Source organism: Anolis carolinensis, chromosome 2, assembly GCF_035594765.1.
Source record: "Anolis carolinensis isolate JA03-04 chromosome 2, rAnoCar3.1.pri, whole genome shotgun sequence".
NCBI lineage: Eukaryota > Metazoa > Chordata > Lepidosauria > Squamata > Dactyloidae > Anolis > Anolis carolinensis.
Window position 1 is genome coordinate 290,891,995 of NC_085842.1, and position 144,179 is coordinate 291,036,173.

Genomic DNA, 144,179 nt, shown 5'->3' on the forward strand with positions numbered 1-144,179 from the left:
AAGGAGCCTCCACCACGGCCCCGGGGAGAGAGTTCCACTGTCGAACAGCTCTCACTGTGAGGAAGTTCTTCCTGATGTTCAGGTGGAATCTCCTTTCCTGTAGTTTGAAGCCATTGTTCCGTGTCCTAGTCTGCAGGGCAGCAGAAAACAAGCTTGCTCCCTCTTCCCTATGACTTCCCTTCACGTATTTGTACATGGCTATCATGTCTCCTCTCAGCCTTCTCTTCTGCAGGCTAAACATGCCCAGCTCTTTAAGCCGCTCCTCATAGGGCTTGTTCTCCAGACCCTTAATCATTTTAGTCGCCCTCCTCTGGACGCTTTCCAGCTTGTCAACATCTCCCTTCAACTGTGGTGCCCAAAATTGGACACAGTATTCCAGGTGTGGTCTGACCAAGGCAGAATAGAGGGGGAGCATAACTTCCCTGGATCTAGACGCTATTCCCCTATTGATGCAGGCCAGAATCCCATTGGCTTTTTTAGCAGCCGCATCACATTGTTGGCTCATGTTTAACTTGTTGTCCACGAGGACTCCAAGGTCTTTTTCGCACACACTGCTGTCAAGCCAGGCGTCCCCCATTCTGTATCTTTGATTTCCATTTTTTCTGCCAAAGTGAAGTATCTTGCATTTGTCCCTGTTGAACTTCATTTTGTTAGTTTTGGCCCATCTCTCTAGTCTGTCAAGATCGTTTTGAATTCTGCTCCTGTCTTCTGGAGTGTTAGCTATCCCTCCCAGTTTTGTGTCGTCTGCAAACTTGATGATCGTGCCTTCTAACCCTTCGTCTAAGTCGTTAATAAAGATGTTGAACAGAACCGGGCCCAGGACGGAGCCCTGCGGCACTCCACTTGTCACTTCTTTCCATGATGAAGACGACGCATTGGTGAGCACCCTTTGGGTTCGTTCGCTTAGCCAATTACAGATCCACCTAACCGTAGTTTTGTCTAGCCCACATTTTACTAGTTTGTTTGCCAGAAGGTCGTGGGGGACTTTGTCGAAGGCCTTACTGAAATCCAGGTACGCTACATCCACAGCATTCCCTGTATCGACCCAACTCGTAACTCTATCGAAAAAAGAGATCAGATTAGTCTGGCATGACTTGTTTTTGGTAAATCCGTGTTGACTATTAGCAATGACCGCATTTGTTTCTAAGTGTTCGCAGACCACTTCCTTAATGATCTTTTCCAGAATTTTGCCTGGTATTGATGTGAGGCTGACCGGACGGTAATTGTTTGGGTCGTTCTTTTTTCCCTTCTTGAAGATAGGGACCACATTCGCCCTCCTCCAATCTGCTGGGACTTCTCCCGTTCTCCAAGAACTCTCGAAGATAATTGCCAGTGGTTCTGAAATAACTTCCGCTAGTTCCTTCAGTACTCTTGGGTGTAGCTGATCTGGCCCTGGGGACTTGAATTCGTTTAGAGAGCCCAAGTGTTCCTGGACAACTTGTTTCCCTATTTGGGGTTGGATTTCCCCCAATCCTTCGTCCATTCCGTGTTGCTGAGGTTGAAGATGGCTTTCTTTTTCTGAGAAGACCGAGGCAAAGAAGGCATTAAGTAGTTCTGCCTTTTCCCTGTCCCCTGTCGCCATCACCCCATCTTCTCCTTGCAATGGCCCTATCGCCTCCTTTTTCTTCCTTTTTCTACCAACGTAAGCAAAAAAGCCTTTTTTGTTGTTTTTTATGTCCCTGGCAAGCCTGAGCTCATTTTGCGCTTTAGCCTTGCGAACCTTTTCCCTACAGGTGTTGGCTATACGTTTGAATTCTTCTTTGGTGATTTCTCCCCTTTTCCACTTCTTGTGCATGTCACTTTTGAGCTTTAGCTCAGTTAGAAGTTCTTTGGACATCCATTCTGGCTTCTTTGCACTTGTCTTATTTTTCTTCTTTGTTGGCACTGTTTGCATTTGCGCCTTGAATATTTCACTTTTGAAAAACTCCCATCCATCCTTAACTCCCTTGTTTTTTAATATGGAATGCCATGGAATGCCGCTCAGTAATTCCTTCATTTTTTGGAAGTCAGCTCTCTTAAAGTCCAGAATGCGTGTTTGACTTGTCTTAGTTTCAGCATTCCTTTGTATTGCAAACTGCAGGAGCACATGGTCACTTGCCCCTAAGGATCCAACCACTTCAACTGTATTGATCAGGTCTTCCACATTTGTTAAGATTAGATCAAGAGTTGCTGATCCCCTTGTTGCCTCTTCTACCTTCTGGACCATAAAATTATCTGCAAGGCAAGTGAGGAATTTGTTGGACTTTGTACTCTTGGCTGAGTTTGTTTTCCAGCAGAAACCGTCAAGAGAGGTTCCCACATGAGAAATACTTTCTCCCAGAACCTCTTATCGAGAATGAATGAATAGCAAATGGGGGAAGGGAGTAGATAAGCCTGCCTCACCATACCTCTCCCTATGTTAAATTGCATAGATCTAGATACACAGACCTGGAAATATGGTCTATTTTGATGGTGAGCAAAGAATTTCAGGATGTCATGACCAGCTCCCTCCAGACAACAATCCAAGCTGCAAGGAAGAGATGCAGGGATCCCTGTGGGCACTTGTAACTCTTCATTGCAGCCTCCCATTCTAGTGCTCCAGGTGGGTAGCTGTCATGGAACCCAGTTACAGGGCTTTGGTAATTCAGCCCTGTAACTGGGAGTCATAACATAAACAATCCCAGGAGCACCTGGCAGAAGAAGATAGAATATGCCTGGGAACTTGGGGCCGAAAGTATAAACAATTATAATTGGTCTAGTGTGTGAAAATGGTAGTAATGTGATATTTGGGGGTGGGACTTGATGATGATATTTACGTGTGGTGTTACGTAGCATCAAAAGTTATAAAAATAGTTGTATGTAAACATTGGGTCATTCCTGACTTTTCCAAAGTCATGTGTTCTTCAATAAAGATTGGATTTGAGAGCAGCCATCTCTGATCTGCGTTCAGACTGATCCTTTGAAGTGAGCAGGACAATTAAGTCAGGAATCCAGTTCTCACCCTCCTGCAAATTTGCAGTGAAGTGATAATGAGCAGGGAAGGAGATCAAAGCCATGACGGAGCAAAGGGGCCTCCGCTGGGAGCTCTGCGGTTGGCAGAAGAGACATTGCAAGCCATAGCTTCCTCTACGGGGTACCCCAAGCCGGACGGCGTGACCCAGAGGATTCCCAGAGGGGGAAGAGGCGTTCCGGCGGCGGCAGAAACCAGTTGGGGATCTGGAGGAAGCATGCCGGAGACCGTGGCCCTGCGGCTATCCATCCTGGAAACTCATCTATCCAGGCTGTCGGATACCGTGGGGAGAATAGTGCCAATATTGGAAGAGAATCTCCAAAAAGAGCACATCCGATATGGCGCCGAGAGAGAGCCAAGCAAAGGAGATGATTGGAGTCAGAGGGGACAGCGAGCTTCAACGCAGAGTCCCGCGGTGGCAAGGGACGAGGGAGACGAGGAATATTGGCAAGAGCTTGAGTTCCGGGACAGAATGGCGCGCGAAGTGGAGCGCCAGCAAACTCTGGGAATTCTGAGGCCGCCAACCCCAACAGAGCTCCCAACCCCCCGAATGGGAGTCGGAGTAGAAAGACCACTAGGGCCAGGGATCGGGTCCAGTGGATTAGCAGATGAAGGCGGAGAGCAGCAGGAGACCCAGGAAGAGGAGGAGGATGTGCCGTACGACGGGGAAAGGCGAGATGAGGGGGCTACAGCGAGGCCAGTATGCAGATGGGCGGAAGGGCCGACAGCGGCGGCAGACTTTCAGGAGCCGCGCAGAATGACCACCGGAGTGGGGCGCGGCGTGTTCCAAGGAGCCGCCCGAGGAAACCTGATGCAACCCCTCCCCATGCCTCCCAGACAGCATCAACGGGCCGCAGAATGGATGCCAAGAAGAGAAGATCTCAAACTGGAATACGGAGGGGAATCAGATGAACTGAACTTTTTTCTAATTAGCATCAGAGGATACATGGAAGACAATGCACACACATTCCCCTCCGAAGCAAGCAGGGTTCGAGCCATCGGCAACACACTAAAGCGAGGAGCAGCCAGCTGGTACGTGCAACTCCACGCCAGACACGACCCATGCCTGAGGTCAGTACCCCGCTTCCTCGCCGCACTGGAAAACCGATTCAGAGACCGGCTAGAGCAATTGAGGGCTCGAGACCAGCTGAAAGGAATAAAGCAGAGGGACAAAACAGTGCCCGAGTACGCAGAGGAATTCCTACACCTCGCGGAAAGGGTACCAGAGTGGTCTGAAGTGACCAAAGTGGAGTTATTTAAAGAGGGACTACGCCCCGAGATTTTCAGCTGGGCAGCGCACAGAGATGACCCCGAAACGCTCCAGGGATGGATTCAACTAGCGGGGCGCGTTGAATCCACCCTGGCCCAAGTAAAGCGCTTCAGGAGCAGCGGCGGCCAGCAAAGACCGGTGGCGAGAGGTCGAGGAGAAACGAGGAAGCAGGAAAGACCCGGAGGGAGGCCGGGGATTCCCTCCAGAGGAGACGACAACAAACCTAGACCGGGATGCTTTGTATGTGGGAAGACGGGCCATCGAGCAGCAGAATGCTGGGCACGGAAGGGGGAGCCGCCAAAACCCCCAAAGCCCAAGCCAGCAACCGGGAGGCGTGCGGAGGAGGAGGTGCGAGCCCCAGAATCTCCAGAAAAATTGGTGAGTCGGGACAAACGCATGATAGTAGTGCCAATCTGCCTATCGGGGCTAGAGAATCGGGCCACCTGCAAGGCATTTGTGGATTGTGGTTGTTCCAGGAATATTATAACTCCAGAGTTAGCAGGAGCGTTGAAATGCCAGCAGATGGCGCTTGACTCCCCAATTGCGTTTTCGCAGCTAGACGGATCAGTGGCTACTGGGGAAGTATCTACAAAGGAAATACGGGAGGTCCCATGTAAAATAGGCAGATGGGAAGGAAGAATATCCTTTGTGATAGCCCCTATTGCCACATACCACGTAATATTAGGGATACCATGGCTCGAACAGGCAAATCCCGAAGTAGATTGGAGAGGAAAGAGCCTAGCATTTAAAGAACAGCAGACGCAATGGGAGATAAGCAAGATTGCAGAAGAGGAGGACGAGGGAGATGAAGAGGGTGAAATAGACCCACAGCTATTGCCACCTGAATACAGAGATTTTGTGGATGTGTTCAATCAGAAAGAGGCAAGTAAATTACCCCCCAAAAGGAATATAGAAGTAGAAATTGAAATAACCCCAGGAGCAAACTTACCAAAACCAAAAGTGTATCCCATGTCTGTGCAGGAAAAGGAGGAATTGAGGAAATACATTGATAAAAACCTGGCGCGAGGCTTCATTAAGCCATCCAATTCTCCTCTCGGGGCCCCAGTGTTATTCAGGAGAAAGAAAGACAACTCCCTGAGATTGTGCATTGATTATCGAAATTTAAATGCAATTACTAAGGACAATAAATACCCTATGCCATTAGTAAAGGATTTAATTACCGTATTAAAGAAAGGGAGCATATTTACTAAACTTGATTTAATTGAAGCATATCATAAATTAAGGATCAAACCGGAGGATACTTGGAAAACTGCATTTTCCTGCGCATTCGGCCATTTTGAATATAAAATTTTGCCTTTCGGTTTAAAAAATGGAGGCAGCTGCTTTATGCAACTTATAAATGAAATACTGCACCCATTGTTGTACAGAGGGGTATTCATATTTCTTGATGATATCTTGATTGTGACTGAAGATAAGGAAAAGCACGTGAAATTGGTCCGGGAAGTTTTGCAGAGACTAAGAGAAGCAAAGCTGTACGCAAAACTGTCCAAATGTGAATTTAATAAAACTCAAATTGACTTTCTGGGGTATCGGATATCTCCAGAAGGGTTAGCTATGGATCCAGCTAAAGTATCAGATGTAAAAGAATGGGGAGTGCCTCAAACAAGGAGGCAATTGCAATCATTTCTGGGGTTTGCAAATTTTTACAGATCCTTCATAAAAGGCTTCGCGCAAATAACTGCACCCCTTACTGAACTTTTAAAAACAAAAGGGAAAGGAGAGACGGCAAAAGTAAAAGCTCCTGGCGCCAAACTAAGCTGGACGCCAGAATGCCAAAAGGCATTTGAAACCCTAAAAGAATGCTTCACAGAAGGACCCATTCTAAAACACCCCGATATCAGGAGCCCTTTCATAATCCATTGCGATGCCTCAGACTGTGCGTATGGGGCAGTACTATTGCAAAAGGATCAAAATGGGAACTTAAAACCCTGTGGATATTTGTCCCGGAAGTTCAGCGAAACTGAAAAATGTTGGCCGATATGGGAAAAAGAGGCACTAGCCATATTAAAAGCCTTAGAATGCTGGCGACACTTTCTCGAAGGAAGCGGAATCCCATTTGAAATTTGGTCTGACCATAAGAACCTCCAGTATTTAAAGTCCCCTCGAAAATTGTCCCCCAAACAGATTAGATGGGCACAATACTTCAGCAGATTCGATTTCCAATTAAAGTTTTTTCAGGGGAAGCAGAATGTCTTGGCAGATGCTCTTTCACGCATGCCTCAACACGAAGGAATACCCACAGCAAAAGAGGGAACAATATTCTCTGACAAACAATGGGGTTTAGCTGTCAGAACAAGAGCACAAACCCAAAAGGAGAACACTGCTATGGTTGAACTCGACGGAAAAGATAATTGGGGAAACGAGCTGAAACAGTCTTATGAAGGAGACCAGTGGATCGCATCCAATGCAGAACAGGGGGAGCAGAAGGGGGGATTTTGGTTTGTGAACAAGAAACTGTATATCCCAGCAACATTAAGGATCAAGATTTTGCATCGTTTTCACAACAACCAGAGCGCTGGTCATACAGGAATTACAAAAACAACAAAAGCAATAGCAAAACATTGCTGGTGGCCAGGGATGAGGAAGGACATAAAAAATTATGTTGTTCAATGTGATGATTGTGCCAGAAATAAATCGAGAGGAGGGAAGCCAATGGGATTATTACAAACAGTAGCAGAACCTACCAGACCTTGGGAATGTGTAGCTATGGACTTTGTGGGGGAACTACCGGTTAGCAAAGGACATCGTTATATTTGGACGGTATTGGACCTGTTTTCTAAACAGGCCCACTTTATAGCACTGACGAAACTACCATCAGCCGAGAAACTAGCTGAATTGTACATAAACCACATTTACAAACTGCATGGATGTCCCAGTAGAGTGGTCAGTGACAGAGGAGTACAATTCACAGCAAAATTTTGGGAAAAATTCCTAGAAATGCTAGGAGCAGAAAGGAGTTTAAGTTCTGCTTTTCACCCCATGACAAATGGGGCGGTAGAACGTACTCAGCAGACACTTGGGCAGTTCCTTCGAATGTACTCTAACATGAGACAAAATGACTGGTCTCGGTGGTTGGCTTTTGCAGAACTAGCTTTTAATTCGACTATACATTCAGCAACAAATAAAACCCCCTTTGAAGTAGTTTACGGGTATGAAATACAGCCTCTGCCCCAGCTGCCAAGATGGACAGAGAATGAGGGAACAGAGGCAGGGAAATGGAAAGCGCAAATGATGGAATGCTGGAGTCAAGTGACTGCATCCTTAAAGGAAGCACATAAAAAGTATAAAGTATTCGCAGACAGAAAGAGGGTGGAAGGTGATAAATTGGAGAAAGGAGATTTAGTGTGGCTAAGTACCCAAAACATCAAACTGGGGCTACCTTCGAAAAAATTGGGCCCTAAATATATTGGACCATTTAGAATACAGGGTGTTATCAACGAGGTGACTTTCCAGTTGGCATTGCCAAAAAGTTTAGGGAAAATACACCCTGTATTCCATCGTAGCTTACTGAAAAAATATATGGGTACTTTGGACAAAATGGACACATAGAATTATTGTTTTGTTTCAGACTTGTGATGAAAGAAGAACCGAAGAGGAGGACGAAGAAAAGGAGGGCACCATGTCATGGAACCCAGTTACAGGGCTTTGGTAATTCAGCCCTGTAACTGGGAGTCATAACATAAACAATCCCAGGAGCACCTGGCAGAAGAAGATAGAATATGCCTGGGAACTTGGGGCCGAAATTATAAACAATTATAATTGGTCTAGTGTGTGAAAATGGTAGTAATGTGATATTTGGGGGTGGGACTTGATGATGATATTTACGTGTGGTGTTACGTAGCATCAAAAGTTATAAAAATAGTTGTATGTAAACATTGGGTCATTCCTGACTTTTCCAAAGTCATGTGTTCTTCAATAAAGATTGGATTTGAGAGCAGCCATCTCTGATCTGCGTTCAGACTGATCCTTTGAAGTGAGCAGGACAGGTAGCTATCTCTTAAGGTGGATTTCAGAATCATTTGCACCTGTTCTATGATCACAAATGAAAATGCAAGGAGGTTGCAATGTCCTGAGTCTAACTTACAACACTGAACTGACTAACCAGATTTCAGTCACAATTAAAGCCTACAATTCCCCGAATCCCTTGCTGGCTATGCTGGTTGGAAGAGTCTGCTAGTCCAAGCTACTATTTTTTAAAAGATTCAGGTATTGTGTGTGTGTGTGTTTGTGTGATTTCTAGTCACCTGCTGACCTATTATTCCCCCATTAATTTCATAGGGTTTTCTCAGGTTGGTTCTACACTGACCATATATCTCTATCTGTTTGTCTTTCATGTATGTCCAATGGCATTGAATGTTTCCCATGTATGTGTGAGTTGTGATTCGCCCTGAGTCCCCTTTGGGGTGAGAAGGGTGAAATATAAATGCTGCAAATAAATAAATAAATAAATAAATAAATGCATTGAAATGCATTACAGGGTTCTGCAATGAACATATAATTCAGTTTAAACTGCATTATAAAATCAGTGTAGAACCCGCTTTAGACAAGGAATGCTCAGGCTGTTCTACATCAGGTGAATTATTCCAAAGTAGTCCCCTCTGGATACACCACAGGAGCGCCCTAAACCCTGTCCAGGGGGTTGGCCAGGTAGTTAGTGCATCATTGCTGGTGTCTTGTCCTCCTCCTGCCACTGCCACTGTTTGGCCCACAACCAGCAGCTCCCCAATACAGTCTTTGTGGTAACGTCTCTTCTGGTGAACTCACAACAGGGCCTCCAGCCATGCCATTGCAAGGCTCTACTGGGGAGTTACTTCTGGCCAATGAAACAGCCATGGATCTTTTTGATGTGTGGACATTAGATTGCCCTGCATCCACCTCGATTCAGCTGTCCACATGTCAAAAACACTGGGGATCACTCTGAAGTTTCCTGGAAGCTTCAGAGTAACCTGTAGTCCTTTTGTGCAGGATTAATGGCTCAAAGCAGTGCTTTTGCTACAGAATTGATGGTGTGTCATGTGACTGCTTGAAGCAAGGTTGAAATGAGTATAATTTATTTGGTCTGTGTAGATCCAAATTCAGGGGTGGTTTTGGCAGTCCATTCCTCCAAAATATAATCTATAGCACTTGGCATTTATTGGCAGTCTTTCATTCAAGTACTAACCAGGCTGACCCTGCTCAGCACCTACACTCAGACAGGATCTGGTGCCTTTAGGGTATTGCAACAGTTTTTAGTACATAAGAGGGGTTTTTTAAGCACTAGTATACTTTCATGCAAGTTGACAAGGAGTGGCAATGTTGAAAATGTTGTAAGGCAATGAGTTGCTGTGTTTTACTGTGACCCTTTGAATCCCATCCAGACAAACTTTTCTGAAAACCATGCCCTATCATCTAATTCTATAGATCCTAATTCTTATTTACTTTTTTCTGTTCCTTGTTTGTGTCTGTCTTGGCTGTTAATTATTAGGCAAGTTACTTCCCTTCACTGCCCCATCTTACCCCATTTTGGCTCTACTTCGGTAAGATTTAAGTTTGGTGTTAAATATTTGTAAGTCTGTGCATCTGAAAATAGCATACTATTTGTTTGAAAAAGATAATGGACTACTTGAAAAGGTGAAGGAAAGGGGAACCAACATTATTAAGAAACTGAAGCAACAGTGCTATGGGGATATGTTGCTATGTTTGATTTTATTTAGCTTAGACAAAAGGTGAATAAAAAGAAACATGATAAATATGTATAAAATTATACATCATGTGGAGTAAATGAGAGAAGAAAAACTTTCTCCCTCTTTCTTTGTAAGAGGAAGAACAAGGAAGCAGTTGGATTTACTGCATGGAAAAGATTTTGGGCTTATTCCAAAAGGACAACAGTCCCTGAGAGTACTGAAATTTTCCAGTGTTTTTTGCTTTGATTTTATCTGCATGTTCCTAGTTTTACATCAATTTTTTTTTATTAAAATACTCAGGTTTTTTCACTCCCCCTCCCTTGTGTTCCTCCTTTTTCCCATCCCACTGATCATGTGCCACTCTGAGGCTCAGACAACACTTCAGAGTGAATGATTATCTGGGAATTTTAACCCCAGTGGCACAGTGGGTTAAACCCTTGTGCCAACAAAACGGATGACTTGAAGGTTGGGTTGCTGACCTGAAGGTTGCTGATTCGAATCCAACCCAGAGAGAACACGGATGAGCTCCCTCTGTCAGCTCCAATTCCCCATGCGGGGAGATGAGAGAAGCCTCCCACAAGGATGGTAAAACATCAAAACATCTGGGTGTCCCCTGAGCAACATCCTTGCAGACAGCCAATTCTCTCACCCCAGAAGTGTCGTTTCTCAAGTCACTCCTGACACACAAAAATGGACTTTATTACATAAAGGTGGCTAACCAGTATTAAAGTGGGACTGTTACCTTTGGTGAAGGCTCCTCTTGCACAATGCAGTGCACGACCTGTCAGTCAGCCATCTCTTCACAATAAACCTATCACCTCTTCACAATAAATCTGCCAACAGCCATTGACAGGAAAACCGGTCAATAGTCCTGGATCACTTCAGGTTCTCATAATTTACCTCTTGTGATGAGCCTGAACCATTTCTGTGCCAGTATGCTGACACTGATGTGACATCAGATGTCAGGATTGTCCTCCTCTCCCATTCCCCTCCACTCCCCTTGCAGTAATTCAGTGATTCAGTTTATTAAACCTAACCTTCATTGTAATTCCAAAGTTCTTTAAAAATAATTTGAAAGCTGTGGGAAGCCAAAGTTACGATCCTACCCAAAGAAATGGCTTTAGGACAGTGGTTCTTAACCTGTGGGTCCCCAGATGTTTTGGCCTTCAACTCCCAGAAATCCTAACAGCTGGCAAACTGACTGAGATTTCTGGGAGTTGCAGGCCAAAATACCTGGGGACCCACAGGTTGAGAACCACTGCTTTAGAACCTCAGATCAGTGAGCTGTTTCAGTTTCCCAACTATTTAGAGGTACAATAGTGATGGTGATCATCCCTGTAAATGGCCTCTTTCTGTGATAATGCAAATGCTGTGGGATAATGGCTTCCTGTGATAAAGTCCATAGTCAAAATGTTAAAGTGCTGTCACAACATTACACTAATTAAGCATTAGGATCATTTTATTTTATTGCTAGCATCCCTCTTTTCCTTGCTAATCTGTTTTCCTGTGAAGAGTTTCTATTTTCCTTAGCAAACAGAGGTACTCCTGGTCAGTCATAAAGCCGAACAGGGTATAGGGTTACAGCCTGTGCTGGATGGGGTCACACTCCCCCTGAAGGCACAAGTTCGCAGCTTGGGGGTGATCCTAGACTCATCCTGGAACCATAGGTCTCAGCGGTGGCCAGGGGAGCCTTTGCACAGTTAAAACTTGTGCTCCAGTTGCACCCGTACCTTGGAAAGCTGGACTTGGCTATGGTGGTCCACGCTCTTGTTACATCCCAAATAGATTACTGCAATGCACTCTATGTGGGCTGCCTTTGAAGACTGTTCAGAAGCTCCAATTAGTCCAACAGGTGGCAGCCAAGTTGTTAACTGTAGTGGCGTACAAGGAGCATACCACTCCTCTGCTATGTCAGCTCCACTGGCTGCCGATTGGCTACCAAGCACAATTCAAAGTGCTGGCTTTAGCCTATAAAACGCTAAACAGTTCCGGCCCAGCTTACGTGTCCAAACGTATCTCCTGCTATGACCCACTGTGTAATTTAAGATCTTCAGGGGAGGCCCTGCTCTTGAGAGACAGGGCCTTTTCAGTGGTGGCCCAAATGAGATCAGACAGGCTCCCTCTCCTATATTTCCGCAAAAGGTGAAAACTTGGCTGTAGGCCAGGCTTTTGAACGATAGACGCAGCAGCAATTACAATTACAATGAACTATGATATAGTGACAGACTTGAATTGGACTTGGAATGCGCCTTGTATGTATATTTATATAAATGTTTTAATATAATTAATTTTAAATTGTAATTGATTGATTATAATTATAATTGTATTATACATGTGTTTATGTTTGTAAGCCACTCTGATTCCCCCCTCAGGGGTGAGAAGGGCAGGGTAGAAATGTTGTAATAAATAAATAAAATAAATAAATAATTGGCAACAGCTGCTGTAGCTATTTCTAGAATGGATATGTACATTTCAGTTTGGAAAATAGTGGGTTAATTTACATTGACCTGGGGAGTGCAAGTAAAAAAGTCCTTGTAAATCCTGGGAGTTCGCTCAGAAGATTTCAGTGGGGAAAACATTGTATAGATCTCCATTTTAAAAAATGAAAAGGGATTTCCTGGTGTTTTCAATCCATTTGTATTGGCTTAAAGAATTGCTAATGCATGACAGAAAGGAAGCAGATCTGGTCAATAGTGTACCTACTTTGCATTTGTCTTCTCCCAAAGTGCTTAAGCTAATAGAAATAGAATCAGTGATGCAACAAAGGGACTGCAGTTCGCAATAGGCAAAAAGCTGGTAGAGGAATATCTAGTAACGTTAAATGAATAAATATTTTAAAAGCCAAAAACCCCGCATCCGAATATATTAAAGGAACTTGCAGATGTCACTTCAGACCCACTGTCTATAATCTTTAAAAATTATTGGAAAGTATGAACAACTGGAATAATATTATTAATCTAAAAATATAAATACATACTGTATTTGGAACTGGACAAATATTCATGAAAAACAGGTGAGGTTCCTGCACACTGGAAATGAGAGAAGGCCCTCATTCTCATAAAATGGGGGTGGGGGGAGATGACATAAAGGTAGTAAAGTTTTTTTCCTGACATGAAGTCTAGTTCTGTCCGACTCTGGGGGTTGATGCTCATCTCCATTTCTAAGCCAAAGAACTGGCGTTGTCCATAGACACCTCCAAGGTCATGTGGCCAGCATGACTGCATGGAGCACCATTACCTTCCCGCTGGAGTGGTACCTATTTGCATGTTTTTGAACTGCTAGGTTGGCAGAAGCTGAGGCTGACAGTGGGAGCTCGCCCTGCTCCCCAGATTCAAACCTCTGACCTTTCGGTCAGCAATTTTATCAACTCAGTGGTTACATAGATAACTATTAATCTGTCAGCTTGATGCTGCTACCAAAAATGTTCTAGAATCGATCATTAAACAGGTTATCTATGAGTATGTAGAAAAGAATGCTGCATTTGCCATGAGTGACCACAGATTTCTCAAAAACAAGTCACGCAGACATTTTTTCTTTTTTAATAGAATTTCAAGGTTGATCTATCACAGGAATACTGTAGATACAGTGTGACCTATGAATACAGTACACGGTTTTTGAGAAAGTCCTAACAATGTGCTTACAGAACAGCTGATCAAATATGGCTATTAGGTAGGTCTAATGCTAGTTTATGGGCCAAATTAGTTCAACCTCACTTTAAAATGACATGGATGATGGAATAGAGGACATGTGCATCAAAATTTCAGATTGCCCCACAGCCTTTCTGTGATGGTGGAATTGTATGCTCTGGGGCTGTGTTTTTCCTTCTGTGTCCTTAACTCTTTCCAAACTGGAATTCAGCCACTCTTGGGGGGAGATGAAGAGAGAAAAGCAGAAGAGCCCTTTATAGTGCTAAATGTAGCCTTATCCAAACTTTGGTTAGTACTTGGGACTTATTTTCCATGAGAATCCTCAGACAAATTACACCCACTCTGTGCTTGCTGTAATCTGTATTAGCTGGCTGTAAGTTTCCCAATGAAAGTAGATGAAACATTATTCTCTCCTGCATTTCACATTTATTAAAAGATTTCATCTCCTCCTGTATAATGTCGGCATCACAAAACAAATCATCAGCTTGCTTTGACCCTGACACCATTTTATGTGCTTAATAATAATAAATCTATGTCTTGAAATAGTTTCAGAAGATTATGGCAATCAATCAGCATTCAGAGAGCCTTAAACCATTAATGTCATCAGCAATGATCCAGCACCCTGGGAATCTATCTAAATCAGACATTATTACTGCAAATGCTCCTTAAGAACCTTAAGATAAAAGTAGTATTTGGAACATAAATTGCAGCATACTTTTTCCTCTATATTTTTTATCAACTATTGGGAAATGATTGTCATAGTGATTTTTTTAACAAGTGCATTTTGACCAAGGCATTGCCAAAGTAGTATTCTGCTATATTTACATGCAGCACCTTTTAAACACTTCAAGGAGAAAGGACAAATAAGTTGTGGCTTAGGATATTTGTCCTAAAATCAGGGCCCACAAATATGGAGGGTTGACTGTAAAAGCCTCAGTTGAAGGTAATGAGAAACCCCTTTAAACCAATGTTGCCTTGAAAACTGCATAGTGGCTTCATACTAGGGCTCCCATAAGTCAGAGATGACTAAAAGGCACACAATGCAACAACAACAATTGTGGCTGAGTTGACTGGGCTGTGCTGAGTTGAATCAGTTGACTGGTGGCCAAGGCAATTCGGCAACAGCTGGGGGACCACATCTGTGCCTTAACAGGAACCCAAATTTTCATAAATTCTAGTCTTATAGGCAAGAATAGTTACTTTTACTATTTTTCTTTTTAGTGGTGACAAAGTTGCTGAAGCCTGCACAGCTTGCATGTATGGGGTTTGCAAATAAAATGACATTTCCTGCACAGAAAACAGCATTTTTGGGTTCAAAAAATAAGTCTTCCGTACTTTCCTGTGAAGGAGTCCCTTTTCTTCGCAGACAATTCTGCACAGAAAATGCTCTATTCAGCACGAGAAAATTGCTATTATTCATGCAACCTCTTCATAAATATATATATATTTACACACACATACACACACAGAATATATATCTAACTGTGAAGATTCTCACCTGTCTAATGTTTCCAACACTTGAGAAACCTGTTTTTCATTCATTTTTCAAATATGTTTGAATGTTTTCTATCCCTTGTTGTTGTGTGCTTCAAGTTGTTTCTGACGTATGACAACCCTAAGGCAACCCTATTGTGGGGTTTTCTTGGCAAGTTTTGTTCAGAGCAAGTTTGCCTTTGCCTTATTCTAAGGCTGGGAGATTGCAACGTGCCCAAGGTCATCCAGTGGGTTTCCATGGCCAATCAAGGAGTTGACCCCTGCTCTCTAGAGTCAGAGTCCAAAGTTCAAACCCTCTTATTCCAGATCATTCTAACAAATGTGGCCTGGATCAAGGAACTGAGCTGCCACCAATATTACAACTCCTTGTTCTATAATAGAGAACCATGAGATCCTGTGTAGTCATCTATGGACAGTAAGACTACTGTAATACAAAGACTCTGGGTTTATCCATATGATAATTATGCTAGATATAAACAGTGAGTATGAATAAAAAAGGAACAGAACCGTGTAGGACAATTGGACCATGGCTTTTGTGTGATAGACTCTAGGAGATCAGGCTTCAGATCCCTACTCGGGTATGGAAGTTCCCTAGCTGATCTTAGGCAAGCCGTACTCTCTTAGTCTCAGTGGAAGGCAATGGCAAATGCCCTCTGAACAAATTCTGCCACGAAAACCATCTGATAGATTTGCTTTAGAGACATCATAAGCTGGAAACAATTTGAAGACACACAAGGATAACAACAACAACAACAACAACAACAACAACAACAACAACAACAACATGATCCTTGCATTGTGTCCTCCCCCTTCTCCCTTTTCTTTTTGCTTTTTGGTATAAACTCAGATCACAATGTTCCCTCTGTTTATTGTTCCAGTTTGCCATAGAATTGTTTCCAAAGGCCTTTGTGCTGGGATAATTTAGGCGTCTTGGCATGGCTTAGCTGCTGAACTGTTTGCACTGTAGCTCATTATATGTGTCACGGTATGACTTCTGGATTCAGTTCCTTATACATTTTCTTTCAAATAGTATTGTATCGAGGATCACAGTTTTTCCTTACATGGAATTCCAAGCCTTAAAAATAGTGAAGCCCACTTCATTTTCCTAGTGAAGAGGAAAGCACGGGAAAGTTAAACACAAGAATTAACAATAACTTTGGAACTTTAAATACCTTTGACCCAAAGTGGTATAGTGAGTTAAAGCAGTGATTCCCAAACTCTATTCCTCCAGGTGTTTTAACCTTCAACTTCCAGAAGACTCAGCTGCTTTAGTATATGATTAGAGATTCTGGGAGCTGAGGTCCAAAAAACCTGGAAGACTATAATTTGGATATCAATTGTTTGACTTGGACTTTGGAGTTCTGGGCTCAAATCCCCACTGACTCATGAAACTCATGGGTGAATTAGGGGTCAGTCATTCTCTTTTTCAACATTATCAACTTTATAAGACTGTGATTGTGATGATAATGTGTATGATCCTTGAGTTCACTGGAAAGAAGGGTGGATATACCTTTGGGACTACTTTGCTAATAGAATAGTCTTTGTTTAACAAGACTAATCAAAGATGGTTCAAGACATTTTGATGCTTGAGACAAATATTCACTGAAATTCAAATGTAGCACTCCTACCCCTCTTTCCATGTAGAAATGCAAAACTATGTCTGAAAAATTGCTGACAGATAATAGTATCCAAAATGTACAATCTGAAGAAAGTAGCCTGTCAGTGGCAGCTCATGGCTCAGATGTCAGTGAGATGCTGAACCCACTTTAGGTTTAATCTGAATTTTAAAAGATCACTCCAAGGTGCTGAACCTATTCTGGGGTGCTGAGTATTAGCCCAGAAAATCAAGTGCATTTGAAATATGAGCTATCACAGGGATGAGTGTCATATGGCCCTTCTGATGTTGTCGGACTGCAACTCCCGACATCTCTCAATATTGTCTCTGCTTGCTATGACTGATGTGGGTTGCAGTCCAACAACACTAGGAGAATCTAGTATTTCCCATTCCTGATGCTTCATATTTCCTGCAGTTGTCATATTGACATTAGCAACTTGAATGCCATAAACTCACCCTTCCTGGAAAGCACGTCACTGCCAACTCTTTCCACTTCAAGGATTCTGTTCTGCTTCCTTGCTTTTGTATTTAATCTTTAGCAGAATCAAGGGTCTTTTTTCATGGTCAAGCCAGGAACTGTAGCCAGAGGGGGAACATCTTATAATTTTTATATACTGTGCTTGCCATTCTCTGTTAACTAATTTGCATTCCGAACTGGAGCCTGAGTTGTCGTCTCATAATAATAAAAGTTGTTAATGGGGAACCGGTGCAGCAATAGGTGGTGAGATAAGCTGTAAATGTACCCTTTAATGTCAGGTTTTTAATGGTTTAAGTAAAGAAAAGAAAAGAAAAGAAAGAAAAGTTCTGTTCCTGTAAAAACAAGAGATGCCCGGAAAAGAAGGTGACTAAACTGTAAATGATGTGTTATATAAGTTAATGCTATGGGTGATGGATCACCTAAATAATTGTTCTATTCAGGGGAAGAAGGTAAGCACAAAACTGGATCTGCAGATGGACCAGGGCTGGTCCTACTATTAGGCTGATGTAAGTGCCTTCAAGAACAGTTTTCAGTTTCCTAAAAAGGTAGCAAATCCTTTTTTACCTGATTTAATTCCATCAGCATCTTTGAAGAAATGAAGTGAAATACAGGAAAGTTTGTGCTCTGATAAATCAGCCTAAAAGGAACTGCTAAATTCCTCCTTTCCCCCCTTCCTCCTTGGATTTAAAGTAAATTACTTTGTTATTACGGTATTTTTATTGCCAGGAATGAGAAGTGCTTATGAGATTTTCTGTCTCAAGTGGCTAAATAACCATGGATGGTTTTAAGCATCATACCTTGATTCAAGTAAGAGAGAGAGAGAGAGAGATGCCTTAGACAGCAAGAAGTCATAAGCTAGGCCCATTCTTGGTATAGTGTAGAAAGGAGTGTCAGACATAGTTTGCCTTGAATTTCTCATTAGTTTTTTTTTTATTAAATGCATGCTGACTCCTCTGTCAAATAAATGGCACTGAAGTTGCCTAGATACATGGCACGTTACTTGGTCATGTCACAAATTATTGCATTTACTTTCAAATCTTGCCAAGGAAAGAATGACCTTAGCGTTGGCATAGGTTCACCTTATTGCTCTCATAGGTTGAAAACGATTTGAAGGCACACAATAATAACAGAATAAGATAGGCACAGTATAAAAATGATCAGAAACAGCATATATTTTATGTATAGACTAGGCAGGGGGACAAAATAAAAATATTGCCCCCAAAATATTTATCCCACCTATTCAAGAAATTTTCCTTCAGTACCCAAGTTTCTAGCACTGCAAAGAAACATGGAAAATAACTGGTCAACATACATGTTGGGGCTTCAAATATGTAACCTGTTTCTTGGTATATTTGACATGCTGATTCCAAAAATGGCACCAGTTTCCCCCATCAGCCTTTGAGATACAGAATATATGGCATCTACCAGTTGTCGTCTGCTCACCCATAGAAAACCACAATAACCATTATATAAACATGAGAATTGATGTGGTCTATCCAATGCAATTTTCTGAATCAGTGCCCCAAATAGCTCAAGGATAGGCTTGAAAACCAATATACCAATACATTTATTTTGTTGGTCTGTGAAATTATTCACACCTAGATCTCTTACATTTGTTGCTTTTGCATTGCCTTGGCAACTGTGCCTGTCCCTTTTCTTTGGATGCCTAAACTGTATTTTTAAATGCTCAATTGAAGTTTTGAGTTGCTGAAATGCTAGGAATTTGGGGAGTGAACAAAATTTAATTTCAACAGGCAGAATTCATTTTTGGGGGGAAGTGTCCTCATTTCACCTTCTGACACAACATCAACGTCAGCATCAACATCAAATAAAAGGAGAAATAGCATAAAAGCAAAGGGAGCGTTAAAGGGAGCATCTTAATTGATCTCTTTAATGTGTATTTATTTAGAGGCATGCCTCACTTCATGGGAGGGCAAGTGACAGGGATTAAGGAACTCACTGCTCTGTCTCTGCCCCTTGGAAGGGCACACAGCCCACTTCCACCCACCTCCATTTAAAAACAATGTTTTAAACTCAAATACTACTCATACCTTCCAGAGGGCTTAGAATTTTATCATACCAACCTATTTCACTACAGCCATATTCGTGTAGATAATGGATACATACTGTATTGAAAACCTCTGATATCAGACATCTCTTCATTAGTGCAATTCAACCAATTTGTCATGATTCTGCAATTGTACCTCTGCACACTGTTGTAATCCCACTTTCCTGCACTACTATGATTCCTTTGATTAATATTATTTTCATCAGACTTGTGCAATTCCAGCATTGTTTAAAGACAAATATAAATATAAAAGAAAAGGAGAACAGCTAGCTTGGGCACAGTGAGGGAAAGGGAGGAGAGGAAAAGAATCCCATAAAGTGAGGTCATTTACCTGCTGGCATGTGAGCAAAGAAGTGGATAGGACACATCTCACCAAAGTTAAAAAAAAAAAAGGATAAAGGTTTCCCCTTGACATTATGTCTAGTCATGTCCAACTCAGGGAGGTGGTGCACATCTCCATTTCTAAGCCGAAGAGCCAGAGTTGTCCGTAGATGCTTCCAAGGTCATGTGCCCTGCATGACTGCATGGAGCACCATTACCTTCCTACCGGAGCGGTACCTATTGATCTACTGACAATTGCATGTTTTCGAACTGCTAGGTTGGAAGAAACTGGGGCTAACAGTGGCAGGTTACCCCACTTCCTGGATTTGAAGTTCAACAGCTCAACGGTTTAACCTGTTGTGCCATCGGGGTACATGATGGTAATATTATGGAACTGAGAACTATTGATAGGAAATTCATGGAATAGGGAAGACAAATCAGTAACAGGATACACATAGTGTTATGTGACAATGACTGCCACTTTTGGAGATGGTCCAAGTGCAATGCCAGTTTGTCTACAGCATGTGATAAAGTCCTTAGAGGGAAATTTTGCTTACGACCCCCAATTAGGCCTTTCTTTAAAATTAAGAGGCAAATTGGACATCTCAAGGCATCTGCAGCCATCAAATTTTGTCAGTATAGCATTATGGAGTTCTTGGTGTTCCATTGTGTTCAGTGCGACTTAGTCCCAAGTATGTGTGCATAAGACTGCAGCCTTAGTCAGCTAAGCAGGAAGCAGACGTCTCACTTTTAAACAAGCGTTTGACTAGAGCCCAGCAGGAAAATATCACTAGTTTTGTGAGATCTCCAGAATCTGTTTTGAGTAGACTCATGTTTGTGTTTGTGATGGTTGAAAGGAATGTCATAAGCTCATTTTCATCATGAGCTTGTGATGGTTGAAAGGAATGTCATAAAACACATCACCTACTGTTTTTACTGATAGCAAGGCAATGTGAGTGCATGTGGATGCTCTCACGTAGAGTTCAAAATTCCAATTGTGTGTAGGCCACAATCCAATATAGCATCAAATGCAGCCAGGTCCATTGTAACCCAAGAGATGAAGACAAAAAAGCTCCAAATCTTAGCAGCAGAGCATTTGCTTCACATGCAAAAAGTATGAAATCCAGTCCTTGACATCTGCAATGAAGATGAAAAAGATCTTTGTCTGTCTTGGACAGCAGACTGTTGTCAGTATAAACTACATGGAGCTAGATCTGAAAATATAGCTTGCAAAAGCTATATTTTCAGATTGCCATTCCCTGAAACTTCCAAGACGCCCCAGGGCTAAAGAATTTGAGGAGCTTTAGTCCAAAAATGTAATTTTCCCATCTGGTAAAATGAACCAATGCTCTTAAATTGTATAAGAGACCTTTCTTTGTCATGCTTTGTGCTCTTTCACATCATCATTTTGATTTTAATATCCCATTGTAAATACAGTAGATTCTTACTTATCCAACATAAATGGGCCGCCAGAACGTTGGATAAGCGAAAATGTTGGACAATAAGGAGGGATTAAGGAAAAGCTTATTACATGTCAAATTATGTTATTATTTTACAAATTAAGCGCCAAAACATCATGTTTTACAACAAATTGACAGAAAAAGCAGTTCAATACATGGTAAGGTTATGTAGTAATTACTATATTTACAAATTTAGCACCAAAACATCACAATGTATTGAAAACATTGACTACAAAAACATTGACTACTAAAAAATTGACTATAAATAAAAATAGAATTACATAAGATGAACTTATAGTAACAACATTGTTGGAAGTTAAATCTGTAAAAAGTTCAGATCTGTGAGGATTTTTTCAAATCTGTGATCCTTGCCTGCCTAGAGAAACAGCTGTGGATCCAGGTGGGAGGCAGACTGCATTGGATAATACAGAACATTGGATGAGCGCAGTTTGGATAAGTGAGAGTCTACTACTGTATTTGAACATGTTTCCAACTTGGGAGAATTTATTCATTGTTCTACTAAAATACAACAGTGATGATGTGTAAGTGTCACTATGCATTACTATGCACCCCTGAGTGTCATTGGCCCATGGAAGTGATGGGACCCATGCTGCCCAGCAGACACAGTTGGACTAGAAGTCCCAGCCAACCTAAGCAATGGGGAGAAATTCAAAGAGAGATTTGTCTGGAGGACAATTGCCACCCTGAAAAATGGACACAGAGTTAATTGATAACCTTTTCTCCTTGCACTGAACTTTGCATGGATTCACATATCAACCTGCTGATCTGGGGTATTCAAAAAGGCTTTGAAGAATATTTGAGTCCTTGCTTCTTTAGCGAAGGCTTGGAGCAATGAGCAAAATATAATCGCTGCCCTACAGCCAGAGTGTCATTAGGAGCTTTGTCTTACCCGAATAAACAGATAAGTACTAATTCCTCCACTGAAGGATTGCTTTACCATTTAAACAGGAAATTCTTACTTGGGAGATGAAGAGGTGACACTAAGTACATATTAGTGCATGGACAATATATGCTGCAACACACTACTTGCTCTCTGTCTCATGACAACTCTGGTGTCGACACATATTATCTGTTATTACTTTAGGTTTTGTAACTTGAGTTGTTTCATAACATCTGTTTTGACTTTTGACCTTTCTTTAACCCATATGGCTTGAGAACTAGAATACAGCTTGGAAATACTACTTTTTGGAACTACAACTTTCAGAATCCCACAGCCAGCATGGTCAGTTACCAAGTGAACAATGAATGGGATTCTGAGAAGTACAGTCCAAAAAGGTAGTTTTCTAGTTAAACTTTAATTTGATACGAGAGTGGCAAAGTAATCATAGTTTTTCACTTTTTCTCCATTTACTGGAAAAAAACAGGGTTGAGGAACCTTTGGTCCTCTGCAGCAGAGGTTTCTAAATTTTGGGTGTATCTAGAGCAGGGGTCCCCAAACTTTTTAAGCCGAGGGCCGGTCCACAATCCTTCAGTCTGTTGAGGGGCCGGATTATCATTTGAAAAAAATACAAACAAATTCCGATGCACACTGCATATGTTTTATTTGTAGTGCAAAAACAACAACAACAACAAGAAGAACAATGAAAGAACAATACAATATTTAAAAATAAAAACAATTTTAACCAACATACATTTATCAGGATTTCAATGGGAAGTGTGGTCCTGCTTCTGGCCAATGAGATAGTCAAGTTAATTAGGGTTGTTGTTGTTGTTGTTGTTGTTGTTGTTGTTGTTGTTGTTGTGTGCTTTCAAGTCATTTCAGACTTTGGGTGAGCCCAAGTCTAAAATGTATTTATTTATTATTTACTGCATTTATTTACTACATTTGTATCACACCCTTCTCACCCCAAAGGGGGCTCAGAGTGGCTTACAAATTATATGTACATACAATATATATTATTAGCATAGCACAATATTAGCATTATATATTACTATGTTGAACTATACCACTATACTGTAATATTATTAGTAATATTATATGTAATATAGAATATATAATTAATATTATTATTATATGGTATTATTATTATTAGTGTTATATTGTATTACATTATAATATTATTATCAATATTATATGTATATACAATATATTATATTATAAAACTGAGGGCGGGGGCCAGGTAAATGACCTCGGAGGGCCGCATCCGGCCCCCGGGCCTTAGTTTGGGGACCCCTGATCTAGAGTGTAGAATCAATGCAGTTTGAAACCATTTGAACTGCCATGCTCAATATTATGAAATCATGTGAGATGAAGGTTTCTAAGGTCTTTAGGTTTCTCTTCTATAAAGTACTGGTGCCTCATCAAACCACGTCTCCCAGGATTCGAGAGCATTGCGCTATGATAGTTTAAGGGGTGTTAAAGTGCATTACTTATATAGTGTAGATGCAGCCTTTGTCTTCCAAATGTTTTGGACTATGGCTTCAGAAATCTTGACCACTGGACAAGCTAGATGGGGCTTATGGAAATTGAAGTCCAAAACATCTGGAAGACCAAGGTTTTGGGAACGACTGCTCTAGATGTTACAGATTGCAGCCCTCTCATTTCTTGACTACTGATCACATTAGTGGAACTTATGGGAGGAAAAGTTCAAAACTTCAGGGAGCTTTTCAGACTATAAAATAATAATACAGTGCTCCCTCACTTATCACTAGGGTTAGGTTCCAGGACGACCCGCAATAAGTGAAAATACGTGAAGTAGGGACACTATATTTATTTTAATATTTATACATTATTTTAGTAGTTATACACTATTTTAAGTCTTTATCAACCAATTGTGTGTTGATAAATTGCCTCCTTCTCTTCCTGTTGCTGCTTGGCCTCCTTTTCTCTCCCTTTGGCTTCTCCTTCCTCCCTTCCTTAGGCTGTAAATTGTAATTTTTCATGATTTATAATAGTCTTTTAGAGTATATTGAAAAACCGCGAAACAGCGAATCCGTGAAAAGTCAACTGAGAAGTAGTGAGGGAACACTGTAGTATGATTCTATTTTAGCTGACATAGTTCTGTCTTATGAAATTTTGGGATTTACAGTTTAAAAAGTAGCATTTTGAATTCATTACCTCAGAAATATCAATTTGTCATGTCTTAATTTCTTTGTTGCACAGATGTAATTTACCTTTATTGTGTATTCACTTTCAATTCATTTAGTACCTTAAAGATAGTCTGAGAAAATGCCATACTTGAGTATTTGTGGAGGAACAGTGGGGAAATTAGCTAGGTGGTGCCCCTCAGGACCCCTCATTCACTTCCCCATTTCCTCCTTACTAAAACCATGCCCCTGCCTTTGACTTTAGTGGCAGTAGCAAACAGGAGGTGGTCCTCTCCTATGTCATTTCTTCTTTTTTTTTAAGTGTCCATCAATGAGCAGATTAGTACTTGTCATCCTCAGCATGAATATGACATACATTCCCTTTGCCCTTGGTAAGGTTTTTGGACCACCCAAAAAAGGAATTTGGGAAAGAACATTACTTTATCACTGGCATATAATATTATGCAGCCTTCTCAAACCAAACCACAATGCAGACAATAAAACAATGAGACTCAGAATGTGTCTACACTGTAGAGTTAATGCAGTTTGACACCACTTGAACTCTCATAGCACAATACTATGGAATCCTAGTTGCAGTTTGTTGAGGGTGAACACTCTTTGCCAGAGAAGGCGAAAGTCCTTGTTAAACTACAGGGCCCATGATTCCATAACACAAAACTGAATTAATTCAACAATGTAGAGCATAATAGTAATAGCAATAATAATAATAATAATAATAATAATAATAATAATAATAATAATAATAATAATAACTGGCCCAAATGATTCATTGGAACTTATGCCTCAAGTACCACCTGCTAGCAGCAAAGAACTGGTGGGATCACAAACCTGCAAAAGTAATGGAAAATGAGCACGCAAAAATACTGTGGGACTTCCGAATCCAGACTGACAAAGTTCTGGAACACAACACACCAGACATCACAGTTGTGGAAAAGAACAAGGTTTGGATCATTGATGTCGCCATCCCAGGTGACAGTCGCATTGACGAAAAACAACAGGAAAAACTCAGCCGCTATCAGGACCTCAAGATTGAACTTCAAAGACTCTGGCAGAAACCAGTGCAGGTGGTCCCGGTGGTGATGGGCACATTGGGTGCTGTGCCAAAAGATCTCAGCCGGCATTTGGAAACAATAGACATTGACAAAATTACGATCTGCCAGCTGCAAAAGGCCACCCTACTGGGATCTGCACGCATCATCCGAAAATACATCACACAGTCCTAGACACTTGGGAAGTGTTCGACTTGTGATTTTGTGATATGAAATCCAGCATATCTATCCTGTTTGCTGTGTCATAATAATAATAATAATAATAATAATAATAATAATAATAACAACAACAACAACATCAACAAAAACTCTGGCACAAGCCAGTCAAGGTGGTCCCAGTGGTAATCGGCACACTGGGTGCAGTGCCTAAAGACCTTGGCCTGCACTTAAACACAATTGGCGCTGACAAAGTTACCACCTGCCAGCTGCAGAAGGCCACCTTACTGAGATCTGCAAGCATTATTTGCCGATACATCACACAGTCCTAGACACTTGGGAAGTGTCCGACGTGTGATCCAATACAACAGCCAGCAGAGTGTCTGCTGTGGACTCATTTTGTTGTGTTTCAAATAATAATAACAATAATAATAATGAAACTTTATTTGTAAGATGCATCCTTAGTCTTAACTTTTTTCTCTTTAAAAATGCTAAGAAGAGAAAAGAAACTGATTACAGCAAAGCTCTAAATATAATCAAGACATTGTGTGAAAAAGAGCACCCAAAATTATGATTGTGTTTGAAAGAGCTGACCTGAGGTTAACATTCTTGGCTGTATCCAATCTATTATAGTCTTCCGCCTACAACCTGACAGCTCCTGAAGTCTCGGCTGCAGATTGTTTAGTGAGGGTTATTCCTTAATTCTTCTCCCCGTTCTGTTAATGGGAAGGACAGCAGCTGGGGCGAACATTTGCCGTGGGCCGCACATCCACTGCATTAGGGATCAGCGTTTAAGCACACCATTTTAGCACTGATGCAGAGCCCATTTAGATTTCAGCTGTGAACATGTTTAATCTTGTCCAAAACTGAGCCTCTTAGCTCTTCGTAAAAGCTGAGAACTGCGAGAAATTAAGCTGGAGTGTGTCGCCTTTGCTGCAAAAGGTCACTGCCAGGAAAGAACACAGCCTTGTCCATTTGCACCAAGATAGAAGTTGAGAAATAATTTTCCAAAATGAGTTGGTTGTATAACTTGGGGTGAAGTTCTCCGTGCAGAACAACTTGTTTGACATGGTCATTATACAGGATGTTTCAAGGAGATTTGAAATCTATACTGCTTTGAAATTGGGGCTTTCATTTTCAAACACTCTAAAAAAAAGTCATGGTGTTTGTTAACAATATTAATTACCCTTTTTTGTTATTTTTGTTATTGATGGTGATCCTCCTGGAAAAAGCCTATCTATAAAAGTGGGACAAAAGCTTAAAATGACTGCCAATCATTTTTTGTCTTCCAGAAGTAATGAGAAAAACTGACAAATAAATGTCACATGTGTGTGTGTGTGTGTGGGGGGGGGGGGTCTCAATAGTTGTATCACTTTTCAAAAGTAACGTTGTTATGCCCTAGCCAAAATTTCACATATGAAAACCAGGACACATGTCGCCAAGTGATATCAGAGTGTAGAAAAGATACCAAAATTAATGTATGAATATACAAGTGAGAAGAGGATGCAGCAGTTTGCTTTTTCCTGCATCTCCAGAGAAGGACAGGATTTCAACCCTTGTTCTTCTCCTTGCTAAGTGAATTAAGTGAAAACTTCTTTTGTACTTTGAACTCAGTTTGCACCAATGGAAGAAAATGGGAAGATGAAACAGAAATCAGGATATTTTAAAAGTAGCTCCAAAAGTGGGACAGCAAAAGATAGGTACAGAGAACTTACTACATTGGCACAGTTAAAGGGTATGTTATGCCTTCCAATAAGTAACATAGTAATTGTAACATTATCTTAATGCATTAGTTCCAAGCTTCCTTGGTGGCACAATGAGTTAAACCCTTATGCTGGCAAGACTGCAGACTGACAGGTCAGCTATTTGAATCCGGGGAGAGTAGATGAGCTCCCTCTGTCAGCTCCAGCTCCCCATGTGGGGACAAGGATGGTAAAACATCTGGGTGTCACCTGGGCAATATCCTTGGAGACAGCCAATTATCTCACACCAAATGACTTGCAGTTTCTCAAGTCACTCCTAACACAAAAAAAGTTCCAAGCTCCAATGCAATATACATTCTATAGTATTGCAGTTAAATCTGAATAAATAGAATAGCTTTATTGTCATTGTACTATTGCACAACAGGTAAAATCAGCTGTTGTGTGTGTTCAGTATCCCTTGGTCTCTAACTTAGCACCTTTTCATGCATAAATAGGGCAATCTTTCAACTTGTAAGAAAAATGGTTCAGAAAAAAACCATCCATAGACATTGAGCAGCTGCCCGGCATGCCCGCCATGGCTAACCCACACCAAAAGGATTCCTCAGAGAGTCAGAGTTTGACTGCAGAAACTCTGTGCAACACTAATGTCTAAATTTGCTCCTAGTTCTGGTGCAATGCTGTGTAAATTTGATTACATTGGATGACAACCAACCATTTCACCACCCAGACAAGGGCAAAGTACAGCTAAATCAACGTCAGCACCTTCATATGAATGTTGGCTTTGGCAAGCTGAGAAAAGAGTTTCTTCCTGTACATAACGACTCACATTGATGAAAGCTTGTAAAAGAAAAGGGAATTTAAGTTCACAGAGTTAGCATTGTAGAAAGTATATAACAAGCCAGTTCTATACAAAGCTGATGTTTTCTACATTTGTAAGACAATAATATACAACATAGAGATAACCGTCAATAAAGAACAAATTACTCATGATTTATTCTTTTTCCTAATAATTGAGGTATTATCTACATTTCATTAAGCTGGCAACTTCATGAAGGTAAGCCATAGGACTGTAACATTTAGTTACTTTACAGTTTTTAGCATGTACCTTTAATACATGTACATTTATTAAAGAAAAGCTCCATTTCCATCTAGGCATGTATAGCTTTGCTATATTATATATTGTATCGTATTGTACTGCCAACTATGTATTCATCACAAACACTTTCTTCAAGCAAAAAACAGGCAATTCTATAAATGAACATCACTTGATGGCCAAGATAAAAATCAAAGTACAGCTCAATCAATGTCAGCACCTTTATATGTATGTTGCTTATTATCTATATATATAAAAGAGTGATGGCATCACGGCGACTCACAAAACAACAAAAGTACAGGCCCCCCAACCTCAAAATTTGACAACACAACCCATCATCCACGCCTCAAGGTTGATACAACAAAAAGAAAAGAAAAATAAAGTCCTAATTAGAGGGAGAGCAATAATTTTTTTTATCCAATTGCTGCCAGTTTAGAGGTCTAATCTCTGCCCACTTGGTTGCCTAGCAACCAAGGGACAGCCAGCGTTCAGTTAGGGGACAGGCAGATTTAGGCCTCACTTAGACTTCTTCCACAGATTATCTAATTTGCACTGGATTATATGGCAGTAATTACTGTATTTACGAATTTAGCACCAAAATATCACGATGTATTGAAAACATTAACTACAAAAATGCGTTGGATAATCCAGAATGTTGGATAAGCGAGTGTTGGATAAGTGAGACTCTAATACTAATACAGTAGAGTCTTACTTATCCAAGCTTCGCTTATCCAAGCCTCTGGATTATCCAAGCCATTTTTGTAGTCAATGTTTTCAATATATCGTGATATTTTGGTGCTAAATTCATAAATACAGTAATTACAACATAACATTACTGCATATTGAACTACTTTTTCTGTCAAATTTGTTGTATAACATGATGTTTTGGTGCTTAATTTGTAAAATCATAACATAATTTGATGTTTAATAGGCTTTTCTTAATCCCTCTTTATTATCCAAGATATTCGCTTATCCAAGCTTCTGCCAGCCCATTTAGCTTGGATAAGTGAGACTCTACTGTGTGTGTGTGTGTGTGTGTATGTGTATGTGTGTGTGTGTATATATATATATATATATATATATATATATATATATATATATACACACACACACACACACACACACACACACATATACATATACATACATACAATATAATTTACAATAATATATAATAATTATAACATATTGTATATACATATAATATTAATAATATTATATTGTAATATGATATAATACTAATAATACAATATAATATTAATTATATATTATATTTTACATGTAATATTACTAATAATATTACAATATATTGATATAATACAATATAGTAATTTATTGCCAGTATTGTACTATGCTAATAATATAATATTGTATGTAAATTTAATTTGTAAGCCACTCTGAGTCCCCTTCGGGGTGAGAAGGGCGGCATATAAATGTAACAAATAAATCTATATATATATAAAAGGGTAATGAAATTTCGGCCTAGGACAAAACAACAAAACTACACATCCCAGAAACACTAAACTTGCCAGCACAACCCTTCATCCATGCCTCTACGTTCATACAACAAAAAGAAAAGAAAAATAAAGTCCTAATTAGAGGGAGAGGGATAATTGTTTTTATCCAATTGCTGCCAGTTAGAAGGCTAAGCTCCACCCACTTGGTCTCCTAGCAACCCACTCAGCCCAGGGGACAGGCAGAGTTAGGCCTCACTTAGGTCTCTTCCACACTGCCTATAAAATACAGATTATCAGATTTTAACTGGATTATATGGCAGTGTAGACTCAAGGCCCCTCCACACAGCTATATAACCCATTTATAATGGACTTAATGTAAGGTAAAACCTTAACTACCACCAATTCCTCAATACTTTATTTCCCATGCCACCATACTTCGCCACAGCAACACGTGGCCGGGCACAGCTAGTTATATTATATTATGTATTGTATTGTATTGTATTGCCAATTGTTTATTCATCACAAACACTTTCTTCAAGCAAATCAAGAGGAAGCTATATATATGGACAGGACATCACTTGATGGCCAAGATAGAAATAAAATAGGCTACGTAACATGAAGCAGAAGATCTAGAAGCTTCATTCTCGCTGCAAAAACAAGATCAGGAACAGATTGGGCGCAGACCACATATAAAATTATAGTATAACTAAAGAAGAACCATAATACCAAAATAAAACCTGAAAACTTCTCTATACCATTTAAAGATAACATAAAAACTAGATCTGCACTACTAAATTGGATTGACTGGGAGCCAGAAGAATTCTGAATTAACATCAGGGAGGTTGTCAGGAGGGAATACAAAAAAAATTTATCTGCAGCTAAAAAGAAAGTGAAGTCTCAATGGATGACAGATGAAACCCTATCAAGCAGTTAATGACAGATAAGAATGAAAAGTACATGGTGATAGTAATAGAGTCAAAACCCCAAATGTAACTCTTCAGTTGCTTGACACAAGGATAACTGCTATAATAATGCAGAAAAATAGAAGGGTATTCAGCCATGTTTAGAGTGCCACAGCCTTAGAATTGCTGTAGGGCTGTCATTCGAAATTTTCTCAATCACAGAGTAGAGAGTATTTATATTTTTAAATAAATCTTTTGAAACTTTAAGGACTGAACTCTGCATCTTTGCCTCAAGAATTCTTTTACAGCCACAACACTACACCTTCTAATTGCTGTGACCTAACTGCTCAGTTAAGTATCCTGTTTTATATTGTAAATACTCTGCTATTTTGGAGATTTTCATAGCAGCGAGAAGATGGGTTGGTGTAGAGTTTGACAAGAAACAATTACAGCATTAGCTATAGCTCCATTGCTTAGTTATGTCTTTATATGCAAGATCATGGCCTATATCAAGATACATGTGTCTATACATACATACATGTATGTGTCTATGTGTGCATGCGTGCATGTGCAGTGCACACAGAGGGGTGACAGTGAAGAAATCCTGTCCCCAAAATGACTGTAAATTCTTTCACCCAAGCAATAAGAGGCACATTAATCACAGGCTTGTCTCAGTTCATGCTGTTGTAGATTGTACCCAGTAATCTAGTTGCATTGGGGGGGCGGGGGGGGCTAAAGTGAAAGGGGGAAAAGGAGGAGGAGGAAAAATAAACCTCAGCCATTCTGTTCAAGTCTCTGAAATAGTTTGGCCCTTGAGGCTCTTAGGAACCATTCGGATTTTCAACCTCGGAGGTTGCCTAGCACAGCACAATGACAAACAATTAACACATTCTAAGGATCTTCCCTGGATGGTTAGAGTAATCCCAGGATCCAAATGTTATTAGACTTCCAAGAGCTTTGGAAAGTTCAAATTTTTCCTGCCTGCATTATCCTTTCCCAGGGTATCAACAGCTGTTTTCATTCTTAATAGCTTTGTTCCTGTCATGGCTCTCCATAGCCTTCCTAATGCCCTCAGCAGCTTTCTCTGCAATTATAAATCTAAGCTTCTTGTAGATATAAAACTGTGTGCAGAATGAATCTATAGAGGAGCAATGGTTTGATTTGGAACAATGAATTCCAGCCTAGGCTTGAATCTATAAAGGTAAAGGTTTCCCCTGACATTAAGTCTAGTTGTGTCTGACTCTGGGGGTTGGTGCTTATCTCCATTTCTAAGCTGAAGAGCCAGTGTTGTCCATAGACACCTCCAAGATCATGTGGCCGGCATGACTGCATGGAGTGCCGTTACCTTCTCGCCAGAGCGGTACCTATTGATCTACTCACATTGGCATGTTTTCGAACTGCTAGGTTGGCAGAAGCTGGGCCTAACAGCAGAAGCTCACCCCACTCCCTGGATTCGAATCACTGACCTTTCAGTCAGCAAGTTCAGCAGCTCAGCCGTTGGAAGCAGTATGTGGCCTCTGCTCCATTATGGACTCCCCATATCCAGTATTAGCAGTAATTTGGGGAAGGAGCCATGCTTCTTTTAAAAACAGGGAAGTGCACATCTTATTTTTAAGAGAATACAGTCTGGACAAGGCATGATCTGGGAATAATCTCCAATAATTAAAGAGAAGAATTGTGTAGCCATGTAATGTGATGGACCTAATCACACTACTGTGGTGTGCCAAATGGTCAGGGCAACCTATGACAGCAAGACTGGCAAATCCTACCTATGTTTTTACCAACAGGACAGAGATGGGGAGTACCTTAGGGAGGTCTTTGGGTTGGAGGGCCCAAAGGGAACAGCTCTCCTTTGCTGGCAATGCAGGATTATATGTTTCCAAGTCAGCAACAAAAGGGATGGCAAGATATTCTTCTGATCCACAATCCACCTTCTTTTTACATGGCCATGAGGAAAAGGCCAACACCCTTTTCTTCATCCTCCCAGGGATAGTAGGATCACAATTTTAGCAGGTTGTTTTTAATTCTCATACTTGAGCTTTTGTGTGCATGTGAAATCTGCTTACTATTGCTTACTATACAAAAGAGTGCCAGTTTATATGCAAGTACCTCAGTGAGGAGTCCAGACATCAGATGTAGTTTCAAAATCACTTTTATTCTGTTTTAAGCAACTTAAAAACAGGACAACAGCTCCATCAATTTCAGAAAGCCAACATTTTTTTAAGGAGGTACATTTGTTAATATTACCTTTTAAAGGCAATGTACAACTGATCCATTTAGCTTCAGCCTCCCTAAAAAATTAAAACAAAGAATTTTTAATGTTTTAAAAACACATTTAACAGAACAGAGCTTATGTTTTTTAAAGGGAGGAACTTAAAAATAAAATAGCAGCATCTTGGGCAGCTAATGCGATCTCACTGGGACAAAAAGCAGTATTAAGTTTTTCTTCACTTTTTATTTGCCCATTTTAACTAGATCTTACTTAAATTAATTTCCCCCAAAAAGGAACAGTGCATTTTGAACTATGTCCCATGGGAGGCATTGTGCTTGGAACTGCCCATTTTGAAAGCGATTCTGAGTAAAAGGCATCGCTTCTCCAAACATCATGCATAGCAAAAGCAGTGTTAAATTGAACAAATGTTTCTCCCTAATAAAAAAAGATCAGAATGATACTTTCCCCCAAAAGCTTCATAGCTCATTGTTAAACCACAAGACAAAGCCACTTTTTCTACATAACAGCTGACACTGAAACATAAAATTTGGCTTTACACATTAAAACAAATTATAGAAACATGACCTTTTCCAAGCTCCCTATGCCTTTCAGTTACTTGAACTTAAAACTCAGATGCACCCATGGCATTCACTCTTTGTTACCTATCACAGCACACTGTTAAAGCGCTACATTTCACGTTCACTGCCATGCCATCATCTTGTGGAATTATGGGCTTTGTAGTTTAGTGTGGACCACAAGCCCTTTGGCTGAGAATTCTAAGTGTTCCTCCCTAAACTGCAAATCCCAAGATACTATGAGATGCTGTTGTGGCAGATAAAGTGAAATATAGCACTTTAACAGTGTTGTGTGATAAGTTCCTTAGTCTAGGGCGGGGGGGGGGGGGGAAGTGTGTGCGTTCCTTTTTAATACAAAGAGATGTTAGAACATATTTAGTTTAGTTTAATGACTGCACATAGAACAGACTTCTTGCATATTCAAATGTAATTTATAAAAGCAAATCTTACATATCTGAATTGAATTATCTCCATGCAAACAGTACTCCCATTTATACAAATGTCCAATTATTAGAATATGATTTTGTTTGTTGCTTTTTTTTTTTTTAAAAATGCATCTCCAGCTGAAGGGTTTAGAGAGCCCTCAGGGCAGCTAACAACACAAGTGACAACAAAATCCATACACTAAAATACAATTAGGAACACTCCCAGTCCATCACATTCAGCCTGTTTGAACAAATGGGAAATTTGGAGCAAAAATCACTGCATGCTTTAATGGCTGAAAACAGCTTTTAGAGTATGGCCATTCACACTCTCTTTCTCTCCATCATACATACATATATAGAAGTATATCAGAGACCACAAATCTTAGCCTCAAGTTAAGGAACCCATAACTTGTTTTGTCTGTAGTAGTTGTTTTCATGATATAAACATGGCAGTTTGTATTCCAAAAGCCCTGTTAAGTTATCTTTGTAAATTCAGGAATTTTGGTTTTGCCTCTCTGTATCCTCAAGCAGAGAGGGAGAGATGGGTGCACAGGAGCAGGCTTTTGTGTGTGGATTGAAAACCCTCTACTACAAAAGGTATCGTGTATATAGTTCTCAAGGCTGACCCATTGTATCCAGTTTAGCTCTACAATGCTGCATAGGTGGCAATAACATACAGCACCAAACACATGGTCAATACTGTCATATCTAAGTGCTGATCAACTGTTTTGGGGCTTAGGGAGGCAGAAGGGCTGGGGCTGGGCCCCAATTTTCCCTCTTCGACAGGAGGCTCAGATTCAATTTTCTTTTTCCTCCAAACAGATTGTTCAGAACTGACAATACCAACTGTCTGTTTGACAATAAGCCAAGGGCGAGAACCTACTGATGCACATTCATGTTGCTCTATCAAAGTGCATTTCGGTCACATTACAATTACAAATAATTTGTTATTTAATGACCAGTCATAAATTGCCCTTCACAAAAAAAAGAAAAAGAAAAAGAGCATGAGGTGTGTTTGTTCTATTCTTGAGAGTTCTGGTGGGGAAGAATCAATGAACTGATTAAAACAAGTGTATATTTTACACTGCACTTTGCTTCGTGAGATGAAATGCAAGTTAGTTCACTTCCTTCTGAATAGACCTAGAGAACCCCATTGACTCAAATGTGACCAATCCAGCTCAAGAGAATTAAAGCTTCCAGCTTGCAGTTTCAGTCCTAACTTTTTCCAAAGCTTCTCCTCATTAACTTTTGGAGGAGTTTGAACTGAACTCTAAAATATGCTGAAATAAACCACATTCCCCAGGAAAGCAAAAATCAACATATTATAAACAAACTCCTCACACAGCATCGGATATAAAAGACACTGGTAAATTTTTAAAAAAGGGAAGAAAACTAACATATCTATAATGTTAGCAAATGATAGAAAATATATCTACAAATAGTCCTTAATGCTTCGTTCTAAGAAGCACAGATTGCCTAACAGGTCAAAACCATAAAGAGCTCTGTAAGATCTATCTTTTTGCTTATTCACTAAAAAAAAGTCTCCAAACATCCTTTAACTAAAAAACAAAACAATTATTTTTAAAAAATTATTGTTCAAGGAGTGTGGAATTTGGTAAAATACTATTAACAACGAGGTTTAATGTTTCTGACATTATTTTACCTCATTGTCACCTAATGTGTATTTTCAGATGAGAATTTTTGCTTATTTTATTTCACAGACATATAATGTAACAAAAGATTAACTGTGGAAAACAGGTGTCACAGAAATAGGGCTTCCTAAAATTATTTGTGTTCTGTTATACTTAAAAAAAAACAACAACTTAAACTGTTACTCTGTATGATGTGAAAAGTAACTTCATGCCATGTCTAGAATGGTTAGTTAAAATTTCACATGATTTCATCTAAAAGATTAAGTTTAATTTTATAGTCTCTGATTCCCATCTGTTTACTTCAAAGTAATGTCCTCTCCCAAATACAAACATACCCAGGGCAGAAATCTAAAAATTGATAATACATAGTGTGATATCATCATCTGAAGATATTTTTCAAACAATATTGTTTGATTCAGCAATACTTTGCAATGTTCATATATTTTATTGAAGCAGCTTTGAAGCTTATCAGGCACTGCCCAACATAATCTTTAGTTAGAAAGGAAATTTTCAATTTTAATCTTGAGCTAGCAGCTCAATAAAGGGGACAAACCCTGTTAAAATAGCTCATAGCTTTAATTCTGAAGCCATCTTTTACTGACGTCCTGTACATTTCATTTTAAAATAAAAAAGAGAAGAGGAGGAAAAGAATGAACAAAATGGAAATTAACACAAAACTTGGAGTTAAGGGAACATTTTGAGATGACAAAAAGGAAAAAAGGGGGGGAAGCTTATCCTCCAATTACACTTGAACCAAAACAGCCTATAGAAAATGAAGTATTGCATAGCAGTGTAAGGATTAAGCTTTCGGGGGAAAAAGGAAACAAAAAAACCAGAAACAAATAATGAACAGAATGAATTTGGTATTGACACATTATCCATCTACAATAGTTAGTCATCCAGAACTATGTACATATTATATACTGTAGGCTGTAATAGCCCAGTTTTCTTCAGTCTTAAATATCTTCTCAAAACAAGATTTTTCAATGTCTAAACAAAAAGACTTCCTGGCACTTCTGTTACCACATTTGTTTCTCTGAAGAACCCACTGTCAAGTCTTTTAAAGTGTCCCTTAAAAACAAAAGTGCCATTCTGCTACATATTCTTCAGAAAACCAGCAATCCACAGCTCTGGGCATCTTGCATCCACTGCACACAGCTGCATCACCCAAGTCACAACTGTGAAAGTATGCTGCCATTTATACAGCCCCTGCTGTACTTCACGGTCTTCAGAGTCCCAACATTTGAGCTCTTAAAGCTTCAAGGAAATGGTCAACAAGCACCATGGTTAAAGGCCTCTATGTCCCTGCAGTGAGACAGGTTTAGCACTTCTCTCTTCTTGTTTTGTTTTCCTTTACTTAGGTTATTTTGTTTTTCAAAAAAGCACTTTAGATTAGAAAGGTGTGTTCACAGCTCTTAACTCAGCTATTTCTCCCATCGCGGTTGTGAAGGAAGCTTCAGTCCCATCCGAAGACAGACGGCTTTGATGCCTTAGCTCCAACGCAAGAGCATTCACTATCCAGAGGCCTCAAGACTGTTGAATTATCTTTGTGGGCATTGAATAAAAAGAGACAAACCCCAGAGTATTAACATCTTCATCGCCTCTGCTGTGCATATACTGGATAGGCTAGTGTGACGTTGAGTGAGTCATTGTGCTGCACTAGCGAAGTGTGTTGATAATGTAGCACCAGTTCTTTCAGAGAGTTGTACAAGTTATATGGCTCTGCGAATCCATAACCAGTAGGTGTTTTGTTGATAACACAGTGCTTCACTTCACCATCCACCCTACGAGGAGAAAAAAGGAGGTTGTTTTTAAGTGGCCAAGGAAGAGTTTTTATGTCTTTTAAATAAAAAAAATGTTTTGATTTGTAATTGCTGTATAGTCTAAAACAACTTGAATTGTCTTATCTATGATGAATGGACAACATTTCAATAATCTGCTGTCTTCATCATAGTAGACAAAATTCCTCCTTTTCGTAATGCATTAGCATCTCTAAGAATATTTCTTACAGATCTTAAGATTTCAATCCTATACATATTTACCTGGGAAGACAGCATTCTACATAACACTGGATGGGAGTGCAGACCAAATTTCACTCCATGTCCGCCTCCTCACAGACCATATCCCTCCCCCTAAAACTGCCCACAAATCAGCTGTATACCCAAATTGAGAGGTGGTCAAAGTAGTTTTTATTTCACCTTTTCTTTTGTGGGGTGGGGATGAGTTTTGAGGGACGAGGGTCTGAATTAAGTAATTCAGCTCTTGTGAATAGTAAGCTCACCTCTCAGGAATAGTAACTTATTCTTTTGGGGAGACTTTTTGCATATCACATTTTTTGAAAAAGAAAGTAGTGTGGGGACTTTGAAGGAATCAGAAGAGTCTTGGGGGACATAAAAAGGGAATATTTCTACATCCTTGCAGTAAAAACGTCACTCTTTGGAACATGGAAAGAAGGATTGGGGGAATACCACATGAGCCTGCAGCTTTTGTGCTACTTCCTTTGCTAATCTGAAAGACCCCTTCCCTTCTGGAAAAAAAAAACCCTCTGGAGAAGATGTTTGTTGGATGTAAGGAATTACCAAGGAAATTGCTATAAATGACAGCTTTATCATTTTGCTACAGATACAACCCATATGAGCTTAGAGGAATTATATGTTATTCATCTTAAAATGCGTTCTGTGCCACTGAGTCATCAAATTGATAACTGAATGAAATATATCAATGGCCAGAAAACTGAGCTGGACTAATACAGCACAAAACACCAGCCAGGACAATGGAAAAGTTCAGTAAGCATTTTTTTTTAAAATGAGATATGCATGCTATAACGGTGAGGGGAAACTAGTGGCACATCCTCCTCCAGCATACAGATATTCTAGACCAGTGGTTCCCAACCTTTTTTTGATCAGGGACCACATTCCAACATTAGTACCAAAAGGGTTGCGAATAAGTTTTTGGTCAACTTTAGATTAGGGTTAGTTATTTATGGTGCTGATTCAGAAAATTGCATTGGATAGACCACATCAGCTCTAGTTTCTGATACAGAACATATGCCATCCAATAGTCACCATCTGCCCACCCACAGAAAACCATATTTAATAATCTAGAGCTGATGTAGTCTATCCAATGCAATTTTCTGAATCAGCACACCAAGTAACCCCAGGAACAGGCCTAGAAATGAAGGCACTAAGGTGCCCCCACTTCCAGGCCCCACATGGAACAGCTCTGTTCAGGGGGAGGGAGGGAGGAGGAGAAGCAGCAGACAGGAGGCTTGTTGTCATGTCTTTCGTGGGTAGTCAGCCTCCCCCCTCCCTACGTCCCCGCAGCCTCTGCACTAAAAGGGCGTTTCGCAAGACCAACTGTTCTCATTGCAACAATATAGTAACAGTGAGGCCGTGGAACATATTTTAGTTCTTGGGGGCCACTGGTGGTCCACGGACCACAGGTTGGGAATCACTGTTCTAAACTAAACAGGTGGGGGGAAAGGACGGTAACAAATATTATCAAAACTTTTAGCAACCACTAAGGTAAAGAAATGAATAGTTATATAACTGGATGACCTCCAAATATTTAAGATCATAACACCAGTTTTCCTCAGTTGTGAGCATGTTAGCTGGGGATGATGAGAACTGTCAGACAATACAACTGGAAGGCACCAAGCTGGAGGAGGCTAGATTAGAACAATTTTACTGGAGAAGGTGTGGCAATGAGACATAATGGGGAAAGGGAAGATTCATTTACTGCCCTGACACTGTTTTAAAAGTAGGCAAAAACAATAAAATACATACACAACAGAGCAGGCATAGCACCCCGGTTTACTGCTTTCCCGAACAAGGAAAGTCCCATCCCGTTTTCCACGTAGTAAATTTTCAGCTTGGCTTCTGTTGATATTTCCAACATTCCATGTTCGCTCGTCATGATGAGGTAAATCTTCGTCATCTTCCACCATAGAGTATTGGCTGTTTAAAACATGCAGATTTATGTCACTAATGACTTCCAAAGATAGCTCATTTAGCATTATCTTCCAAATTTAGGAAAGCACAACTAAAATTTCAAACCTGTTAATCTAATGCCGCAGCCTTTGGCATGTGGACATTCAATGTGATCAAGAAGATTATAGTTATCCATCCATTATGACAATAAACGAGTTAGAAGAATAATCCACCCAGCACTAATGGTATTGCTATTAATAATGGTGTTACACTGTGTCAACACTGAATAATTTAATGCCAGGTGATTTAGGATGCACTATGTCTTATGAGGTGTCTACTTATTAACAAAAAACAGATACTGCTTTTCCAACTCCTCCCTTGCCCCAAATCATAAAACCACCTTAAGATCAAGCTGTACCAATGCATATACAGTGTTCCCTCACTACTTCGCGGTTCACTTTTCGCGGATTCGCTGTTTCGCGGTTTTACAATAAACTCTAAAAGACTATTATAAATCATAAAAACTTACAATTTACAGCCTAAGGAAGGGAGGAAGGAGAAGCCAAAGGGAGAGAAAAGGAGCCCAAGTGGCAACGGGAGGAGAAGGATGCTATTTATCAACACACAATTGGTTGATAAAGACTTAAAATAGTGTATTACTAAAATAATGCATAAATATTAAAATAAATATAGTGTCCCTATTTTGCGGATTTTCACTTATTGCGGGTGGTCCTGGAACCTAACCCCAGCGATAAGTGAGGGAACACTGTAGCTCTTGTTCACAGAGGTTTTTTTGGTGTCAGGAGCGACTTGAGAAACTGCAAGTCACTTCTGGTGTGAGAGAATTGGCTATTTGCAAGGATGTTGCCCAGGGGACGCCTGGATGTTTTATCATTCTGTGGGAGGCTTCTCTCATGTCCCCACATGGGGAGCTAGAGCTGATAGACGGGAGCTCACCCTGCTACTCGGATTCGAACTGCCAATCTTTTGGTCAGCAGTCCTGCCAGCACAAGGGTTTAACCCATTGAGCCACCAGGGGCTGTTCAAAGAGTAAAAATACACTAGGTCTGGCATAAAATTTATTTATTTATTTATTTGCCCCATTTATACCCCGCCTTTCTCACCCAGAGGGGACTCAAGGCAGCTTACAAGCTGCTGATCGGTGTGCAACTGTTATATGGACACTGATTGCTTCTCTTTATTGAAGAGAAAAGAAAGGGCTACAAATTGTCTATTTAAGTAAGATTCTAGATCAACAGGAAAATTACAACCCCACCTGGCACCTGAATTTCAGGGAGAAGCAGTTGACATGAAAGATACCTCCTTTATTGTCTTTGCAGTAGAATATAGAAATATGTGAACCCCATAATCACAAATGTGCTCGAGTAGAATTTAACTGACATAAAGCTCACAAGGGTTTTGGATACTCACTCTTCCGTATTTTCATTTCCAAGCCATTCATTCAATTTCTTTTGCCGAACACCCTTTTGAGTTAGCCACCTGGAAAGCAGTTTTGAAGACATGGTTAGTTATGGCAATAGTCATGAAAATCACACTCTGAACAATGACTGAACAATAATCTGTCAATTATAGCTACTTACATCAAGTACTGATCTCTAGTCTTTCTGAGCTGTATAAGGTCTGGTTTAATGCTGTTCATGCGTTTATCAATTTCTCTATATTCAGCCGCTTGCTTCTTTAAATCCTCTTCTAGTCTATGCCGACTGTCAACGATTTCACTGATTCGAGATTTCAATTTTTCATAGTTATGCATAATTCTAGAGGGGAAATTATATGTTATAAATGGTCAGACAGATCCAGTTTGTAATTTTGATGCTGCTTGTATACAACTGGAAATACAGTTCCAACTAACCTTTGTATTTCTTTCTCATTTCCTTCCCGTTTGAATTTTTCAATATATTCTTTGCTGTATCTTTCCTGTGTTTGGCACTGCTCCTCAAATATTTTTATGGTTTCGTTAAATGCTTCAATAGCAGTTCTTTTCATTTGAATTTCCTAAACAAGAGAAGAGTTGCAACCTCAGAAAAACTCTGAAAGTGATAGGCTAATCTGAACATGAAGCAGATTTGTAGCATGGCATTTTTAAATACGAGGGTTATCCAGAAAGTAGATTACGTTTTGGAATTAAAAATGAACAATGTATAGGAGAAAATATTTACCATATGCAGTTGAAAGCCACACCCAAATACCACTTCTCAACATAGTCGTCATTCAAATCTAGGCACTTCACATAGCGATGAATGAGCTTGGCAACTCCTTCCCCACAAAACTCTGCCGCTTGCGTCCTCAACCAGCCAGTCACCCCTCTCCGCAGCTGCGCATCGTCGCCAAAACGCTGCGTTGATGACGCAAGCAGCAGAGTTTTGTGGGGAAGGAGTTGCTAATCTACTTTCTGGATAACCCTTGTATTAGTAAACTACCACAGTGGATTGCTTGAATATAATCACAGAGTATGAATGCAGACAATCCATCTAGAGCAGTGGTTCCCAACCTTTGGCCCTCCAGGTGTTTTGGGCTACAGCTTCCATAATTCCTAACAGCTGTCTGGGATTTCTGGAAGTTGAAATTCCAAAACACCGGAAGAACCAAAGGTTGGAAACCACTGATCTGGAGCATCGCCAGCAGGTCCCTCCTCTTTTTAAAGACATCCAGAGAAAGAGACCCCATCATCTCTCTAGGTAATTGGTTCTATTGTTGAATAGTTCTTACTGGCAAGGCACTTCCCTTTAATGTTTTGTTAAAATCTACCCTCTTGTAACTTGAAATTAGACATTGTCCCACCGTCTGGATCTTACCCATTCACCCTCATTTCTGTGGCAACCCTTTAAAAATGTAAAGAGTCAACACTTGTGATTTCTTTGGATGAACGAAATCTTAAATTTTAACCATGGAATCCAGGACATTTTATCCAACCTGCCATTTATCTGATTGATAGTGGGCATTATCTCCACTAATTGGCAGAAAGTTGAGGTGCATCAATTAGTACTCTTTCTCGGCTCCAACTGGAGATGGGAGAGACTCAGCTTGATATTTTTCCCATGTAACCACTACCATGTAACAAACTGCTTCTAAAAATTCCTGAGTCACTGAGAAGCAGTCTATCATATAGTATAGAAAAAAATATTATGTGGGCTTGCCCTAGCTCTTGGCCACACTTGAAGTTCTTTGAAGTCCTGCTTTTCTACAATTAACTACATTTGTGAAAATTTATGAGGGAGATAACAAATTATAAAGACACATACACATTGTATATGGTCAACATTAAGACTATTAATAGTATGAGAATTTCTTTTCAATATTAGGTACACATAAGATTTTCCCCAGTTTTAATTTGGCTAATTCCCTATAATTAGCCAAATTAGCTGTTCGGCAGTGGAACTTTCTCCCCCAGACTGTGGTGGAGGCTCCTTCTTTGGAAGCTTTTAAACAGAGGCTGGATGGCCATCTGTCGGGGGTGCTTTGAATGCGATTTCCTGCTTCTTGGCAGGGGGTTGGACTGGATGGCCCATGAGGTCTCTTCCAACTCTATTATTCTATGATTCTACCTTAAAACTCTGTGTTTCTATCACAATGAAGGAAACAATTTTTAAAGGAGTTATAAATTAATTCATCAGCTGAAACACTTCTATATACAACTTTTAGAACCATCTACAAGTAACATATTCCTGACATAACACATTCTTTTTCAGAACACCATCACAGCTGCCTGGATTAAAGTATCTGAAATGTCATATTTTTTTAACTCAGAACACTGTCAGCAAGAGCTGTAATGAGAAGGATCACTGTATAGGCTGGGTGTGTGGTTGACCTGCTCACCTGAGATGTTCTTGTGTAGTCCTCATAGAGTCTGTCATACTCTCTGTTCTTTTCTTGGAACTGGATATTATATTCATGTAATTTCTTTCCAACAGCCTCAATGCTGTCTTCTTTCACCACTTGATCCTGGAAGAAGGTGTAAACAAAACCAGTGAAAAAGGAGTATGTTACAGCACATAAGTTTTTTTTCCCATAAAATAATCAAGCAAGTGTTATTTTTTATAAAAAAATTAACATCCATGCAATAAATTTCGCCATAACAGGAGTAATAGATTACACATATGACAAAGAACATTATGGATAATACTGTCACCAAAAGCACATGTATAATGTGTACATTTTATTGTGGAATAAGCTTTTATATCCATCAGATGCAATGAGGTTCCTGCATAACCAAAAACGTATAGCTTATTAAGAGCTATACATTTGTCCTTCTGGGTTTGTTTGTTTTACTATTATATACTCACATGCCTCTCCTAAAATTATTATATATTAACAACAAGAGGTTATTTGGGTATTGATGAATATAGTAGCAGAGCAACTACTGTTATAGGAAAAACTAGTACACAGAATTCTGTGACTATTTCATATGAGCAGGTACATGGTGACATGATCATCTTGATGCAGAAAAGACCCCACTTTTACATCTGATGAAGTCAAAAAGAGACACTCTAGTGAAAATTTGCTATAGCACTTAAAAAAGTGACTTCAACTGAAACAATGGTTGAGATCCGGCATCGTCAAGATTGTCATAGTTATATCTGATGATACCATCCCATAATAAACTACCTTTTCAACCTGGCAGTTTATTGAAATGATATCTGCAACACACTTTTGGATGCAACATATATCTAGAATCAGGAGCTGGAGAGACCCCCTTGAGCTCTTGCCACAACTACGTCTCTTGAGGTACCTCACTTCTGGAAGAACACTGAAAATGCCATTTCCCAGTGCCTAGATCTGCAACACCTTGGAAACCCTTTGGTTGAGATGCTCCCAGACCAAAAGGGGGCAGGGGTTGAGAATCATGTTCAGTTGTGAACAAGTATAAATGTGACTCCCCAGCAGTCATGAATTCATAAGTACAGTTTATGATAAATACTGAATACTGAACAGTTTAGGGCCAATTGTAAACTGGCCCTAAATACTGTAAATACTGAACAGTTTAGGGCCAATTGGTTAATGATAATATTATAGTATTTCTGTAATTCAAACATCCCTGAGTGGGGGAAGATCAGGAACAACTTTTTACCTGTTGATACTTGGATACTGGGTAAAGCAATTTAACATCCAGTTTCGGATTATATTGCGCCAAAGACTCATTTCTGTAGTGATTTATTAGCTCAACCACAGAATTGAATGTTAATGGATCCGAAAAGCCGTATTTCCCATCTCGGTGAAATATTTTAATTAATTTATTATTTCCTCCTTTCCTGTAAGTAAAATTCAGAAAATAGGAGTTAGCCATGGTCATGCTGAAATGTTTTCTGAAAAACAGCCATATTTAAAAATGCTTGAACAAATAATCCAACTCAGTTATCTTCACCTTAGTGTAAGTGTGTAGTCCCCATGCATTTTGGTGGAGGCATCTCGTACCAGGAATGTACCATCTGCAGTGTCACGCAGCTTCTCATTGACTTCTTCCCTGTGGTAGAATCAAAAGCAATATCTACTTAATCTTCTTACTTGAAAAAAAAATCAACCCCAATCACTCAATCAATCATTTATTTATAACCTGCTCTCCCCAAGTGGGAAGTTAAGGCTTTTTCCAAAATATAAATACAAAAAATAATAATCAAAAACTGCTAAAGCATACGAAAATTAAGATTAAATTTCTAAAATAAAAAATGCTAAAAAAACCCTAGGCTTTTACTAAGATTATACTTTTCCCCTTTTATTTTCTAATTTTGTAGAGTACAATTAGAACTCTCAGAAGAGCTCTAATTTCTTTTATTAAACACAGTCATTAAATGAATATAATAATACAATAATAAAACTTTATTTGTATTCTGCCCTGTCTCTCCAAGGGGACTCAAAATGAACAGCACTTTCTTCACTTGTTCAAAGATACTTATACAATGGAAAAAACATAGGTGTCAGCCTAATTTCTCCCCTAAATACGAAGATTTAAAATGATACTCCTTCATAGTTTTCAGTATCAACAGTAAATGTGTTAAGATATTTTAAAAATGCTGCTACTCCCGATATGTTTCTAAAACCATCTCTTCCCTAGTAGTGAAAGTGAAATATTTAGAGTACCTTTTATAGTGCATTATTAGCTTTTACCACATATTTTAATTCTTAACAGATGGATACCTAAGACAATGCTTCCAAAGTTGTAAACACACTACAATGGTTACCTTTAAACCAGCTATCTTGCTAAGAATATGTATACCTCTCTACTAAAACAGAATGTGTCCTCTTGCCCTTACCTTGAGATATCTCCCCAGTACCATTCAGCATCTTGCAGAGACATGTTGTTATTCATACCGTTATTTGTTACAGTATTAGGTTTTGGAGGCTTAGGAGGCAGTGCTGCAAGTGAAAGGAAAGAAGACCTTAGCATTTCTGTACACAGTAATCAATGCAATTTCTAAAATGATTAGTTATAATACTTAATCAGATGCAGTCAATTATTGGAGATTTTAAATATGTTTTTAACCACAGCATTTTAAACCTGTCCATCCAATCTCTCCAAATAACCAGTAAACAGAAGACATTCCTTTGCGAGAAGATGAAACCTTACTGAATGTATTAATAAGCAAATCTTACTGTGTTTATTGTGGTTGTCACTGGGTAAGCGTGAACAACAGTGCAGCTTTGATTTTTTAAAGGTCTTATGCTCCCAGCCAAAGAGAACAGCTCCTCCCCTTTCCATCTAGGACAAGCTGCTATTTGGATTTCAGAAGATATAAACTGAAGTTTCCCCATGACACTACCTATCCTTCCTATTATTTATACCATTTTATGAAATAAAGTTTTGCCATATCCTCTTCCCACTTCCATCATATGCAAATATCCAGAGATATTGCCATCACATTTAAATATCAATTTTACTTTCTAATGCCAACACTGCTGTAAGTAATAACAGAAATCATCAGATCTATGGCACTGCTATAATTTTTGGGGAAGAACCAGATTTCTCTGATCCTCTGCCTTTCGCTAATCTACCAAAAATCACTTCAAGCAAGCCATCTCTGACCCCAATGTCCCTGGTGTTAATCTTAGCTTTCTATAGGATAAGACAGTTCTAAATAGCAAAACTGATTAAAAAGCCACAGCCATTCTGCTCAATGTCAAAGCTGCATCCATATAACAGTGGATTCCTAAGAAGATACTGCAGCATTTCTAGCTTACAACTAAATCTGGACAACACTGAAATCAAGATTAAAAAAAAATAAAAAACAATCCAGGTCTTTAATTGTTAAATCCTATTCATATATACCTTACATACACTGAAAAAAAGTAAATTGAAACAGGTTTAATGCAGTTTAATGATCTTCCTAAATGATTTTAAGGAAAAATGGCCAGAAAGAAGTATTACAACATTCTAAAAAATTAAAATATCACCATTGTTTTAAGGAAAAAATATTTGTTTCTACTACAACACAGAACAGTTTTACTGTAACAAGCAGACCTACAGGTGAGAGAAGAAACTAAAACAGAAATCACATGATAATTATTTGAAGATGAAGAAACAATTTTGTACAAGCCACCCTTCCCGATTCTTTTCCCCCTGTGCTAAACACAATTTAATTCAACAACAAAGTAAGTTAACCCTAAACATTTGATCCTGCTCTAACAACAGCTGCTGTAATATTCAGAATATGCTAGTCGTCAACAAAGGTACTGCAGCATTACCTGGTGGGTCCATTTCAATGTAAAACATCAAGTCCGTGCCACAATTTATATCTGTCCTAGGATAGTCTATGTCCAGCTCTTCCATGCTCCAGACAGTGTTGTACATTGTATGAGTTTCAGTGAGAAAGCTCAGTTATAAGGAAACAGCCAAGATCTCTTTGTAATGGTGTCTTGGAATTCATTTTAAAACCTATAAGGGGCTGCACTGTAACCTATTACATCATAATCCCCAGCCAATCATGTCAAAAATAATGTCACTGGACCACTCCTGTTTCATCATTTTTGTTATTCATTGTTAATCTTACAACAATTGTCATTTCAGAAAGAGCAGACACTTATGATCGGCACCTGATCGTATTTATGAAGAACACTGAACATGTTCTTAGTTTACGCTGATTTTCCCCTCCCCTTTAATCTTTTCAGTCTGCTGCTTGGTACATTCCACTGCTGGCAGATTGACAAAAGGCTGATACGCTGCAGCAGGAAGCGTTTTCTTTCAATACAGTAGATTTCTTGGTATATGGAGAGCTGGATTACTTTGCAGTCACAGAGCTCTACTGTTTAGTATAGGTTGCTGTGCATACTTTTATACACATTTGGAATCTACTTCTTAAGCAAAGGGACTTTGAGAAATAGAAGATATAACAATCTTGCACAATTTTGTACTAAAGTATTTAAATTCACAGTGCACTGGTATAAGAAAATGCTCTCTCACAAAATCCCTTTTTCTACTAAGGCTGAAAACCACAACAATCTGATTGATGCACAAGCTTTGCTTTTCTTGAAATCTAAGGAAAACAACGGCAACAACATTTTTACACTGTAAGGAGTGAAAAACCAAACAGCCTCATTTAATTAAAGTCAACCCTCTCAATCATTACATGCTTTGGAAGTGCAAAGGCACATTTAAGGACACCTAGTTCAACAGCGTCTCTCCTGACTTGCTCACACCAGGGTGCTTGCCCTTTTGAAAATTCCTAAAGAGCAAGAATTCTTGGTCAGTCTTCTCCACATTAGCTTTGATATTATCGCTTGCTATCCGAGACCTTTTCCACTAAACCAAGCCAGAAACACTTTTTAAATAGAAGGGTAATTTCTTGCTCTGCCTCTGCTACAGAACTCAACATGCTAATGAATTTTGTGCATTTTACATAGTTACTAAACCAAAGCAAGGAATAGAATATATTTAACACCTGCATTCTACCACTACCACCAAATTATTATTATACTAAAACTGCTGTAGAATATGTATGATAGAAAACCACAAATTTAATTTATATTCTCTAAGCATATATATGAAAACCCTCTTGACCATTTGTATTCTTCCAGCAAGTATGAGCTTGCAAGGACATAGTTACAGCATCAACAGAGGCAAAACAGGCACACATTCATTGCTATACAACAGACATGCTTAAAGCCATCCTTAAGTAGACTCCCACCCCTATCCATTTAGGTAGACATGCCTTGGATGTTCCTTCCATCTGCCTCGGGTAACAGGACACTTCAGCAGACCCAGACACAAGTCTAAACATTGAACTTGAGGGTTTAGTCCACCTGCTCTCCAAACAGCTCTGTTGCCAAGGTACATTGCTTAAATTAGTTTATGAAAGACACAAAGCACACATAACAAGTCCGATGAGGCAGTTAGTGCAGTTTTCATTTGCATTTTCCTCAAATAGAATCCAACGGGAAAAGTATGGTTTGGGGTGGGAGTAGAAGAGCACTCTCTCACCACGGTTTTACTACTGGCTAAATTCTAGACAACATACACTTGTATGATCAGGTTACGGTTTAGCCCAAACTAGTCTAGCTTGCTGTGATACCATGTGGCAAACCAGAATCGGCAAGACACTGACAAACAGGTGATTTTCCACTGTTCCAGCTTACACTGAATGTTATAAATTTTCATTCAACCAGGAAAGCTTTACAAGCATATGCGTGTTGCTCATATTATAATTTATAATCATACAAGTCAATGTAGATACATTTCCAGTACACACCACTTTCTCTTAAAGACTGAAAAAGCTTGCACCTCCTTCTCTAGTCAAACCAAGAGCCACTTACTTTGTATAGCATGTATGGCGCACAGTCACCCCTTTACGTATTTATATCTGACAGTTTGAAAATTCCAGCTCCACAGAATGAAAAAGTAAAAAAAAAAATCAACAAAAGACTATCCTTAAATCCAAAGGCTTTCCTGAAACAATCACGATGTTTCTCCACTCCTGCTGTTTATATGCGTGGCTTCTTAAATCCAAACGAAAAGGCTGCAGAATAAAAAAAAACTCCCGTCCTTTTACCTTTGGAAAGAATCAACTTCTGTGCTGAGTCTATCCTCTCATTTCTGTTTCATCACTGATTTTAACTTTTTTAGTCCTCCGTTTCTTGCACGTCCCTCCGAGATAAAGATCTCAGTTTCATGATTAACTTGGTCAGGTTCAATATTTGCTGAGCAAGGGATTTTAGAGGGGGAGAGGGAAGTCAGAGTCAAAGTCAGAGTTGTCATCGGCTAACAAGTGGCCAATACGAGACTAACTGGTCTCCTTTTAGCCAAGTAAATGAGAAGACCATTGTAAGTAGCCTTAAAATAGTCCCTGCAAGCAGCGGCTGCATGCAGTATTGAAGTAGATGCCTGTCAAGAAAAGCATTATAAGCAGCCCAGTAGAGGAAGTGGCTGAGCTAGTTCAGGGTGTGTGCGCGTGCTAGAATGAAAGCCTTCTTTGTGAAATTCTGTGCCTCCAAGAACCCACGACTGAGTGCAGAAGCTTGTTAGCATTCACTGCAGCACCTTCCACACACTTTCACCGGGCCACAAGACAGGTGTTGTTTGCAGACCCATAAAATGAAGTCCTACACTGCTGAGTCAAATTAAAATCAACTTAAAGTTCAGCTCCTCCCTAAACACTCTCTCATTCAGCTTAGTACACCAACTGCTACAGATAGAACTTTCGAGTAATATACAGAACAATCTCAAACAGGTTTGCTCAAAAAAAAGTTCCACTTTTTCTAGTGGAGTACACTTTTCAGTACATTTGTTTAAAGCCACAATATTTGGGGTTATATGTAATTTGTCAGCACTGCAAAACAGGAGTCTGACATTTAAAAATGACTGGATCAAACTGATTTTTTTCTCTCTCATGTGGCAGGTATGCTTATGAGGCAAATGAGAATATTCTTCTACCTTTCTATTTAGATATTTAGAATATAAGCAATTCTATGTAAACAAAAAGTGAGAAGAATAAAACCATGAGCCATCACTGAAAGGACAAAGAGGGGGAGAGACCATCAAATTCACTTTAAAAATACTTGTAGGACAAAATACCTGTCAAATTCTGACAAAATACAAGTGGGAGAGAGGCATTATAGACCTCCCCACACCAGCCAAAGAATATACACACAAAATAGGCACATACAACATTTATTTCTTAGGATGCCTTCCTCTAGCTTTTAATTGGGAATTTAGATCCTCACACAGGTGGCCATGGTGGCTCTGGGTGTTTCATCTGGCACCAGGATTCAGACTGCAGGAGGCATGATGGGCACAGCTTCCCCCTGCCCCCAAGGAGAATTTCTGCACAATGCTGGTGTGGTTGCATGGTGTAGCTCAGTGCAGAAGACAGGACATAGGGAGAGGATGAACTGGAAGTGTGCCATTTGTTTTTCTTCTTTTTTTATTTTAAAAAAACAACTACTTGGATCATTTGATCTTGGTATTAATGAGATGCAGAGAGGCCAGTTAGAAAAGGAACAACTTTACATCCAACTGTAGTACGCACCAACAAGTAACTGAAATTTGTTTTAGAAATAAAAAGTAGTGACAATTTCATAAGGTACTGTGTCTGTGTCTGTGAGCCTTCAAGCTGTCCAATGATCAATGGAAGCTCTATGAATTTAATAGAATTTTCTTGAGAAAAGACCACTCAGGGGTGGTTTTGCCAGTTCCTTCCTCTGAAATATTGACTACTGCACCTGGTATTAGTTTGGTTGTCTTCTATCCAAATACCAACCAGAGCTGACGCTGCTTAGCTTTCATAAACAGATGGGAAAGATACTGTACTGTGTAAAAAGTATACACAATTATATTTGCTTAGAAGGAGAGCCCTCTTTTGGACTAACAGTAGAATGCACACTGGCTTAAAATCTGAGTTATTACTAAGAGCTATAAAAATGATGATGTCAGTGCCAAATCCACTCAGACTCATTAATCTTCTCTAAACACACAGGTGACGTGTGATGAATCTTTATACTGGAATCTATAAAGGCACAGCTTAAGAGTATTACCAGTTAATATTGTACTAATAATAATAATAATAATAATAATAATAATAATAATAATAATAATAATAATAATACTTATAATTCTAATAAAACCTGCCAAGTAACCCGATAGATAACCAAATAGTAATATTTGTGTTAATTTAATGCTCAACTTCATTTCATATGCAGAACGATTCAGTTACAGATTTAATATTTGGTTGGTGGTCTTTCAACCCTGCTACAGATCCTGGTAGCATAATACTAGGCATGATTTCTGAACCACTGTGTTCAGTGGTTTTTAACTTCTAGATAGGCATACATAGCAAATGGATCTTAGAATTACATATACTTTCTAATTTTTAACAGGTTAAGGGATTTTCAAGAGCAAATAAAACACTTCTGTATACTCATGTGCTCTTGTTTCCAACTTGATATATAATAAACATATGATGTTTTGCACTTTTCAATTTTACTATCATGGGACACATTTCAGTGGGGAACAAAAACCTCAATAGTAGAAAAACATATGGTGCTCCTTCCTCTCTTGAGAAGATCAGTCAAATCTCAAGGACCAGAAGAAGACTGATGAAATGTTTAAAATTTTGGCAGAACCACTCTCTTTATATCCTGAAACAATTTTGGCCCCTGCCAATGTCAAGTCATAAGAGCTACAGCTCACCAGGAGAGCAGTTTGCACTGAATGCAGAAAGTCCTAGGTCTAATCCCCAGGCTCTTCAGGTGAGGCTGGGAAAGGCTTCAGTCTGAAGAACTGAACTGCTTGGAGAACTGCTGTAGACAATACTGTGCTAGATGGAGCTGGGTATGTTTAGCTTGAAGAACAGAAGTTTAGGAGAGGATAATCAAAAGGTTTTTTATCTGGCTAATTAACTGATTAACACTGCAGGTCCTCTCTCATATGCCACCACAGTAATCCTTATAATTATTATAACCTTCAATATCACACCATGCAATTTTTAAAATGCTATATTGCAATTATGTATCTGTATTTATATTTACATCTACATAGATGACAATGCCCTCTTTCTGAAGAAAGCAAACACAAATTTGATACACAGAAAGATCTAAAAAAAACCAAACAGACATTTAGCCAGCCAACTGTAACCCCTTTCATTCATGAGTGTTTCATTTTTGTGAGTTGAATGTAACATGATCTTATCTGCGTGCTATATTTTTTTTTGTTTTGAAGAATATCTCTCTTTTTAAATGAAGTGTATGGGTTTTTTTTAAAAAAGGAGTACATATTTCCTGAATTTCCTATGGTTGGTTTGTTTGTTCATTATTTATATGTACAAATGTTTATACCACCGTGCACAAAAATACCACAGCAATGTACAAAATCCACAACAAAATATCATCAATATTTCAAAAGCAAAACAAAAGCAATCATACACTTAATAAAGCAATTTATCACAAATGCCTCTGACTTTCTCAACAATAAGTATGTCTATATGGAGCTTCCCTCAGTCCCGTATTGCTGTATAATCACAAAACATAAGTGAGGACATTCAGTCTTCACATGCCTATACACCCCTCTGCTACTATGCACAGTACTTGATTCCTATTAGCTGTTTTGTGTAGAGATTCTATTACTGATATTCCTTGGGGGGACAGCATATAAGACTCCTGAAAAACTCTGAGCTGAAAACCACTCATTCCTAACAATTAAAAGCAATCAAGTTTCAACAGGTAATACACACACACACACACACACACCTATATTATGAGTAGCAAATGTAAAATGCAATTTGTATTTTCAAAATATAGATTTATCTTACCTGGTGCAGGTTGTCTCTCATTCCATTCACTTGTAATTAATACTTCCAGGATTTTAATGTGGTGTTCAGTATTGTCAGAGCTGTAAAAATATTGACCATTTATTAAAGCATATGCTGAATAACTTAAATATTCTGTATCGTTATCAAACACATATGTGTATTACATACCTTGCTACTGGGCACCTGAACAGGAGGAGGCTGAAAATTTCAGCTAGAGATCTCGCATTCAGAAGATTTTTGTTAGAGCTCTGGCAAAGTCTGGAAAAATGTTTGAGCAGATATTGGAGTGTTAGCCAATACTGTTGAGGTATATTTGGTGATCTGATGAGCCTCTTCAGTACTTGAGCGTATTCCTCTGAGTTCTGCACTTCTGCAAAGAAATAAATGTTCTTTAATGAGAGTGGAATCTTCTATCATTTTTTTAAAAAAACATATCTCCCCAAAAGTATTAATTAGAAACATTAACCTCTCTAGGAAATTCCAAGCTTCCCTTTCTTTTTTGAAACAGTGAGAAATTGAGTAAGCAATGTGGGAAGGGGAGGAGAGTATCAATGATACAAAAGTCAAAGTGAAACAGAAGTATCACTTGGTAAAAACCACATAATGTTCACTGTGCAAGATTAGGAGTCTGTCTTCTGTTTAGTGTCACACATGATTGGGTAATTCTGAGATGTAAAAGATAAGCCTCAAGAGGTGCTATTCTAACTTTGAAGGTTATAACAGTAATAATATCCTGTTTCTTGCACTTGTAACCTAATGTGAAAACTATAATCAAAAAGGTTTAGTCTGACTGCCTGAATTCACTATTAAGAGAGACAAGCCTTATCTGTATGAATTTATTGCATTCTATCCCATAATTCCCAATGGACTTCAGAATCTTGCTTATTTTAATACATTTACCTCATGACCACTGATAAAAAGTTAACAATTAGCTCTTACTGCATACAGACAAATCCTTGATATGTTAACCTGTGTTTGAACAAATATTGTACTTGCCAAGACACACTGTGTTCCTAACATTAAGGTCCGTTTTGTATATTGCGTTTTACAAATTTTAAATATACACCCCAAACCATTTAAGTTGCTACATTAATGTAGCACTAAAATAGTGCTACTTAAAGCAATTGTGCCAGTCTTCAGATACTTTCCAGAAAGAAAGAAACAAAAATTAATGGGTGCAAATTTGGTCCCTAGCACACTGGGGAAAACCTACTGGTCTCCAACAGCAGATAACTTGGGAAATAATGAGCTAAAACACACACTTTCATGTACCAAGAAACCAGGATTTATACCACATAATATAAAAAACTAAACTAAAAGGTAGGAGTGAGAGTATTATATTCAAGTAACATATATGGGCTTCGTGCTTTTGATATATGAAGCTGCCGTATCCCAACGAAACTGAAAATAGAATAAAATCTCTGAACTATAAATAGTAAGAATTGAAGCTTTTGTGCAGAGGAAAGCTTTTAAATACCTTGTGCTATCGAAGTCATTTCATTGTAAACAGATGCTGGAATGACAGGATTTGGCAAGTCAAGAAAGTACCTCTTCAAAGCATCTGATAAAATCTGAATATCAACGGAATCAAAATCCACTGTAGAAACATCTGAAAGACACAGAGAAAGAAAACTCACTCTTTTGCCTTTTTTTTACATTTTCAATGCTTGCTTACTGCACACACAAAACATTAGAAAGCCAGCATTTACAGTAAGACACCAAAATATTTTTTTAATTATGCATTTAATTTCCATCCTATTTTTTTTAATTCATAAGGCTCTCCAAGGTAGCTTACATAAATAAAATACTGTATCCTCTGTTCACCTCAGAACTCTAGACCTTTTCATATCATCCAAGGACAGAGGGGTAAAGCCAGGTAGAACAGCTGGGTCTCACACAAGCTGTTTGGTGATGACAGTTGGGTCTCCATTTACCTAGGTCTTCTGTTGCCAGGCTACAGGCTTCTTACTCCCTTATCCACCCCACCCCTTGGGACTGCAAATCATTTGTACTTATTTTCACATAAGGATGTCTTCACGTAAGACAATTGTTTATATTATTATAAATCTAAAAGACTTACAAGGTAACTTAATATATTGTCAATATATGAAGATGGGAAGGGGACTGAAAACTTTGCATATAGAGGTTTGTATCCATTTAGCTCTTCTTATGTAATCACAAATGAAATAGTTTTAATCTAAGGAAGAGGCAGGCTGACTCTACTTGTCCCTCTCCACTTTCAAAAGCTGCTCTGGAGAGCTGGGTACCCTTTGGAACAGATTTTTCCTGTTGTTATGGGGAAATGCAAAGGGAAAGAAGATAGGCGAAGTCCCATTGTATGAGCAGCTATCAGTAATGCTGGCTTTTATTCAAATTGTACCAGCTGGAAGTTTAGACAAAATGTAACAGTTCTTCATGTTGCCAATTAACTACTCAAACTATACATAAGGCAGTAGTAGTAGAAGTAGTAATAATAATAATAATAATAATAATAATAATAATAATAATAATAATAATAATTTTATTTCTTACCCACCTCTCCTTATGGTTCGAGGCGGGTTACAACATTGCTAAAAACACATAACAATCTAAAAGCACTCTATAAAATACATATACTAAAACATATTTCTATAAAATACATATTACAATACACAGAACAAAGATTAAACATAAGATGCAAGTTCATATTTAAAACTGGCTGGGTAGACCTGCCAGTATCTCATAATAACCAGACCGAACACACTTTAAGTATTACTTTGATATACATTTCTTTTTGTTGTTACTGTTATCAAACCAATTTCAATTTATCGTGATCCTCTTCTGGGATTTTCTTGGTAAGAAATCTCCTAGAGTTCTACTCCAACACTACATCATGTTGGCTAAGAAGGGTATACATGCTTGCCTCTACTTCAGACGAGAACACAGGTAAATGGCTTGAGGCCTTCTAAGAATCCAAGGTATTTTTAACTGAGCTATGTTTTACATACTAATATTTTGTGTAAACAGTAGTGCAGTAAAAAAAAATCCACCCAAAGTGACTGTGAAAAAAAACGCTAAAACTGACTTTTACATTCTGAAAACTCAAGTATATATCAAAATGTGAATATAGTCATGCATCTGAGCATGTGAACTGCACACGTAGAACACAAGTTTTAAAGCAGATGTGCTTTTAAGTTTAAAATGTGTTTACAATTCTTAAGATTATTTAAGGAATTAGAATTACACCTTTGCATCCTTGAAGATACAAAACTCATCCCTATTATGTGCTACTGTTTATGAAGGAGCCTTACAACCACCAACTATGACCAGAATTCTTGCCCCCAAAATGTAAGACGTTAACTTACTTAACACCTGTAGTGTAAATTCCAGGACACACAATTATGCAATGATGAGCTGCAGTCATAAAGGACACAATACCCACTAGTCAGTCTGGTGAGACAAGGCACATACGCCCTCCTCAGCTAACTGTCTTGCCCTTTCAGGATTTATATCTTGCCAGCTGCTGCTCTACAAAAACTCTGGTTCTGCTATATGAATTATTTATTTGTTGCTTGGAAGTAGTAGATAGAAATCCAAACACGCTGGTAGGATCTGGTTAGATAATCCTATCATGAGACTCTGAAGAAGTTTGCTAGCTCAAACCAGAGGCTTAGACACACTCTTTTCGGTTGAGTTCCCTAAATGGTGAGATGGTATGGTTCTCAGGGTGCGCAAGCTGGATGTTTGTTACTCTTTCAAGTCCCCTCCTTAGATAATTTTCTCTCTTCTCACCTATTGTCAATGGAGGAAATTCATATTCTCGGCCATGGATTTGATCATTGTGCTTTATGCTGCCTCATTTCTTCACCATGCTTGGAATTGGTGGTCGTGAGAAGCACAATGAGCAATCTAATGTTTCAAGAGCTGTTATGGGCCTGTCTTGTTCTGCTTCAATTTTTGTATTTTTTTTTTAAATCATTCCCTTCCTAGGCTAAGTATGCAGTGGATAAGGAAGCTGTTCTACTGGTGTACTAGAAACATCTTTCTTAATCTAGCACAATGGAAGGGCTGGATTGTTCTATGCAGATCAAAGATTCTGTTTAAGAAGAGAAAGCCTGCTGTACTATTTTTACTACTTCTTTTTTATCTGGAAAGAATCATTACACAAGTTCTCAATGAAATGTCAAGTTTCATTCTTAAAATTAAAGTACTCTTGTGTATTCACAGAAAACTAGAGTTAACCAACTAAATTATCCACCTGCTACTCAAGATCCAAAGAAATGTTTGACACTGTGGTTATATTAGAAAGCTAATAATGCTTAAGGTAAAGGTTTTCCCCTGATGTTAGGTCCAGTCATATCTGACTCTGGGGGTTGGTGCTCATCTCCATTTCTAAGCCGAAGAGCCGGCGTTGTCCGTAGACACCTCCAAGGTCATGTGGCCGGCATGACTGCATGGAGCGCCCGTTACCTTCCCACCGGAGTAGTACCTATTGATCTACTCACATTAGCATGCTTTCGAACTGCTAGGTTGGCAGGAGCTGGAGCTAACAGTGGCCGCTCACGCCGCTCCCGGGGATTGAACCTGGGACCCTTCAGTCTCCAGCTCAGTGCTTTAACGCACTTCGCCAACCGGGGCTCCTTAATAATGCTTAGCATAATATTAAATATTATTCTGTGTTTATGGCTTCTATTATGTAAATTATGTGGGGGGAAAAACCAAGAGAATAAATGGCATTATACATATAACAACTTTAATTACATTAAATTAGACTGGTATGCATCAACTCACAAATCAATCTGCAGTCCACTGAAAATAAAAATTGTTGAACTTACCACACTCAGTAATTTGTCTTAATTCATTAGTACTGCTTGATCCTTGTGATCGGTACAAGGTTGAACATTCCAGACCTTTTAAAAAAGAAGAACAGAACAGTTTCATGAACACAAACATCTATTAATTTCGATATTTTATATTTCATCCACAGGTCCCTGTGTTATATTGGCTGTGTACATGATTTCATACAAGCAAACACCTGCTATATCTATCTCATATTACTGGATGACCAACACTAGAAACCTAGTCTATGGTTTCCATTTATTTTTACTTTGAAAAGTAGGAATCGAAACCAAATCAAATATGAACTGATAGATGCATGATCATATTTCCTAACTTAAATAACATAGACACTTAAAAGCAGTTGGTGTGGAGGCTGTTTCAAGGTAGCAGAGCTTGATAGAAGAGTAGCTATATTCATTCACTGAAATACCCCACCCCCCGATATCAATCCAAATGATATTCCACAGTGTAGATCAAGAGAATGAATGGTAGAACAATACATTGTAAGCACTGTTAACCTTTAACAATACATTTTAAACATTGCTAACCTTTAACACATGTTAAATACTGCTACTTTACTTATGGTTACCAATTGAATTTAGCTAAGCATCTTTCATAGACCTTTATTACTATAATTCAATTTTGGATATTGTTCTTATTTTTGTTTGTTTTAAAAAGTAATGAACAGCAATAAAAAAGATGATCCAAGTATAAATTGCCTGAATCACAAGGAGTTTGCCTTTCAGTGTAACAGAGATCAATCACCCCTTTCTCTGCATTGTCTGGTGTATCAATGAGCCTGTTGGGTAGCCCAGAGGTCTACAAAGAAGGAGGGAAGAGGACTATTGTCTGCTAGCACAAAGTAGAATTTAAATCTATGCTTGATTTCCAGGTTTCCCTCAAAATCAGCATTCACTGTTATCCTGTCACTTCAGAAACAAAAAGTTCAAAAATGTCAGACTAATATTATCTATGGATATTTTATTTAGTTTATTCTGTAAAGTATACCTGGAGACCCAGTACCATCTTAGACAGCCATGGAACATCAACAATGGGGAGCTTGGAGGAAAGGGCAGTGTTTGTTTGCTGCAGGCTGCCTTTGACCTCAGCTCCTGGTGACTGGCTCCTAGCAGACTCTGGCCCTGACTGCCTGGCTGAAGCAAGGCTCAGCAGAAACACCTGCTGCCTCCTGTGGCTGGGGCATAAAAGGAGGATGCTGGCAAGGGCCCAGTGCATCCAAGAGAGTCAAAGAAGACATTAAGATCATGAAAGGGGAGGGGGAAGGTGTACCCAGATGCTGTTTTTATATTTTTGTTTTAATATCTTAATGTTAATGGTTTTAAATTATATTTATATGTTGATTGTTTCTATTGATTTTTTGTTATATTTTATTTGTTTTGTATAATGTGGCATTGCATTTTTGCCTAAATATATGTTGTATGCCGCTCTGAGTCCCCCGCGGGGTGAGAAGAGCGGGATAGAAATGAAGTAAATAAATAAATAAATAATAGAGACTACTGTAAAGGGATGAGAAAGCCAAAGGATGTTATATTAAGGCAGGGCTTTGCCAAGTTCATAAAACTACTATCCATATATTTTGGAAATCACCATTTTAGGTTCTACTTTTTGATAGGCTGTTTTGTTTTCTTATTTAAGAAAATACCAAAAAATAGGGACCTTGAAAGTGATTGGGGGGCAAAGGAATATTAGTTGAGAAAAAAGTCAAATCCATCTACATAAATTTGGCATAATGTGTTAAAAATTAACATCCATCTCTATCAATGATCAGTTAACCCTAATTTAGGCTAATGTCAAAACAAGAACAGCTTTTTCCCTCAGTGAAAGGAATGTTAACAAAATGGTGTTTAAAAATAAATCAAACAGATGTTACTTGCTTGACTGACTGTTTTACCCTGTATTAGCCATGGCAGGCAGTTATGTCCCTTGCTTTGGGACCAATAACATTCCTTGCTTTGTTCTGAACTATTACCCACAGAGAACAGATCTTGTCTATTATCTTCTGAATTCACGTGAAACGTGCAGAAGTTTGGCTGTTTTGACTATTGTAAATGAGCCTATTACATTTGAACTAATGAATAGTTAAGAACATTAAAATGCTATTTAAAAACAATTTATACACAGCATAAAACATAAAACCATAGGATCAAAGGCAGTGTAACTGCAACAAAAATAAAACCAGCCACAGAATTGAAACAGTCTTTGAAATGAGAAGTCTAAGATACATAAATTATTTTAAAGGCCTGTGTGAACAGAAATGTCCATCTGGCATCAGAAAGATTACAAAGCCTAATGTTTATTTGAGAGAGGGTTTTCTATTTTGCAACTGGGCTACCACTACTGAACAGACCCCTTCTCCAGTGGACACGTCCTCTACTTCATTTGCCATGAAGTAATGCTTGGTCTCACTTAGTTATTCTTTCTTGCAAAACAGTCTCTAGAACTGCCCCAAATTCCACAAGGTTTTTTTTCTTAAGGTAAACATTTCATCTTATTCAGACTGATCCTACTAGTATGGACAAGACAGGTTTGTGGTTGAAGCAAGGCTTCTGAAGTAGCAGTTCTGAGAATGAGTGGTCATTCAAAATGATTCCAAACTTTGTAAGTATTTAAAGATTAAAACCAGCAACCTACTTCAACTACAAACCTGTCTTGTCCATACTAGTAGGATCAGTCTGAATAAGATGAAATGTTTACCTTAAGAAAAAAAAACCTTGTGGAATTTGGGGCAGTTCTAGAGACTGTTTTGCAAGACAGAATAACTGAGACCAAGCATTACCTGACTAATATGCTGGTTATGATGCAATATGGGATTCGTAAAGGATGCCATATGTAAGATGACTATATTTATAGTAAATTAATACTCTACATATATACCAAATCTACTTACCTTTTCTTTCAATTGCTTCCACTAATTTGATAAGGATGGGAGGAGCATTATCAGGCGATGAAAACTGTTCTGAAAGATCTGGAAGTGCAAAACCTACAATAAATAAATAAATAAATAATGGTTAACATTGCTGTTTATAAAGATCATGAGATGTAACACAGCTGGTTAAATTTTAAATACTGAACAATTTTTTATCAGCTGATAAAATATTTTTTAAATAAAAGTTTGAGTTTAAGTATCTGTACTTTATAGATAATGAAAATGAAAGGAGTTCAGGACACATGTAATCCAGTTTCAGTGGATACAACCCTTGCATGATACCTTTCAGATTTTAAAAAAAATCATCTGTGCAACTTCAAGAAATACAGACCTGAAATCATCTTTTTACCTTTTGTATTTTTAATTAATTATTACTACAATATGAGATTTTGAGGTAACTACCGGTATTGTATTTTTGATAATTTTCATTGCAGTACCTAAAGCTGAATTATTATAGTATACATTTGCCCTTGAAGAACATAAATAGAACAAAGGCCACAAACCTAATCTGACATCTGTGAGTAGGCAATGTGCAACAGATTTGCTTAAGTATGATAGCAGCGAGGAATAGCAACCATATCACATGAATACCTTCAGGTCAACACAAAACCAACAAATTCCTGCAGAAAAGGCAACCTGATAGCAAATACTATCCTGCAAATTTGAGATATTTGCTTGGGAAGCTAATTGAGATCAAGAGAACAAGTGGCAGTTATGTATGGATCTCTATTAAATGATGTCTCTGTTAGGGAAAAAGATAGTCCTGGATGTTAGTACTATCTTGAAGACCAAGTCCTACATCACACTATGGTGGGGTTGAACATGTACAGATCTTTAAAAAGTACTCAGTGCTCTGGACTGACATACAGTTTGCACATATGCATGCAACCTGCCAACGCTACCAAAGTCTTCTGTGCTCCTCTTTTAAATGCTATAAAAGAAAGAGACCTCTTGGGTTAGACTGTATACAGATTTCTCAGAAAAGATTATTTCTTTACTACTCAAGTATGTTAACTGTTATTGTTGCATCTTGTGGAATCCAACAGTTTCATTGGGTACTAGTTTTCTCTACTAGAGAGCTCTGGTGTCTACATGATGCAACCATGGCAAAGGAGTATCAATTATTGCAAGTGTGCTGTGTGAAAGAGAACCACTACTAAAAGCCTTCAGCTATCTGGGTTAATATCTAGCACCAGCTGAGGGAGCTATCAGCTTCACTTGGAGAACAGCTAATTCAACTGCTAGAAATACAAGCAATTTTGATAGGAATCACTAACATGCTATATTTTTTAAAAGATCAACTGAAGTTTTCCCAATAGTTAGCATAAACCCTTTTTAGAGTGGTTCTTTGAATTTGCCACAGAAGAAGAACCTAAATTCACTGAAATAGACTGCAGCATTAATTGGAACGGCACTTACACATATAAGGAACTCAATTAAATGGATGTTCTGTTTTCGATTTAACACAGTGTAGCTAGAAGCAGTTTTTCTAAATATACTATCTCCAAAAAAATAATCATTTTATCCAAAATAAGCAGCTTTGTTTATTACTAGAACTTTTTGTGTGTGTCAGGAGCATTTCTGATGTGATAGAATTGGCCATCGGCAAGGAAGTTGCCCAGGGGATGCCCGGATGTTTGATGTTTTACCATCCTTGTGGGAGGCTTCCCTCATGTCCCTGCATGGAGCTGGAGCTGACAGAAGGATCTCATCCACGCTCCCCCTGGGTTGGATTCAAAGTGGCAACCTTCAAGTTCAACCTTCAGCAACACAACCTTCAAGTCAGCAGTTTGCTGGCACAAGTGTTTAACCCATTGCACCACTGGGGGCTCCTGCTAGAACTCAGGTATTGTGAAATTGTTTTATGTTCAAAATAAATTCATTCCAAAGTAGATAAATCAATGTTGAATCAACCTATGCCTAACCGGCAAGACCATTCAAATCCATCCATATATAATTGAAGGTATGTTTTTCGTACACATAATGCTAGCATACTAAACAACTGAACAGCTCTGAAGGAGGAAAATATAGAAAATCCATCTATGCACCATCTCATCCCTCTTACTCCCTCTAGTGCTTTCTAGGAGAAAAGCAAATGTTAGATATTCTCTATTTCTTTGAATCCAGATCGGTCGTCTTTTCTCTTATGTATTCTAGAAATGTTGAACTATGACTAGTAATCTAGTATGCAAAATCCAGTTCATATCTTTTTTCAAACTAAAGTGAAAATAGTGACATTTTCCTCTAGACAGCTTGATATAGCGCTTACTTGAAAATAAAGGCTATCTCAAGTTATCTACCTGCTACACTGGAACATTTTAAGAAGTACAACTCAAAGTAAGAATAACACCCCAAAAAACAACTTATTATTGCAAAATTAAAGCAAGTAACATTCCATGACAGGAGTACCTCTACTAGCCATGAAACTCAGCAGGATGACAAGATGGCTGTTTTCTTACTGCCACTGTTCTGGATGCCAATGAAATAGGAATGTACACATAGATTTACATCTAACTATATTACTAAACATCTGGGTTAGCCCCAATTTGGGAACAGAGCAAGAAGCCTATATAATACTTTGGTGTTTTTTAATGAAAATCCCCATAAATACGTATGACAGCATGAATCTAAATGTAAATATTAAAGAATTTTAAACGAGAGATTTTTTCAACTTGTCCTGTATTCCATAGTTTCATAAAATACATTTGTAACTACTCCGTATATGAACTATAATTTTCAGGCTACTATCTTATGGACATGCTTAGTCTACAAAGTAAATAAAGATTTCTGGTTATGCAAGAATTTCACCCACTCAACTAACAAAGCTGAACTAAGGCGGGGGGGGGGGGGAGCTTAATCACAAGATTTTTTTAAATGGATGTTTTATAGCAGATATTTTCTGCAAAGCTATTTTATAAAGTTCAGATATCATTTCAGTGTAATTGGTACTTTCAGCAATAAACTTCCCATCTTTGGCACACAACTAAATCACAATAATTTAAAGAACACAGAGAAGAAAGATCTCAAGAAACATTTGTCTGCCAAAGCAAATACTTTACAAAATTCTTAGAACCAAATGCCATTTTACAAAATTTACCATGAAGGAATCCAGGTATTTTCATGAAGCTTCAATTCTCAAAAACATGCCACAGCAATATGGAATAAAAGTCAGTATTCCAACGACCAAAGCCAAAATAAGCTTTATGGATTAAATGCAATAGAGCAGAGAACTGCACACATATTACAAGGATTACAGCGAGAAATGATCCTCACTTCCAATATGCAATTATTACAAACACACAGAAATAATAAAGCTTGATAACCAGTACCTGACTTTAAAACTATCTTCTGCTTTGAACTGTGATGTAAAACAGCACAGAGGTTTGGAGACCCAAGTCCATTCTTAAGAATCTGGGCAACTTTGCAGATTCCTTTGTTACAATCCAGTATCAATTTTTCTCTTAAAGTAATCATTTTACTTTACACATACAACCAAAATATATTTCAGTTTTACTTTAAACCCACTGACTCCAAAATTCACAAGATACTGGAGATGTATTAAAGACTGGTCTTCCTTACTAGTCATTAAGCATTTATCTCAGCTTAAAGGACGCTTCTGATGACATGTCAGAAATGCTAGATTTTCCACTAGTTCTATTTTTACCTTGCCAGAGTGATAACCAATCAGACAAAAAAGAGGTTGGGATTCCCTCCAATCCAAAAGCTCTCCTCTCTCTCTAATAGAGACAGGCCTGAACAGCTTTTAGCAACAGCAACGTGTGGGAGCGGACAACATACCTTATGTCTAAGTGCTGCCAACATAGCTACAAACTGCAAGACGAAACCAGCACACAGCTGCACCTTTTGGAGGAGTTCTCAGTAAAAAGAGATTTTCAGAGTTATTACCTGGCAAAGGCCTATGGAAAGTTAAAGCTGGAAGATTGGCTCTCCAAGTGTCTGAGCCAAACCCTTCATTACTGCTAGAGGAAGCATGAAAGTGGATAGAACAGAAATTATAACCTAACCTGCCCTTTAAAATGTAACAAGACACCCTATGGAAAAAGGCACTCATTTACTAGAAGGTATAGAGCAGACTGTGGTCTAACATTACTGTTTAAGTCAAACCCAGTCATTCTAACTTTTCTTCTAAATTTCCATTGAAGAGCAAGTATTTTAAAGCATGGACATCAAGGAAGCAGCTCTACCGAATTTGCTTTTGAATGGCAATGCAAACATTTTGTCACAAATCTCTTTTAGGTAGGTACAAAATTCACTCAGATATGTGGATTTATGTTAGAAACAGGACTGTGTAAGTATAAACCTTAAAAAAGTTATGTTTTATGTCCCATGAAAATTAATATGACTTAAAAGGTTACTTGTGTCCTCTCCATGCACAACAGGACTGCTATTCCTACAGAATGTCTCCCCTATAATATTTTTAAAACAAACAAACATTAACAAATAAAAGTGCTTTATCATATAAGTGTGTCAAAGGAGAAATAAAGAGGTGCTACTTGCAAGATATCAATGGATATTGCCTGGGTATCTTACAGTACCCACCAGAATATGGCTGATGTTTCCAATGGAACTTTGTTTTTTCTAGGGTTGCACCCAAAATATTTATAGCAGCAATTTATTCTATTAATAACTGGGTATTTTTATGGATTGAAATCGGGCCTCCACTGGGAGAGATAAAGCGGGGTAGTAATAATAAATAATAATAATGATTATGATGATTTATGGGGAAGACAAAAAGGGGTCCTTCAGAAGCTGTGGGGACTTCAAATCCCACCAACCCTTGTCAATGGTGAGGAATGAAACGATTCGGCATCATCTTTGCTCAGAGCCTTGATTGTGATCAAGAAGAATCAACCTAAAATTCTATGCAAAAATTCTAACTAGAATAAATAAATAACAGGATCAATGGAAAAAAAATCTATGACAATTAGGAATGTGGCATTCTGTCAGTCATGTCAGAACAAATCAGTCAATATGATCTAGTATTATCCATATCTTCATTATGTCAGAAGTTATTACATTAATTATCTAAAAAGCTGAAAAGACACAAAATATTTGTTTCTTAGATGAGAGAGAGAGAGAGAGAGAAATTGATTTTAAAAAATCTTACTATTTTACCATACTGTTATAAAAGTGATTTGTACCAAGCCTACACGGAGAGAACAAAACATGGATTCAGATTGCAATTCTATTCCCCACCTACATGGAAATAAACTCTACTGAAAACAGTGGGACTTGACATATAGAGGATTACCATGCCCACTGAACTAGGGCCACCATGCTTTTTAGCACTCTACATTATTTCTCATAGATTTAGTACATCCTTAGAATGTAATGCAGTTAATCTTCATTAAAAGAATTTGTGAAAAGGCTGTAATACAAAGAAAAACAAAACAAAGCAAACAAAACAAAGCAGAATGTAATGAAATGAGACCAGGTATGACTTGCATTGACTAGTAAAATGTTAATTTTTTAAAGAAACGTTTCTCTAATCCCTGTTTCTTGGACTGCTTATATTTATTAATACAGAAAAGAGAGAACGGAACATTTAGAGAGTATGGAACACACCACTAGAAGGGCCTAAAGGAGATGTAATTGTGAATTGATTTTTACCTGGAATTTCTTTTCATAGAAGCAATTCAAAACTGCCTTTTCACTTTTCTAATAATTGTTACCAGTGTCTAAAACTAACAATGTATTTTACATTATTAAAATAATGCAGTCAATGTCTGGAGATTGGAAATGCAGCTGCATTTGGACATTCATATATTGAGGCTGCAGTTGATATCTGCAAATTATACCCCCCAAAAAGAAGAAACGACAAAGTATATATTTCATCAAAAATAACATCACAATACAAGGACTGCATTTATTATAAAACTAAATGGATCAAGTGGAGGGAATGCGATTACAAACTGCACCTCTCCATTCTTCCTTATTAATACTTAATTATTTTTGCAATAGCTGTAAATTTTATATCAACTTTCAATCTAATGCACAGCAAAGTCACTGCAATCTTGTATTAAGGAAGTGATATTGTGGTAGGGAGGAGTTTAGTACATGATGTTCTATCAGATTAGGCTTTGGTAACTTTATGAATTATGAGCTGTCATCCACTTTTTCATCTGCTATAGAATATACTTCTCGGAAATGGGAGCTATAAATAAGACAACAGATGTTTTTTGATGACTCCAACTGGAACCTTTAAAAAAATCCCAGTAGTTAATTTGTTATATTCTACTCCCCCTGTAGGCCACTTTTCAAGTACACCTTGTTTTATAAAAGTAATGACAATGGTTTTAACAAATTTTATAACCACTTTATTCAATGCAAAATAAATTCTGTCATGATATAGAACGAATGATGGGGATAGTAGAGTAACAATACTGACTGTAAGGCATGGAAATATTTTGGAACTTTCTGCATACTTTGTAAAATATTTGTATGGAAGGTTTAAATAAATGGACAAGTCTGTGGATTTCGTTTGTCTGTCTGGGGCATGTATAAACCCACAATAGTATGTGCCAGAATGCTAGAAAAAAAATCCCACCAGCAGTATTATTGTGTATTATGGATACACGAAACCACATACCGTGTTTCCTCGAAAATAAGACAGTGTCTCATATTATTTTTTGCTCCCAAAGATGTGCTAGGTCTTATTTTCAGGGGATGTCTTATTTTTCCATGAAGAAGAATTCACATTTATTGTTGAACAAAAAAATGAACATTTATTATATACTGTACAGTAGTTGTCATCACAAACCAGCATAACCAGACAAACTGAATCCTATCAAGAATTTCTTACTACCATTATTTCCATGTACAACTGGTATGTATATTTACCAATCCTGCATGCTCTGGTGTTGTTTGGCAGGCACTGGGCATGCTTCCAAACAAAAACTGCTAGGTCTTACTTTCGGGGGAGGCCTTATATTTAGCAATTCAGCAAAACTTCAACTAGGTCTTATTTTTCGGGGATGTCTTATTTTCAGAGAAACAGGGTATAATGGCTCAAGATTGACATAGTGGCTCTGCAGGATCGAGAAAATGTCTAGAGAGAACATATTATCTCTAGTGGATAAGTGAAACGTGGATAGCAGTCCTGCAGATACAAGGGTTGTATTATATCAATGAGGCATAGAAATCAGATGTTGTTGAAAAGAAATATTTTGATGCTGTTCCTGCATACTTTGTAAAATACACTTACAGCCACAGGCTTGCAAAAGATTTTTTTAAAGAAATGTAGGACACTAGCCGATCTCTGCCTTTATGCATAAAAGGAAGAATTTTTCCAGTGCTTTCCAGCACAATAACTACAATTTTTTTCAAAAAAATCTAAACTTTTTTTTAAAAAAATAGTAAATGCATTAGCAATTGTCATTGCCAACGTAAGAATCCTTGAAAGTTTCTGTTGGCACACAATTGAGGTAAAAGTGCTGACCTAATAGAAAACCTCTAATGAAAAAGTTCAATGTTTCATGAATGTGACAATTGCTTTGAAGTTGCTTCCAACCTTTGGTTGTCAGAACAACCCCTGGCCTTAGAAAAGCACTAGGTCATCATGCTATGTGTAGCACTATGCTTCAGAATTTTTTTCTTTAATTTTAGCAACAATTTTATGTACAGTATATGTTATTTCAAGATCTTTATCCTACTTTTTGACTCATAATCATTCCACAGAACCACATATATTTCTGAGACACATACCCACATATGCATGCAGTTTTATCTAGAAATGAACAGTATTTTGGTTAAATGTATGGATGACAGTTATCCTAAAAAAACATTTTGGAACATTTTTGTAGAAAAATAATTTGCACAAAAACATTGGAATTTGTGTAAAAAACCAGGATTCTGTGTAAATAAATTTGCAGATAAATGTCCCAGAACATGAAAAATGTGGCAGTTCACAATTTTCTTAACAGGATTTTATGGGGAAAATCTGAATAATCTTTACAACGCTACTATGAAGTGGCAACAAACTATCAATGATGACCACTATTTTTAAAATGAACTATTTCACACCATTAAAATCGCTGAAGGGAAGAATGAATGAAATCATATATTTAAAAATAAATAATATATTTAATAATATAGGTTTAAAGTATAGGGATCCATATACATTTATTTTGCTCTTTTGGTATCAACCAGCAACCACAAAAAGGATGCCTTTCTATTATTTGGGGGAGATTAAGAATATAGATTAAGGGAGAGATTAAGGGTATAGACTATGGGCATGACTACAAGACACAGTTATAGCAGTTTAATACCACTTTAATTGTTATCCTACACAAATCACAGGTTTATACACTGTAGTTCAGAGAAATGCATACAACTCTCTAATAAAGATTTACCATTCACTAAATTCCAAATTCCAAGATTCTGTAGGATGGAGCCAGGACAACTAGTACTAAGAAACACTTGAGGTGAACACCCACTAATCGGTATTTCAAAATTTTGCTCAAGTTGCCATTATTCAACTGATTGACTTAAGATATTGTCCATCAGCAAACAGCTGCTACTTTCAAGCTGTGTTAGGGAACTTTTTCTTCCATTATTAGACCTTGGTCCCAAGATAAGTGAAGGTAATACCACCTGCAAAACCTGAATGCACATTCTACATATGACTTTTATCATATTGAGATTGTGCAGTTAGAACAAGCTGTACCCTGAATAGCCTTTTCCTAGTTTCTTAAGGGCAATCTACAAAAATATGTACTAATTAAAGCTGCTTGAAACTGAACAAATGTAGCCACGGCCTTAACCTCTCTCATCATCACTTTGATAAAAAGATCAGGAACTGTCCAAAAGTAGTTTGGTTAGATAGGAGGCTCCTTCTGTATCAAAGAAATGCATAGATACACAGGTTTCCAAATTTCTGACTACAGTACACATATTCAGGGTTGTTGTAGCTGAGCCTACATGTCCTCACTCCCAGAAACTGATATCCCCAAATTGAAGATTTCATCACAAAAATGTCTTCTATATTTATTAAATTTTGCTTTCTCATTGTCTCATGGGAGGTTGTTGTGTGCATTTGTTTTTATGTGCTTTCAACTTGGTTCTGACATATGGTGACCCAACCATTGGGTTTTCTTGGCAATACTGAGTTTTGCCACTGCCTTTTCTCTGATGCTGAGAGAATGGGGTGGGGAGTGAGAGAGACAGTGAGGGGTGTGTGTGGATGGGCAAGCAAGCAGGGGTGGGGCGGGCAAGCACACAAGGGGGTGGTGGATGATGGCACACATGCCAAAAAGGACATGCAGCACCCTCTCTCCTGGGATGCATGTCATAGATTTGCCATCACTCTAGGCCATACCACCCATAACCTGGACTTCCAAGGTATTCTGGTTCTGTTCCCAAGGCTGTGGCTTTTACTGACCTGCTCCCCTGTCCTGTACTCTTTCCCCCTCTGTCCTTTAACATTCTTTGGAATCAGCTAAGCAATTGAGTCTTCCTTTTCATTGCCTAGCTTCAATATTATTTCCTGCCCTTCTCTCTGTGCTCTCCCCCTTTAACCTATTTTCCCCATAACTCTTTTCTCCCCCTGCATCTCCCTCTTTCCTTTATCTATCTTACTCTCATTTAAATTTATCTGCCTTTGCCATTTCTGCCTGCTGCTTCCAGTTTCAATGTAGTTTCAGGGGCAAACAGCATCAGACTGTTATGTCATTTACAGATGCCACCATATCTTACTATTTATGGTTGATGTTCTCAGTGGGGGTGGTGTTCAGGTCTCTAGTCAAGTTTGGTTTTGTCCTGTTACAAGGACACCTATGAGACTGCAGAGTTCATTTCTCCTCCCAGTTTATTTCTACCTGTATACAACATATATACTCCCCTCTCTTTGATGGAAAAGGAGTACAGAAGCAATCACCATGAGAATGGTTTTGCAGTTTTTGTCCAGTGCAAGCAGCTGGTTCATCACAAGTACAAAAATATGCATGAAACATGCTGACTGCAATTTTAACAGTTGGGTTTCTCAACTGAAACCACAAACTGGGCTTTCTCGTGTATCATACACTCTACAGTTTACTTCCTAAGAAGCAACCACAAGATCCTAGTTTTGGATTCTCCCAGACAGAAATGGGCCTATCAATCAATGGTGGTAGTTTTCAGTCTGTATATAGCCGAGTATTAACATTTGTTGAATGTTACCTTATTTGTTGTGTTTTCATCATTTATCCAATACACACAAACCAATCAGAGCTGCTTCCAAGCACACAACAAAACCCATAGGTTTAATACTTAATTTTAAGCTGCCCTTAACCTTGTACAGCAAAACCCACCAAACAAATCTTAACATTTTGTTACCATCTGCATTCTTACTTTAGGTGCTGCTCAAACATACAAGATATACTGTGGGGGGAAAATCCTTCAGACTTTTTATGAATGAAAAGATCGCAACATTCCAGATTTGTTCAACATATTTGATTTAGAAATAAAAAGAATTCATCACTTACTTTTGAATCCTGAAGGACTATCATCTTGAGCCCAGTGCAACAAATTGGAACTACATTTAATCTAACTTTTCCCTGGTAACTTTACAGTTTCCTGACACTGTAAACACATTATTCCTCACCATTTGGGTTCCCCCCTCCTGCATGCTGTAATCTTGCCAGGAGACAAGCTTTGCTTTTAATAAGTCGATTTGCCAACTTAAACAGCCATCTCCTAAGGCAATCAAATAATGAAGCACACACAGATGTATTTGCACGTAATCTGTCAAATGCCTGCTCAGGCCAACAGAAATGGTTTCCACATATAAACAGTAATGCACGACTCCCAGGTATTTAAACAGTTTACACACAACTGTTCCATCCATCTCGCATTTACCAACCCTTCCTTTTCTCTTTTAAAAAATCCGTAACTTAGGAAGGAGAGGAAAAAAATCAAGATGCAAAAATGTGTACTGGAGCTGTACATAGAGCAGGATCTAGGGAAGAAATATGTTTATATGAGAGACGGTCATTTGAGTAATCCTGTTTTATAACTACAGTAGAGTCTCACTTATCCAAGCTAAACGGGCCGGCAGAAGCTTGGATAAGTGAATATCTTGGATAATAAGGAGGGATTAAGGAAAAGCCTATTAAACATCAAATTAAATTACGATTTTACAAATTAAGCACCAAAACATCATGTTATTCAACAAATTTGACAGAAAAAGAAGTTCAATACGCAGTAATGTTATGTCGTAATTACTGTATTTACGAATTTATCACTAAAATATCACGATATATTGCAAACATTGACTATAAAAATGGCTTGGATAATCCAGAGGCTTGGATAAGCGAGGCTTGGATAAGTGAGACTCCAGTGTTGTAAGCAGCTATGTGTGTTCTGATAGAAAAGAATAAAAAATGAAGGTAAACTACACATAAGCTTCATTTGCTGTTTTTAGTGATAACACTTCCAGTCCTCAACTCACAAACTGCAGTTCAGTTTCAGAGAAAGTTTTGTACATCTTCAGAATACTGCAGCAAACAACTGTGCAGAAACAACAGCAAGTCAAAATGCATGCTGGGATCAGGGCTGCTTCCTATGTTGTATGCCAGCAAATGAATACAGTGTACATATTATATGTAAAATTATTATTATATTTAGTTATACTCTGTTTTATCTCTCCCGAAGGAGACTCAGAGCGGCTTAACATAAAAAAGTAGCCCCAACTTGTTCAGGCTTACAAGCAATGTGTAAATGTCAAAGGAAAACATATTTGATTCTTTGGTCTCAGTCTGTAAAGATCTAACTGTCCTAGCTTGGATATTTAACAGGGTGTTTCTCCCACAAAACTCCAATTAAAAGGAATTATAGCCATTTGGGAAACAGAAAGTGATGTCTGCAGTGAAGGTTTTGTGGTGATGCCGAAACTCTGAAACTTTTTCCTTAAGAAATATTTACCTTTACTATTTTTAAGATGCCAGGTGAAGTCTTGTCATGCTTTTCTAAAAGGCCTTAATAGCTTTCATCAATATTTTAGAAAGGTTCATTTACTCGTTTTGATCCAGAGTTTAACTGCTGGTTTCACTGACTAGACTAGTCTTCTCTTTCATATGATGGTTCTGTCTTCATTACATTTTATTTCTTTTAATATGAAAGATGTTCTGTTTTATATGCCTTAATTCGATTCAGAAAAAGCTAGAATTAAAACTGATACATGTATATACATCTGTGCAGAAGTCATTTTGTCTGGCCTAAATCCAGTTGCCTTGAGACCCACATTAAATTGCTGGCTGCACTGTCATCTCTTATATAAATCACACTGCCTTAAAAATTACATTCCTCTAGCTGGGACAAGACACTGGATGTAGGCCTTTGTGCGTATGTACACATGTGCTATATCTATACTTTCTTCAAGATTGCAAAATGATTCAGGGCTGATTTTAATAATGGCTCTCCTTTTTCCTACTTATACTTTGAAAACCAACTAGAGATGTAGATTTTTATCAGATGTAACTGATAAAGCTTCCTCAATGTAGATTAGACAAATAATTAAGATTCATTTATTGCACTCACTGGGCAAGAGATGAAAGTCTACAGAAGCCGCCTACAGCCACACATATCTTTATTAGGTGCTTTCAAATCACCTCCGACTTAAGGTTGCACCTGCATAGTGTTAACCTGGCAAGATTTATCCAGAAAGTATTTGCTAGTGTCTTCTTCCCAGGCTAAGAATGTAACTTGTTGAAAGTCATTCAAGTGGGTTTTTATGGCTGAGTAGAATATCAAACCCCGAGTTATATTTATTTATTTACTACATTTATATCCAGTCCTTCTCACTCTGAAGGGGACTCTGAGTGGCTTACAAGTTATATGTACATACAATATATTATATTATTAACATAGCACAATATTAGTATTATACATTACTGTATTGTACTATATCACTATACTGTAATATAGTGTAATGGTTCTAGTGTGTATATACGAGGGCTATCCAGAAAATACATTACGTTTTGGAATTAAAAATGAACAAAGTATAGGAGAAAACATTTACCATATGCAGTTGAAAAACACACCCACACGTAGTCGCCATTCAAATCTAGGCATTTACCATAGTGATGAAGGAGCTTTGCAACTCCTTCCCCACTAAATTCTGCTGCTTGTCCTCAACCAGCCAGTCACCCCTTTCCGCAGCTGCGCAGCGCTGCCAAAAGCTGCGTTGCCAGCCATGCCCCCATTGTTGGAAACAAGTGGTTGAGGAAGCAAACGGCAGAATTTAGTGGGGGAGGAGTTGCAAAGCTCCTTCATCGCTATGGTAAGTGCCTAGATTTGAATGGCGACTATGTGAGATGTGGTATTTGGGTATGGCTTTCAACTGCATATGGTAAATGTTTTCTCCTATACTTTCTTCAAAACGTTATCTACTTTCTGGATAACCCCCGTATATGTAAGAGTTATAGTGTAACAGTCAAACACTACACCATACTGCCATAGTTGAGTCAATTGTAAGAGAATAAGAGAAGGAAAATACTGTTCAACATTGGAAACAATCAATACTCTTGTTCTTCCTAGAAAAATGTGTTACTGTGATAATAATTTTTGTAACATTATTTTCAAGTGAAATCTGTCATAGATTTAAGGGTGCAATTTGTTTCCTATTCATACATTACTTTGAGAAAAGTGAGTTTTCAGACATTTCTTTAATAACCAATCCTCAAAAGCAATTGAAAATTGTTGTTATTCTCCTTGGGTACTTCAATATAAATTTCTGTAAGAAGAAGAATGCATGTCTATTGGAAAGCACAGATAAGTAATCCAAGAAAGGTTTCTTTTGAGTTGTGAGTTTTCTGGGCTGTCTATTGGTACTTTGATATAAATTTCCATAAGAGGAATGCATGTCTATTGGAAGGCACAGATAAGTAATCCAAGAAGGTTTCTCCTGCTCATGAAGAGGAAGTATGTTAGCTTCATGTAGCAAAGCAGAAGTTGTATTTTTAAAAAGAACCTCTACTCCTGAATGTTGTTGTCCAGCAAAGAACTTCCTTTATGTTGCAGTCTTATAAGTAACTCATAAATAAGTGAACAGTATTCTGTCTTTTACATGAGATTAGTGGAAGACATAGTGTACTTATTTCTATTGGGTTAAAAATTCAAATTACATCAAATTAGGAGTGTAGCTAATACTTGGAAAAAAATCAGAATTCAAAATGACCTTAACAGATAGGAGAGCAGGGCCAAAACTAACAAAATAAATTACAACAGGGAACAACAGGGAGCATTATAATTAAAGTAGAGTCTCACTTATCCAACATAAATGGGCTGGCAGAACGTTGCATAAGCGAATATGTTGAATAAGGAGGGATTAAGGAAAAGCCTATTAAGCGTCAAATTAGGTTATGATTTTACAAATTAAGCACCAAAACATCATGTTTAATAACAAATTTGATAGAAAAAGTAGTTCAATACACAGTAATGCTACGTAGTAATTACTGTATTTACGAATTAAGTACCAAAATATCACAATTTATTGAAAACATTGACTACAAAAATGCGTTGGAAAATCCAGAACATTGGATAAGCGAGTGTTGGATAAGTGAGACTCTACTGTAGCAAGAAAAAAGGAAATGCACTAATACGGGATGGGTGACACCTGACCTGCTGAAATATCTTTCCCTGAAAGTTTTTAAACAGAGACTGGATAGCCACCTGTCAGGAGTGCTTTGATTATATTTTTCTGCATGGCAGGGAGTTGGATTGGATGTATATGATTCAATCCCAGACTTCCTTTTAAAAGATATGTCCAATCAAAATCTGGTTTAAAATTAAATAACTCTTAAGAAGGGAGTGTAGGGACTTCGAAACAGAATATTAACATGGTAATAGCTGAGGAGCAGAATGAGCAGGTACATACTTCATCTGATGAAAACTTCTCCATTTTAACCCACACATATGAAAATCTGTGCCTTTTTTCATTTTAGTGATTTGAGCAAGTCCCATTATACTCAAGGAAACCTACTTCTCAGTAGACTTATATGATTGCACCCAGTGCTCCAGCACCTTAAAACTAGAATATCTCATGTGATGACCTTCAATGAACTAAAACGTATTATATACATAAGCATGTACCCTATGAAGTGAGCCCCAACCTATGAAATGTTATTAAGAAATAAATATATGTTTTCTGACATTGCAGAATTCAATCAAAATGAACACCATTCTAGGCCTTGCCTTTGGTGCTGGGCCCAATCCTTAATCAGAATCTGCCATGTGCTTTCTTAAGGAACATACAATGTTTAAATGTGTAGGGCCGGATCAACTACAACCAAGAGTATTGAAGGAACTAACGGAAGTTATTTCGGAACCATTGGCAATCATCTTTGAGAGTTCTTGGAGAACAGGAGAAGTCCCAGCAGATTGGAGGGAGGGCAAATGTGGTCCCTATCTTCAAGAAGGGAAAAAAGGATGACCCAAACAATTACCGTCCGGTCAGCCGCATGTCAATACCAGGCAAAATTCTGGAAAGGATTGTTAAGGAAGTAGTCTGCAAACACTTAGAAATGAATGCGGTCATCGCTAATAGTCAATACTGATTTATCGAAAACAAGTTATGCCAGACTAATCTGATCTCTTTTTTCAATGGAATTACAAGCTGGGACAATGCAGGGAACACCATGGATGTAGCATATCTGGATTTCAGTAAGGCCTTTGAGAAGATCCCCATTGACCTTCTGGCAAACAAACTAGTCAAATGTGAGCTAGGCAAAACTACGGTTAGGTGGATCTGTAATTGGTTAAGTGAAGGAACCCAAAGGGTGCTCACCAATGCTTCTTCTCTGGAAAGAAGTGACGAGTAGAGTGCCACAAGTTTCTGTCCTGGGCCCACTACTGTTCAATATCTCTATTAATGACTTAGATGAAGGGTTAGAAGGAATGATCATCAAGTTTGCAAAGGGCACCAAATTGGGAGGGATAGCTAATACTCCAGAAGACAGGAGCAGAATTCAAAACGATCTTAACAGATTAGAGAGATGGGCCAAAATTAACAAAGTGAAGTTCAACAGGGACAAATGCAAGCTACTCCACTTAGACAAAAAAAATGAAATGCAAAGATACAGAATGGAGGGCGCCTGGCTCTACAGCAGTACGTGTGAAAAAGATGTTGGAGTCCTCATGGACAACAAGTTAAAGATGAACCAACAATATGATGTGGCGGCAAAAAAAGCCAATGGGATTTTGGCCTGCATAAATACGAGTATAGTGTCTAGATCCAGGGAAGTCATGCTATCCCTCTGTTCTGCCTTGGTCTGACCACACCTGGAATACTGTGTCCAATTCTGGGCACTGCAACTGAAGGGAAATGTTAACAAGCTGGAATGTGTCCAGAGGGTGACTAAAATGATCAAGGGTCTGGAGAACAAGCCCTATGAAGAGTAGCTTAAAGAACTGGGCATGCTTAGCCTGCAGAAGACAAGGCTGAGAAGAGACATGATGAGGGCCATGTATAAATATGTAAGGGGAAGTCATAGGGAGGGGGGAGCAAGCTTGTTTTCTGCTGCCCTGGAGACTAAGATGTGTAGCAATGGCTTTTAACTACAGGAAAGGATATTCCACCTGAACTTTAGGAAGAACTTCCTCAATGTGAGAGCTGTTCAGCAGTGGAACTTTCTGCTCTGGCGTGTGGCGGAGGTTCCTTCTTTGGAGACTTTTAAGCAGAGGCTGGATGACCATCTGTCAGAGGTGCTTTGAATGTGATTTTCCTGCTTCTTGGCAGGGGGTTGGACTGGATGGCCCATGAGATCTCTTCCAACTCTATGATTTTATGATTCTATGTTGTGTTCTTTGTACAAGTCATATGTGCTTATGCATGAATAAAATTGATACTTATATTTAATTATAGAATATAAAATATACACCAGCTAGTAGAACCTATAATGTTAAGGAAGATGGTATTTTTATAATCAAGTAGGTTCACATATGCTTTGCAGATTTTAAAAATGTATATCTACTTGATAGCATCAAACTGTTTATAGATAAAGATGAGATGCCAATAAGTATTTAACAGAAGAGACAAGCAGCGTCTTCTGCATGGGACAATAAAATAAATCAACTTGGATTCCTACTGGCAATGTATGGCAGCACACCGCGAATTTCTAAGACTACAGTACTATTTTATAGTACTTTCTCGGCCAGGATACCCACTAACCAGGTTAAATAGCCAAGCCCAGATAATCTTCATAGGTCTGATCCTATTTTCACCCAAGTTAATGAGGGATTTGGCTGATGACTTTGGTGGGAGGAAGATAACAACTTTCCTTGGCTTCACTGAACAAATAAAGACATTTTAAAAAAAACAAGTTGTTTGTTGCATTTCTGTAGTTGTCATTTATAAGATAATTTCTTTACATTTGCAAATTTTGAAAATAACATGTCAGCTACTTGGTTCCTTTTCTTTACCTATGATAAATAATTAAAATGTGTGTCAAGAGGAAACACAGAGAGATAAAACTAAATCAGCCTATAATTACCTTCCCTTTTTATGCTAAGTCCATTTGTACTAGAATCCATTAGTAACAATGCTCAATTTTTGAAAATATCTCCAAACCAATGTTTAAAAATATTTTTAATAAAAGTCATCTCCAAACCACACATCCAAATATACATCTGTTTCATCAGTTTGAACATCCAAAAATACCAAATTCATCCAGTATTGTGCAAGTACCTGTGCCACTGAAAGGAATATGACATGAATGAAAATAATTTCAAACCAGTAGGTGGGGGTTTAATTTTAAATTGGAAACAGGATGGGACACTTGACTTGAGATTTCAAGTATGCTTTAAAAACAAAGACCATAGGCTGCTATTCATTTGGAACTCATCTGGTTATCTAGTTAAAGAATTTTCTAAGATCATATGGGAAGATCTTGCACATACTGTAGCAATAGATTTATTAGGACAAAATTTTCTCTGCAAGCTGTTGAAACTACTGGATTTATCAGGCAAAATTGAGGGGGAAGGGAAGAAATGATAACAATCTGCTTTCCTTTTAGGCCAGAAATTATTTCCATAGTGGAATGGGATAGTAAGTCATAAATGAACCTTTGATGAAAGCCTACATAAGCACGCTTACGGTCACACATACCTTTATTAAATGCTTTCAAATCACCTCCAACTTAAGGTAGCACTTGGCAAGGTTTATTCAGAAAAGATGTGCCATTGTCTTCCTCTCAGGCTGAAAATGCAACTTGGTCACTCTGGGTTTTCATGGCCTAATAAGCTTTCAAATCCAGGGTCTTAGTCTAATAGTCAAACCACTAAGCAATACTACCATAGTTGAGCCAACGGGTCAAGAAAATAAGAGGAGGAAATCATTGTATTTATTTTTTGTTATAATACATTAGCATTGGAAACAATCAACACCCCTATCCTTCCGAGGAAAAAGTACTGAATGGGTTTGTTTTTGCCAGCACATAATATATTTCCCAGAAAGAAACTGTTAAAATATATAACCAATGGAAGAAGTTAATAACACAGCCTTTAAAAAAAACCATTGCGATTAAGGAGGCCCTTTCCTGGATGAACAAAGGCTCTTTAAATGTAAATAGAAACGAACAGCTTCTGTTATTTGTGACTGTATTAAATATTAATTCCTCCACACTTTTCTCTACTAACAGAGAACTCTGAAGCCCACAGAGAGGTCAAGTCTCAAAGTGGATTAACAGAAAATAATGCTTTTGGTTTTTTTCTTACAAAATTGCATATGTAGGGCAATTACTAGATAAATTATGCTGGATTTGGAACAGCTGACTGGATTTGAATTGGCAACAACTCCCATTTCAATTTATACATGGAAACTGGTACAAGTTCAAAAGCATGTAATAATAGCTGAAGTTTCTCTCAAGAGGAAAATCAAAGTATAAAGCAAAGAACTTCCCTCCTCCCCAAAACATATTCTAATCCGGTTGCTGCATCTTGTGACAATAAATTCTATAACAGTGTTTGTTTCACTTCAGCGAAATACTACTTCCTTTCTTTTGTCCTAATATTACTGTGAATCAATTCAATTTCCATATCTATTTCTAGTGGAGAATAATCTTTTTCTAGCAATTCTCTCTACACCAGCGCTACCCAGGTGGTGGTTTCTGGACTAGTGTTGATACCTTGTGAATTTCTATGAAAGAAAAAACAACATTCTAGCCAATGGGCACAAATCTAGTGGTGGTCTCCACCACACTGGAAAAATGTATGTACTGATCCTCCAGACCAGACAGCCTGAGTACAACTGCTCTATACTATTAATAAGAATGACACTACTTCCTTTTGAACTGCACAACTCAAACTGTAAACTTTAAATTCCAGATATACTTTGCATGTATGCCTTAATTCTCTGCTGCTTCTTTTGTCACCTTCAGGTTCTTTTACACCATTATGATAATACGTTATCAAAAAATCTTCTAAAATAACTCTGGGTTCCTTTCATCAACATGTTCATATACAAGGGTTTTCTTTTTTACTAATTTACAAAAGCTGGTCACATCTATGGTTAAGGCAGCTTCTAAAGACTCTCAAATGTGTACTCAATGAACAAACTTTTGAGATTGTTAAAGAAGACCATGCAATCAAAAGATAAACACCTACTCAAAAATGCAAGATTTCAGTGCAGTTATCATTTATAATTGAATGCAACCATACCAGTGCTAACCATACTGTTCACCTTTTGCCATTCCTCATGATACTATGTGATGTTACACTATTGATCAATCAGCTGCGAAACCGCTATATTAACTGACATGATAATGAATTTTCCTTTCAGCTGTGTGGTGCAGACTTACACTTTGAGGGAGCAGAAGTGGGGAACCCAAAATTACAGGCAATCCTGGGGTGAAAATCAAGATGCACATTGGAAAATGGGGTGCCCTCAGTTTGAGATATGTTAAATTTAGGGTTGAACTAATAAGATGGAAAGGGTGCTTTTCCATTTAACAATGTTTACCTTGGAACTCTATACATACTTACCTAACAATAAGTTTCACTGAAGTCAGTGGGATGTACTTCTGAGAAAATATGTATAGCACTGATGGGTTTTCAACAAGTATTCAAGTAAATCTTGCTACTGGAATAATTATTTGAAGTATTTATGTAGCACATAAAATTAACATGGGTCTTCTGATGACAGGAGACTCCTGTCTATGAAATATAAGCTGAGCAAGATGCTAAGCAAAACCTCTAGAAGTTTTGACGATATTCAGACAACAAAATGGCACATAAAGAGGTGGCTCGAGGTGGCTGTCCTGCAGCTGTGGAATTCCTCCCTTTCTGGAGGCATGCCAAAAAAAACGAAAAACAAAAACCTGAGCACATTTAACAGCACTGTGAGACTTTTGTTCAGGCTGTATCTGGGGTCAGCTTTCAGGCAGGGGGTTGTTCTAAAAGTTTTTGTTTGATTTGATTTTATACATTTAGATAGATTTATTGTGAACGTATTTACAATGGGGCAAGATAAGAAATGTAAGAGTTTAAGATGCTCTATTTTAGTCCTTCTAGGTTTGGTTTTAAAATAAAAATGAACACAGTTGCATTCACCGAATTTAGCTGGTTCACTTAAATAAATAAAGCTAACTTAACCACTCCCTCAAATTTAGAGTAATGTCAGTATAATGCCTCAGAACATGTACATTGTGACCATGGTTAAATACTTAAATTATAGCACAGGTGCAATTTTCATTCTAAGCTATTAAAATAAGGCAATTCCTCAGATTTCAGCCTTCAGACCGATTTCATGGTAATTCATCATGGACCCAAGATGTTAACCAAGATACACATTTACTGCCAGCTGCACTGCAGACATCTGTGTTCTTTCAAAGAAACTGTGTGTATGTAAAGGACGTTAAAAAGATTCTGGAGTATGCTGATATAAAATTATGTCTTGGCAAGGAACTGGCAGTTGCAAACAATCACATGTTGCAGAAGAAGAAAGTGTTCCCTTATAACCCTCAACAGAGAGATAGCTAACCTATTTCAGCTTGTTACAGATAATGGATATCAGCACTGACTAACCCTGTCTCCTGATTTCAGGCTGGAGCTGCAGGGAAGGACTTAGGCAGGCCAGAGTCCCACTTATTTTAAGACAAGCAAATTGTCCTACATTAGAAAAACTGACAAGAATTAATTTCAACAGAAGTTAGCATTGTCGGGTTTGATCCAATTGATCTAGCAGATACACGAGCACTCATTTTATCTAATTCACACATTTTATCTAATTCACAATCAGGATTCTGTTTAACCAGAAAAAAAAAGAAACAAGGCTAGATTCCTCTGTTTATGGTTCAGTCCATAAATTGGTCATTTCACAGATTTTCAGTACTATGAGGATTTACCAGCAGGTGGAGTCAAACAACAACTAGAGGAACTCACCAGCATTATTTGTACTGGGGAGGAGAGAGCAGTGTGCATCTATCTATCATCTATCTATCGATCTATCTATCTATCTATCTATCTATCTATCATGGATGTGAATGAAAAAAAATATTTATATGGCAGATAATCAGATGTAAACCACTCATATGCCAAAATGAACAGAAAATGTTAAGATCTTAAGTATACATTATTCCAACGACAGGTTAAAAGCTTGCACTCTGTTCAAAAGGCATTTTCAATTTCCCATCTTCTCTATCTTCTTACACTCATAATAAAAACCATATTGATCAACCCAGATGTGAGACACGATTTATATGAGGCAACTAATATGCACAGATTAACAAATCAGCCATTTTGCAAAGTTTCAAAAGAAATTGTTAACTCAGGGAAACCAAATATTACCTCTGAAAAAGTAATTAGTGGAAGAATTATGTATTTAATGTTTCTCTACTCATTTTCAAAACTTCAGTCTCCAGTTACAATACCAAATGTCCATTATCCATTACAATATAAAAGTCATGCAGCTCATTCTAATTTTTAGTCTCATTAGAATTAACCCATTAAATCAAGTGTTAAGTAAACACTTGATTTACTCTACTTGGGACTGACAATTGCATTTAGCCTCTAAAATGAAATTCAACTTAACCAAGACATTAAGCTAAGATGGTTACAATAAAATCCCAATCTAAAACAAACCAAATCAAAAGACTAACCAAACAGTTAACAAATCAGAAAGGACTATATAATATCTTTCAATTAAGTCAAAGAAAATACATAAATGTTTAAATCTCTCTTAAAACGAGAATTTTGAACAATCACATAAGTGAGTGTAACTAGTGAAATGCTTCTATCCCAACTGTCTATTAAAGTTAAAGATTTTAAGATGTAGGACCTTCACACAAGAAAGCAATTAGCCAGGTCATGCATGCATTCATCAATCAATCAATCAATCAATCAATCACATCATTTCAAAGATTACAATAATATATTGTAGGGGTCGGTAACCATTTTTTATCATTCTCTGGAATTGTGTAGATTGTGGCTACAATAGTAGAATAACAGGGGAAAGATGTCTTATTCTGTTTTCATATACTTATCTTGAAGCAACCAGCATACTTATTCAACCAATAAGTTACCTGGGATAAATTCTGTTTCTTCAGCTTCAAGTTCCCTATTTTTCTATTTGACTCTTGTTTGTATTAGAAAGCCCTTAATTGCACTGAGCATTTCAAAACTCAAAGGACACCCCAGCAACTACAGGATGCCATGTGGGATACAGAGACCATAAGATGATCCTAATTCACAACCTGCCATTCCACATTTCCTCATGTTCGACCTAACAATACATAAATAGGGATCCCATTTATCCAAAAAAAGGTAATGTTCTCTGCCGCCCAGCTGGTTTGCACATTAATCACTAAGTCAACTCTCTTGACTTTCTTCAGACATTAAATTCTTCACACAATCATAAAAGAGCAAACAACAGAAATTCCCACAAAGCACAAATGCAGCATGATCTCCATATCTACAGGTGATACATTTCCAGACTTTTGGTGGATAAGTGAAGCTGTAGACAAATAAGTAAACCCTACTGAAATGAAGGACTTTCAGCCCAAGAATACCACAGTCACACTGGAGGAGAGACAAAATGCCTAGAGGATGTGTTATTGTTTATTTCATTTTATGTATTTTGCTGTATAGCACTTTATTGCCATATTTATGTTGTAAGCTGCCCTGAGTCCCCTGGGGAGAGGGGGCGGGATATTAATTAATTAATTAATAATTAGGGAGGTCATATTTTTTTAGAAGTGGAGAAATGAAATTGTGAGTACCAATCATGTGGATACAGGGGTCAAACCATAGATCTGTGTAATAAGAAATTTGGTTGTTTCTACCTCTAGCTTTCCACCTTCAACCAAAAAGGAAAGAGGAGGGGAGACATACTGAAAGAGACAGACAAAATGGCCAGTAAGCAGAGATGGTTCTCATCCCATATAATGCTGGGAATTGCAACTGGCCAAGACTATGATAATCTTAGTATGGAGAAGACATATTGCCTTAAAAAAAACATGTATATTCTGCCCTTCTCACCCCGAAGGGGACTTAGGGTGGAGCACAACATATATACGATGAACATTCAATCTGGAAAACAAAATAAACCCCGAAATATATATAAACACTAAAATCAGTTATCTTCACATTAAAACCATTATTTAAAACCATCACAAGTCAGCCATGAAATTTCCTATTGCTGCCATTATTGTACTGCCCCAAAGGCTTGGTCCCACAGCCAGGTCTTTACCATCTTTCTAAAGAATAGGAGGGAAGGGGCTGATCTAATCTCACCAGGGAGGGAGTTCCATAGCCAAGGGGCAATCACTGAGAAGGCCCTGTCTCTCATCCCTGCCAATTGTGCCTGTGATGGTGGCAGGACCAAAAGCAGGTTCTCCCTGGCAGATCTTAATCTCTCTTGTGACTATCTTAGGAGGGAGACAAACAAAGAGAACTGTATTGTAAGGTAGACTGCCAAACTAGTCTATGCACATTAAGAAAATGTTCATTACCAAGCTGATTTCTGATCACACTTTTACACTTTGGAAATCATAGCAAATTTGCACTTCGAAGTGTTTTTAGCATTGATTATATTTTGACATGATGTATTTTTCTTTGAGCTACTAGAATACTGAAATAGATATGCTTTGAAATAAACATTTCAACAACTATTGTTGAAACAACTATTGTTGAAATGTTATCAAGATTTTCATAGATGTTGACAGTTTTTGCCATTTCCATTTTGCATATAGTAATTTGTTTCAGAAAGTTTTTTTGAGAAAGCAGGATACAATTTAAACTCCAATCTGATGACCTTTTCCTCTTTGTCTGTTCAGTTTTGAGTAACCAGCCATATTTAAAACAAAAACAAGATACACTACACCACAGTTCACCACAAAAATATACCATGTCAAGTCAGTAGGTCATGATAACTCAGTTTTGACACATTTATAAAGTCCAAAATAAGGCTGCTGATTCAGGATATCAATTTCCCATTTTATGAACTGTTGAGTTTTATTTTATAGTGGCACATCAAATTAAAAATATGAGTAAGGGTGAGATGTTACCTGCTCATTGCACAAACTTTAAAGGTGTTTGGTTTGTTTATAAATTTTACAGATAAAATTGCTGTTGTTATAATTTATTACTAATTCATCCTTGGTTTTTCCCCAGCTCTGGGACTCAAGGTAGCTTACAAAAGTTAACAAACAAAAGTTCACATTATGGGAAAGTTAAAATAAAATCATCAATAGAATCAAAAGCATCATTATTTAAAAAGAGAAACACCAAATAGAGATAATATAATACATTATTAAAGATCTCTGTCTCATGAGCAATCAGTTCTCAAAGGCCTGTCAAAACCCAGAAGTCTTTGCTTCCATATGGAAAGATAGCAAAAGGGTTCTAGGCTTGCTATCCCATGAAGTTAGTTTAAAAGCCTGGGAAGAAGTCCTTCTCCCAGAGGATGTTGTGTGGGGTGGGACAGAGAGAATTCCAACAGATTTGGAAGCACCAGTGATTCTATCATAAACTAGATATATCTTATACATCTGCCACAGAGTTACCATTTCTATGACTATAAAAATACTTCATAGTTCATTTTCAGATTTTTTATAAGTAGGGCAATAACAATTTGAAAACACTGGAGGCCCTATACTTTGTGACCCACTCCACCTTAAAAGACCTTATCCATATTTGCTACTCTTATCTCCTCTCCTCTATTTTCTTACTTCTACTGAGCATGTACAGTTATTTGTATGTGTTCAAAATTTTCCTTTATCTTAGCAGATATTATGCTATAGGGTGGAGAGGTCATTTCCCTGCTTTCCCAGTAACAGAAATGACTGGATTATTTTTGCCATGGAACATATGCCAGAGAATTTGATTTCCAATAAGCATGGATGGCATTTGTTGAACATTGTCAGTGAGAGAAGCCTTTGTCTACAAACTTCTGGATTTGTGCCTAGGTGAGACAAAGGGACCAGGCACCTGTAATTAATTTGACCAGATGCAAAAATTCTGCCAGTGGGTGACAAACCAAACCACAGCTTATTAAATAAAGCCTTGAAATCTGTACATGTATTCTGCTATTACATTGTTTCAAACTGTTACAACTGACAATTTTTATTTGCCAATTTTCATATGCTCTTCCTATTATTATTATTATTATTATTATATTATTTTGTTTAACTGATTTTATTACCCACTGCCCTGAGATCATTTGATATAGGGTAAGTTGTAATTTATTCCAGTAAGTGAACAAATACATAATTTGTGAATCTGGTTGGTGATTTTGTGTAGGGATATATTTTCCCTCAAATCTAGGTGTGGAGGGGACTTTGTTGTGTTTCTGGGGTTATGACTGGGATTATGATTCGGGTTCTCTCTTCTTTAGCCTTGCTAACTTGACTCCATGTTCCATCCCATAATTCTAGTGAACACCATTTGAAAATCATTTTCTTTCTGGCTCCAGAAAACAACTGTAGAATTCTTCAAATTGACATATTGGCTTTTGTTTTTTCAAACTCTCTGCAGTAGTAGAACAACATATGTTCTTTGGAAGAGGAAAATCAGACCAGCAAACAATTCCCAGCTGTCTGTAAACTCTCCTACAACTAAATGAAAATCTAAAAATATGTAGAATGTGTTGTTATTCCACACAGCTAAACTGTAATTTTTCTGTGCTTTGCTATCAATAACAGCTCTTCATGTTATTTGTACAAATACTGTAGCATTTCAGATTACTAGGGATTATTTGAAAAATTGTGAAGACTGTTCTCAACTGCACTTTCCACTCTATTCAAACCTTCAACCAACAGCATATGGCAAAATATGTATTCTGCAAAGCCTTGTCAATTTTTATTTAATGCAACTAAGGAGAATTGACAAAAACAACCCTATTAAATGTTATGAAATTATTCTACAAATATACAGTACTTGTTTTTTTTTTAAAGAAAACATTGTTCTTACGATTAAGCAGAAGGGCAACCAAACACAAAACTGCCAGATTTTTCAGAATACACCAAATAGCGAATCAGAAGTCTAGATGATTTAAGGGGTAAGGGAGGAGCTAAAAATATATGTGTGACTGAATTGTAAATTTTCTTGACTATGAGAAGTGATTTTTCTCTCAATCATTTGAATAGACCAGACACCAAACTGCATCCATACCGAGTTTTGTCAAACATCAGTGAAAGCCCCAACTTTCACCATTAAAATATAGTTTGCGAGTATCCTATTTAGAGAGATTTAGATCTGACTAATATGTTACCAGAGCATTGGGGCTGCCACTTCCTGTTGGCTACATCTCTCATGGCTCTAATAAAATGCAACAAGAGAAATCACATGAGCTGATAAAATAATTTTGTTACTTCCACTGTTAGTAGCAGCACTGCTGTAAGAAATTATGCTGGTGTCTGAAACAACCGCAGATATGACTGTATCCCATGATTTTTTAAAGATGTGTCCATAACAGAAACCAATTCAAGTAAAATAATCACAACTAAGCTAACATTATATTAGCCTCTAATGTTAAAATATACTTATAAGCATATAGCTCACTTTATTATGTAAATAAAATTATCTCTTGAACTATGGCCTATGCAGGCATAGTTCTGTGGACAGGTGTGGTACAAAGACTGTGAGCATCAGAACAGACTGAAATAAAAATAGTACAGATTGTTTTAATTATGCTAAAGTCTAAAGGATATGTAACTGTTAAGCGTGACCATTCACAAAGCAGTGGAAATATACCAATTTAGTAGTTTTTAAAGGATCTACAAGACTCATAAGGTTATGTGATTTTAGGAGCGGGCACTGCCACAAACTAACATAGATGCTCCTCATGAAATCATTATATTTTATTTTACATAATTACCTGGAGTTTCTGTGATTTCAACCATTTTACACTGCATTCAAAATGCATACTGTGTCAGTTTTGTAAATTACAGCACACAATTTTAAATCCTTCAAAGACATTACATAAGCACAGAAAGGTTGCAAAATCTTTGTTTAAGTTAGGAGAACTGAAAAAGTATCAGATTTCTTAGTCTGATAAACACATTAAAATCCTAGTAAAGTCTGTTTTGTTTATAGGAGCACTAATGTCTAAGAGTTTGTAGAAAATAGTAAATATATCAGTGAAAACCACAATAGAGGCTTGACTGGTAAATCGTACCAGCAGGTTTTCATTTTCTATTTGACTCCAAATAGTAAAGCATGAGAATGTGCTTCCCCAAGCTCTCCTCGATATATTGATGCAGAACAATTTGAAACTGCTAATACTCCCCCCCACACACACAAGTAAATACAGTTGAATAAATGTTATGTCAAAGTTTCCTTATAGGTAAAGAGCACTCTAATGTGTAGTGAACAGTTTATTAAAATAGGAAGATGCTTTCTGCTCTGTTGCCCATATGTAGTCAGATTATTTTTCAAAAACTACATTGATCTGTAGGGGGATAAATGTAATTTAAAATACAAATAAAATAGCCAGTAGCCACTAGTGGTGGCATGTAAGCACCAGATATTTTCCCTATGACACAAGATCTAAAGACATTCCCTAAATATCTATCTGGAGTGCTGTAATAGAAGAGTAGTAACTTGCAAGTGTAATGTATGAGATGAGATTTGAAAGCAACAGCAGTTGCCATCAATATATTACTTTTTAAAACACTATCACATTTATTAATCATATTTTGTATTCTCTTCCCAGTTTAAGGTTTTAAAAATTTTTAGCCATACATATCCTTGTAGTAACACCTTGTACAACTGTATAGTCTAGGACAGTAGGAGACTGGGGTTCAAATCCCTGCTCGTCCATGGGGAAACCTACTGGGTGACCTTGGGCAATGGACCCCATCCCCTCGGAAGAAATTTTGCCAAGAAAACGTTGTGGTAGGGTCAGAAATGACTTGCCAGGTGCAATCTGATGTGGAGGTCTGGCATTTTTACTTCCCCAATGTGTGAAAGACTGGCATTACATTTGCTTCCATAGTATAAAATTATTTTTCTCTCCTGGAAACTTGCCAAGGACTAACACTCAATGCATCAGGGATGTTCATCAATCCAGGGAATGCCCTTTTGAAGCAGTGGTACACTGGATATTTTGGAACTCCCAGATTCCACCCATTGGCTATGCTGAGTTTGGTTCTGTGTATGTGTCAGATCATTAAACCCAGATGATGTGAAAGTGTGCCAAAGGTACACAACATCACTCTTCTATTGTGATGCATTACCAATACCTTCACTGAAGAACACTAGTGTTTCACAGTATGCAGTATGAACTGTATTAAAGTACTTTCAAAATGAATTATACTAGATTTCTGGTTGTTTTACAGTAAACCTTCACAAGAAGGATATGGATAATATGACCTCAATTCTAGTCAACAGGAAAATGCAGTTTTTCCAAATACGATCCAGAAAGAAAAAAAATAAACCACCAGTTCGAACTAATTTTTGTGACCTCCCACATGCAGTATGAAGCTTCAATGAATGCTCCACACATTGAATGTTTCTGATATTTGATACTGAGCCACAACCATCATGACAAGTCTCTACTAACCTGATTGATCACTGTCTGTTCCTACTCTTGAAGGACTTGGTGCCACAGGAAGGGGTCGAACAGGACGAGGCTTTGGAGTTGGAGGAGAGATTTTTTTCCTTCCAATATATTCTACATATGTTCCTGGGAAGTCCCCCCTTTCTCCTGTAGTTTCGTTATAACCATTCAACCAACCAATTTCTTCAGGTTTTGCTTCTTCCCCATCACTGAATCCAAGGGCAACTAAGGTACCTTTATTCACAGTTAAAATATCTCCCAAGCGCAAGTCAATGTCCTCTTCTCGTTCTTTTTTGTAATCATATAAAGCTCGGTATTGGTATCCTTCTGCACTCATTTTGGCAAATGTCTTAACATTTAATTCTATTATTAAAAAAACAGTTACACAGTGGTACTCGGTTTACTCTATATATAATTACAGGAGCTTCTAAACAACCTATGTAGATGTCAGTTATAAAACCGTAGCACAAATATGTGAAAAGCACCAAGGGCTGTGGCTGTACTGCTGATGTTGTATTTGAGTCTTTACATTTAATCACTGAAAAAGCAGAAGAATGCACTCTTTTATCTATGTATAGGTTTCCAGCTAGTCGCTTGTCAGGCTTGCTTGGCACTTATGAACAAAGTTTTTCAAGGTGGGCTGAATATTACTTCTTGCTGAACCTCCTTTTGATGTACTTGCCATAAAATGTTCACTTTTCTTATTTTTTTTGCGGTGGAGTTCTGCATACATACTTTACCTATGGAAAGAAAATATTCAGACACAAGATTAGTGCAATTTCTCCAGTCATCACTAAAAGTTTTACTTATGGCAAGCTTATGTTCTAAGATAGGAATACTGTGCTCCCCAGATACTGTAAGACAATAAGCCCCATCATTCCTGACCATGCTACCTAGTGCTGATAGCTTTCGAACAAAACCTGGAAGCCCTCAAACTCCTCAATTCATATTTCAAGGGAACTTTTCACCAATATAAGATCAAAGCTCCTAATCAAAAGCACAATTAAAACCTGAGGGCAAATAATAACTTCAGAGTGTCGGTTCTAAAAATGATCATTTGGGCACAAAGAGGATGCTCCCACACTAAATCTTTGTTAAAAAGAGAAAGAATATTATTGTTTTCTACCTTCTGCAACTGAATTATAGTCCAGTATCCTTTATGAAACTGCATTCTGCACACCATCTACTGCAGAAATAAGACTAATCAAAAACAATTTTGTGATGAGAGCAATGCATGCCAAAAAGGAAAAGTTGAAGCTGAGCTTGATCAGCTTGGTGAACAGAAGACAGTGGGGTGACATGATTACATCCTTTAAATACCCCAAGGACTGTCATAAAGGCCTGCTTTCTGTTGCCCCAGAAGGTAGGACCAGGTTTAATGGTTTGAAGTTAAAGGAGAGAATATTTTGATTGAACATTAGAATGTACTTCTTGCCAGTAAGAGCAGTTCAGCAATAGAACAAATAGCCTAAAGAAATTATGAGGTCTCCGTTTCTGGGTGCTTTAAAAAAGAACCTGGACCTAATTTTTACTGGGTAGCAATTTGCAAATTCACAAATAGGAAAACACTTTAATGCATTCAGCAAAGGGATACTGTAGCAAGTTTGAGATTAACTAAGAAAAAGAAATTATAGCATTAGCTTCCACAGATTAAGTCTACTTAATCAGATGCATATACAAATGCTAATGCTACAAACTTATTTCTTTCAGTGCGTCTCAAAGGTGCTACAATATCCCTTGGTATACTGATCCAGGCTACGTCTTTAAATTCTAATACAGTGTGATAATCCCCAAGAGCAAGGCCAACCCCATATCCATTTTGCACCATTCCCTCTTAGAAATCTTTACATAACACTTTAGGTTTGTCACTATCTTCTGTTACAAGGTGGGAGAGTGCTACACATAAACACAGGAAGTTGCATTATACTCAATCATACCACTAGTCCATTTAGTCAAATATTCATATCTTTCTATTAGTGCCTCTAAAAGATTTCCTCCCACTCCAACACACTGGGGACTGGTCCTGGGACCTTTCACGTGCAAAACATGTGCTTCCCTTGTATGTTTATGACGTCTATCTATCTATCTATCTAGCCTATTTAAAAGATTTTGTTCTTCTCTTCTCCCCTCAACCACTGAACAACATTTTCTAAATGCAGGTGGCCTCAAAACAGAGGCAGGATGATAGCTGCTAAATAAAAGCAGCACAAGAGTCACTCTAAACTGTCAGACCTTATTTGTTCCTAATCAATACTATACTAGCAAATTTACACCATATCCATTGAGACTGATCATCCACTACAATTGACAAGTCCACATCTCTTGCCAACAGATACAAGCATGCAGGCATATGTGTGTGTGTGTGTGTGTGTGTGTCCTCTAATGATATATAGTTTGCATGTTTTTCCTTATCTGTTTTCATGGCATACTAGTACAATAATTTCATCAATAAAATATACTATTTACTGGTATCTTGTACCTCAGACAGTTTTAATGATGAATTTTAAACTTCTAATCTATGTATAACTTGTGCTTTGTGTATTTTAATATGTATTTTATGGAAAGATGTTTTAATATGTATATTTTACAGAGTGTTTTAAAATGATTGTGTGTTTTGATTATGTGTTTTAGCAATGTTGTAAGCTGTCTCGGGCCATGAGGAGAGGTGAGTAAGAAATAAAATTATTATTAATATTGCCCTAAAACAAAATTCTGCTACATCCTATGAGTTAAAGCATTCCCTATTAATTGTGTTCCAGAAAACTGAAATGTGTGAAGCCGATTAATCTATGATGTTCTGGGTGTGTTTTTGTCAAATTAATGTTTGGCATCTGGCCAGACATGCCTCCTTGTTTTGGAATGCTTCTTTTGAGATGCAACATTGCTTTGGCATCCATGTGTCTTCATTTTTTTATATAGCCGGCATCAGATATAGTCTCATTTGTTTCTGAAGGCTTTCACGTATTACTTTCACACCTTGGAACACATTTCCCAGAGTTTTATATGATTAGGCCACCAAAGGAGTACTATTTTGATACATTAGGGCAATTGATAAATACTTCAATTATACATGGGGGAGAAGGGGCAAGTTTTGAGTTTTAAATCCTGTTGGTGATTTATTGTGAAAACAGTAATGACATTGCTGAAAAAATAGTATAAACAAACACATTAATTATTACCTTTCTAAAATCCAGAAAAGTAGGCACTTTGTAAGTTTTATTATTTCCCATTACTCATGCTTTAGCCACAGAAAAATCAAAATTCACATAAAAATCTAATTGTTCCATTGCAGTACTGACAAGTGAAAACAGCTACAGTAGAGTCTCACTAATCCAAGCCTCGCTTAGCCAAGCCTCTGGATAATCCAAGCTATTTTTGTAGTCAATGTTTTCAATATATTGTGATATTTTGGTGCTAAATTCGTAAATACAGTAATTACAACATAATATTACTGCGTATTGAACTACTTTTTTGGTCAAATTTGTTGTATAACATGATGTTTTGGTGCTTAATTTTTTAAATCATAACCTAATTTGATGTTTAATATGCTTTTCCTTAATCCCTCCTTATTATCCAAGATATCCACTTATCCAAGCTTCTGCCGGCCCGTTTAGCTTGGATAAGTGAGACTCTACTGTATTTACAAGTGAACACCTTTCAACAAGATGGGCAAAATTTATTCAGGAGTTGCATAGTTTTAGCTGGTGGAACTATTTATAGGAAGATAATTTCTTCACATTACATTACTAATAGTCACCCAGCTGGGTGTTTGCTGCAAGAATGAGAAGTTGTATTTGATAATCGTTGGTAGGTGCAATGTCCCAAAACTATTCCAAATAGGAGCATACTGCACCATTTTCAAAAGGCAGTGATCTCATAGTTTCTCACAGAAGAATTGATCTTGTCTCAAAACAATCCATCTCAATGAGAAAACCTTTTTAGAAAATCAAATAGGCAACAAAAGTTAGAATAAGGCTCTGGCCACTGTTTTAGTCTCCATGTATCTACATTTTGTCCTTGGTCTTTCATCCTCAACCTTCCCCTTTTGAAGGACTAGGGAGAACAGAGCTTCAAGAGAAGTTATGGAAACTCCTAATAATCTATTTCTCTCATGGTATGCACGTGGAGCAATGCATCAATGTGCTAACACACACAAAACAAGAAAAGTTGACTTCCAGTTTCTGAATATGATAAAATGTTTTCTAATAAGACTTCTGCAATTCGTCACATGGAAACATTGGGAGGAGGAATAAAATATGATCTCACATAAACAAAACATTAAGTTTTAAGATGTTGACATCCCACACATAGTGTCATGTCAGTGCCACTGACAAAGCCTTCCTTTGCTCCTTCCTACGTACAAAGGTCATCTTCCTAACATTTTGACAAAAATGCAAGCATATAAAGTGCCACAAACCAATCCAGCCTCTAATAATGTTGGCTGAATGACTTGTGTACAGCTGATGTCTATAACATCAATTCTGAGGAAAGATGAAGGATTATCTGATTACATTTGTAGGCAGTTCTATAATCAAGAGCAATTGTACAGATATAGAAAGCATATCAAAGAAAAAACCTGGAGCTTTAGAAAGGCACCAGATCATGTCTGTTCTTGGAAGTTAAACACAGCCAGTCCTGGTTAGCACTTGGATGGGAGATTGTTAAGAAATACCAGGTGCTGTGTAGGTTGCATTTCAGAGTCAGGCAATGAAAACCATTTCTGACTATTTCTTGTCTTTATAAATCCTATTAAATACAAGAGACTGGCACAAGTCAACAGGTGACTTGAAGGCACACATATTGTTCTAAATGATTAAAATAACCGGTAGTCATTTTTTAAACATATTTAGATCAGCATTTGACAGTCATGTATTTGACATTATAAAAAACCAATTTCTTTCCTTGCTAGTTTCAATTTCTTTGCTACATATGACAACAAAGTACTTTGCTTCTCATAATCTTAAAATATATTGACAAAGCAAAAAGTTTGGGGGAAGTCTACTCAATTTATTTGCCAAGCTTCATGAAACAAGAGGTTTCTCATGCAAAACAATTACATTTGACTGATCGGCCATAGGGTAAGGCTAGAAGAGCATTCCTATCTATAAACATAAGTTTCAAGAAGTGGTTCTGCTTCAACTGCCACTTAGCAATTTATATATATATTTAAACAAACCTGGAGAGGAGAAATAATAATAGTGCTACTACATCACATACAGAGCAACCAGTGGAGAGAAGAAATACATAGTTGTGCTATTACAAGTACAGCATGTCAGAGCAAAAGCTAATGCTATGTTAGGTGCTGGTCTGTGCTGCTGCCAGTCTGTGAACCATCCATTGCTGGTCCACAGACAGTTTCCAGGAAGGGAACAAATGTAATGCTGGTCCCTGGCAAATGATCAGAGGAAATTGGCACTCCCTCATGCAACAGAGCATTGGATGCACCTCCAAGATTATTTAGAATGATAGGGGTTGTAGTCAAAAACACCTAAGGGCATCAAACTAGTAAATGTCACTCTAGAACTAGTCTTCCCTAGAACAGTGATTTTCAACCGGAGAGACCCCAGATATTATTGGATAGCCGCTCCCATAATCTATAACCACTGGGCCTCCTTGGAATTGAAACCATGAAGCCTTCCATGGATTAAAAAGTACCTCTCTAGAACATGCTTTCTTTTTAATATCACTCTGCTGCACACCATTTTTGTATGCTACCTTTTTGATTCTCAACATGCTACAACTGACCAACTATCCACTTCCAGCATCTATCCTCTCAACTTAATTTCTTCTGCACAACACTCAAGAACCCCAGTTATGCTTAAAAACCAAAAGAACGAAGACTCACTATGATATTCTTCTCCCTGCAACTATCCACTGAATCAAAAAATGAGTGTATCTACAGATTCAGAAAAGAGTATGATGTACTGAGAAAAAACATGCATTCAGGGATATATCCATAGATATCTGATAACATGCACCATCTCTGGGCCTAATTTTTTAGGCAAAAGTCTCAGCCTGTGCTGTGTAACAGTCAATTTTGGCTTTGACAAAAAGGTGTATTAATTTTCCATAGATACAGCAATTCAGTGCTTTACATTATTCATTGCATTTGTGTAATTTAGCCATAGAATCATAGAATCATAGAATAGTAGAGTTGGAAGAGACCTCAAGGGCCATCTAGTCCAACCCCCTGCTAAGAAGCAGGAAATCGCATTCAAAGCACCTCCGACAGATGGCCATCCAGCCTCTGCTTAAAAGCCTCCAAAGAAGGAGCCTCCACCACGGCCCGGGGGAGAGAGTTCCACTGCCGAACAGCCCTCACAGTGAGGAAGTTCTTCCTGATGTTCAGGTGGAATCTCCTTTCCTGTAGTTTGAAGCCATTGTTCCGTGTCCTAGTCTGCAGGGCAGCAGAAAATAAGCTTGCTCCCTCCTCCCTATGACTTCCCCTCACATATTTGTACATGGCTATCATGTCTCCTCTCAGCCTTCTCTTCTGCAGGCTAAACATGCCCAGCTCTTTAAGCCTCTCCTCATAGGGCTTGTTCTCCAGACCCTTAATCATTTTAGTTGCCCTCCTCTGGACGCTTTCCAGCTTGTCAGCATCTCCCTTCATCTGCGGTGCCCAAAACTGGACACAGTATCTATTTTAAGGTTCTTGGAGAACAGTTTAAGGTGTTACCAATATAATTAAAAGGGCATGTACCAAGATGGAACCAAAAACGTGTTAATGTGGATAGTTTATCAACATTTATTTTAGAAGTTTCACACCTCAGCATAGGGAGATACCAAGAACTGGAATCAAAGCAGAGGAAAAGCACACATTAAATATGAATTAAATTGTTCTACAGTCACTTGTATGTGCACTTCTTGTCTCACTATTTCTTACAACAAAAAGCAAACACACTTAAACATACCTTGAAGTAAGATTGTGGAACACTGACAACACTCAACTATATATACTCACAACATGCACTAGAAAATGAACATTTCTCCAAATATTCCAAATACTTTGAAATATTTGTAAAACAACTGCACAAGAACATGAAGACTACTCATAGTGCTGCCAGGTATATCTGACAAATTGCCAAATACTGCAAAAGAGGTCTAGTTTATTTCTTCCTCCCCAATTGTGAAAAAGAGCAGTCACCTTCCTGAATGAGCACATATTAACAGTATAAATTTTTAAAAGAAGGTGCTGTGTAGTAGTTAAAACACAAAAACAACTCACCTAAGCTTCAGAATCTAGTATATATTACACAGAAAGAGTGACAAAACATTAGCATACTGTTAAGTGATTGAACATGTTGTTTCCAAGTTGCAAATACTGGGTGCTTGAACATTATATTTACAATTTTAATTCTATATTTCAACTGAAATTGTAAAGTAATTTTCAGACAACCTGTCCTAATGGATTTCCAGAATGCAGCATAGACAAAGCAATTTTGGTTTTGCTATCTGTTAGCTCGTGTTAGAAATTTAAAGCTTGCACAGCTCACCTCTGCTCCTTAAATGTATTTCCCAGCAAACTGTTGGATCTCATCAAAACATCCAAAGTGTCTCATACTGTCACAATAAACAATACAGAGATAATCATAGCATTTGCCATGGCCAAGAATATCTGCTAGTGATATGTTATACAACTCTCTCTTGTCTGCAGTCAGTTTAAGAATAGGAAGTTTTCCAATAATAAATCCTATTACGCACTCACTAGGAATTCTTCGCTCCTTGATTATACAGAAGTGTCAAGAACTCTTAAGTTTTCTTCATGCATATACATTGTACAATAAAAGCAAAGCCATCTACGTACTTATAATATTTTCTCTTTCCACTAGTGATTTATTACCCACACCAATGACATTTAATGCAAAGGAAAAGCACTGGCCCAAATCCCATGTTGAACCAGTGGGTGTTAACTAGTGAGAAGGGATTTCTCCCCTGCCCTGCCATTCTCTCTGCTGCCTGAAAAACCTGCTTTGGGGGGGGGGGGTCCCAACTCTTTGGGTAGGGAGTTAAGACAACCCAGAAAGCTGCAAGAAAACTGTCCTTCTGTTTTCACTGGCCTTTGTCACTGCTACAATTATGTAAGCTATAAATGGTTGCAAGCATAAGCTAGTTAATTACACAACTTATCCATGAAAATCAACTACGAAATAGAATTGGATTCGCACCCCTATAAGGAGTTTTCTGGATAAGTCTTGCACCTGTCTAAGGCTATGGTACTACACACTGCAAAGAACTGATCTCTTTAGCCTGATCTCCCTCCACTGGATGCATTCCAGTTGTATTGAAACTCCAGTCATGGGCAATTTTGAATAGGGATGATGAGGGATACAGCACAATACTTTTGGAGGCCACTAATTTGGAGAACAGCACATTACAGTCAATTGTGACTAGTTTTTTTAAGACTCAAGTAAGACTTGTCCTCAACTCTCTTGCCAAAGGTAACAGGGAATGAACTGATACCTGCAATTATACATGCAATTAATAACTATAAAGTTATGGCAAATGACCCCACAATATTGGAATTTTAGACTTTGTAAACTTTACTCAAAAATCCAACTTTAATATGAAACCATCTAAAAAGTCCTCACAGACTTCCTGAATCTACTCTGCCTTGGTAATAGCTATAAAGGGGAAAGTTATCAAACAAATACAACATATACACACATTGAAAACAAATAAGACAACTACTAATATCTGAAGAGTAAAAGCTATTTGTGAATAAAATCATTTCAAATCATCAGACTTCCTTCTAGGTCCACATGGTTAGGGCTCAGGTTACTCTGATAAAGTAAGATACAATTACTCTTACCAGTAGGAGTATATTTATTAAAAGGAATTCATTTTGATGACTAATTCAATGTTCTTTTTTTAAGTCACAAGACGATTTTATTGCACCATGCTAAAGATAATGTCTTAGAAGTAAAGAGTTTAAGCCTCTGAGATTACTTGGTTGACAGGGTATATCTGGAGCTTAACTGCTTCAAAGATGTCCACATAGAAACCAGACTAATTTAAGTAAGTTATGCAGGAAGTGATCAGAAATACAATTTAAAAATGAATCCATGGCTATATAGGCTGTATGGACTAACAATAAAGGCACCCACATTTTCAAATTTTGGTTTTGCAAACTTCAAATGGCTTTCGCAGAATGCACAGCTGAAATACACTCAAAGGGTCACCTAACGGCCAAAATCACTGTGACTGAAACTGCTTGCTTTCCAAAGATCTCTGGGTCAGAATCTGTATCCCAATCCTGTGCCTCACATTTCTTAGAACACTCTGCACTCACAATGACTCCAATACTTGGATGCAAGGAACTGGCAAGAGAAAAACCTAAGATTTTCCTACCCATGAACCAAAATTCTTCAACCACTCATTTGTTCTCTCAAAACCAGACCTTTCCAATCTCCAAGGAAGTCAAAATAATGCACTTTATAGAACTATTCTTCTAGGAATGCCATCAATTTGCACCAACACAAACCAGTGCTTCCAGTAGCACGAGAAATTCTTTTAACAGTTCACTATATTTTTTTCACTAAAAATCTAAAACTACATAAGCTTCATAAAATATCAGTGCCATAAATTCAACACACTACACCTCAACTATGTAGCTCACCATATCAGATCAGTTCTCTACCACATGTACTTAAAAAGGTTGGTACATACCTATTTGAGAAGAGAGAAACCAAAACCATAGGGTTTTTTTTTGAAGCATGAAGACAACTTCTGTAGATTCAGAATCAATGTCCAAATATGAGCCAATTCACCACTGAATTAAATGGTATACTAATGTACAAGGAAAATTCAATTGGATACATAATTAAACTTCCTATCAGGAAAAGGATGTGGGGCACTCTTGTAAATTACATTCTGTGGATTATTCACTAATCCAGGGAATGAGATTTTAGTGCCAATATTTAGCTAGGTTTGGTTAACATGCACCAGTCTACCACTTGCTCCAGTCATGCCATTGCACACCGTCTAGAGCCTGAAGTGCCATTCAAAATTTGCTCTTATAAATAAACAAGCCAATAACTTCACTGTGGACTTCCTCACCACCCCTGGCCCAGACACTCTGTAAAGTCCATAAAAACACCTTGGGGAAGAGGGGAGGGAGACAGATGGGAAATATAGAAGAGTGGGGCCTTGGTATCCACTGGAAGTTTGGCTCCTTCTGCATATCAAAACCTGTGGCTGCCCAGGTCTCGTTGCATACATGGCATCATAAAATGGTGTCTCTTATATCAGATATCTGAATCAAAGTTTGCTTTATGGAAAAAAGGGGGGGGTGTAGTTTATGGGTAGTTGAATCTGTGGAAACAGAATCCGTAGATATGGAGGGACGACTGGGTTCCCCCCCCCCCCCCCCTGCAAAGCATACAAATTACTGAGAGTGCACCTCCCCTGGAGAAGTAATGCTGTTTGACACCACTTTGCCTGCCATGGCTCAATGCTTTGGAATCGTGAAATTTGTAATTTCGTGTGGCGTGATCCACTCTTTGGCAGGGAAGGTTAAAAACCTTCTCAAACTACAACTTCCAAGATTCCATTGCATTAAGCCATGGCAGTTGAAGCGGTGTCAAACTGTATTCATTCTACAAGGTTGTCAGGCATGGGCAAACTTCGGCCCTCCCTCCCGGTGTTTTGGACTTCAACTCCCACAATTCCTAACAGCCTACCGGCTGTTAGGAATTGTGGGAGTTGAAGTCCAAAACACCGGGAGGGAGGGCCGAAGTTTGCCCATGCCTGATGCACCTTTAGTTCACACACACAGATCACACCTTCTCTTTGGCCCATTCACACAGCACGGAGCCTTGGAATTTAACACGGTGCAGAACTGAATCAATTCTATCATGTAGAGGCAAGCAACGTCGCTTTCCCGCTGCAGACTGAACACTCCCCTTTCACGGCTGCTTTTCAGAAAGGGAAGACCAAGAAAAGGAGAAGGAGAGGAAGTGCAAGAAGGAGGAAATCGTTTCCCTGCAGCCAACCCCTCTTTGCTGCAACCTCTGCAGTTCTTGGAAGGGAAGAAGAGGCGCCTTCTCTGAAGGGGACAACGAGCGGCCATAAGCGCGACCATTAATGGAGCAACAGCCTCAGACACTAGAGACGATATAGTCTTGACTTTAAAAATCAAGAGAGGAGGGTGGATGGAGGCTGCAAAGAGGAAGGCGGCCTTCACGTGAGGAAGGAAAGGGGAGACGGACCTTCATGGCAGCCTTTTATTTCCCCTCAGAGAAATTGCACAGAGAAAAGCAACCTCTTCCTACCCTCACGCCCCCTTCTTTCTCCCCGCTCCGTCGCCTAGGCCTCGGGGCTCCCTTCCCGCGCAGCCTCCGCTCACCTCACCGAGGCCTGCCTTCTTCCCTTCCCAGGCGAGGCAACGGGCGCCCTCCAGTTCCTTCTCCGGCACCGCGGCGCTGTGGAGGCAGCCAGGGAGGCCGACGAAGCAGCTCCTCTCTGGCTCGCGTCTGCCAGACGGGCGGGCCTCCTTCCTTCCCTCCCTCCTTCGTCCTCCTCTCGCCCCGCCTCCTCGGCCTCGGCGCCGCCAACCCGCCTCAGGGGCCCAAGCGCCGCCCACTCGCCCCGAATGGCTGGGCTGCCCGGCCTGCCCTCCGAGAGGGCTAGCAACAGCCCTTCCCCTCCGCCCAGGCCTCTTTCCCGGCCTCTTTCGCGTTGTATTCCCGCTCCACAGGCCATGCTGAGGCAACCCTCCTCCCCTTCTGTTTAAACGCACACATATCACACCCTCTCCTTGGCCTGTTCCTCTTTTCCTTCTTCACATAGAATCAGAGCTGTATTTCTAGCACTGCGGAAAGCCACCCACTGTATGGCTGTCAGCCTACAGGAAAGGAGATCCCACCTGAACATCAGGAAGAACTTCCTCACTGTGAGGGCTGTTCAGCAGTGGAACTCTCTGCCCCGGACTGTGGTGGAGGCTCCTTCTTTGGAGGCTTTTAAGCAGAGGCTGGACGGCCATCTGTCGGGGGTGCTTTGAATGCGATTTCCTGCTTCTTGGCAGGGAGTTGGACTGGATGGCCCATGAGGTCTCTTCCAACTCTACTATTCTATGATTCCTCCCAGTAGTCGTAAATCATAGAATCACAGAGTTGGAAGAGACCTCATGGACCATCAGGGCCGTAGCCAGAAAAAAAATTCGGGGGGGGGGGGGGGGTGAACCCCTAGCACCCCACACCCCCGCTACAAACCTGTCAATATCTGCTTGAGATAGTGCCTGGAGGGACTCTTAATGTTTTGCGTCTCATAGATTTAGCATGGGGATTTGGTTTACCAGTTAAAATTCATGAGTAAACCAGGTTTTTTTTTATAACCTGAAAATTTTTGGGAGGGGGGGGGGGGTTGAACCCCTAACCCCCCCCCCCCTCGCTACAGTCCTGTGGACCATCCAGTCCAACCCCCTGCCAAGAAGCAGGAAAATCACATTCAAAGCACCCTCGACAGATGGCCATTCAGCCTCTGCGTAAAGGTAAAGGTTTCCCCTGACGCTAAGTCCAGTCATGTCTGACTCTGGGGGGTTGGTGCTCATCTCCATTTCTAAGCCGAAGAGCCGGCGTTGTCCGTAGACACCTCCAAGGTCATGTGGCCGGCATGACTGCATGGAGCGCCGTTACCTTCCCACCGGAGCGGTACCTATTGATCTACTCACATTGGCATGTTTTCGAACTGCTAGGTTGGCAGAAGCTAGAGCTTACAGCGGACGCTCACGCCGCTCCCGGGGTTTGAACCTGGGACCTATCGGTCTGCACGTTCAGCAGCTCAGTGGTTTAACACACTTCGCCACTGGGGCTCCTCCTAGCCTCTGCTTAAAAGCCTCCAAAGAAGGAGCCTCCATCACATTCTGGGACAGAGAGTTCCACTGCTGAACAGCTCTCACAGTGAGGAAGTTCTTCCTAATGTTCAGGTGGAATCTCCTTTCCTGTAGTTTGAAGCCATTGTTCTTTATCCTAGCATCCAGGGCAGCAGAAAACAAGCTTGGTCCCTCCTCCCTATGACTTCTTCTTACATACAGTAGAGTCTCGATTATTCAACATAAGCGGGCGGGCAGAATGTCGGATAAGCAAAACTGTTAGATAATAGGGAGAGATAGGCCTCCCCTCACTCACCCACCCTCCCTTGGCCGCTTGCTCCCTCACCAGGCTAGGTCCTGGTTCTGCCACGACTGCCGCCATCACTTTTGCCGGTAAGACCAGGCCTGGTGATGAATGTGCGAGCAAGGGAGGACAGCAGCAGCGGCAGAAGCAGGAGCCTGGCCACCTCTTCTAGGCTCCTGCTTCTACAGCTGCTGTCACCTTTTGCAGCCTGCCATCTCTCTCTCTCTCACTCACCTGCCGGGTCTTAGCAAGGAGGATGGAGAGGGAAAAAGAAGGCGGGCGAGTGAGTTAAGGAGGGAAGGCAGACTGCAAAGACGACAGCAGCAGCAAAAAGAAGAGCCTGGAAGAGGCGGCCAGGTTCCTGCTTCTACCGCCTCTTCCAGGCTCTTCCAGGCTCCTGCTTCTACTGCCATGTCACCTTTGTAGCCTGCCTCCTTCCCTCTCTCACTCACCCACCCTCACACGCACTCACCCACCCTCTTTTTCCCTCTCCTCCTCACTAAGACCTGTCGGATAATATGGAGTGTCGAATGAGTGGAAGTCAGATAATCAAGACTCTACTGTACATGGCTATCATGTCACCTCTCAGCTTTCTCTTCTTCAGGCTAAACATGCCAAGCTCTTTAAGCCGCTCCTCATAGGGCTTGTTCTACAGACCCTTGATCATTTTAGTCGCCCTTCTCTGGACATATTCCAGCTTGTCAACATTTCAATTGTGGTGCCCAGAATTTGACACAGTATTCCAGGTGTGGTCTGGAATTCCAAGGCAGAATAGAGGGGTAGCATGACTTCCCTGGGTCTAGACACTATACTACTATTTATGCAGGCCAAAATCCCATTGGCTTTTTTAGCCACCACATCATATTGTTGGCTTATGTTTAACTTGCTGTCCACAAGGACTCCAAGATCTTTTTCACATATAATGCTGTTGAGCCAGGCATACCCCATTCTGTATTTTTGCATTTCATTTTTTCTGCCTAAGTGGAGAATCTTTATTTGTCCCTGTTGAACTTCATTTTGTTTCGGCCCATCTCTAATCTGTCAAGATCGTTATGAATCCTGCTCCTGTTTTCTGGAGTATTGGCTATCTCTCCCAATTTGGTGTTGTCTACAAACTATGAACAGTTCACACATGTTCTCCTTAATCTCCTCATAACAGGGTCTGAATCTCTAAATAAACATAATACACATAACAACAACAACCACAGGGTCTTCTTTTCCTTCCTTTCTTACTGAGACACACAAAGTAAATTCCATCACCTCAGGCTGAGGAATCACCTCCATTCAAACATACACATATTACACACTCTTCTTGACACAATTAAAGGACCCCAAGGGCTATCCAAACCAACCCCATTCTGCTATGTAGGATGACACCATCCAAGCCCTTCTGACAGATTGCTATCCAAGCCTCTGCTCAAATAAATACTTGTAGATAATTCACTTTTTCCAGGATGCATACCTGAAATTGTGGGAGTTGAACTCTAAAACACCTGGAGGACCAAAGTTTCTCCATGCCTGATTTAGTACATGGGGAACATGCATCAAGATCTAGCCATCATTTTTGAGCTAGGAGAAAGGAATAGACATTGACTTCACAGATTTCCAGTGTATGGTCCACCTCCGTGATGTAGGATTTCAACTGTCTTCTGAGTAAAAGAGAGATTTATTTATCATGACATATACATACAATGTTGGCTACATGGCCCGTGTCTTAGCCTTTCTAACCGTGTGATGCAGTAGGTCAATGAACCATTGTGGCGTTGCTTTCTGAAAACTCTTGGTGAAACTCCTATTTTTAAAAGCTTGTTCTGCAAAATCCAAAATATGTGACAGGGCGGTCAGAGAGCAAGCATATTGCCAAGCTCAGAATTAAAGAGACATGCTCAGGCTTGTCAAGGGCATCCAACCACACAGTGAGCAGCTTCAGCATGGAAAAGCAAAGTGCAATTACAAAAGGGATGGGAGTTGATCACTGTGGCCAGGCATTAGGTTATGCTTCACCAACTGATGTCAATGACCCTGCTGACTAGAGATGATTGGAGTTGTAGTCCAACATATTGGAAGGAAGGTGCACCAGACCTGAGAAAACGGATGTGTATAAAGATATTGTACAAAACAAGGTTATTCAGGAAAACCTATTATTCTCACAAATATATAGACATTGGGAAAAACACCTGGGCATAAACTGAAGTTTTAAAACCCAAATGGAGTAATCTGACTCCATTATGAAAAGAAGTCAGAAATCAATAGAGATGTTCCAAAAGTGGGGCCCAGTAACACTCATAGTTACCATTGATGGAAATGAATCGAGTATTTGCAAAGATGAGCGATCTTGCCACTGCAATAAAGATAATAGTAAAGAAAGAACATAAAAGCATGTCTTTGAGGTAAATGGGTAGATGGGATCCAAGCTTCTAAGTATGGCTGATGAAAAAAAAAAATAGTTCTGGTATATTATTATTGGAACTATAGTACATTTGAAAGATGATTTACAGGCTATCCACACTGACCAGTATTGAAAAAAGGGGTTTCGCTCTGCAGATGATTACATAGGAAATCCAGGAACCAGTTTGAGGCCAAGATGGTGATTACACGAACCACAGAGCACTGAGTCACATTAAGGGATTTCTTTCTCATACTTTTGTAGTTTTTGGTATGACCACTGTTGTTTGATCAATGTAGATATGCCCAGATAAATATCCCCCCCCCCCCGAAAGAAACCAGTTCATTAACTGGTCCAAATGATTTGGGGGACACTTTTTCAACTTACAGAACATTTACAGTTGCTAGTAGTTAGCCATGTTCTATGCCAGCTTGTGAATTGTGTTGAATCCAAACCTAACACGCCAACATGACACTACAAAAAACCTACTAAGAGTCTTGCACATGGATGATCTTTAGAGATGTGAAGTAGCAATATATTTTTGCTTGCCTTTACTCACTCAAAATTATTCCATGGACTGTACTGATCAAAGGAATAAAGACTCAAGTGGTAAGTCAATCCCTCTTTGCAGTAAGGCAGGATTTATGCCTGGTGAGATTTTTGCAAAACGAAGTCTTTTTTACATCCCATGGTACTGGATTATTCTATAATAGCATGTTCTTTGGCAAAGTTGTTATTGAGAAATCGAACTCCAAATTATGAATATTGATCTGCCCCCTTCACAGACAGACTCTTCAAAATAAATCATATGATTTATTTGAGTTTCCTGCCACAGCGAAGAAAAAACAGTGATCATGTCTGAGGGAATCCCAGACCAATTACGAAGCAGATCCTAGCCTGACAGTTTCTGAGCCAATCAGGAGCTAGTGCGGGTATCTTGAATAGCTGTCAAATGAAATTAATATGATATATGGTTGCAATTGCAGTATGTCAGTTTTTTGGAGTGCTTTCTCTGTTGGCATCCTCTCTGGCCATTGAGAATAAACCTCTGATTTTGCCTTCTACCTGTCTGTGTCTCATTCGAACCCCCAACCCACAGTTCTTACTGAACTGAAATCACAACAAAGTTTTCAAGTGTATGGTGGCTTTTCCCTTTGTTTAGTTCTTGGATAGAACCAATTATACAACTCAATTTCTGTCTGTCTTCTGAACTTACAGGATAGAGATGCTTTGGCTACTTAGGTAGATAGTCTCACTAGAGAACGAATGTGAACATTTGTCCCAGTTGGATCTGAGATTCTTGCTCTCTCTATAGCTTCCAATATATGTTTTTTGTATCCTTTTGGGCTTTCTATTTGGAATGAGAATTAGAAGCACTGTTTTATAATGCCTTTGGCCCTTTCCCTAGGGGTAAATTCAGAAGCTAGTGATTGAGGATTTGTGTTCGACAATATGATCAGACAAAACAGAGGTACTCCTGGTCAGTCAGAAGGCAGATCAGGAAATAGGGATTAAGCCTGTGCTGGATCACACTCCCCCTGAAGACACAGGCAGAGGCGGCCCTAGGTAATTTAGCCTTGTAGGTGAACCTAGTGGCCGCCCCCCCAAAAAAATTGCACCCCCCAAGGCCCCACACATACCCTCATCAGCGGTGGCAGCGGGGACCATCGGCTCCCTCCTCGCCAAATGCGGAAGGCCTCAACTGAGGCCTAGCTCTTCTCGCGGGGTCTCGCGAGTCGTTGTGAGACCTTGCGAGAAGAGCTAGGCCTCAGTTGAGGCCTTCCACATTCGGCATGGAGGGAGCCGATGGTCCCCGTCGCCGCCGCCGCTGTGGGGGCGCCTCGATGGCGCCCCGGGGACAATGCACCACAAGTGGGCGCTTACATTGGCCTCTATGTTGGTCTGGCACTGGACACAGGTCCACAGTTTGGGAGTCCTCCTTGTCTCGGCACTGAACCTGGAGGTCCAGATGTTGGCAGAGGCCAGGAGGGCCTTTGCACAACTAAAATTTGTGCACCAGATCTGGCTGTGGTGGTCCATGCCTTAGTTACATTCTGTCTGGATTACTGTAATACTCTATGTAGGGCTGCCTCTGAAGAGTGTTCAGAAACATCAGCTGGTCCAAAGAGTTGTAGCCAGGTTGCTAACTGGGGTTGGCTACAGGAAGCGGCCAACCCCCTTGTTGCAGCAGCTCCACTGGCTGCCAGTCTGTTTTCAGGCACAATTCAAAGTGCTGGTTATGACCTTTAAAGCCCTAGATGTTTCATTTGCTGACTGCATCCCCAAGTACGAACCTGCCCGGGCCCTGAGATCGTTCTGTCCATCTTAAGCTTCGTTGGTGGGAATGTGAGAGCGGGCCTTCTCAATGGCTGCCCCTCGACTCTGGAACTCCCCTTTTCCCAGGAAAGCAGAGTGACCCTCTCCCTGCTGTCTTTCGGAAAGCAGGCTAAAACCTTTTTATACAGGCAGGCTTTTAAAGAAGAATGTTTTTAATATCATGTCACGGACTAATGTGGTTTTATATGTTTTTATGAATTTAATCTGAATTGTTTTTAATACTAATGAAGTTTAATGTTGCTTTAATATTTGTATATTTGTATATTTTAAATTGTATGTTGATGCTGTTAGGTTAGGCCACTTTGAGTATTCTGCGAGAGAGATAAAGCGGAGTATTATTATTATTATTATTATTATTATTACTATTATTATTATTTAATTAATTTTATTGTAAGTTATATTTTTATTTATTATATTTTATTATTTTCTTGTATTATTTTTAGTTATTTTCTGTTATCATAGTATTTTATTGTATTAATTTTTAGTGTTTTTTATTATTTTTTATTGGGTTGCTAGGAGACCAAGTTGGAGGAGCTTAGCCTTCTAACTGGCAGCAATTGGAGAAAAGCAATTATTCCTCTCTCTCAAATTAGGACTTTATTTTTCTTTTCTTTTTGTTGTATCAACCTAGAGGCGTGGATGATGGGTTGTGTTGTCAAATTTCGAGGTTGGGGGGCCTGTAGTTTTGTTGTTTTGTGGGTTGCCGTGATGCCATCACTCTTTTATATATATAGATTACATAATGTTATCATGTACTGAACTGCTTTTTCTATCCATTTGTTGTAAAGTGTGATGTTTTGGTGCTTAATTTGTAAAATCATAACATAATTTGATGTTTAATAGGGTTTTCCTTAATCCCTCCTTATTATCCAACATTTTCGCTTATCCAATGTTCTGCTGGCCCGTTTATGTTGGATAAGTGAGACTCTACTGTACTGTTTTAGTAGTAAACTAGTGCCTGATATTAATATTATAATGAGGGTACACACATTGAAGTTTAACTCTGAAAAACCAGAAGTGCTTCTGTTCAATCAAAAGATAAATGGGGGGACAATCAATTCCTGTGCAAAAAATTCTTGATTCTTTAATTTGTCTAATATTGATTTTATTATATGCTTCCCACAGTTATGCTAGTGTAGGTGGTGGACACAGTAATGACAGGAGTTCTAAAGGCAGTGGAGAAAGGCAGAGACAGCCATTGTCATCTGGTGATGAAGCTGCTGGATTTAAAGCAGCCTATTTTCTCTGAGTGGGTCATTGAAGCAAATGGTGCTTTGGAAGACTGCCTTGGAAAATTGCCTGTTCCTCATTTCACCAGTGTAGTGCACCAACAGAATTGTAACATCTGTGTTTATTTTCAAGCCTCTAAATCTATGAGAGATTGTTTTCTAAAACAATTTGTAAGCCTTTTGCTGCCAACAGAGCCACATTAATAAATGGGCCATATAAGCACATAGATGTAATCATTGCATCTTTTCATCACACAAATGGTTTAGCAATCAATACACCAAGCTTCTGATGGTCAACTTTACCCCCAACTTCTTCTTCAAACGGGACCCAGTATTTACAGAGTGCACCTTGTACATGAAATGAGTAGGCTAACCAGGGAAATCTGTTGAACCATTTGGGTTGAAAACTTAGATGCCTCTTCTTATCCACAGCAAATACATAATCTAGCAATGGAGTCCATGGATTTTGCAATAATTGAGCTTTTACTTGGTCATCAAAGACAGTCTTGTTCATATAAAGTCCAAGGTCTAACAATGACACAGCTTCTTGTCTTTGCTCTTGTTCCATGTTTTTTTTGGTAAGGCTTGGATTTGATGAACCAGTGATAGACACTTCAATTTTCTCAGTTTTCACCTGCAATCCAGATGTGCATGTCCTGGGGTCTCCATCAGTACCAACTCCTGCAATGGTTCTCAACCTGCTGCCTTCTTGGTCTTCAATATTTGGCTTTTTCTTTTTTGCCATGAACTCAAAAACATTCAGTTGCTTTGAAAGACTTTAGGCATTTTCTGGAGTCAGGTGGATGAAAGGAAACACTAACAGCAACACAAGGCAGCAGACAATTGCACAGTAAGACAGCTGCTTTCATGCCTTCCTTTTACACCCCAGTGGGAACAGCAAGAGGGTGGATATGAGGGGCCTTCCATACAGTCCTATACCCCAGAATATCAAGGCAGAAAATACCACAATATCTGCTTTGAACTGGGTTATCTGAGTCCACACTCAGATAATGTGGGATTTTCTGCCTTGATATTCTGAGATATAGGGCTGTGTGGAAGGGCCCTAAGAGAGTCTGAAGGGTGAAGAGCAAGATAGCAGCGATATAACTACTTTCAGGTGGTTTTTCAACCAAAGAAAAAAGTGTTGCAATAATGGATGACATAAAATAATGACTGTATATTTCAATCATTACAACAAAGTAACTTTCTAAATATCCTAACTGTGCCTTGAACAGTTGGTGATGAAACAAATCGAAAGAAAGACAGACTTTAACCTACAATAGTCTCTAAAGGCACCCCAGATTTAGTATATGATGTAAATTTTGTTGAAGCAATGGGAAACCACATGGCTATCAAATGTATATGCATATGGAAAATTACCAAGAAAGTCCAATACAGTCACGTTTGACTTCAGATGAGGAAGATACTCTAAAATGAAAGAGCTGGTAAAAAGGAAGTTGAAAGTAAAAGTTGGGAGGGTTTATTAAAACCACAACACCAAAGGCTGAGCAAGACTATATGCCACAGTTCAGGACAGGTATCAGAAAGTGAAAGTCCAACTAAAACAGTTTTAAAGTTATGTCAAAAAAACTACAGTATTAGCAAAAATAAGGTTTCCTTCAGAAGATGTAGGTTTTGCCTGAATGAAGAAGGCAAAAAGAGACATAGGCAGTAACAATGTAACAAATATTTTAAGAAACATTTTGCTAATAATGTTAATACCAACATTACACATATTAGAAATAGGGTTTTTGTCAGAAAGTGAAACAGAATAAATTAATATAGGAGAAGCTGTATAATTTTTATGCCCATCCTTGATGTAAATGATGTATGGCAGATGTCCATGTGCAAATTGATTTTTTTCATAAACTGAGTCTGAGATACTGTGGTCAATGGCAATGAAAATAAATATCCATGTTCACCTGGTAGCTGTTCAAGAGTTCTTAACATATCTCTTAACAAATATATGTGACATATCCTTAAGATTAGCTTCTAGATTGCATCACATGAAAATGTAACACTAAAGAAACATCAATATTTTAAAAGACATCCAGGAGGCATTCAAGAATTACAGGATCGTTAGTGTAACTTCTGTTCCACATAAATTATTCAAAGAAACATTACTATAGAACAAAGAGATAGGGCAAATGAGGAACTTGCAGTTTGATATCAATGGACACCAATCTTATCAGTCCTAGCTAGCATAGCAAGTGGAAAGGATGCAAACTTTGGATAACTGTCGAAGACTAGACACATCCATGGGGGGGGGGGGTAATATTATGACCCTCCAATAGTGTGTTTCTATATGTCATATGCTGGAGTGCATGAGAAGTTCCAGGGCTTTCATTAGGTGGTGGTGGCCCATTGTATGAACAGTATGCTAAGCTAGATAGCCCTTGCTCTGATTTGGCACAGCTTTACTTATATTCTTACAATGATGAAAAAAGTCTGTCCAAGTTCTATGAGAAGAGGTCTCATCCTCATTCTTACAGCATATTTTATAATGGTTTTGCTAACTCTACTGTCAAAATTGCAGCTTTATACTGTAATTGTTAAGCCAGGTGATCATTTGAGTAAGTTTTTCTGTTTGTATGCAACCCTTTGCACATGTAACATTGCATACATTCACATACTAGCATTTCACCTCCTCTCTACCAATTTGACTTTATAGAAGCACAGGTGGGCAATCAAAACAAAAGGAAATAAACTATATTTTATGTGAATGTGCAAATATGTTCATGCATTACAAGAATTAAAAAAATACTCACAGCTCCTGTGGTCATGTACTTCCATAACGCAATATGGAACATATGTGCATGTATTAGAAACACCCACATTTGGGTGTTTTAGACAGGTAATGGAGGTCCTATGTAGCTTTTCAAACTGATTTCCACTTTGGATTAAAACAGTTGTGTGTAGCAGTGAAGAGGTCAAACCAGGGCATGGATACTATGCATGGTGCTGAGATACAGCACTCTTATTGATCCAACCTCTGATCCAGCCTCAATAAGAACTGTTTTAGTTGAACTTGAGAAACAAAAAAGCAAAGAGTTATGTCACAGCAATAATAGTAACCAAGAATCCCTAAACTATAAGTCTATCTCACTGCATCTTAAAATAATTTTCTAAATTCTGGCCAGAATATACATCTTCTTGGTATTCAATACAGGGAGGAAGAACTCACCCTCCTGGGATAAATTGGCTGCAGTCTTGTTGCTCCATAAACCTGATGGACACAGACATTCTGGACACTGTCCAGCATCTCCTATTTAGTCCAATTTGTTGCTGCTCATGAGCTTAAATATTTGAAGGGCAGTATGCTTTGAGACGTTATGATGATGATTTTCTGGATTCACCTCTGCATGATGAATTTTCCTTTGGCTAGGCTGACAATCTGGAGGATTTGTAATGCTGGACATTTGGAGGAAGATGTGTATGAGAGCACTTAGATGGTATTATTTGGGGCATTGTGGTTCAATGGCTGATAGTATGAACAAATAAACTATATTGATAGCATTGCTCCATTTCACAAACTCAAAAGCAATAAATACATTTTCAAGTCTGTTCCAGCTTTTTAAAATGGAAGGATTCTGTTTGGATGTTTGTCACGGATACAGCTTGTAGAAAGAAATGTTTATGTGAGTAGCAAAGATTTAGGAAAAAAGATGTTGCTGTGCTAGATTAGAAACAATTGATGACAATGCATGTATTTATCATGATCTCTATTAAACTAGTGTTGGAAGAACGAGCACTTTTTGGTAAATAAAAAGTGTTTTATCATTTCAATGTCTGTGATTTTCTAGATAACTTCCCCAATGGTTTATTTCACTGTATATTTTGCATACAGCGTCCAAAGCAAGCAACACAGCCTTTTTGTCACCAATATATCAAAGATAAAAATCACATATCACATTTATTGAAAGCTGTAGAAGTGTGGAGGATATTTTCTACCCTGAAGGCTTTACTACTTCTCCTGTTGCAAGTGGAAATGGCATTGTGTCACTTCCAGTTCCAGTAAATGTCTGGAAAAGCATGAGAGATTAAAGTGCGCGGGGGGGGGGGGGGGGGAGGTTGGCTGGGGAATAGATTGCAGGGGGTTCTAAATCACCATCAAATTTCAACTGAATTTTCTGTGAAAATTCTTGTTTTGGAAACTTGCTATGGACTGGTAGTCAGCATTAAAAAAACTTAGGTCTGGCTGTTTCTGGGGGCTTCGGTGTCTGTGTGAGATGTATGAGCTGTACTTTCCCCAGTAGTAATGTGGTGTTTTAAGCTACACAGCATTAATACTCAAAGTGGCGTCTATGGACTGATGCCAGTTCATGAGCCATCAGCTGCTACTCTCTGGCAAATTCCTAGAAATAAAGAAAGTCACAGCAATTGTGAATAAATGTGATATTAGTCCCCTGAACATTAGGAAAAAAGAGAATTAAAGGGGGAGCTTCCTGGGCCTACATTTCTGAACACTAGACAGTGGCTATTTTATTTATTTGTTTGTTTGTTTGTTTGTTTGCATGTGTAACCCAAAGGATGGATGGAAAAACAAGAATCCAACCCATTCCATTATAGGACTTACTGTAACCCTTTTATTACGAATGAATGGAATGTACAAATTGTTTCTACCCAGTCCATTTTTGCATAGAAAAAATGGAGTGGAAGCTTCGAGTGATTATTGGCAGGCATGCCCATTAGCAGGTATACTGGTCCAAATAGGTAGGAACACACTTAAGCAATGTTGCTTCCAGGAAATGCAGACTTTCATCCTGATGGTTTCATCTTGATGTTGCAACCTGAGCAACAGCAACCCTGTACAAATATAGCAGATTTGATACCATTTTAACTGCCATGGCACCATACTGTGGAATTCTAGAATAACTAGTCAGAGCACCTACCTAGTATATCCTACCCCACCTCCCTAAACGACAGCATTGGAGCTTTCTGGCACAGTTTTCTAAGCACCTCATGAAGCTACAAAGCCCAGGATTTCAGGGGAAGGAGCTATGACAGTTAAAGTGGGATAAAATTGTTAGAAACATATAATACAACTGTATTCCTGCATGTGCCATAATCCACAGTTCACAATGCTACTCAAAATGGTGGTCCATGGACAAGTGCAAAATGCAGGTCCTGAACTATTGGTCACTGGTTTACATCAAGTGTCCAAGAAAGAAAGATGTCCAGCCTATGTATATAAATCCAGCCTATGTATGGTCCTAATCTTTGACACACTGGAAAAATAGAAGTACTGATCCCCCACATCAGATAGTTGAAAGGCACTGCTATGGATAAAGAATTCTTGTCTCTACTGCTCAACTTTCTCCCTGTTACCTACCAACCAACCCACCCACCCAGTGTTTTAGTGACTGAAATTACAGTTGTAAATTTACCTATGTGGAACAATAAAAAAGTATTTAATTCACTAAAATGGACATATAATAATACAAATAATAAATTACTGTACTTACAACATAAGACCAAGCCCTACTACACTACTAAGTATAAGCTACAAGCTGCAGGCAACTAAAACTTCCACTGAAAAGAAGGAAACACACACACACACACACACACTACAAAAAAGAAAAAAATGTGTTAAAATATGACTTCCAACTTTTTTTTTTACGAAAGGCATATATATGATAAAATATCTTCCCAATGGTCATGCTATTTCACACTTCTATTATTCAATCTCAGCTACTGAATCTCAAAACCTGTAAGTAGGTATGTATGGGATTGCACTGTACATTTCCCACATAAGAATCTTTGGATATTTTTCTGTAATTCTGAACAGAAAGCGACCACGTAAAATAGTTATGTACCATACATGTTTCTCCATGATGAAGGAATATAATATGAAAACAATACACTGAGATCAACAGGCCACAGATATTTCTCTCTTAGATGTAAAGTAGGAGTAAAACCATCAAAATAATTCAGTTGTCATTTTCATAGTATCAGTAATACTCAGACTGAGCAATTGTTTTAATATTTTTTAACACAAACAAACTTGTACATATCTCTATCATTCACTTTTTAATCTGTTAAACCACAAAAACTGTAATATAGCAATAAGGGTATGGGCAGTCAAAGATAAGGCTGCAACTCTGCCCTGCACCCTTGATATTGTGCCTTATTACTGACACAGATAGTGAACCCTATTTGTAAGTAAATATTGCAGGGTTTTTGTTTTTTTTTTTGGGGTATGAGACAGGAACAAGCAGTGGTTAGCAGTGCCAAGTTCTCCTGTTTATATCTAAATTTTAGGGCTTTAAAAATACAAGAATACAACAAAAACGTTGGAGAATAAGAAAAGTGAAACATGGAAGCATTATCCTTTTCTTTAGTGTGGCCTTGTGATTCAGAAAGCCAGTGAAGGCTTAGGGAAAGTAGCTTCAAAATTCTGCCCAGCCTTCATAATTTCCAAGTACAGCCTTCCTCAAATGATTGTTGTGAAGATCAAATGGGAAAGAGGGAAACTTATATATGCCTTGAGTTTTGGGGATAAAGTGAAGAATGACAAATACAATTAATAAAAGACCCTTCAGCAACCAAACATTGGATTGCACATTGCATAATGATGTGATCAGCTGGAATTCTATTGGAGAGCTACATATGTGGATTTTCATATGTGGGAATCAGAATAGTGCAGTTATAGTTCCCATGAAATAGAGCAGTGTGGTCCAACCTTTAGTTACCCGAGGGCCAATCAAACTTTACTACAGGAATGTGAGGGCCAGAGACATTCCAGAAAGAAAAGGAATTCTTAAAAATGTAAAGCAGTAAGAAGGGTAAACAATTTTTCCCCAAATGTTAAATTAAAATATTTTTCCAGTAAGAAGGATATGGGCCAATAAAATGAATTGTGGGCTGCACGGGCCGCGGGTTGGACCACACTGAAGTAGAGGATTTGGGTTTTGTGCATTACTACATACCACAGTCAGCAACGTGACCATTGTATATTGACTCCTGATGCACAATGGGACTAATGTGCATCAGTTGAGAATGTGTGCTACAGGGAAGTCTTTCACAGAGAACCTGTGCTGAAAACATTTAGCAGCAATGAAGAAATTAAGAGCACAGAGTAAGGCCAAAAGCTTCAGCAGGCTCTTGCATTCTTGTTGCTGCTTTCATACCAAAGAAGGCACAAAAAGTGCATCCTGCATCCAGGAAAATAAAAAATTGAAGGCTTTGAAGAATCTGCAAGGAGACAGGAATAATGTCTCTTCCTTCCAGATTTCCATAGGCCAGTGGCTTTCAATCTGTGGGTCCCCAGATGTTTTGGCCTTCAACTCCCAGAAATCCTAACAGCTGGTAAACTGGGAACCCACAGTTTGAAAACCACTGCCATAGGCAGAGCCCAGCTAGACCATAGTAGAACGGCAATAGTAGCTGGATGGAAAAGCGCTTTCCTTTTAGTCTTTCTTTCCTGGCAAAACATGTTGAATATCTCAGCACATAATGAACTCTTGCTTTTATCTCCTCACCACACTGCTAGGTATATATTATGCGGTGGCGCTCCTCTTAAGGATGAAGCATGGAGCTGTCGTCTCACCTTGCTTTGCCGACCAACAGGACAATCACATAGGGGAAGCGAGAAGCACGCATAGTGTGCACAGATTCCCCCCCCCCCCCCCCCGTGGATCTGGCAACACGGGAGGCTTCCCTCAAATTGATTGCTTTGCTGGCCAGCGAGATGAGAGCCTCATGCCTCACCCTTTAACCATGTGACGAGGTTCTATATCAAATCTGCATGTAATCAAACCTAAAAAAGTTAAATCTGCAACGTGTGCTAACTATAACATATAAGAAATGTTAATTAAAATGGTATTACTTATCATTTCCATGTTATGAACTTGATAACTTGTCACTATTTCTAGAGTAACAAGGACGTAGAGGTTAAAAATGCAGGATTGCTAAAAGTTCAAATGTGGATGCCCACACTCACATTTCATCTTTTGAAAAGTTACAATGTAAACATGTTCTTAAGCACTGGATACTGCATGCATTTTCTTCTTTGCACTAATGGTCTCTACCCCAACCCCCTACAATAAACTTCACGCATTTAAGCCTGAGGATGTGGAGTTATGTGAAAGTGAGAGTCCATGGCAAGCCTTCTGGCACAATTCCTATGTGAACATTCTCATTGTCTTTCTTCTCGGGGAAGGCTTCAACATCTGACCTCTACAAAATATCTGCCGTTTGACTGTGCCAAGAATAAAGCTGAAAATTGTTCAGTTGGCAAAGCACATTATTAACGTTTATCTCAGAAGAGTCATATTCCATGGGATTTGAATACACTCCCAAGCGAAGTCCAGGATTATTTATATTATATCAGAAAACAGCCTCTTCATGAGGGAGACTGTGCAGAACAAAGGACTCAGGCAGAGATTGTAAAGGGGGTTAGAATTGGGCAGATCCATATATTTCTGTGTCTTTGAACACTTTGTTAATAAGTGCATAAATAAATTAAAGATTTCACTAGTTAAAATTCCAAAAGCTGTAATTGCATTATAAAATAAGTTTTGCTGGTGGCAAATAATGCTGCAGATTGTATCTAACATAGAAGCATCCCATGCAACCAGTGATACCCCTGCCAGCAATCCAATTCTCCAAGTCTTGTTAAATGGGATTCCAGTATCACAGGACAGCTGCTATATTCTCACATGTAGGTTTTGAAATCTTCTGGGAAATGCTATTTCCCACTACCCTCATGGACAGATCAAGTGGGAACCTGTTTTCACTTTATGACCCTCTGCTCCTTTTCCTTCTTTCCAAATAAGATGCTCAGATGCTGCTACTATTCTTCAAGTGCATGAATGTGATGATAAATGAAGCTTGTATTGTGAAACACGGAAAAATGTATTTTTGCCTCTTGCTCGTCATAAATCACATGCTTAGGAAATGAGGGCACATTTCAACCAAGTTTAACACATATAATGTATTGATATAATGACTCATGTGACCTGCTTCCTTTCTGTACACAATATGCATTTGGCAACTGGTTTCATTCCATGAAAGATTCACCGACAAACCTACTAGAGAATTTTCACATCAAAAATATACAAGGCTAAAGAATTGGGAAAACTATAACTCCCGTGATTCTATAGCATTGGGCCATGGCGGTAAAAGTGGGGTCAAACTGCATTAATTCTACAATATAGATGTTTATCTCTTTCTAATCTGTTTTGCATCCAAACCAAAAAATAGATACTTTCTTGGATTGCTATTCAAGGTACAAATTAACATGTATTGGACAATGACATTGGCTAAAGTAAAAAATTGCTTTGACTATGATCTGCTGCATCTCTCCAATGGTCAATAGCTATCATGAATTGTAATTGCTAAGGGTATGGTTTATGGAAACAATTCACACCCCCCCCCCCAACAATTGTTTCTTGCACATCCAAACAGACGTTATAAGGCAATTATTAAAAATAGCGTTAGAACTAGTAACTTTCACAAGAAAAAACAAACATTGACACATTCTTTGAGTGTCATTCAACAAGGAAAGAATAATCTTTATTGTTACCTGGAATGATGTGTACACAAGAAGCAAAATTTCTCTGGTTACTATTGGTATGGCAGCACTGTTACGACAGAAAGATTGATCAGCTTTCCCCCCAAGCAGTTGAGTAGTAATAGGGATTTGGGAGATTACTGAATTTTAAAGTTATATGTAAACTAAACAAGATGTCTTATAAGATCAAGAAATCAAAAGACTAGGACTTGGAAGGGCAGCTGTGTTGGAACTATAGAAGATTCAAAAGTGTAAAGATATATCCTTAAATATAAAAGTTAGGATTGCCCATGCTATCTTATTTCTAATTTCTGTATGTGATAGTGAAAACTGGACAGTCAAGAAAGGTGGTGTTGGAGAACACTTATATGAATATCATGAGCTGGCACATTGGCCATATCATTACTCCCTAGAAAAGGCAATAATGGTTAGTAAAGCAAAAGCAGTAGTACAAATAAAAATAATATTCATAATATTTTAAAAACATGGTCAATCTTATTCCTTGATTATCAGAGAACATTGATGAGCAGAATCCCAAACAATGTGAATTGCTGCAGTTCAGGATTCATACAAGAGGAGAAACAGTATTTTCTCTACAGGGTATTTCCTGCACATACCCTGCACAGAAAATGCGAATTTTGGGCAGAATATTGCCTTAAATAGCAAATAAACTTCAACATTTGTGCAGCTTTTGTGGATTTTCTCATGGGAAAAATAAAACTGTTCAAGATACTCATTGCTTTGAGGATGACACTTGTGAAGAATTACAATTTTTTTTCCATCAGTTTCATCATGGCTCAGCTACTGTCTTATGGAAGCAAACCTATTTCATGGTCTCAGAGCCATGCAAAGCCTACAGACAGATGGTGTGTGATACATGTTTTGCTAGAAGCATGGCAGTTTTAATTGCTACACTTATCAGCACTCATTACTTCTTTTGTGAGCCCAGGGGGAGGAAAAGACCCCAAAGCCTGGAATAATGTTGATGCAATAACATATCTACTCTTTGGGACTTCATTCCCCACTTTAAATGCTCACTGACAGCTGGCTCGTATAAACTCCCAAAGTATTCACACTGTCTTGGATTCATCTCCCTTTCCCCTTGACTCATTTTTCTCTGTGATTTATGTAACTTCACTACTTCAAGCTTCTTTGCTGCTCTTCATTGTTTGCTGTTTTTATCTGTTTGGATTACAGAAGAGATACCAACAGATTTTTCCATGAAACCTAATGCGAGCAATTTCTGATTCTGGGAAATTATGTCAAACAAATTTCTCAAAAAGAATTATGTTTGCAGAGTAACGAGCATATAGGTGACAGGACTTTTGCTCCCATTGATGTTTCTTATTTTTTTTTTTCATAAACTCTTCTGTCCTGCAAAGTTGATGGTAAAATATTTTCTTCACATTAAGTTTTAAACTAATTTAATTATAAAAATGTGCAACCTTTACTTCAAAGAAAAAATACAGATGAATATTGTCTTAACAGATATTATACTGTAGAACAGTGGTTCTCAACCTGTGGGTCCCCAGATGTTTTGGCCTTCAACTCCCAGAAGTCCTAACAGCTGGTAAACTGGCTGGGATTTCTGGGAGTTGTAGGCCAAAATACCTGGGGACCCACAGGTTGAGAACCACTGCTATAGAATAACATAGTGGGGTTTTATAATAAGTTAAAAACAACTTTATTTCTATTGAAATGTATTGAAATTAATGGGACGTTAGTCATTACTACCCTGTCTGATTGGATTCAATGAGAACTAACAATGCTTGTATCCACTCCATAATACATATTACACAGTATCTATTTCTCAAAAAATCTGCTTGGAAAAAGTAGTTCATTGTTAAATATGTTGTTTTATTGCTCAGATTTTTAAAAATGGATTCATTGTTTTTTTTCTCCAGCAAATTGCCCTACGTATTTTAAAAGCTATAAATAAATACATCAGCAAGTCCAAATCAGAATCTAACGGTTTCTTTCAGAAAGGCACAGGACAAAGATAACATCTAAGTTATTTGATAACTCATTATCTTGTTGACCAAGCTAATGATCTGTCTCCAAATCACCCCCCTCCAAAAATATTTCCTCCCTACTTGTACTTTGTAAGAAATATTATATCAATATCCGGGGATGTATAAAACTTTTTTAAAAAGGGCATTTCTATAATCAGGTTTAAGGTTTGCATGTCAGTGTTAGCATGGATTCTGTGATAGGTGGTACACCCACAGCTATGTACACACAAAGGGGATGGAGTATCATGGCAATGAAATTGTATTTACATGTTACATTTCGATTCAGTTGAAATTAACCTGAGAAATGCACTAACAAACACTCATTCCCAGCCTTCCCATGTCTAACCTGTCTTTCCAACCCCCATTTTCTCAAAAAGCCATTAGTTTATTGCAGGTGGCTGAAGCTAATATGGGAGAAATTTATTTCACTGTGTTCTTGAAAAATGTACCAATATTAGTTTTTTAAAAACCACAAATAACTTTATCTTTGAAAATAAAAGAACTGGAGGCTTTAAAATAAATTTTAAAAAGGCTAAACTGACACATTTCCCTTTTCCTAAATGGATCTTACTATATACAGACATTTCTTTAGTATGACATGCCTGATGTGAACGTTATGAAATGTCACTGACCTGATGGTCCCATTACACACACGTATTTCCTCATGTGATTAATCTATTATTCTTACATTTTTCAAACATGATCTGTCCAGAAAGAAGAATCCTATGTTTTTGCTGTTACTAATTGTTCACTGAGGTCAATGAACTTAGGTTAAAGCAGATTTGAACTGATATCAGACTGATAAACTTAGAAGTGAATGGTGTAACTTTGTGCACAGATAAATAAATATGGTTCACCAGTATTAGTTTTAATACTTCCTGTTCACCTTGTTACATATGCTTTGAGAAGAACCATTGATTTAATGAGCCTGGTAAAATCATGTTCTGTTGAGAAGCCTTGACTTTTCCCATTCCCTTTTTATACATCTAGATTTTTAGCTTGAATCACTGTAGAGTGATTTTACTAAACTAGCAGAAGTATTAATCCCAGCCATACATTCAAAATAAAAAAACTAAATGAAAAATAGAATCAGTTTTATTTAAGAAAAATTGATGTCTGCAGCCCTACCAAACCATACATTGAAAGCACCAGATCTCCCAGTCATTCATACTTTTCCAATAAATTAGTTTTTGATGGTTCTGATTATTGCTGTGTGCCTTCAAGCCATTGCCAATTTATGGTGAACCTATCATGAGTTTTCCTTGACAAGATTTGTTTAGATAGATAGACTCACAGAAAAGCAAAGACAATCTCTGAGCGCATGTGACTTTCCCAGGGTCATCCAGCGGGTTTCCATGGCTGATTAGGGATTCAAACCATGGCTTCCAGAGTCATACCACTCATACTACTGCATCACACTGACTCTGATTTTAATGCTTCTCAGTCCACATTCTAAAATATCCTGAAAGGATGTTCCTCAGAGAAGTTAGAAAATTCAGGTACTCATCTGCAAGTTAGTTGACTGATTAATTGATTGATTTAATCTATATTCCACCTTTCTGTCAGCATGAGATCCGTGACAACATATGAAATACTGTATTTGAGAATAATCAGAATAGTAGAATAATATAGTTGGAAGAGACCACATGGGCCATCTAGTCCACCCCCAATGCAAGAAAAGCACAATCAAAGCACCCTCAACAGATGGCCATCCATCTTCTTTCTAAAAGCCTCCTAAGAAGGAGCCTCCGTCACACTCTGAGCCAGAGAGTTTCACTGTTGTACAGCTCATATAGTCAGGAAGTTCTTCCTAATGTGGAATCTCCTTTCCTGTAATTTGAAACCATTGCTCAAAGTCCTAGTCTCCAGGGCAGAAGAAAACAAACCTGGTCCCTATTCTTATGACAGACTTTCAAATATTTAAAGAACTAAGGAAAGAAATTGGTGTTGTGTGTAGTTGTCTCTGGCGAATCTATTATGAGTCTTTCTTGGCCAGATTTGTTTGGCAGAAGAGGGTTGCCTCTTGAGGTTGAAAGAATGTAATTTGCATAGTGTTTCCATGGCTAAATGGCAATTCAAACCCTGGTCTCCAGAGCTGTAGTCCAGCACTCAAACCACTACACTCTGTTGACTCATGAAAGACATAATTCAGTACATATTCATTTGTTTTCCTGTGTTTTCCTGTTTTCATATTGTCCTCTAATGACTTTTTGTTAATAATCACCACTGAAATAATTATCCGTTTTTACTTTTTGCATGCCATATCCCTTACCCAGCCAAGCATTTATATCAACTGAGACAATTCTACATGCATCTGTTGAACTGGGCTAAAGCTCATGAAATAATTTGTCTTCATCTTTAGGATGCTGCAAGACTTTTGGTTAGTCTACTACCTCTTTCTGTGAAGGTCTCGGTTTCCTTCTTAAGGAAAAGTACACAAGCCAACCAAATCAAACTTTTTATAATAATCAGAAATGAGATTAGCCCAGTTTAAATCAAATTTTTATGCTGATTTTAAGTATGTATTTTTCCCATCATGTCAACTTTAAAAAATATTACAAATGGTACATTACAGCAGACTACCATAAAGTCTGCACATTTTTACATCATATTCATGCAACGCAAGCCAACAGGTATTTTTCATCAGATATAATTTTAGATAATTCTTATAGAGATTTTTGCATTGAATTCAGATCTGTGTTTATTTTTTCTCTATCACATGAGGCTAATTAAATAATGCATTTATGCACTGATATCAATAGAATCTATTTGATATCAGTGCATAAATGCATTAATTTTTTGAATAGTATCATCGAAAAAACTACACGTGATAGAGAAAAAATAAACACAGATCTGAATTCAGTGCAAAAAACTCTAAGAATGACTTAAAATTATATCTGATAAAAAATACTTGTTGGCTTGTTATTTAAGGCAAGATCTGAGCAGTGATTTTATTTATTTATTTATTTATTTATTTTTCAAACTTATATGCCACCACTCTCCTACATATGTTTTACAATTTGTAATAACTTTGACTTTGATATTTTCCAAGATCTATATTAAACAACAATGAGCTGCACTGACTGTAATAAGCAAGGTAACTCTGACATTTTTGATTATCAAAACCCCCCCTTTTTTTTTGACTGATGCATTAAAACTACTCAAGTTTATAACATTAGTTCTCAACCTGTGGGTCCCCAGATGTTTTGGCCTTCAACTCCCAGAAATCCTAACAGCTGGTAAACTGGCTGGGATTTCTGGGAGTTGTAGGCCAAAACCCCTGGAGACCCACAGGTTAAGTAGAACTGGTTTATAGGCTCCCCATGTTAGCAAGTATCTAAAATGTTTGGTCATATGATGGAGTATGGGAACAGTTAATGTATGCCATTTTGCTTCCAATCTACAAGATTATGAAAAGAAATGACTAATTTCTGTTGTTATTTATAAGGAACAGAATGTTAATCTTTTATGAGCACATCTTGGCTGTGTATGCACGTTTTATCTCAGAAGATTTGGTTTGGGTTTTCCTCAGACGAGCTGGTTTTCTATGACAATTAGAAGTTATTTCAGAAAACCAGATTTTCACTGTTGCTGTATTATTTTCAAGTAATAATGCTAGAAAAGGGCTAATTCATTTCCCACTCCTTTCCTGAATGTTAAGAGTTCAGAAACTTAACACTAGAAAAGATATATTATATATATATATATATATATATATATATATATATATATATATATATTTCATTCTTTTGTGAATCTGTCAGGTGGCTTTAAAAAAGAAGGAAGTAGAAAGGAAGTTGTACAGTAGGACTGAATTTAGTATAGAAACAGTAAAGTATGGATAACAGTGAACCCTATTTAAAATAATGGCTTCCTCTGGAAATTGTCGTAGAGTAATCTTAAGGGTTGGGCGGGACAACGGCCATCCAGTCCATACAGGAATATGTAACTAAAGCAGTCTTTGTTGAAAGATCTCCAAAGAAGGAGCCATTTGCCATTAGCCATATGCCAAATAAAAGGTCTTCGTCTTTTAAAGAGTCACTAGACTCTTTTTTCCCCTCCTTGATGTTCCTAAATGTATTTGCTGGGAAGAAATCTGCAGGCTGTAAAAGAAAAAGTCAAAGTAACTAAGCTAGAATGACTGATTAAAATTAACTTCCAGCAACCAATTATGTCAGCCATCTCTTAAACAACATCATCACAGGTAAATCTCAAAGAATGTCCAAAAAATTGAAGACACCTCTGTAAGGTGAGTGTCAATTTGTCAAAGATGCTTGCCTCTGCCTTCCCTTTTTCCGTTGAGAGGAATAGATAAGGTATCTATGTGTGTCAAGGAATAAAAAAAGCAGCCTTCTAAGTATGAGACGGAAAAATTTCTGAAAGCTGGAAGCCTCTGGGAGTGCTTTCCACCCACGTTCAGCTGTATATCTGTAAATAAACCCTAATATTGCAAAACACAGTAGATGTCCAATGAGCTCTACTTCCAAAAGAAGATATTGCCAAAGCAAGGGTGAGAGGACAAGTAGAGGTTAATTGTTGTTCTTAGACTTTAAGAAAGGTCATGCAGGTTGCAGAGTTTATTACTATGCCTGTATACAAGTACAAGGTGATATTTTCTAGCAACTAAGCAGGTCCTACTCAGAAAGCTCACTAACTTGTTGTGGCAATGATGTAATTCCCTAGCCATTTTTGCAGACCCTGGACCATTGCCTGGCCAGAATTTTCCGATCCCACAAAGGAGAACTACCATTCTTGGAAACTGCAGCCTTGATTCCCCCTTTAACTGGTTGAAACTTTCACTTAAGAGCTATTTTGAAAAAAGAAGAAACTTTCCCCCCTTAAAACTGAAAGCTGATTTTCAACTATGGGCACATCTGGACTGATGAAAAAGACCAGCAATCTTCCAGTTTTATTCTTATTCTTTATTTGGGAGATCCACACACCTTTTGTTTGTGCAAGAATATTTTCTTTCTGCTATTTGTACAGAGGCTTTATATACCACCTCTCCAGGTCAGTTTCATAGAATCATAGAGAATCATAGAATGGTAGAGTTGGAAGAGACCTCATGGGCCATCCAGTCCAACCCCCTGCCAAGAAGCAGGAAATCGCATTCAAAGCACCCCGACAGATGGCCATCCAGCCTCTGCTTAAAAGCCTCCAAAGAAGGAGCCTCCACCACAGTCCGGGGCAGAGAGTTCCACTGCCGAACAGCTCTCACAGTGAGGAAGTTCTTCCTGATGTTCAGGTGGAATCTCCTTTCCTGTAGTTTGAAGCCATTGTTCCGCGTCCTAGTCTGCACGGCAGCAGAAAACAAGCTTGCTCCCTCCTCCCTATGACTTCCCTTCCTGGGTTTATTTTAACCCAGAGAGCTGGTGTGGTGTAGGGGATTTGAGGTACATTGTTGTTACCTCACAACCTACAACAGAAGACTAGGCAGCATCATGAGTCATATTTAAACCATGTTCCTCTTTTTCCGGCAAGGCCATACTCATAAGCATAAAAAGAACTTAACATTACATGTGCACTGGGAAAGGACTGGTGTTAAGTTCAATTTGAAAATTATTGTTATACATTCATTACTAAATAAAGAAATAAATTACATTGAAATAATAACAAAATAGATGTGTTCTTGGGCATTATTTCTTTGACTTGGTACCAGAGTCTGAAACAAAATGAAAAAATAGGGATAGGTTCCTGTACCACACAAAATTAGAGCAGTCTGGGCCTATTTCAGTAGACTTTTCATTCAGAACTAAAGATATATACAGGTGAAATAAAACAACCAGGTAAGTATTGCACAAGTTGACAAAAGATTTAGAATCTTTTCAAGATCACTTTAAGGCTTCTTCCAAAATACATCCAGGAATGCATTTTTAATTTTGTTTTACTTTTACTGCTTCCATTTAAAAAATATTTCTATTTTGATAGCCAGATTTATAGATCAATTTTTTTTGTCCTGCTGGGACAAGCTGGTGAGGCTTACCTGCTCTCTCCTTTATTGTGCATATGTCAACAGCAAAACATAGAGCTGTTCACATATCCTCAATAAAAGATTCCAATGAGAGCTGCTGTTTACCTTGCCTGTTGTAAGGAGGCATGCATGGTTCCAATTGGTTTAACTGGGATGAAGTCCTGCTTTATTGCACAGATATGTTTTGCAACCCAATTCCAAAAGTTCGTGTCTCTGTTCCTAATGCCAATGCTCCTAAAGAACTTCTATCTACACAGAAGGCAAGCAGGAAAGGAGGAATAGGAAGGCATAAACAGACTTATAAGGGTTATTTTCAGAGACATTGCTAACGGAGCTATGCTTGCGCCTAACTTCAATTTTGCATTGTCTTTTCACAAAAGATGACAATACAAAAATCCATGTATGTCGTTTTGTGTTTCTGCTTCCATTAACAGCTCAGAATCTGAACTGTCAGTGCTTAAGGTCTCCTTGCTGTTCTCATGTCAGGTTTTGGCCAAACAAGACAGGTGCATTGGGGGCCGGGGAGAGAAAGAGGATGATGAAACTAGGCAGGTGGCCAGTATCAATTACCATATTAAATATGACCAAGATGATATAGGTAAACTGAAACACTTTATGAGATGAGCACTAGATGATGGGGGAGTAAAGCATTTAATTTTCAAATTGAAAGAAATCTGGAAATCAACCTATGTTTCTTATCATGCTTGTTATTCTTGGTTTTTTCTTTGCCTTTATCTCATCCACCCTCTCCAAATATTGACATTTACAAACTACTTTGTTGCCAGTCCTCTTACTAATGAATTACCAGCTTCTACTAAATTGCCTAATTTTTAAATAAAAGCCATATCTTTCCCTGTCATTTATCCATAATCTCACCTGATTTAAGAATGGTTTAAATCTACTATTGCTCTGACACATATAGTTCACATAATGGAATACTTATAGTGCCCTTCTGAATCAATTAAATAATATTTCAGGTCAGGTTTTTCCAGGTGTCCTACATGCCCAGAATTTGGAGGATTTCTGCATCATGGAATATAAGGATGGGAGATCTCTTCACCAATGGGAAAGGGTACTATAAGGCTGCAGGTGCAATTGTTGCTGTTTATTTACACCTAACTCCCCCCACCCATGATTTTGACTCCAGGTGCATATTTTACAAACTGAAATACACAATAGCTGAAAGACACAAAAGAGCAACATTAAAATAGAATTAAACTACTAACAACTAGGTAACCAGAATTCAGGGTTAGTCAACACAATTCAAGGTCAATATTGTGATATAATTTGGAAAAACGTGATCAAATAGTTTGTGGTCAGTAAAATATAAGTATATGTCTAGAGGTTCTTAAGAGTTGCTGCTAGGCGGTGGAAAAAAAGGAACTGAGACTACAGCCCCTCTCAGTGCCTATATGCCAGGGGTCCCCAAACTAAGGCCCGGGGGCCGGATGCGGCCCTCCAAGGCCATTTACCTGGCCCCCACCCTCAGTTTTAGATTTAGGCTCGCCCAAAGTCTGAAATGACTTGAAGGCACAACAACAACAATCGTCTACTTGATTATCTCATTGGCCAGAAGCAGGCCCACATTTCCCACTGAAATCCTGATAAGTTGACAGTATGTTGGTTAAAATTATTTTTATTTTTAAATATTGTATTGTTCTTTCATTTACCAATATTGTAAATGAAATATTGTAAATGAATGATATGGTAATAATATAATGTATTGTGTATACATATAATATTGATAATAATATTATAATGTAATACAATATAATATTTATTTATTTCAATATTTCTACCCCGCCCTTCTCACCCAATAGGGGACTCAGGGCGGCTAATAATAATACAGTAGAGTCTCACTTATCCAACATAAAGGGGCCGGCAGAACGTTGTATAAGCGAATATGTTGGATAATAAAGAGAGATTAAGAAGAAGCCTATTAAACATCAAATTAGGTTATGATTTTACAAATTAAGCACCAAAACATCATGTTTACCAACAAATTTGACAGAAAAAGTAGTTCAATATGCAGTAATGCTATGTAGTAATTACTGTATTTATGAATTTAGCACCAAAATATCACGATGTATTGAAAACATTCACTACAAAAATGCGTTGGATAATCCAGAATGTTGGATAAGCAAATGTTGGATAAGTGAGACTCTACTGTAATACAATATAATAATATTGTATAATATAATAATATTACTAATAATATTACGGTATAATGGTATAGTACAATATAGTATTATATAATGCTAATATTGTGCTATGTAATAATATAATGTATAGTATGTACATACAACTCTGAGTCCCCTTCGGGGTGAGAGAGGGTGGGGTATAAATGTAGTAAATAAATTAATAAGTAATTGTTGCTGGGGGCATTTTTTTTGCACTACAAATAAGACATGTGCAGTGAGCATAGGAATTTGTTCATTTTTTTTTCCAAATGATAATTCGGCCCTTCAACAATCTGAGGGATCATGAATCGGCCCTCCACTTAAAAAGTTTGAGGACCCCTGCTATATGCCTTTTGGGGAAGGTGGGCGGGGCCATAGCCAAAGTGCTTAGAACAGCTGCTAAAGGGTTCCGAGATTACTGTGCAGACACACAAACTACCATGTGTATAATTTCAAAGAGATCATGAAGAAGAAATTGGGCTTTAAATAAATTTTGGGAGATTATTTTAGATTGCCTTGTATTTGACCCCATTTTTTATAAATAGCCTTGGATTATGTGATGGTAGGTTGTGGACCTATAAATCAAATTTGTTTCTCCCAACCTGAGTTGCCAGAGACTTGCATCATATGGCACAAGGTTCATTTGCCTTCTGAAGAAGTCTCTCAAAATATATTTCATGGCTACACCAAAAAAGTAGTTCATACTAGTGGCTACACCAAAAAAACTAATATTAAAAGTCTGCCCATTTCAAAGGGTCTAACTCTCACTGCTGTCTTCGGTGGTAATCTGTCTGATTCTCTTATCTCAAAGAAATCAAAACATCTCCCAGCATTGTCAGCTTATTCATAAAGAAGACAACTTTGAAATATATCCGCACAGAATATAGGCCAATTGGTCAGCTGCAAACTTGGCACAGCCATGAAGTATGTTCACTGGGTCCTTTGCAGGAACACAATGTTCTTTTTCACTTCTAAGTGCTGAGAAGAATGAAATCAGGACTCGGCCCAAGATGCAGCTGGATTGACACTGAAAGAAAGACACTAAGTGTAAAATGAAGGCAGGAATAGATTAGCCAAAATGCTCAGTTTAACAATTCTCTTTATCTCTCTGTTTGTTTTCTGGGAGGAGGGGCAACAACAGGATCAAACTATTACAGGAAAAAACATACACACAGGGGTAAGGGGTAAAAAGGTAATATATTTTACGTCATTATACAACCCGGTTATTTGGGTTAATGTCCAAATTGGATCAAATAACAAGAATTGTCTGGCAAAGCTTTGTGGAATCTGGTATTTTACTCTCTCCAGAAAGGATGTCATGCTTAATTCCTGGATGGGGGAACCGCTTAATTTTGCATTCCTAACAATAAAATCAATTTAAAAAGGCATAAAGATACCTTGAAGCTTGCCATATTGAAAGTCTCATAAAAATAAGTTGCATTTTTCTTTGATGACATATACTGTTGCCAGAAAGTGCTGTTCCACCACAATTTTGCATGTCTCTCAAACAAAGTCAGCCACTCCAGAAAAAAATCCAGAGAAGTAGACCATGGTTACAGCACCAAAGAAGATGTATTCCTCTTAAACCAACTGTGAACAGTACATAAAACGTACAGCTGATTTCTGCTTCCAGCGGTCGATCTAGCACAAGAAGGACTGCAAATTATTCCAGAACTTCCAGATAACATGCACCACATGCAACCCTCTACACGTTTGGGCCTCCAGCTCCCAAAAGCTTTAGCCAACTGTTCCAATGTCCAGGAATTTTGGGAGCTGACGCCCAAAACACTTGGAAGGCTGCAGGTTGTGCAGGCCTGCTCTAAAGTGACCCCAATATTTTGATGTGTAGACAATTAGATTGGAATATCACTGTCATGTTGTCTGTGAGGTTCTGTACCACCATCCTGAGAAGTAGCCTCTCAAATGCCTGAAGGGCCTCAAAAATGGTGGGGTCAAGCTGGTTGATGCGAAGGGGGACCACTGTATGTGCAGCCTTGTTGGGGGGGGGGGAGTCAAATGTCAGTGAGATCAAGAACCAAGTGGTGGTAGAAAGGCACTCCGGAGCAGACAGTCCTTCTGAGTGTCCATACTTGAAAGCGTTTCTCTAGAACATTATTTAAATGAGATGTATCAACAACCTTTATGCACTAATGTGATACCCTCTTAAACTTGTTTAATGCCCAATCCTTTTCCAGTCTGTAATTGAATCAATGTCTCTCAAACAATTTTCAGAATTATTATTGAAAGTATGAAAAAATACTTCCAGCTCAAGCTATCAAAGAGCAATAAGGCCTCTCACTTGAATAGAATTGATATGGCAGGAAGTGAAAGAGCTAGGCAGTCAGGCACTGAAGGGGTTCACACTCTACAGACGTATTATTATTCCAGTCTGCAATTTAATCAATGTCAGTTATTGAGTGGTTATGAAAAGTAATGAAAGTCTGGATATCCTTAATAAGAAACACTTTAATTCTTAAGCTTTGCTTCTGTCACCCATTAAGAAGGAATAAGACAGCTGTACTTTTGTGGATCTGGAAGCACCATTCCAAGCCTTCCAACTATTTTATGAGTCTTACAATCAAAGCCTGCACCTATCTTAGAATTCCTGAACCCTATGAGTCTTTTGCTCTGTTTATGGAGCTTCCGTCTGGATCCCTGCTCTTCTGAATCTGTATCTTCGGGGAATCTCAAGCAAAGATGTTGTTATATGTGTAGCCTCATTTATCTGTGAAGCCAGGTTCCAACTGTCATTTTTTGACCATCCGCAAAGCCTTGCCATAGCCCAGAGTAGTTCTTTTTTTGTCCTATCATAGAATGGATCCTCCACATTGTTCCCTCTGGACAGAGCATGAAGAAGCTACAATTTTCTTTTTCATTCTCTTTTACGCTTTTTGTCATTTTTACCACAACTCTTGAGTTTCTTTAAAATGACTTTCTTTTCCCCCTCTTTCTGAGAACCAGATCATTCACCACATAGCTTCATGGCTCGCAGCCATCGCATTTCTTGTTATAACTTTTGTATCTTGTGGATTTTTAATTATATGCTTTGTAAGTTGTTGTAAGCCATTTTGGAGTCTCAGGTTGGGAAAAAGGCAGAACAGAAATAAATACAGTGGGCTTTTGGTATCCAGTGGGTTTAGCTGTTACCCCCAACATGCTGAGACAAAAAAAAAATTAACTTTGGCAATCCACATAGAAATCATATGAAAACTGGAGGCTGCTGAAAGAGAAATCTCCTGGATACATATTAGAAGAAGCCTCCAGGTGGTCTTTAGAAAACTCAAAATAATTTAAATATGCAACACTTACCTGATCTGACTGTTTAATTTCACATGTGCATGTTATTACTTTTGAAATGGAGCCTCCGATGGCCTAGGGGATAAAAGCCTCATGACTTGAAGGTTGGGTTGCTGACCTGAAAGCTGCCAGGTTCGAATCCCACCCGGGGAAAGTGTGGATGAGCTCCCTCTATCAGCTCCAGCTCCATGCGGGGACATGAGGGAAGCCTCCCACAAGGATGGTAAAAACATCAAAACATCTGGGCGTCCCTTGGGCAATGTCCTTGCAGACGGCCAATTCTCTCACTCCAGAAGCAACTCCGGTTGCTCCTGACACGAAAAAAAAAAACAACTTTTGAAGATGAAGTATGCCAAAACATTGAAGCACACTTCTTCCTTTGTGGTTCAGGGACATCAGGGGGTGAGTTCTGATTTTGTCCCTGTTGCCCCTTGAATACCTCACAATGATATTTCTCTACTTTCATTAAAAGTTACACACATTGACTTCCAATGTAAACATGCTACTTTCTGGGTCAGACAGCAAACAGAACAAAGCCAAAGCTACAGTGAAAATTTGTTTTCCTAGCATATTGATCTAAATCGCTATCCTTCAGCTGATCCATAGTTTATAATTATTTCTTCCATGGGCTTTTTCTGTGAACATGGTAAAGTAGTCTTCAGATATAGATAGACTGAAACACTCATTCTTAATAACTGTAGTAACACTTGCAAAACTCACTTGCAAAACTCACTTTGACAGAAAAGGCCTTAATGGCATAATTGGTCAGGGAACCAAGAATAAAACCCCTCCACTTGCAAAATGATTGCAATGCAGCATGCCTGGTTATTTATAGGTATTTACAATGCATGTCTGAAGTCATTCTGTAAGAGTCACAGTCCTGAAAGTCATAGCCTTTTAACCTGAAACATGTTTGTCATGCCAAGATGGATATTTCTATATTCAAGATGGCTATTATATCATCATGAATGTTCATTACAAAAGAAGGATCAACCTACGTCTAGCTGGGATAGCCACAAACAAATGCATTTACTGCTTTGGAAAAACTACGATTCAAACAGAAATTCCAAAAGGAAAGCTTTATTTGTCAAATCTAGGTTGGGCTAAACCAAGATCATGGACAGTTTTTCCTTTTTTGATTTCTTACCTTAGCATTATTTTAATTTTACAACAGTAAAATCAATAACATAAGTACTGCCTCATTTGGATAAATTACTTCCTTGTACTAAATATTTTTCTATTCCTTAGAAAATATTTTTGTAAAATGTCCATGGTGGGCTTTGATCCAATGTTAAGCCTGGAAACATGAAATATAAATGGATTCCATATTTCTGCAAAATAATCTTTTGCAGTTTCTGTCCTCGTAAATTGAAATTTTATTGCGATTTTTTTTCAACTAAAGCAGTGTGTCAGAACTTATTCAGTCAGTGTTAAACAATATGTCAAGACTCGTTTGTATTTTTCAACGTGGCAAAATATTTGTGTATTTTTTCAGGACTTTGCTATTTCAGCTCTAGTAGAATTAAAATCAGATCAGACTGGAGAACAGTTCTCTATCTGATAATTCTGCAACCCACCCCCAAATTAACTGTATGAATGATTTCTGCTAGCTTGTCATCCCAGTCAGTAAGATTGCGTTATCATTTGAGTTAATAAAATTGGTTGTGAAAGGGCTAGATAGGTAACCCTCCTAGAGCTGGTTTTCAGGTGGTGCAATGAAAACCTACTTCTGCAAGCCTTCTTGGCTGAAAGGTAGGGTATAAATGCAAGCAAGCAAGCAAGACTTGCTATATGCTCAGAGAGCAGTTCTTTCCCTCTCACCATGATGTATAGCCCTGACAGTATGGGCTTTAAAAAATCTAGAGGAACATTCACAAAATACTGCATAGAGCCAAAATGCACATGATAGTGGAGTGCAGCCCAGCATTTTAATCCACAAAAGATTTATATTGAAAAGCCAGACTGTGACCTGAACCAAATACTCTAGAATTATAGCACAAAGATTAACTTTAAGCGTAGGAGTTATATCTATAGAACATAATAGATGGGCTGCTGTGAGTAAATAATGCATTGCGAAATGTATGGTTGTAACCATGCATATCCATGTCTCCTGCCACCCACGAAGTACAAACCTCAATATGAATGCCCTTTCATACGCCAACTGCTATTTTAACTAATTTGATAAATTCTTCTTTAAACTAGGATATAATAAAACTGGATGCTAGGGCTTCAAACATATACATTCTCAGGCTAAGATTAAAACACAAACTTTAAAATCTGCATTGTATTCATGTTTAAAAGAAAATGATCACATAAGCTTAAAGATCTGGAAGTCTCAGCTGCTCCTTGTAAACCTACATTTATAACATTCAGACAAAATGCTAAAAGTGAGAATTCTCATTCTCAGCTGCTAGTTTCTTGCTGGCTCTTGGTGACCTTTCTAACCTTGAGTGGATGAAAAATGGAACAGAGTTAAATCGTTTTGTCTTTACCTACTAGAACATCATTTTAAAACCCAGCAAATTAATCTGAGGCAACTGAAATTATCACATAGATGTGACTTACTGAAAATCACACTGGTTTCCCTGGCAATGTATATTCAGCCCAGGAAGACATTCTAAACTAGAATAAAAAGGTTATCTTAGATCTCATGCTGGAATTACTCTCCCTTGTTTGTTTAGCTTGTAAAGCACCATTTACAGGAAAGGTGAAGAAAGGGTGACATATACTGTATAATAAATAATGAATACAATATTTTTAATTAAAAGTAGTATCTGAATAATTTTAATAACCAAATAAACTAGTAGATTCACTACACTGACTGATTGAATATATGTACCTACAAGTTGAGCAGTATGTATCTGGAATTTAAAATCCTAAATATTCCAAAATCTGAAATTGTCCATATGGATGGCCAAGACAGCAGCACCTTTGCATTCTGATGTTTTCAATGTACACAAACTTTATTTCACAAACAAAAGGATTTTAAAAATTGCCTTTAGATTATAATGTGCATATGAAACATAAATGTATTTCTTGCTTAAACTTGGATCCCATCTCCAAGATACCTCATTATGGAAATACAGCTATTTCAAAATCCAGAAAAATTCAAAATCTGAAAGACATTTCAGATAATAAAATGATGGAAAGACCATGTGAATCAAGACAGAATGACAAAGTTTAGGATAAACCATTCCCTTGCCCCTCCCTCACATTCTTCACAGTGTTTGCATTTCACAGATGAAAACTAGGCCATATGTGGCCAAGCAATACCAAAATATAGTCAAGGTGGCAAAAGTTATTATTAAGGAAAAACAGACTACCTATCGTAAGCTGCAGCAGTTTCCTTTTAGCTGAACCTACAGGGAAGGCCAAGATCTTCCTCATTAATAACTTTGGCCATCTTGACCACATTATGTTATTTTGCCCATATATCCCAGTTTTCATCTGTGTAATGTTGGAGGCTATAGGATAGTGGTTCTCAACCTGTGGGTCCCCAGGTGTTTTGGCCTACAACTCTCAGAAATCCCAGCCAGTTTACCAGCTGTTAGGATTTCTGGGAGTTGAAGGCCAAAACATCTGGGGACCCACAGGTTGAGAACCACTGTTATAGGATAACTGAGTGTAAACTACATTTGCACTTTGAACGTGGTTTAAAAGCAACTGAAAAGTGGGACAACAAAGGATTAATTAGGACTGTCCTAATTGCTCAACTGGGATTTTTGGACTTTTGGTAATTGTGGAGCACTATTCTGGTTTGTTTTGGCTTCTAGTTTAAAATGCTTTTCCTTCTACTAGTCATGAAGTAAAGATAAAGAATGCATGAAGTAAAGATAAATAGTAAGAACTACTATTCAAAAAAGAGCATGGTCCTTACAGGAGCAAAAAAGTATAGGAGGAATTGAATGCTTTGCTCAGTGAGAGCACACAGAAAACACCCTCTGTTTTTTTCCAAAGTGAACCTCGGAGTCACAGAAGACACTATTAGGCAGCAGTCTACATTTGAAGGGCTGCTACACTAGACTACATTGTAGAGATTGCTTCCTTAAGAATGTGTGCGGCTACAAATGTGTTAATGGAGCATAACTGTAATGTCATTTCCTAGAGTCATCTTATTGACACTATGTCAAATAAGGTTACAGAAAGAGTAATGTTTCAACTTTACTTAATCCAAGGAAAAGCAGTTCTTGGAAAAGTCCTTCTGGGATGCCTAACATCTGATGAAGAAATTCCCTTTTGCCTAATTGGTGTTTATATTTATATTTTTAAATGCTCTGTCTGTAATAAGAACTTTGTGTGTTCAGGCACATCCTACTGAATGTTTTGTGCCAGTGATACTTAAATTTGATGTTTGGAATATTACAGCTTTTGAATCAAGTACTGTGGAATTGTTTAGATTAAAACAAAATGTGTATGTGTATATATCTATAATATGTGTGTATGTGTGTATATGTATTATATAAAGCACATATAAGATAATCATGTTAAGTCTGTGCAAATGATGTGGCTGAATGCCCCCCCCCCCCCCAAATCAAGCCAATCTGAACTAATACATACCAGCTCTGCAACTAATCAGATTGGCCTGAAGAAAGCATTCATTCCTGTTCCTTATTTCTTCATCCGTTGGATCCTTCATCAGCCAAGAAACAATACAGTTTCATTTTAGTACTTTGGAAGATATATTTAATCTGGAAAATGTTCCATCAAGAGCAATAAAGAAATGAAGTATTAAAACTCCGATGATTGTTATTGTATGCCTTCAAGTTGTTTCTGATTTATCATGACCCTAAAGTGAAACTATCATGGAAAAACTTGTTCAAAGGGGTGAGGCTGAGCGTGTGTGATTTGTCCAAAATCATCTAGTGGGTTTCCATGGTTGAGTGGGAGTTTTAACCTTGATCTCTCAGAGTCCCAAGCCAACACTGAAACAAAACACTGTCTTAAAATTTACAGCACTAATGCAATATCTATAGTTAACAAAGATAAGAAAATTCAGTGTTCATACACAAACAACAATAAGAATGTTGTTCATTATTAAGTGGGCTGATTTTTCACACCAAAAAGTTCCTGTAAATATTCTTTTACAAACAGTTAAAGCATTCCCCCCCTATCCTAAAAAAACATTTGCAAAATGATCCCTCGCATATAGGATGGATAATTGAGGAAAGGGAATTCTTGCCCAGTTCTACAATCAATTTAATTATTAAACTTGTTGTCAGGATAAGAGTTCGCAATTTTGTAGCATGCATTGTATCCTATACTACAAAACAGTCCTTTTGCATGGAACTGCAAGATCTCAGGGCCTGACCCTGAATCTCCAGTTTTCATGTCATCTCCATATAGGATACAAGGGTGCACATTTTCAAGTTCTGGTGGTACCTGGCTCCAGGAAAAAGGAAAGGATTATTGTCAAAATTTTTAGATCAGCTATTAATGTAACAGATTGTTACAGTTTGCAAGGTTTCATTGACTTGTTCTGCCATTTGGAAAGATTCTCTAAAGCAGAGCTTTCCAAACATTTCAGGCTGGTAAAACACCTTTTAGACATCACCATTATGCGACACGGTAGTCCAGTTTTGCTAATGAAGTAGAGGTTAAACCAACCTCTTATAAGAGATAGGAACACATAATAATAATAATAATAATAATAATAATAATAATAATAATAATAATAATAATATTAATAATATGTATGGGGACACAACATATCTCATAAAAACATTTCATTTATATATTGAAAAATATGTGATTCATAAAATGACCTGAATTTCCAAGATTTCTGTAATTTCTCATGTTTGCACAACATATTTATGCACTGCAGTCAACATATTAACATGTTAAGACACTCAGTTTGAAAAACTCTGCTCCAGAGCCCTGGTATGATTCTGCACTGTGGCCGTCTTTATTCTGGTCAGAAAAGCAACTGCTGAATGAAGTTTGCTCCTTTCAACCATAAATACTCCATTCCAGCTGCCATTTTTTCTTGAACTTCAGGAAATACATTTTGGCTCACTTCATCAGCCAATCAGATAGAAGACAAAGGGCTCTTGAGTTGCATGCAAGTTGAAGAGAGAGATGGCTTATAGTATTGTGATTTGTTGTCAACAAGCTGCCTTGAGAATACCATAATTTGATGGAAAGAAGAGTTCCAAATTTCCAAAACAAATAAAATGAATAAACTCCCTTTTATGAATTATGAACCCCCACACATTTTTTTTATTAAAGTCTACTAAATCCATGAGTTGTGGTGAACCAGAACAAAATGATAAGAAATATAAGCATTCCAAATTCTACACTCATTAGGGAAACTGAGCCTTTCAATTTACAGTGAACCATTATTATTTTAAAATGGATTTGCACATCATTACACAATTCTTGAGCAAAGAAAAAGAATTCAGCTTCCAATCATGTCTCCTATCCACATAATTTTCTGTATTTCACTTAGATTGCTTCTTAATTAAGGGAAACACAGGAAATGTTGGCTTCACACCATCTATTTCTTGTTACTATTTATTTGATAGAGACAGATTTGTTAACTAGGCCAGAATGAGTAACAACTTGCAGAATTGAAACATGGAAATTAAAGGGGGAAAACATATGTTCATTGTCCTGAGGTCATTTTTGAGAGTAAAAAACCTCATATTTTTGGCAATACTTTGGAATATCTATGCCATGTGAGCCATCTTGATTCTCGTGTTGGGAGAAAGCTGAGGCACAAATTAATTAAATGAATAGGTAGGTAGCAGGTATGCAGATAAAATTGGAAGCACATGGAAGCATCTGTACTTTACAAATAAATGTCTATCTTGCAGAAGTCAATGGGGAGAACCACATATGGTTCATTCCTGTAGTGAGGAGATTGAAATGTATTTCAATTGCTTGATTTGAAAACCTTTCATATTGTGAATTGCATTCTTTTAGAATAAGAATTGAATGCCAAAGAAGACTTTTATTTTAAAAAAGGCACATTTATTGCTTCAATTCCACATTTGTTGTATTAAGAGCAGTGATAGAAACTAACTAGTTGAAATTAATTCTGTTATTAAATTGTTGTTGTTTTCGACAAAAAGAGAATGTATTATTTTGAACTACAGTGGAGTCATAGCATTAACTAACTAGGAGAACTGAATTTCTTAAATGTGAGACAGTGCTAGAATGAGCAGATTTTACCAGCTGGTTCTTCACCAATTTCTTGCTATTTATCAGTCTCTTTGGGTTGGATTAGTCCTTAGCTTTAGCTTACAAATGTTGTTGAATTGCAGGTAACGGCAGCCCTAGCCAACACAGCTAATTTTGAGGCATACTGGAAGTGGAAGTCCAATGACATATTGAGGAAAGAATAATTCCAACCCTGATAAAGATTTAACAAAACAGGATGAAGAAAAAGATGAGATTAAAAGGAAGGGAGAAAAGGAAACCAAGATCATAACATTTTTATGGAGTGGATGAGAAATTGATTTTTTTTTAAAAAAATACATTTGTTTCCTTTTCTCTTCAGCTAAATTAATATTCTTAGTAGCAGGAGAAACAAAATAATGAATGATATTTTTCAAGTGCATTCTGATAAGGTTTTTAGTGCAGATGTATAACGTAAATATAAATGAAATTGGAAATAAGTATGATTGTTCCATTTATGATTGTTAATTTTCCCTTCTATTGTAAAAGAATTAGGCATTTTAAAAAGTATATTGATGATTAAGTGAATGCACTAAACCTAGCTTTCTACCAGCAGTTTACAATTGCTCTTCCAGCTAAAATAGGGATTGGAAAAACATGGTCTTTCAAATTTTCTTGGACTGTAGTTCCCAGCTTTCCTCACTATTGTCTGTGCTGACCACAGTTGATAGAAGCTGCAGTCCAACAATACTGTCCACCCTTATCCTAATCATCATAATCTAAAAACATTCTATTAAATACAGATATTAAAATATATTCCTACAAAATACATATTAAAATACACAGAATAAAGATTAAACATAAGACACAAGTTTAAAATCCCAAGTCCTATATAAGGGTTGTTGCATATTCTAAGTGATTTGACATATTATAGGGATAATTCTGCTTCAAAGATCTTCCAGAGCCTCATTCTTAGAAAATTAAAAACATGTATATCTATCTCAGGGCAATCACCCAACAAAGGCAACTTCTAGGAACTTCGAGATCTCACTGGCCTTTTGACATTGACAGAGTTTTGATTTATAGCTAAGCATCAAGTTCAAAAATGGAACAGCCTGAAATGTTATCTATCTCTGTACCCAAATTCCTTGAAATGCAAGTTCATACAAATGGACTAGGATTTTCTTCCAAGTAATTCTTCTGACATTAATTTTGGAATGAACAATATTGGCATATAAAGGAAAAGAATAGTTGTCTTTTCAGACAGCTTTGGAGCATTCAAGTGCAAAATTGGCCTATTTCAGAAAATCCTTATTTTTTTTGTATCACATATGGTGAGAGAGGCTCAACTAATTTTTACCAAGTGATAGTTAAATCCATTAGAAGAAGCAAAAAGAAACAATATAAATTATTAATATAAGCAAATGTGAAGGACAGCAAGGGAAAAATACAATAAATGCATAATTGGCAGAGTGGAACAGGGAGAGAGGAGTATGTATGTGCATGTGTACCTTCAATTTGCTTCTTGACTTATGCCAACCCTATGATTTCATACATTTTTCTTAGTTCAGAATATTCAGTGGTGTGGCATTGCTCTCCTCTAAAAAATAACCAAAAGTACTTAGTAGTTGTTGATAGTCTTCCACCCAAATATTAATCCCTGTTTACCTTCCACGATCTGGTGCCCTCAGAGTACTAAAAAAATTCCATAAAGAGTCAGGGCAGGGCTTTGAAATTGTGGTTCTCTAACCATGGATCCCAGAATGGAGGAGAAGTAGAAGGTTCAAGCCTCCCTTAGAACATGTGAGATTGTTTGAGTCCCCAATGAAATGACCTGGCAAAATTGCATCACCAAGATTCCTATCATTTGAACCGCCTCAGGCCTTATCAACCAGTAGTCTACCAAATGACCAAGGAATAAGAAATAATAAGACAGTGATTGCTATTACACTTGATCTTAGCTAAAAGGCTGAGAAGCGATGAGATAGTGATTGCTATTGAGGCTTCCTTGTTTGCCCCAATGCTTGCATCCTAGGAATAAAAAGGTTGCATACAATCTACCACGTGCACATACTCAGAAGTAAGCTGCATTACACTCAAGGAGAACAGTTCTCCATACATGTTGTGCTTGTAAACATCTTCATATTTCAGGACTTTTGAATGATAAGGATGGTGAAATGGGAGGAGGAGGGAGGATTTGGAGTATTTTTTAAATCTGCAGAAAATATTGGATGACCAAGGATTAGCTGGGACTCTCCCTGCTAAATTGGAATGGGGGGGGGAGGATGTGTATCAGATCATTTGTGTTTTTACCTTGTGTCTAACTTTGTGAAAAACCGGGGAAATAAAGTAATGGAATGGATCTAAAGAAAGACTCCCACTAAAATTACAGTAAAATAAAGAACAGGTTCCTATCCCACTGCCAAATGGGGCATGGCTGGGTAGAAATGTTGTGATCTCCTTCCCAAAGTCAGAAACTTTTTAAGATGACAGTCTGATGAGGCATCCTGCCATCTGTGTTAGACCTGATACTTTCCACTATCCACCTGAAGGATGCTGAAGGCAGAGGGACTTATCCATCAATTTTCAGTCTCCAGGACAGCCAGATCCCGTGACAACCTTTGAAACCAAGGGAACCTCTATTACAGAGAATGGGGGACCTCATGAAGTATTGGCATCTGCTCTGCCCAGTCCTTTTGTTAGTAATAGATAGTTCTGCTTCCTGAATCTCTGAGCATTCATTTATTTTGGAAGCTGGGTTTCACTTCAAAATCAGCGTGCTGTATCAGGTCATACAAAAGAGCCTTTTCTTCTGTGTCACCCCAACTATGGAAAGCCCTCCTCTTGGAACCCCAACTGATGCCAACATTGGAATCATTCCAGATCCCCGTGAAAATGTGGCCTTTGGAGCCTAATTCTTTTTAGTCTTTAAAAATAATGTTATCTTTATATTAGTCAGGTTAAGTTTGTTGTATACCACTACGCAAGATTTTTGATAGAGGGCAAGATATACATTTATGGCAGAATACATCTTACTAGAAGGCTAAATACTACAGCTCTTAAATCCTGTTATCACAGATGCTACATTTAAGTATGAGTCAGTTGCTATGCCATTTCAAGTTTTCAGAAAATGAACTTGCTGAAAGACAAGACTGAATATTTTGTTATTTTAAATTGCTCCAGTCTAGCTTGGCCAGACAATCTTTTGTTGCAGTTAAAAACAATGATGTTCCAAGTTAAGCACGACAGGGTCTCAGATTATTTCTGTTATTCCTACAATAAGTATCATCTGCCATCATGTATAAATCATATCTTCCTCCTTCTGTTGAATATGTCCCTATCCTCAATATGATGCAGTTTAGCCTGCCATCCACATCTGCCACCAGATCACTCCCTATGCCTTTCAAGCACATACATAAATACTTCACGAAATGTCAGGTGTTGCATTCAGGCTCCACAAGGTCGGAATAGATGCTATAAATACTATCTTAAGTATTAATACCCCTTCATATAATTCGCAGGAACATAGGCACACTTTACTAAAGAATTGAAATAATCTACAATTTGAATTCCAGAGTGAAGTAGACTTAAGTGAACTACATTCTAGAACAAAACAAGCATACGGTGACCTTTTCAGTTAAGCATTATGCATTTTAAAGAGAAATACACTCAGTGGTAACCAACCAGAAGCTCCCTTTTAAGACATGTCAATTACTATTCAACAACTTTGGATGTGTCCATCATGTAAGCACAGTCCCTGGATGCCTGGAATATAGCTACCTTTTTGAGTGTAATATTTTGGGGACTGATACGACTTGTACAGAACTTTTTATAGAGCATTCTATTTTTATGTAAGCCCCTATTCTGGGAATGAATCTCCCCAAAGTATATGATTGCATCAGTAAAAAGTGAGCAAGTAGCTACTATGCTACACACACAAATTTTGTTTTATGGAGTGAGAATCAGAGCAGTGACTTAAAGCAAATTAAAACCCCCACAGAGATGTTTACAAGCTTGCCCATTACTATGATATATGAGCATTGATGAAATATATTAAAACACAATCCCTCAGCAGGTTCTTTCTAACACGAATGTTGCCATTAGTGCAAGAGATGAAACCAAGCTGCTTTTTCTAAGTATATTTCAGTTACCAACATGATATAGATTTTTAATTTATCTAAAGTGAAAGTAAAAAAGGCACATTCATAGAAAGCCATATTGTATTTCAGGATAATATATACAATATCTGATGGGTTTCCATGCTGTTTCTAGTCAGGAGGGCAATTCATTTGAAGTACTAGTTCCTAGATCCCGCCATGGAACTAGGGAATTATTGAAGCTAGTCTTTTTTTTTTCATGTCAGGTGCGACTTGAGAAAATGCAAGTCACTTCTGGTGTGAGAAAATTGGCCGTCTGCAAGGATGTTGCTCAGGGGACGCCCCAATGTTTTGAAGTTTTACCATCCTTGTGGGAGGCTTCTCTCGTGTACCTGCATGTGGAGCTGGAGCTGGCAGAGGGAGCTCACCTGCTCTCCCCGGATTTGAACCGCCAACCTGTTCGTCAGCAGTCCTGCTGGCACAAGGGTTTAACCCATTGCACCACTGGGAGCTCCAGAAGTTAGGCTGAATCATAGCCAATCAGGGAATCCAACTAGTTCAAAGTGAACTCAATTTACCTTCTGGCTGGATAGATGTCTCTTAATAACCAGTATTTCAATTATGGCCACTGACTGGTACAGTAGGACTCACACACCATGACTGTCCCCTTCCAAAACAATGGGAGGAAGGGCTGTATTTTGGAGTTACTCCAAAGAGTGCCCTTTAATAGATTCCAGTTCATAGCTGTTTTTTATGCGATTATCCAATATTCTTATGGCTTTCACTGGGTAAGTTGGGGAAAGGCATTCCAGTTTGGGGAAGCCATCTCAGCACCAATTTATCATGGCGGTGACAGATCAGGCCAGAAATTTCCATTTTGGGGATATGCTTATAATACTTGGGGCTGTAGGATTTGTCTAATTCCAAATTCCATGCTTACACCCATGGGGATCCTGTAGTTACAAACCATCTACTAAAATAGCTGTTTACAGGCAAGAATGTGTGTATGTTTATGTATGTGGAGAGATATCCATCTCTGTTCCTGTAGTTGAGGACATAGTAATAATGTTGTCGAAGACTTTCATGGCCAGAATCACTGGGTTACTGTGAGTTTTCTGGGCGGTATGGCCACGTTCCAGAATGCTTTCGGAACAGCCTGGAAAACTCACAGCAA

At 38.3% G+C, this 144,179-nt stretch overlaps 1 protein-coding gene and 1 pseudogene across 5 annotated transcripts; both read right to left on the minus strand.

Annotated features, from left to right (window-relative positions):
- Positions 1-32,589: 32,589 nt before the first annotated feature.
- Positions 32,590-101,257, minus strand: pik3r1 (phosphoinositide-3-kinase regulatory subunit 1). Of its 5 annotated transcripts, XM_062972361.1 has the most exons (16): positions 101,099-101,257; positions 89,755-90,491; positions 60,726-60,818; positions 57,814-57,888; positions 54,477-54,608; positions 53,168-53,369; positions 53,000-53,079; positions 45,518-45,620; positions 44,632-44,730; positions 44,338-44,518; positions 43,086-43,211; positions 41,122-41,264; positions 40,850-41,026; positions 40,680-40,748; positions 39,105-39,275; positions 32,590-37,103 (listed from the first exon to the last, which is right to left on the minus strand). In XM_062972361.1, exons 2-16 carry the CDS (start codon positions 90,086-90,088, stop codon positions 36,914-36,916), a joined length of 2,175 nt encoding a protein of 724 aa, XP_062828431.1. In that variant the 5' UTR covers positions 90,089-90,491; positions 101,099-101,257; the 3' UTR covers positions 32,590-36,913. The 5 variants fall into 5 exon arrangements, with proteins under 5 accessions (XP_062828431.1, XP_008101111.1, XP_008101115.1 ...); XM_008102904.3 differs by lacking the exons at positions 89,755-90,491; positions 101,099-101,257 and adding an exon at positions 64,094-64,347; XM_008102908.3 differs by lacking the exons at positions 53,000-53,079; positions 53,168-53,369; positions 54,477-54,608; ... (2 more) ...; positions 89,755-90,491; positions 101,099-101,257 and adding an exon at positions 49,247-49,904.
- Positions 101,258-140,732: 39,475 nt separating this feature from the next.
- Positions 140,733-140,889, minus strand: LOC134297225 (U2 spliceosomal RNA; annotated as a pseudogene).
- Between the last annotated feature and the right edge of the window lie 3,290 nt (positions 140,890-144,179).

Excerpts from the sequence above, each read along its gene's own strand:
- pik3r1 (XM_062972361.1), bottom strand. The coding sequence starts at position 90,088 with ATGAGTGCAGAAGGATACCAATACCGAGCTTTATATGATTACAAAAAA. Across the intron at positions 54,609-57,813 it reads AAGACAAATTACTGAGTGTG|ATGTTTCTACAGTGGATTTT; the intron begins GTAAGTTCAACA and ends TGTGTCTTTCAG. Across the intron at positions 37,104-39,104 it reads TGCTATGCCTGCTCTGTTGT|GGTGGATGGTGAAGTGAAGC; the intron begins GTATGTATTTTA and ends TTCTCCTCGTAG.